Genomic DNA, 144179 nt, shown 5'->3' with positions numbered 1-144179 from the left:
ATGTTCTGAAAGAGCTGCAAAACCTGGACCCATACAAATTAGCTGTGCTGGACAATATGGACCCTCTCTTTCTAAAAGTATCCGCCGCCATTGTTGCAACCCCTATTACCAGTCTGTTCAACCTCTCTTTCGTATCGTCCAAGATTCCTAAAGATTGGAAAGCTGCCGCGGTCATCCCCCTCTTCAAAGGGAGAGACACTCTAGACCCAAACTGTTATAGACCTATATCCATCCTGCCCTGCCTCTCTAAAGTCTTCAAAAGCCAAGTTAATAAACAGATCACTGACCATTTCGAATCCCACCGTACCTTCTCCGCTGTGCAATCCGGTTTCTGAGCTGGTCACGGGTGCACCTCAGCCACGCTCAAGGTACTAAATTATATCATAACCACCATCGATAAAAAACAGTACTGTGCAGGCTTTCAACTCTGTCAATCACAGTATTCTCATTGGCAGACTCAATAGCCTTGGTTTCTCAAATGACTGCCTCGCCTTGTTCACCAACTACTTTGCAGATAGAGTTCAGTGTGTCAAATCGGAAGGCCTGTTGTCCGGACCTCTGGCAGTCTCTATGGGGGTGCCACAGGATTCAATTCTCAGGCCGACTCTTTTCTCTGTATATATCAATGATGACGCTCTTGCTGCGGGTGATTACCTGATCCACCTCTATGCAGACGACACCATTCTGTATACATCTGTATACATGGCCCTTCTTTAGACACTGTGTTAACTAACCTCCAAACGGGCTTCAATGCCATACAACTCTCCTTCCGTGGCCTCCAACTGCTCTTAAACGCTAGTAAAACCAAATGCATGCTTTTCAACCATTCGCTGCCCGCACCCGCCCGCCCGACTAGCATCACATCCCTGGACGGTTCTGACCTAGAATATGTGGACAACTACAAATACCTAGGTGTCTGGCTAGACTGTAAACTCTCCTTCCAGACTCATATTAAACATCTCCAATCCAAAATCAAATCTAGAATCGGCTTTCTATTTCACAACAAAGCCTCCTTCACTCATGCCACCAAACTTACCCTAGTAAAACTGACTATCCTACCGATCCTCGACTTCGGCGATGTCATCTACAAAATAGCTTCCAATACTCTACTCATCAAACTGGATGCAGTCTATCACAGTGCCATCCATTTTGTTACCAAAGCCCCTTATACCACCCACCACTGTGACCTGTATGCTCTAGTCGGCTGGCCCTCGCTACATATTCGTCGCCAGACCCACTGGCTCCAGGTCATTTATAAGTCTATGCTAGGTAAAGCTCTGCCTTATCTCAGCTCACTGGTCACGATAACAACACCCAACCGTAGCACGCGCTCCAGCAGGTTTATATCTCACTGGTCATCCCCAAAGCCAACAACTCCTTTAGCCTCCATTCCTTCCAGTTCTCTGCTGCCAGTGACTGGAACAAATTGCAAAAATCGCTGAGGCTGGAGACTTATTTTTCCCTCACTAACTTTAAACATCAACTATCTGAGCAGCTAACCAATCGCTGCAGCTCTACATAGTACATCTGTAAATAGCCCACCCAATCTACCTACCTCATCCCCATATTGTTTTTATTTACTTTCTGCTCTTTGCACACCAGTATCTCTACTTGCACATCATCATCTGCTCATTTATCACTCCAGTGTTAATCTGCTAAATTGTAATTACTTCGCTACTATGGCCTATTTATTGCCGACCTCCTCACGCCATTTGCACACATTGTATATAGACTTTCTTTTTTTCTATTGTGTTATTGACTGTACGCTTGTTTATTCCATGTGTTGTTGTTTGTGTCGCACTGCTTTGCTTTATCTTGGCCAGGTCGCAGTTGTAAATGAGAACTTGTTCTCAACTAGCTTACCTGGTTAAATAAAGGTGAAATAAAATAAATAAAAAAGCTCAACAGCATGTCACTAGTGATAAAACAGTTGAGGTCTCTAGATAAACTGGACAGACTTGGTAACATAGAGGCTTTGGGCAAGAAGGCTAAGGGCCAAATTTGGGCTAAGGCCAAATTAGTGATGTCTGATTTGGGTGAGATAAGTTCCTCTGCATTATTTTCTCACTGTGAATATTTTCTCACTTTAAGACCTGTTAGAATCTAAAGCTTACTGGGTTTAACTTGGGGTTTGTTGCATATGATCTATGTGTGTGCATGTAAAACTGTATTTAACTTCTGTCCTCTTTTCTATCCCACCTGTAGAATGTGAACTGGGCGAATGGAGCCCATGGGGTCCCTGTATGAAGAAGAACAAGACGTGTGGCTTTAAGAAAGGCACACAGACCAGAATGCAAGAGCTTCTTCATGCCTCCAGCACTGACACAGTCTCTGCGTCATCCCCCCGGCCATGTGCTCCACAGACTGAGAGACAGAAGTGCACAGTGCAGAAGACACCATGTGGAAAAGGAGGTGAGGACTAACACATACCTACAGTAGGAGAGTGGCAACGAGAGGAAATAGAGTGAAACAGATCATTAATATATGGATGGATAAAAGACAGGAATGAGACAGTAGATGAAAGATGACAAAACAACACTTCAACACAACTACAAAGTCAATAATATTGTGATTAGCACCTTTTCTGATGAAGTCATAAACTCCCTGCTCTAACCCCATGTATGACCATGACCTAGAACGTCAGAAGTGTTGGTTCAGTAAGGACACTGAGCCTCTGACTGGGAACCATGTAAACAAACACTCCTAAAGAGCCAAACAGGCAAGGTAGATGGGAGGGTGCCATGCAGTGCACTGTGTTGGACGATGATAAGAGCTGGAGTTGGACTTTTTGTTTTGAAGCTCAACGACGCGTGAGGTTTACATGGCTCTGACATGTTTGCTCTAGCTCTTATCATTCATCTGCCATCTTGTTTCAGAGCTGGCTAATGTTGCTAAGCTAAAAATCTTCCCGGTGACACTCAATTTGATAACAGCTTAATCATGCTCTAATTAGTACTGCTCCGTTGTTGTTCTTTGGCCCATAACACTTTTCTAGTAGTAGTTGGTTTTATAAGATGGAGTTTATTCAAGTAGTCAAGAAACCAAAAGGCCTCTCCTTTTTGTCAGTAAGTGTTTTTATTGTATTAATTTTGTATTATTTTGGTACTTTTCTCCCCAATTTGGATCTTGTCTCATTGCTGCAACTTCCCAATGGGCTCGGGAGAGGCAAAGGTGAAGTCATGCGTCCTCCGAAACATGACCCGTCTAACCGCGCTCCTAAACACCGCCAGCTTAGCCCGGAAGCCAGCAGCACCAATATGTCAGAGGAAACACTGTTCAACTGGCTACCGGGGTCAGCCTGCAGGCACCCGGCCCGCCACAAGGAGTCGATAGTGTGTGATGAGTCAAGTAAAACCCCCCCCGGCCAAATCCTTCCCTAACTCGGACGACGCTGGGCTAATTGTGTGCTGTCCTATGGGACTCCCAGCCACAGCCAGTTGTGGCACAGACCAGGAATGAACCCGGGTCTGTAGTAACGCCTCTAGCACCGCTGCGCCACTCGGGAGGCCCGGTCAGTAAGTTTCAATGAACTCTGCCTTATAAAATAAAATGGACCAGTCAAAACTTTATTGACCAGCATGGCTGGGATGCTTAGCCTTGTGATCGACCCAATAAAAAGGTAGAGAAAGGTTTGGAGTCGATTTGTAAATGTTGATTTGAAGCGAAAGGAGTTGTTTTGTAGGGCTTGGATCGGCTGACAGCGGTGGGCCCATTTGGCCACTGTTTCTATCTCCTACTTTTCCCACTGTAATTCCTGGTTTTAATCCATGTGAATATTTTATTTGGCAGCTAATTAATGTACATGTTGAATCAAAGTTGGAAGCTTCCATTTCTTTACAAGGACTTAGTGTGCAGTAAACAAGCAATATTCACAAAGTTTATGAGCGGGTGGTACACTTGGATTTCAGGGCTGCTACTATTTTGATTAACAGCTTTCAACAAACGTCAGTTTACCCATTGTAAAGAATCAATGAAGAATCATGTCAGTTAAGCAATATGTAACAGATGGAATACGTAAAAATGCACACAAAAACAACATTATACAACATTAGATGTAAGAATCCTTAGAGGGAGGATATATACGAGCTCTTGCTTGTAATTCTTCAGGGAGGTGTGGGCTTGCTTCACACTGGACAGGACCAGGACAGCACTGTTTGAGAAATTAGAGGCAAATTTACACTGCATGACACCTGCATCTTGGAAAGAATTTCCGTCATGGATTGAGAAGAATAATTAACAGTGAAATATTATGAACTACCACATAAATGTGTAGTGCCGAATGCCAAATTTCTAAACTTAGCGAGTGGTGTTGTGAAAGGAGGGAAAATGAGGGAAAGGGATGCCGTGTTGGAACAACAGACTGGTGTGTCAGGACTCAGGAGTCTGAGACGTATGATTGAGACATATGATGTGACTCCAGTTGGGAAATGTTGACAGCTTGACATGGAGAGATGGTAAGCATTAGCTTCAACTTGTTTTGCTTATTCTGGTGTCAGAATACACTGTTGTGAAAATGAGTAAGGCTCTCCTGTCAAGGCGCATAACAAATAAATGTTGTTCTCGTGTGAATTAATTCATAGGCGATGGGTATCATGACCTTGACTGAGCCCTTTTACATGTGCTTAAAAAAACTTGCCATGTGCTAAATTAGCGAGGTCGCGAATCTATCTGCAAGACTTGGCCGACGGGGCCGCTGTAAAAAAACACAGGGGGCAGTGCTTGTATAACACCAGTGATTTACTGGTCTGCAGATCTCACGCTTTGTGTCGATTTGGCCAAGCTCTCCCCTTTTTCTTCCTGCAGCTTTTTTACAAATGGGCCCGCACGAAAACAGAATTTGCTAAATGCGTGATTGCCTTTGTCAGGCCATAGTTGTTTAGCTTGGATGGAGTGGAGTTTCAATCATGGCTGTCATAAATTGATGGAGTCCCCCTCGGTCCATTAGTGGGCTTGTCACGGGTCTAATTAAGTCCTTACACAGTGAGAGAATCAACCCAGGTCCTGCTGTACACACTCACACAAACAGCCCTTACTGTAACTCCCCAGGTTCACTGACTATAGCACATTACTCTAAACAGAAACAAATGTCTTCCAAATTCAAATGGTCTCCATTTTGTTTTCATTAGCGGGAGAAATGAATCTCCCAGATTGTTTATTTACTCAAGGCAGGCAACACATGCATACTTTACAAAGCTAGTAATCAAGTCTTGTCAACACTCCCCTAAGAAATGTGACACAGCCCCCAATGTCAGGAGCCAACTGGCCAATAGGGCCCTACAGTGACAGATGCTTTAATGACTTTGGCCCCGCGTGTCTCAAGAAAAGTAACATCAACTACTTCTAGTTAGTGGACTACTGTATTGGGTCTGCCTCTGCCTGTTTTCTACCGAACAAAGGGAAATAAACTGCACACCTGTGCTCCTGCCAGGTCCTTGTTAAATAAATGATAGGAATGCTTATTGAAACTCATTTAGTTTCAGGGTTCTCTTTATTCAAAATATGCGCCATTAAATACGTAAGTGTTTGCAGGTCTACTGCCAAATAGAGATTTTCATTGGTTTATACTGAGATGGAGCATATTTGAGTAATATCAAGGCTTTTTGTCTTTGCGTACTTTCAAATACATTCAAATAACAAACAAATTACTTAGAAAACAAGCTAACAAAGCACGTGGTGCAGAATGGAGAAAATAGTCGTAGGCCTATTACAACAGTTATATAATTAAGCAATAAAGCCCGAGGAGGTGTGGTATATGGCCAATTTACAACGGCTAATATACGGTCTGATATACCATAGCAGCCAATAAGCATTCAAGGCTCGATGCATTGCGTCGTGCATAAGAACAGCCCTTAGCCGTGGTATATTGGCCATATACCACACACCCTCATGCCTTATTGCTTAATTATATAACTGTTGTTCTAGCCCTAAATGCTCATTGGCTGACAGTCATGGTATATCAGACCGTATACCACGGGTATGACAAAACATGTATTTTTACTACTCTAATTACGTCGGTAGACAGTTTCTAATAGCAATAAGGCACCTCGGGGTTTGTGGTATATCGCCAATATACCACAGCTAAGGGCTGTGTCCAGGCAGTCAGCGTTGCGTCGTGCATAAGAACAACCCGTAGCCGTGGTATATTGGCCATATACCATACCCCCTCTGGCCTTACTGTTTAAATATAATATTATATTATTAAAGCAAACAAACAAGAATGCTCCATGAACCTCCTGTTGTCAAACAGTTAGCCTTAGCGAATGCTGTCCAGCCCCCTTAGTGAGTGTTTTGAGTCTCTGTTTCTAGGGAACATGGAGACTCAACACACAAGTTCATAGCAAACATCCCTCAGCCTAACTGCCCAGTTTCCTCTCATCGTGGGAGTACTCATCAGCCCAGTATAAACAACCACTGTCTGACACCTGACACAAACATCCATTCCCGTTTATGTGCGTGAAAGGTTGTTTACACCCACGCCTGATCGAACACACGAGCAAGCCACACACACACACAGATACACACCCACACACGCTGTCATTAGAGCTCCAACATGTTAACCTCATTGTGGCTTAGCGGTGTAGTGGCGTAGCTTAATTTACATCAACAATGTCAAGAGGATGTCAATGAGTGCTCGCATGTTGAACAATCTATAGCTGTATGTACAGGACATGAAGGACTCTTGCACTCCACTTCAACCGTGTTGATTTACTTTCATTCCTCCATTTTATCCTCTCCTGAACTGTTTGTCCATCCCGAGTTCCTGGAAAGCAACTCTTAATGGATGTTTGTATTTAGGGAGCAATTATACACTTAAACTGTGTGCCAGGTGGAAGTCCAGACAACAGCCTATAGCGAGAGTGAGAGGAAGAGGAGGGGAAAGACGAGGATGCGGGGGGAGGTAGAGTGGAGAGGGAAGGCAGACGTTAAGAAAGGAGCTCACCTCGACCGGTTCCCAACTGTTTACATGAACTATTATGTTCCATCAGCCGTTGTCTCTGCGAGTGTTAAGACGTGTCCGGCTCGGAGTCGTGGCCACACTCCTCACAAAGGCTTGATTACTGTTTTCCGGCCTGTCATTATGGCACTGCTGTGTGTTTCCTGTCAGCCCAATGCAGCACTGTGTTGCATCATGGTGGCATTTATGAAAGGCTCTGGATCCTGAGCTGCATATCTGGGGCTTAGTGGCAATTGGCCGGTATTTGAAGGGCCTGATAGGAAAGCTAGGAACCGTATCCACACAATGCCACCTTTTATTGAACTGTTTTGAATGTGGGCTAAGGGGTTAATGTCAAGGTCTACCAAGCTCATTCTGACTCTACTGTACTTAAAACACACACCATTAAAGCCCTATTTATAAAAGCTGAGCCCAACTACCCTGTTATTTTGGTCTCGTCGTCATGTTATAATGCATTTCAATCTGTTTTTCTATCCAGATGGGAATAAGAATAAGGGCGAGCGACGAGACCAGCAGAGGAGGCGAGACAAAGAAAACGTCAGAGGCCATGGCAAAGAGGGTGGCAAAGAGGGTGGCAAGAAGGGTGGCAAAGAGGGAGGAAAAGAAGGAAGCAGAGAGGGGGTCAAAGAGGGAGGAAAAGGAGGAAGAGAGGGTGGCAAGGGAGGCGGCAGGAGGAAAAAGGGCCAAAACCAGGCCACCTCCGCGCCCAGCCTTACCCCTAGCACTGTAGCCTAGGCCTTACTCACGTTGGGACTTAGTGGGGACAAGGAGGGACAAAAACAAGGCGACTAGGCAACACCCACCTGCATTGGCCATTATTAAGAGACAGACAGTGGACAGAGGAGACAATATCAAACTGATGAAGAAAAGGATTAATGCTGCTATGCATTCTAGAAGATGCTCTAAGAGAACTGGAGGATTGCTGCAATAAATGAGGATCAGGACTTGAGACTTATCAGACTTGGAGGGAAGAGGGTGAATGTGCAATGTGGAGGGTTCCACTGTAAGCCTTGCAGTAGGGTCAACATGTTTCATTTCACCGCTCCCAGGTTTATCATGGAGTTGGCAGATGGAGATCCCAGTGGCTGAACAGTGGAAGACACTGAATATGAATATGAGAGTTTCAAGATGGAGTCTTCACAATGATCAAGGATATCTACAATCCATTAGAATCCCTGATGTGCTTTTCAAAATCTATTTTTCATTGTTGACGACTCATGTTTTGTGAATGGTAGCAAGTAGATATTTCTAAGGAGATGTTGTTGTAAGTGATATAGAGAAAATGAACAGTATTAAAATTCTTTATTTTAATTATATTTTATGATTAAACAAAAGAAAGGCACTGGAACAAATGTGTGGTTTTGAAGGAAAACACATTTTAATGACATTTTTGGTTAGTAGAGAATCTACTCCAAAACAAACCAGCAACAATATAGAGAAGGTTTATACAGCTTTAGTTCAAATCCTGATCTGGTGTTAGACAAAGGTTACCCACATAATAGCTTAGTGCTTAATTTCAAATAGAATAATGTTTTGCTATCATCAGCATAAAAAGTTTAGGATTGAAAACTGTGTGTTGTGTATGTGTGTTGTGAGTATGTGTGCGTGTGTCTGTGTGTGCATTCGTGCCTGTCTGTAATGTTACAGAATTTCAGCAAAATGTTTTTGTGAAGTAGTGGTCACACAAGTGTATGTATATTTGTGTGGGTATATTGTATGTGTTTTTGCACATAAGCTTAATGTGTGTGTGTACGTATCAATCTGGTAGAATGGGAAATTTTATATAAACTCAGCAAAAAAATGTCCCTTTTTCAGGACCCTGTCTTTCAAAGATAATTCGTAAAAATACAAATAACTTCACAGATCTTCATTGTAAAGGGTTTAAACACAGTTTCCCATGCTTGTTCAATGAACCATACACAATTAATGAACATGCACCTGTGGAACGGTTGTTAAGACAGTAGGCAATTAAGGTCTTAGTTATGAAAACTTAGGACACTAAAGAGGCCTTTCTACTGACTCTGAAAAACACCAAACGAAAGATGTCCAGGGTCCCAGTTCATCTGTGTGAATGTGCCTTAGGCATGCTGCATGGAGGCATGAGGGCTGCAAGGAGGCGTGAGGACTGCAAATGTGGCCAGGGCAATAAATTGCAATGTCCGTACTCTGAGACGCCTAAGCCAGCACTACATGGAGATGGGACGGACAGCTGATTGTCCTGGCAGTAGCAGACCATGTGTAACAACACCTGCACATGATTGGTACATCCGAACATCACACCTGCGGGACAGGTACAGGATGACAACAACTGCCCGAGTTACACCAGGGTCGCACAGTCCCTCCATTAGTGCTCAGACTGTCTGCAATAGGCTGAGAGAGGCTGGACTGAGGGCTTGTAGGCCTGTTGTAAGGAAGGTCCTTACCAGACAACACCGGCAACAACGTCGCCTATGGGCACAAACCCACCGTTGCTGTACCAGACAGGACTGGCAAAAAGTGCTCTTCTCTGACAAATTGTGGTTTTGTCTCACCAGGGGTGATGGTCCGATTCACATTTATTGTTGAAGGAATGAGCGTTACACCGAGGCCTGCACTCTGGAGCGGGATTGATTTGGAGGTGGAGGTTCCATCATGGTCTTGGGCGGTGTGTCACAGCATCATCGGACTGAGCTTGTTGTCAGTGCAGGCAATCTCAACGCTGTGCGTTACAGGGAAGACATCTTCCTCCCTCATGTGGTACCCTTCCTGCAGGCTCATCCTGACATGACCCTCCAGCATGACAATGCCACCAGCTATACTGCTCGTCCTGTGCGTGATTTCCTGCAAGACAGGAATGTCTGTGTTCTGCCATGGCCAGCGAAGAGTCCGGATCTCAATCCCATTGAGCATGTCTTGGACCTGTTGGATCATAGGGTGAGGGCTAGGACCATTCCCCCCATAAATGTCCGGGAAATTGCAGGTGCCTTGGTGGAAGAGTGGGGTAACATGAGTGGGGTAACATCTCACAGCAAGAACTGGCAAATCTGGTGCAGTCCATGAGGAGGAGATGTACTGCACTACTTAATGCAGCTGGTGGCCACACCAGATACTGACTGTTACTTTTGATTTTGATCCCCACCCCCTTTGTTCAGGGACACATTATTCAATTTATATTACTCACACCTGTGTTACATGTTCAGTTAATGTCTCAGTTGTTGAATATTGTTATGTTCATACAAATATTTACATATTACGTTTGCTGAAAATAAACGCAGTTGACAGTGAGAGGACGTTTCTTTTTTTGCTGAGTTTATATGATGAGAGAGACCATTGTAAAGGCACAGTTATATATCAACGCATCAATATTTCCATAATCATATGCCTCTGGTTACATGTAAACCATCTACAGATGCTCAGTAATCATGTGTTTTTGCAACAGGGTCCAACATATTGCACAGCCTTTTGTGTTCTGTGCTATATACAGCTCTGTCAGTGGAAATAATCATTGCATTATACAACTACTGTCAGCCTGATACGACAGAGCAACTAAAGCTTTTGTACCGTTTGACACTAATCTTTGAGCAATCATTTTCACATTTTGTTTAGCTTTCCCTGGGTCTATTTGCTTTACACAAAAATATTAGCTTCATGAGAAGGTATACGTTAAAAACGCGTTCATATTGTGGATAGTGGTACTGAAAATGTCGACATCAGTATATCATTGATCATAACGACTATTAGTATCATTATGATATATCTGATTACTTCTGTGAAAGCTTGAATAAACTTCAGATTCAGTAAACATGGCAGACACACTAGCATGATCATTGTATATTTTACAGTAGTCGTTCTCTTCCTGTGCAATCAAATATTATTATTAGTATTTCCATTTCCATGTTTCCATTTCCTTTTTGTTCTCTGGTCTTTCAATGGATTTTACTTTTCACACGTACAGTAGTTGGCCTGTATATGCCATAGATAAACAGTACAGTAGCCTACATTTATACCAATGATCTGTATTTGTATACTATACCAGTAAGTATACAGTCACCATAATAATTGACACATATTAAGACTGCCTTTCACAGACTCTTTAAATTTATAATGACAGCACATTCACGGCATATGTTTGTCATTGCTGAAGGAAGTGCACAAATCTCATGTAATGTCTCCATAAAAACTGAACCACGGTGCACAAGCCCAAATTAAAATGACATAAATCTGACAACATTGCGCAGTCCCCTCAGTCAATCTCTCCAACCGCTCTATTATGTCTCCATTATGTCTCTATTATAATGTTGATCTCATTCAGTGGCACAATAAGAGTAGAACAACAGAGCAGAGATGTGAAACTGGCAGCTCACGGCCTGGAGATCAATTTCCCAGGATGTATTATGGGAAGTCAAGTCGAGTCTCAATTTACTGTTGAGAGTTAGAATAGTAGAATACACAAGGTGCAATTCCGAAATGTGGTTGTGCATCAGAATTTTTTCTCTTGTTATGTCAATCACTGACAGTCACTCAATTAGTCTGTCAGCTAAAATGTTTTAGATTTATAAGTTAGTCTAGACAGCTATCTAAACTTGTAATAATCATGGTGGGTTTACCGATCGGGGGTCCCCATAGATTTTCTTAGTCACTTTCACTCAGATATATTAAAGACTGCAAACATTTCTCTCCACCCTATGGCAAATTGTGTAGAATTTCAGGAAATCAGCTGTAAAACGGCACATTTTTCTCTCCGCCCCATGGCAAAATGAGTAGATTTGCATGAAATTGGTTATAAAATTGCTAAATATTCTCCGCCCTATGGCTACATTTGTAGAATTGCAGCACTCACTTACTTAAAAACTGTAACATTTTCTCTACGGCCCAGGCTAAATGTGTAGAATTGCAGGAAATTAATGCTAAAACAGTGTTTTTTTCTGCTGTCAAGAGGGAGACCCCCAACAAAATTTTACTTATGACCCCCAGAAGGCTAGGGCCGGCTCAGACTGCATGTGTGGGTATGGATGTGGGTATGCAACCCCTCATGATAAGTTCAGATTTTTTTTGTGGCCACCACCCCATCAAAGTTGCCCATCCCTGACATAGAGTATAATCATGCTGGGCAATGGAGGGCTGTGTTGGTAGTACATTCAGCGCTGGACCGTTAACATAGGCTGTATAAAATGGCTGTGAATGGCCATATGGAGACAATACTGTATGTATTCCATTGAAGCATGGGAAAACTGCTTGAAATGTGAGGCAGGTTGGGGAATTTCAGTTCATCCAGGTGATGGCTGTTTGGAGCAACAGTATGGAAAGCCAGCTTCCGCACTGCATGCCGCTGGGAGCGACAGGAGGCCATCTTGGGAGGTGGAACGGGAATGGCCCAGCTGGTGCAAGCAGTTGCGGCAGTCTCTGAGCACTGGGCCAAACGATGGAGCCTGGGCAGCGGCTGTAAAAGCAGGGACAGAAATAAAAACGAAGGATGTGTCATAGCTAGGGGGATGGGTCTACTCTGGTCTAATCTACCAGGCCTTCATCCTGTGCAACAAAAACAGCCGTTTCTCATTACAAGAGGGGAGGGCAGGGGAACGGTAGAGTTTGGACTGTAAATTACACTTTCATCCCTCTTCCTGACCATAAATTCTCAACCCCGGGTCCATGGGACTGAGCTCTCCATCACATTCAAGCTCCCACTCTCTTTTTTCTCTCTCTCTCCCTCTGTCTTTTCCAGGGAGAGAAATTGATGGTAACTCTCAAGAGTATATAGGTGCCCTCGCTTTTCCAGGATCATTAACACTTGATCTCATTACTTTTGCTTGGCTTTAAGGACACAGTCTCTATGTGTGTGAAACCTCATTGCCACGTCTGTGCTTGCTCACTTTCCCTTGTTTGTACTGTACCTGTCACCCTTATTAGGCCCTGCTAGCCAAGCCAACCCCCTGCAAATTATAGAGACGGGAATCCTTCCTGTTGTCATTTTCATAATTCACTGAAAAATAGGCCCCAGGCCCTGGTTAGTTCCCATAGACTAAAGCAAGAGACCGGGGGCCCTTCTGAACCACTGCTGCCCCCCTCCCCCTATTTCGTCATCCCATTCACCAATGGGTGCGAATGGGGGGTGGGGCCACATAAGGCCACTGCATTGCTAGAGTCACAGGCTCAGTAACAGCAGCAACTCCAACAGCAGTGCACTACATTAGGGTTTACACTGTTATTACCAATTACCCATTGCTGTCCTCCATTCAAAGCCTCTCCCCAAATCCAGTGGAATTCGCGGCTTCCATCCAGCTCTCCTAAGATGAACCCACTGAGACTTCCCCCCAGAGACTACACTGATCCATGGTTTCCATCTCTGGAGCACAGCAGTCTCTGTCTCTCTCATGGCTACAGATCTGAGAGGTAGACCAGTAGGGGCCAGAGGGAATGTTCAAAGGGAGGCCTTGATTACTCCAAAATATATAGTGGGAAATGTGTCAAGCCAGAAAGAGACTGACAGGCCACCCACTTGATTTAGAGATGGCCATCCATTGATGGGGAATCCACGCTATTGGAGCTGAGGAACAGTATCACAGAGAGAGCATAATGTCTCTGATCATTAAAAGCCATCAATGCCAATGCCTTAGCCCTACTCAATGTGAGTACTCTCATTGATTGAAGAAACAGACTGACAACATTACATAGTACACATGTGTATCTGATGACAATTACAATTGAGACTACAAGGCCAGTTGGCCTGTATTGTTGATGAGTCAATTATCCTAAGGGATGAACACTGAAAACCCCAAAGTCTTGAAAACATCCTCATTGCTTTATGTACCATACTGCCCCCCTTTGGGGTAAACCCATATTGCATCAATGTTGATACAGTAGACCTAAACTACAGGTAACTGCCAAAATAAAGTATCTTAATAGGGTGTTGGGCCGCCTGAACAGCTTCAATGCGCTTTGGCATAGATTCTACAAGTGTCTGGAACTATATTGGAGGGATGCGACACCATTGGTGTTTTGTTGATGGTGGTGGAAAACACTGCTTCAGAATCTCCCATACATGTTCAATTTGGTTGAGATCTGGTAACTGAGACACACACACACACACACACACACACACACACACACACTTTAAACCCTCTATGCCCTTTTGAGACCCCTCTTTCAAAGTCATTGAGATCTCTTTTGGGGGCGAAGTCTTAAAACGTGAAGTTGATTGATCCCTGTCGAGGAAGTAGCTGATTTTATTGATTTGGTTTATTTGGCGGGTGCTGTGTTTCACCCGTGCGTTTTCTTTACCGTCTTGTTGTTGTCAAGTGTAATTGTTACCTTGTACCTTGTTGAGTAAAGTGAGTTGCTCACTCATTCTGCTCTCCTACGCCTGACTTCATGCACCAGCTACACTCACCTTCTGACAGTCACAAATAGTTTCACCATTTATTGAGTTCAGAGACAAATAGCAAAGGTGGTTCAGGCAATATTTGGAGTATCTACATTACATTTGTCATTTAGCAGACGCTCTTATCCAGAGCGATTTACAGAAGGAACTAGGGTTGAAGAACTAGCGTTAAAATGATAAACATAGATTAACACAATGTGCCATTGAAACACAGGAGTCAAGGTTGCTGATATTGGGCCTCTATACACCTATGTAGATATTCCATAAAAAAATATTAAGTTTCCAGCTACAATAGTCATTTACAACATTAACTATGTATACACTGTATTTATGATCAATTTTATGTTATTTTAATGGACAAAAAATGTGCATTTCTTTCAAAAATGAGGACATTTCTATATGACCCCAAACTGTTGAAGGGTAGTGTATCTCACAGGAGAAAGCATCCGACGTTACAGAGTTAGACATTTTTGCCACCGGTAGCATTGAAGGCAAGGAAAAGCCTACGAGCATCTGGCCTCCCTTGACAAAAAAAGTTTTCAAAATATGCCAGTCAGCAATGAGCTAAACTAAGTGAGCTCAACTGTGAATGGTCCTGGTGCAATATGTATGTAGCTAGATGTAAAAGGCTAATGTTAAGTAGCTAACGTTGCCCATGAATAACCTAGGACAACAAAAAATAAGTGTGTACTGTATGACAGACCGATAGACAGTTTCGTCAACATGAAAGAGAGGAGAATGACATTGGCGTTTCTCAACAAGTAGGGTGAGTCAACATGTTTTTCTACTTGCACGAACACACACACACGTACACACAGAAATCAGAACCATGGACAGCCACATAATATTTAGCTTACATTGATTGGACTAAATTGTTTTCGGTATCTTTTAGTTGTCAATGTATTAGACTCAGCAGAGGTGATTTGATGATGCCTACCCATGTAGAATGCCGCCGGAGAGGATGGCTGATGTTTTACGTGCTCTTAACCAGCTGTGTTATTTTTTTTGCATTGTTTGTTACTTATTGTTTTACTTATTTTGTACATAATGTTGCTGCTACTGTCTCTTATGACCGAAAATAACTTTTGGACATCAGAACAGCGATTACTCACCACAAACTGGTAAAAGCTTTTTCCTTTAACGTGTCTGACGTGAAGGATATACAGGAAATTCCCGTCATTTGCGTGAAGAGAAGACAGAGAAAAAGGGGGCGGAGGTTGCTGCTGTTTTCTGAGAATTTGTAGGCGAGCGAGTAAACCCCCACTGCCATCCGTTCTATTTGCAAACATGCAATCATTGGAAAACAAAATCGATGACCTATGAGCAAGATTAAACTACCAACGTGACATAAAAAAACTGTAATATCTTATGTTTCACCGAGTCGTGGCTGAACGACGACATGAACAACATACAGCTGGTGGGTTTTACACTGTATTGGCAGGATAGAACAACAGCCTCTGGTAAGACAAGGGGTGGCGGTCTATTTATATTTGTAAACAACAGCGGGTGCACGATATCTAAGGAAGTGTCAAGGTTTTGCTCGCCTGAGGTAGAGTATCTCATGATAAGTTGTAGACCACACTATCTACCTAGAGAGTTTATCTGTATTTTTCGTAGTTGTCTACAGACCACCACAGACCGATGCTGTCACTAAGACCACACTCAATGAGCTGTATACCACACTCAATGACCTGTATACCTCCATAAGAAAACAGGAAACCGCTCATCCAGAGGCGGCACTCCTAGTGGCCAGGGACTTTAACGCAGAAATGCTGCTATGCCCTCCCACAAACCATCAAACAGGCAAAGTGTCAATACAGGACTAAGACTGAATCGTACTACGCCGGCTCCGACGCTCATCGGATGTGGCAGGGCTTGCAAACTATTACAGACTATAAAGGGAAGCACAGCGGAGAGCTGCCCAGTGACATGAGCCTACCAGATGAGCTGAAATATGCATGAGAGCATCAGCTGTTCCAGGCGACTGTGTGATCACGCTCTCTGCAGCCGATGTGAGCAGGTCAACATTCACAAGGCCGCAAGGCCAGATGGATTACCAGGACGTGTACTCCAAGCATGCGCTGACCAACTGGCAAGTGTCTTCACTGACATTTTCAACCTCTCCCTGTCTGAGTCTGTAATACCAACATGGTTCAAGCAGACCATCATAGTCACTGTGCCCAAGAACACTAAGGTAACCTGCCTAAATGACTACTGACCCGTAGCACTCACTCTGTAGCCATGAAAGGCTGGTCATGGCTCACATCAACACCATTATCCCAGAAACCCTAGACGCACTCCAATTTGCATACCGCCCTAACAGATCCACAGATGATGAAATCTCTATTGCATTCCACACTGCCCTTTCCCACCTGGACAAATGGAACACCTATGTGAGAATGGCCCAAGCCATAAGACTCCTGAACAGGTAACCAAATGGCTACCCGGACTATTTGCATTGTGTGCCCCCCCAAACCCTATTTTTACGCTGCTGCTACTCTCTGTTTATCATATATGCATAGTCACTTTAACTATACATTCATGTACAGTACATACTACCTCAATTGGGCCAACCAACCAGTGCTCCCGCACATTGACTAACCGGGCTATCTGAATTGTGTCCCACCACCCACCAACCCCTCTTTTACGCTACTGCTACTCTCTGTTCATCATATATACATAGTCACTTTAACCATATCTACATGTACATACTACCTCAATCAGCCAGACTAACCAGTGTCTGTATATAGCCTCACTACTTTTATAGCCTCGCTACTGTATATAGCCTGTCTTTTTACTGTTTTATTTTTTACTTACCTATTGTTCACCTAACACATTTTTTGCACTATTGGTTAGAGCCTGTAAGTAAGCATTTCACTGTAACGTCTACACCTGTTGTATTCGGTGCACGTGACAAATAAACTTTGATTTGATTTGATTCATTGACTACAGCTCAGCGTTCAACACCATAGTGCCGTCAAAGCTCATCACTAAGCTAAGGACCCTGGGACTAAACATCTACCTCTGCAACTGGATTCTGGACTTCCTGACGGGCCGCCCCCAGGTGGTAAGGGAAGGTAACACCACATCTGCCATGCTGATCCTCAACACGGGGGCCCCTCAGGGGTGCGTGCTCAGTCCCCTCTTGTACTCCCTATTCACTCATGACTGCATGGCCAGGCACGACACCAACACCATCATTAAGTTTGCCGAAGACACAACAGTGGTAGGCCTGATCACCGACAACGACGAGACAGACTAAAGGGAAGAGGTCAGAGATCTGGCTGTGTGGTGCCAAGACAACAACCTCTCCCTCAATGTGATCAAGGCAAAGGAGATGATTGTGGACTACAGGAAAAGGAGGACCGAGCACGCCCCCATTAACATCGACGGGGCTGTAGTGGAGCAGGTTGAGAGCTTCAATTTCAAAACTAACATGGTCCAAACACACCAACACAGTCGTGATGAGGGCACGACCAAACCTTTTCCCCCCAAGGAGACTCAAAAGATTTGGCATGGGTCCTCAGATCCTCAAAAGGTTCTCCAGCTGAACCATTGAACCTGAACCTGACTGGTTGCATCACTGCCTGGTATGGCAACTACTCGGCCTCCGACCGCAAGGCACTACAGAGGGTAGTGCGTACGGCCCAGTATATCACTGGGGCCAAGCTTCCTGCCATCCAGGGCCTCTATACCAGGTGGTGACAGAGGAAGGCCCTAAAAATTGTCAAAGACTCCAGCCACCCTAGTCATAGACTGTGCTCTCTGCTACCGCATGGCAAGCAGTACCGGTGCGCCAAGTCTAGGTCCATGATGCTTCTTAACAGCTTCTACCCCCAAGACATAAGACTCCTGAACATCTAATCAAATGGCTACCTAGACTATTTGCATTGCCCCACCCCCTCTTTTACACTGCTGCTACACTCTGTTATTATCTATGCATAGTCCCTTTAATAACTCTACCTACATGTACATATTAACTCAATTACCTCGACTAACCGGTGCTCCCGCACATTGACTGTACCAGTGCCCTCTGTATATAGCCTCGCTATTGTTATTTTACTGCTGCTCTTTAATAATTTGTTACTTTTATTTATTTCTTTTTTTTCTTTTTTTACTGCATTGTTGGTTAGGGCTGTAAGTAAGCATTTCACTGTATGTATTCGGCACATGTGACAAATACAATTTGATTTGATGTTCAAATGTTGAAGTTAAAATGATGCTGTAATAGTGGAGGAAGCTCCTGTTTTCTTTGTGACTTTTGGTAACTCTCTGTGGTACTAAATGAAGGGTTGTTAAATGGTCATGTAACTGTGTTACTGTACATGCAATATGCTTTGTAGACTTCACTGGACAGAGATTGCTATCCGGTTTTGTGATATATTTATATGTATATAGTGTGTATTAGGTCGTTGTTGTGGAATTGTTATCAAATCAAATTTTATTTGTCACATACACATGGTTAGCAGATGTTAATGCGAGTGTAGCGAAATGCTTAGACAACATGTTAGATATTGCTGCACCGTCGGAACTAGAAGCACAAGCATTCACTGCACTCGCAATAACAATCGCTAACCATTTGTATGTGACCAATAAAGTTTGATTTGATTTGAAGTGTAGAGGCGACTCCGGGATGCTGGCCTTCTAGGCAGAGTTGCAAAGAAAAAGCCATATCTCAGACTGGCCAATAAAAATAAAAGATTAAGATGGGCAAAAGAACACACTCTTCACTGTTGAGGTTGAGACTTGTGTTTTGCGGGTACTATTTAATGAAGCTGACAGTTGAGGACTTGTGAGGCGTCTGTTTCTCAAACTAGACACTCTAATGTACTTGTCCTATTGCTCAGTTATGCACCGGGGCCTCTCACTCCTCTTTCTATTCTGGTTAGAGCCAGTTTGCGGTGTTCTGTGAAGGGAGTAATACATCGTGTTGTACGAGATCTTCAATTTCTTCGCAATTTCTCGTATGGAATAGCCTTCATTTCTCAAAACAAGAATAGACTGACGAGTTTCAGAAGAAAGTTGCTGATAATGGGCCTCTCTACACCTATGTAGATATTCCATCAAAAATCTTTCGTTTCCAGCTACAATAGTAATTTACAACATTAACAATGTCTACACTGTATTTCTGATCAATTTGATGTTATTTTAATGGACAAAAATTACAATTTCTTTCAAAAACAAGGATATTTCTTGTGACCCCAAACTTTTGAACACAATATGTAAAAACTAGCTGCTCCCTCTACAGAGGTTGATTTATAAAACGAATACAAATAAGGCAGCTACTAAGCATGATGGACCCACACCTGTGTAGAAGCACCAGCTTTCAATATACCTTGTATCCCTTTGAATGTTTTTTTCATTTTGGCAGTTACCTGTATATCGAAGAAGTAATGTTTGCCTCTCAATTAGGCATAGCAAACCCTATGATAGTAACAATATTATATATAAATAATCTGTCTACAGGTTAATTATAGGCAAGTAAGTTATATTCAGAAAAACTGACCAGAAAACACCGCCAATTGTATCACTTTGATGGCCTGGCATAAATCAATGAAATTACACAGGCCTATAGCACCCCCTGTGGGTTGTCAACTGAATAATCCATTACTTGCATAAAGAAGACTACATCACTGTGGCTTTGTTTATGTTTTGTGCTTTCCCGTGGCATTAGCCCTATACTTTCTCTATAAATTTTAATGCATAGGCCTTGGCATAATTGCAATATTTATACAAAACAAAACAAAATTACCTATTATCTGCGCTACAGCCTTCCAGAGAGGAAGAGGCGAAGAGAGAGGTTTCACTCTCACCAAAATCTTTCCAAAATAAGCCCAATGCGTTTCTATGGGCTTATTTTGGACCTATGCTTGTCGCCTGCTCTTGGGACAACGACCCCCATTGTTATGGAGACATAAGCATGTCACCATTACATACAGATCTCTGAGCCTACCCATGCCGACTACTACAACTCCCAGTGCTGCTGGTCTATATATAGGCTGCCATATATAGGATTCATGCTGTTGTGCTCCCTGTGACTCTGCATCATCACCCTGCAATCTGGGGAAGAGAATGATAGATGCCTCTAGCGGAGTCATGTCAAACGGGGTCATCAGGAGAGATCAGCCAATCGTGAATAATTCAATTGACTACTTCAAAATGGAGATAAAAAAAAATAGATGAAAATTGCATTTGTAATTTACGTGCATTAATTATTGCCTAGATTCTGTCAGATCAAGTGATAACTGGTGATAGCCGACACCCGCCTAGCTGATGTTTTGAGGGTGTCTGCGTTTGAGCTATCAAATCGGTGATCAGCTGCTCTTGATCATTGTCACAAAGCCACACCCGTCCCACTCTGTTAATAGTACAGAATGAGAAAGTGTATGCTATATTGAAATAATGACTCTTAAATTGAAAGTCGTTAAACAAAATTCAAATTGAGGTGTTCCACATTCCAGTGTTCGAACTTGTAAACAAGACTGCATGTGATTTCTCTGAAAGCCAGGCACATTGTTTCATGTACTTATCAATTTGGTTCGTTAATTAGTCATTTCAAAAAGTTAAAATATACATTTTAAAAAATGGATGACATTTTTTATTTTATCATAATATCTTCATCAAAACATCATGAATTGTAGCCACTTAAAATGGACATACAGAATTTAAAAGTCATTTCATAGAGAATGTTACAAACTGGACTATTATGTAGTAACTTACTTTGAAGAGCTGGTGATTAGGTCTAAATAGGTATTTGGCGTTTTGTAGTCAAAATTCTTGACTTTTCATAAATATGTGTATTTAACACACGTGTTAAGAATGTTTCATATCGCAAACAGAATTTGTGTTATAAGCATACGTTTTAAAAGGAAATGTTTTTCACCAGAGTGCCAATTTTTTACATCCTCCACCAGAGCCACATGCAGGTACAACATTTTGATTTCTATGTATTATCAGAAAGAGCAGTTTCTGAACTTTCCAAAACCCTTACCACTGCCAAATAACTCTCAAAATGGAAGAGATGTTCCAGAGATATGTCCAGTCTTATTCCAATAATTAATCATTACAATAATTGCAGCAATAACACTTCATTTTAAGGGGTCCTTAATACAATTTAATTACATACATGTAATTACATACATAGATGTAATTTACATTACATACATATAATTACACTAACAAGTGTTGTCATTTGTTGTAATAATTCATAGTTACACTGTAATAACATGTAACTGCAATGGTTATGAAAATAAAATAAATAGGAAAAAGATTCCTATGTCTAATTATACGATTCCTATGTCTAATTATTTTAGATTCTAAAAATAAATAGATTTTTTGCTCTTTTGACTAACTGCAAATAGCTGCATTCTGGTTAATATGCTTTCCTGTTTTTAGTTTGTTTATGAATAAGCTTTTCATCATATCCCCCAGTTGCACAAAATACTTAATTGCCAGCATGAAATACAATATTTCAACTGCTAACAGATGTGCATATGTATGGTCTAAGGTTTGCGGGGTGGTAAGCACATTCTCACATCAAGATCATTTGTTATAAATGCTAACTTTTTTGTGAAAACTAGCGCACACACATTTTGGAGTATATTATGTACATGGTTTATAAATGAGGCCCCTGCCCATCTGAGCAAAATGCCTTGGTCAGGTGGGTTGGGATTTCAAGAGGAAGCAGGAGAAACAAGCCAGCTCAAGGAGGGTCGCTAATGTTCATCAGATAATAAGAACAAAATTCAGTGTTTGCTATTATACAGTGCCTTGCGAAAGTATTCGGCCCCCTTGAACTTTGCGACCTTTTGCCACATTTCAGGCTTCAAACATAAAGATATAAAACTGTATTTTTTTGTGAAGAATCAACAACAAGTGGGACACAATCCTGAAGTGGAACGACATTTATTGGATATTTCAAACTTTTTTAACAAATCAAAAACTGAAAAATTGGGCGTGCAAAATTATTCAGCCCCTTTACTTTCAGTGCAGCAAACTCTCTCCAGAAGTTCAGTGAGGATCTCTGAATGATCCAGTGTTGACCTAAATGACTAATGATGATAAATACAATCCACCTGTGTGTAATCAAGTCTCCGTATAAATGCACCTGCACTGTGATAGTCTCAGAGGTCCGTTAAAAACGCAGAGAGCATCATGAAGAACAAGGAACACACCAGGCAGGTCCGAGATACTGTTGTGAAGAAGTTTAAAGCCGGATTTGGATACAAAAAGATTTCCCAAGCTTTAAACATCCCAAGGAGCACTGTGCAAGCGCTAATATTGAAATGGAAGGAGTATCAGACCACTGCAAATCTACCAAGACCTGGCCGTCCCTCTAAAATTTCAGCTCATACAAGGAGAAGACTGATCAGAGATGCAGCCAAGAGGCCCATGATCACTCTGGATGAACTGCAGAGATCTACAGCTGAGGTGGGAGACTCTGTCCATAGGACAACAATCAGTCGTATATTGCACAAATCTGGCCTTTATGGAAGAGTGGCAAGAAGAAAGCCATTTCTTAAAGATATCCATAACAAGTGTCGTTTAAAGAATGCCACAAGCCACCTGGGAGACACACCAAACATGTGGAAGAAGGTGCTTTGGTCAGATGAAACCAAAATTGAACTTTTTGGCAACAATGCAAAACGTTATGTTTGGCATAAAAGCAACACAGCTGAACACACCATCCCCACTGTAAAACATGGTGGTGGCAGCATCATGGTTTGGGCCTGCTTTTCTTCAGCAGGGACAGGGAAGATGGTTAAAATTGATGGGAAGATGGATGGAGCCAAATACAGGACCATTCTGGAAGAAAACCTGATGGAGTCTGCAAAAGACCTGAGACTGGGACGGAGATTTGTCTTCCAACAAGACAATGATCCAAAACATAAAGCAAAATCTACAATGGAATGGTTCAAAAATAAACATATCCAGGTGTTAGAATGGCCAAGTCAATGTCCAGACCTGAATCCAATCGAGAATCTGTGGAAAGAACTGAAAACTGCTGTTCACAAATGCTCTCCATCCAACCTCACTGAGCTCGAGCTGTTTTGCAAAGAGGAATGGGAATAAATGTCTGTCTCTCGATGTGCAAAACTGATAGAGACATACCCCAAGCGACTTACAGCTGTAATCGCAGCAAAAGGTGGCGCTACAAAGTATTAACTTAAGGGGGCTGAATAATTTTGCACGCCCAATTTTTCAGTTTTTGATTTGTTAAAAAAGTTTGAAATATCCAATAAATGTAGTTCCACTTCATGATTGTGTCCCACTTGTTGTTGATTCTTCACAAAAAATACAGTTTTATATCTTTATGTTTGAAGCCTGAAATGTGGCAAAAGGTCGCAAAGTTCAAGGGGGCCGAATACTTTCGCAAGGCACTGTAACTGATCCTTGGTATGACCATCTTAAAACAATTCAATATGTTAGCTTGGTAGATCCCAGCCCCACAACAAAATATGAAGAACCCCTAAATACAATAGTTGCCGGCCAAATTGTCAGAGAGAAGAAAACAAATCCATTGCAAAATTGCTTTTTATTAATTGATGGAAACTTCAAAGGCAAATATACTTCATAGGCTAATAAATCCTCGAAGTGCTTGGAAATGAGTTTTGGTGTGTTTTCTATTTTTACTCACACAAAAGACATGAGGTCCTCATAAGGGACTTCAGCTAGCTAAGTGTACCCCGACTGGGTAAAATTGGAGAAGTTTGTGTTGATTATCCCCATATACAGTAAAGTGTGCCCGCCAAGAAGGGATTATTTATCCAAAACAGAGTCAAGATGGTCTCAAGATCACGCCTTCTTGAGGACAAAGTAATGAGGCTGACGCGCTTCGCAAGCTGCTCTAAGGAGTTGGACAGTTTTGACTTCCCAACAGCAGCGGCTCACTTTGAGCAGGCCAAGGTCCACCGCAAACACAAGTAAATTAGAGGCAAATTCTTGTGTTTGTCAGGGCTGGTCCTAGCAGTTCTGCTGCCGCCCTAGGAAAGATGAACATATGTCGCCCCTTTGTCATGTACAGTATACTGAACAAAAATGTAAACGCAACATGCAACAATACAGATATGCATCTGATGGTCACAGATACCTTAAAAAAAAGGTAGGGGCGTGGAATGGAAAACCAGAGTATCTGGTGTGATCACTATTTGCCTCATGCAGTGCGACACATCTTCTTCGGATAGAGTTGATCAGACTGTTGATTATGGCCTGTGGAATGTTGTCCCCTCCTATTCAATTGCTGTGCGAAGTTGCTGGATATTGGCGGGAACCGGAACACACTGTCGTACACGTCGATCCAGAGCATCCCAAACATGCTCAATAGGTGACATGTCTGGTGAGTATGGAGGCCATGGAAGAACTGAGACATTTTCAGCTTCCAGGAATTGTGTACAGATCCTTGCGACATGGGGCCTTGCATTATCATGCTGAAACATGAGGTGATGGCGGTGGATGAATGGCATGACAATGGGCCTCAGGATTTCATTACCTGTGTAATGATCATGCTGTTTAATCAGCTTCTTGATATGTTACACCTGTCAGGTGGATGGATTATCTTGGCAAATGAGAAATGCTTACTAACAGAGATATAAACAAATTTGTGCACAAGATTTGAGAGAAATAAGCTTTTGAAACATGGGATCAACACTTTACATGTTGCGTTTTATATTTTTGTTCAGTGTTTAAAGATTTGGAATGGATTGATAAACTAGAGTATAGTAATAATGAGTATCATGTGCAATTGGTGCATTTCAGTTGAGTTTATCCAGATGCACTTGGAAACTAAACATTGTGGCCAACTATTCACATTGAAGTTACAATGCTGCAATCACTAGGCAGCCAACTGCCTATAGTAGGATAGAGAGTTGTTATCAATGAGCCACGTATATCACACAACAAAGTCACGACCCCACAATAGTTGAAATTGCAATAAACGCAACATTTATTAACATTATCCAGTAGAACTGTAAAAAGAGTGAGATATAATTTGAGCTTTGGAAACAATTGCTTTCATAAATGCAAGGGGCGGGCCTCGTTTCACAGGAGCATTCATGGTGTGAATTACGGGGGAGCCAGAGTTTGCTACAAAAGCTTTTGGGGGGGGGGGGGGGGGTCTCTAAATAATGCTAATTTAACCGTTCTCCTATTTGTTTAAAATTCAGTGGTAAATATGTTTTACAGAGGAAAATATTAAAATAAAATCATCCAAGGAAACGAACACCACCACTTCTGTCATGGTTTAAACCATGTATTTCTATGTGCTACTACTCATCCAGTAGTGCTGAACTTTGGCCTCCTTTACCTGTAGATTTTCTTTTGTACTTCCTAAATTTTCACTGTTTGTTTGCCATGCGCCCTTTATTAAAAAAATAGCCTTTATTCCAATGCATAAGATTTATCCATTGATTTAGCATTGTTTTCTGTTGTCAGTCAGTTGTTTAGAGTGCTCATTGCTTTGTTTTTTGGGTGCGCGTGGGTAGTGGTGTTCTCTGTGATACCCGTGGCTAGAAGTAGTAAGCCATTTATTTAGCTTTATTATTTTCTATCAATATTTGTATTTTCTGGATCAGCTGATGATGGTCGACAATATCACCAGACAACTAGCCTACAGCTAGACACCAATGAGCATCCAATCCATCCAACAAGTATGTGTTAATGACAGCAGGCCTATAGTTAACTATTTTAGTTTTTGGATTGGTTTTCACTGAAAACATAATGAAATGTTACGTAGGCATTGTTACACTTAGTGTATTTTCTGAGATCACCAAGATTCATGATTTGTACAGGGTTTAAGTTCAATCGATAAAACACAGTACTGTGCAGCCGTCTTCATCGACCTGGCCAAGGCTTTCGACTCTGTCAATCACCATATTCTTATCGGCAGACTCAGTAGCCTCGGTTTTTCTAATGACTCCCTTGCCTGGTTCACCAACTACTTTGCAGACAGAGTTCAGTGTGTCAAATCGGTGGGCATGTTGTCCAGTCCTCTGGCAGTCTCTATGGGGGTGCCACAGGGTTCAATTCTCGGGCCAACTCTTTTCTCTGTATATATCAATGATGTTGCTCTTGCTGCGGGCGATTCCCTGATCCACCTCTACGCAGACGACACCATTCTGTATACTTCTGGCCCTTCCTTGGACATTGTGCTATCTAACCTCCAAACGAGCTTCAATGCCATACAACACTCCTTCCGTGGCCTCCAACTGCTCTTAAATGCTAGTAAAACCAAATGCATGCTTTTCAACCGTTCGCTGCCTACACCTGCACGCCCGAATAGCATCACCACCCTGGATGGTTCCGACCTAGAATATGTGGACATCTATAAGTACCTAGGTGTCTGGCTAAACTGTAAACTCTCCTTCCAGACTCATATCAAACATCTCCAATCCAAAATCAAATCTAGAGTCAGCTTTCTATTTCGCAACAAAGCCTCCTTCACTCACGCCTCCAAACTTACCCTAGTAAAACTGACTATCCTACCGATCCTCGACTTTGGTGATGTCATCTACAAAATAGCTTCCAATACTCTACTCAGCAAACTAGATGCAGTTTATCACAGTGCCATCCGTTTTGTTACTAAAGCACATTATACCACCCACCACTGCGACCTGTATGTTCTAGTCGGCTGGCCCTCGCTACATATTCGTCGCCAGACCCACTGGCTCCAGGTCATCTACAAGTCCATGCTAGGTAAAGCTCCGCCTTATCTCAGTTCACTGGTCACGATGGCAACACCCACCCGTAGCACTCGCTCCAGCAGGTGTATCTCACTGATCATCCCTAAAGCCAACACTTCATTTGGCCGCCTTTCCTTCCAGGTCTCTGCTGCCTGTGACTGGAACAAATTGCAAAAATCACTGAAGTTGGAGACTTTTATTTCCCGCACCAACTTTAAACATCTGCAATCTTAGCAGCTAACCGATCGCTGCAGCTGTACATAGTCCATCTGTGAATAGCCCACCCAATTTACCTACATACTGTTTTTATTTATTTACTTTTCTGCTCTTTTGCACACCAGTATCTCTACATGCACATGATCATCTGATCATTTATCACTCCAGTGTTAATCTGCTAAATTGAAATGATTTGCTCCTATGGCCTATTTATTGCCTACCTCCTCATGCCTTTTGCACACAATGTATATAGAATCTTTTTTTCTACTGTGTCATTGACTTGTTTATTGTTTACTCCATGTGTAACTCTGTGTTGTCTGTTCACACTGCTATGCTTTATCTTGGCCAGGTCGCAGTTGTAAATGAGAACTTGTTCTCAATAGCCTACCTGGTAAAATAAAGGTGAAATAAAAATAAAAAAACGTTCTAATTCAATTGTTAAATGCTTAATAATGACAAATAACACTGTCATTAATGTAAGGAAAGGTAGTGTTTTATGTCACACGATCTGTGAAGACTCCAAGCATTAACTTATGAATGATGGACAACTCATGAACTAGGGTGTAAAACATGTTTTGATTCAACTCATCTATTATATTGAATGTAGGCTACCTATTCTGCGTGTGTTCATGTGTTTAAAATTGCCGGAGAGGGTAGCTACCAGCAAGTGGTGTAGGCCTAGTGGATGGTAAATGCAGTCAAAGAATATGAGTATGGATAGCCATCTCAAGACAACTCCGATATGAAGTGTTTTTTCTCAAAAGTTGCCAGGATGTCACATGTCCTACTTATATCAGTACACTTGTAACAACTTAAGCATTACAAAACTTATATTCAATCAAATAAACCTCACCTAGCAAGTAAGTCATACATTCTTTTGTTGACCAAATTCAAGACTCTCATTGACCTTTCATTGACCATACAAAAACTATTTGCTTGGAGGGACGAAACAACAAAGAATCGCCACCTGCTGGAGGTGACCATTTTTACGCAGATTTGGGCCTCACTCTTCCTCTCTGACGCCAATTACCCACCTTTTGAAAAAAATACATTGAAAGTAGAAGGAGTGTAACTTTTTTCACCGTGACCATCAATCAGTTTACCCACCATTTTTTTTAACACTACCAGTAGGCCTATTTGAATTTCATGATAGGCGTTGGCGGTATCCAGATTGTTATACCTTTATACCAACTTTGTGCCATCCCAAGATATTTGGTAATACCCTGTCGTGACTGTCCTGTGAGGATCCAAATAGGTCAGATCAGGTTTGGAATGAGTACCTTCAACCGGGGGAGGAGGAAACTGGTAGGGGTTAACACATCACGCCTGGTTGTAAATCAAGGAGAGAGGATTCAGGTCTCCCACTCCAAATTCAAAATACTTTCCCCGACTAAATCTAACACGTTCTAAAGCTAATGCTGGAACAATATTTCCAACATAGAACGCGGAGAATGGTCAGAGAAGATCTACAGAACACTAATGTAATTTTATTTTTTATTTTGTGATGTTATAAAGGAAAACTGTAACTGTAACACTACATGTGTGAAGTGGTCATCCTATATGATTTGAGAAACTATAAGAGATAATAGTTTTACATAACTTTGTACAAGTGACAAGTCAACCTGACGGAACTGCCCCTCTCGAACAAACTGCATAAATGATGGATAACGAAATTAACATACCAGACCAGAGAGACGTAGAGCTGCAGCTCATGTTTAAAGTGGTCTGGACTCTGAATCTCAACACGGGGTAGAGACGATAAACTCCCCTACCGGACAATCACTGGTATGATGATCCTGTCAATTAGTCAGCTAATTGAAGAGGATCCTCTGAAGACAATGGCTGTGAAACATCCTCTAGTGCTGTCCCTCTAACCAACAAGCAGGATTAAAGAAACCTAACAAACCACCTACAGAAATGGAAGTAGTGTAACGGCTGTTGTTGGTGGTGGAAGAAGAGGACCAATGCGCAGCGTGGTAAGTGTCCATATTGATTTAATAGAACAATCAAACACTGAAACAAAACAATAAAGCGACAACGAACAAAACGAAACAGTGCTGTAAGGTGAATACACAAAACACAGAACAGAAAATAATCGGCTCTGGTCGCTCCTGACTGGCCGGCGGCTCTGGCAGCTCCTGACTGACCGGCGGCTCTGGCAGCTCCTGCCTGACTGACCGGCGGCTCTGGCAGCTCCTGACTGACCGGCGGCTCTGGCAGCTCCTGACTGACCGGCGGCTCTGGCAGCTCCTGACTGACCGGCGGCTCTGGCAGCTCCTGACTGACCGGCGGCTCTGGCAGCTCCTGACTGACCGGCGGCTCTGGCAGCTCCTGACAGACGGGCGGCGCTGGCAGCTCCGGACAGACGGGCTGCTCTGGCAGCTCAGGACAGATGGGCTGTTCCGGCAGCTCAGGACAGACGGGCGGCTCCGGCAGCTCAGGACAGACGGGCGACTCTGGCAGCTCAGGACAGACGGGAGCACCTGTAGGGAGGAGACAGAGAGACAGCCTGGTGCGGGGGGCTGCCACCTGAGGCCTGGTGTGTGGAGGAGGCACCGGATAGACCGGACCATGGAGGCGCACTGGAGGTCTCGAGCACCGAGCCTGCACAACCGTACCTGGCTGGATACTCCCCGTAGCCAGGCCAGTGCGGCGGGGTGGAATAGACCATGCGCAGGGCTGGTGCCATGTACACTGACCCGAGGAGACGCACTGGAGAGCAGATGCGCTGAGCCGGCTTCATGGCACCTGGCTCGATGCCCACTCTAGCCCGGCCGATACGAGGCGCTGCTATGTAATGCACCGGACTATGCCTGCACACCGGGGACACCGTGCGCCTCACGGCATAACACGGTGCCTGCCCGGTCCACCTCTCTCCACGGTAAGCACAGGGAGTTGGCTCAGGTCTCCTACCTGACTTAGCCACACTCCCCGTGTGCCGCCCCCCAAGAAATCTTTGGGTCTTCCTCTCGTCCCAGCCGCGCTGCCGTGCTAGCTCCTCATAATGCCGCCTCTCGGCTTTCGCTGCCTCCAGCTTTGCCTTGGGGCGGCGGTATTCTCCCGGCTGTACCCAGGGTCCCTTGCCATCCAAGATCTCCCAAGTCCAGGAGTCTTGAACCCCCTGCTCCTGGGTACCACGCTGCTTGGTCCGGTTGTGGTGGGTGATTCTGTAACGGCCGTTGGTGGTGGTGGAAGAAGAGGAGGACCAATGCGCAGCGTGGTAAGTGTCCATATTGATTTGATAGAACAATCGAACACTGAAACAAAACAATAAAGCGACAACGAATGAAACGAAACAGTCCTGTACGGTGAATACACAAAACACAGAACAGAAAAGAATCACTCACAACTCAAGAGTGAAAACAGGCTACCTAAGCATGGTTCTCAATCAGGTACAGCGATTGACAGCTGCCTCTGAGAACCATACCAGGCCAAACGCAGAAATCCCAAATCATAGAAAAAAGAACATAGACTGCCCACCCCAACTCACGCCCTGACCATACTAAGACAAAACAAAGGAACTAAGGTCAGAACGTGACAAGAAGAGGAAGTGTCATATCCATTTCGACCTACAGAAGAGGAAGTGTCATATCCATTTCGATCTACAGAAGAGGAAGTTTCATATCCATTTCGACCTACAGAAGTGGAAGTGTCATATCCATTTCAATCTACAGAAGAGGAAGTTTCATATCCATTTCGACCTACAGAAGAGGGAGTGTCAGAACCAGAAGAAGAAGATGATGATGATCCCGTCAGTTATAGTCAAATGATTGTTGAAGATTATCCCAATGATTGTGATAAAAAAAAGACGATTTAGTGGAGGAAATTGATGGAACATCTCGCGCTAGCCAACAACCACAACCACGTACAGAAACAGAGATGCAATATAGCCTGGTCCCCAAATCATGTACAATGGAATTTAGGCAGACTGACAAACCAACAAAATCTTGAAAGTGCATCCAGGGCCTACCCGATTACGCCTCCGTAGCTGTGGCCGTGGCATGTAACCGATCCTATTCAAAATATCATTATTATAATGACCCCTTTGGAGGGGAAGCGTGTGTACCAGGACAAGTGGAAGACACTGGATAGGACACAGTTGCATGCCTACATATGGTTACTGAGGTGAAGCATTGCACAGTTTATGGAACCAAGACACTGGCAGGGGAATATTTCCAGCCACAATGTCAATGGACACATTCTGTGTGATGTCCTGAGTGACTTGATTTGACAACCGTAAAAAAGAAAAACCCTAACAAGTGAAGGTACAAGAGACACGTTGTCCCAAATCAGAGATGTATGGGCTATATGGGTAGAGCGCTTGCCCCTGCTGTACAACCCCGGCCATACTGTCACGGTAGATGAACGGCTTGTTCCATTCAGATGGCAGTGTCCCTTTAGGTAGTACATGCGCAGCAAATCAAGATCGTATGGCATCAAGATATGGGTCGCTTGTGATGCTGAGCATGGATTTACAAATGTATACAGGAAAATCAGGAGGAGTACCTGAAAAGAATCAGGGAATGCAGGTGGATTTGGACATGGTAGAAGGGCTCCAAGATCGCATTATCATGTGGGACAACTTATTCACACCCTAAGAGCTGCTGGATAGGGGCTTGACAATGCTGGGAACAGTGAAGAAAAACAAGCCCGAACTGCCCAATGAGCTTCTGCGAATTCAGGAGAGAAAGCTGCATGTTCTAAATTTGCCTCACCAGGATTAAGACTACAACCAACAACTACTGTCCCAAAAAAAACAAAAATGTGACTTTGATCAGCACATTCCACAAAAATGGAGCAGTGAGCAAGAGAGAGGCCAAAAAGCCACCGATGATTTTTGACTGCAATGCTACGACAGAAGGAGTTGACAACAAATCCCCAGGAACGTACAACTGCCAGTGGTCGACATGTCCGCCTACAACGGTAGACTCCCCACCAACCGTTAGTGGGGAAAAGGAAAGCGTCATTGACAAAGGCTTTTCCTGCAGCAATAGGGCAAGGAAGCTGTGACCCCCCCCCCCATATCCAAAGCCAGAAAGTTAGGCCTCGACCTCAGGGGCTGTATCTGCTGTGCAGGAAATCCAAGATAAAAAGCCACACCTCTCTGCCCAATTTGTGTATGAAGAGGGTAGCGTAAAAGAGAGAATATTCACGGTGTAAGGGCTGTGGCTGGATATGTGACAGCAAGACCTCTACTGTTGGCCCGCATTGCAATTAAATGCATCTGCAAAGGTCACACAGTCATATTCTGTCAAGCATATCCATCATGTAATGGAACATTGCAGAAGTCTATAGTGTTGTGTCTATGCATTTATACATGGGTGGGTCTAATCCTGAATGCTGATTGGTTAAAACCGCATTCCAGCCGGTGTCTATTCTATAAGCTAAATCTATGACGTTAAAATACCTATTTACTCTGTTCCATCTGACTGTGCAATCCACTGTCTCATCAGCCAAGCCAGGCACTTTATAAATGTGATCTCCACTATAAAAAGCATCTAGAAATGATCTCCCATTTCTTTCAACAGAGGAGATTTATATAAACCTTGCTGTCTCTCCCTCTGACATTTGCAACATTGTTTCAATATTTAAATTCGATCTACGGGTGTCCCATAGTAATGAACGTGTCAGGAGTGGGGATGAGACAGACAGGCAGGCAGCATTTCTTATCCAGTCAAAATCCTGAATCAGCATAGTTTTTATGGATATATATATATATATATATATATATATATATATATGGATATATATATATATATATATATATATATATATATATATATATGGATATATATATATATATATATATGGATATATATATATATATATATATGGATATATATATATATATATATATATATATGGATATATATATATATATATATATATATGGATATATATATATATATATATATATATGGATATATATATATATATATATATATATATATATATATATATATACACACACACACAAAGAACTATCAATTGAAAACAGTGAGTGGAAATGGATGCTTCACATTTATATATGCGGTGAAATTTCTGTCTCATTGTTCTGTGATGTTACTGTACGGCTCTGTCAGGGAAGTCCTACTGTCACGAGTGTAACGTTACAGTTGACCACTAGAGTGTCCCACACCACATATAATCATTACAGTCACTATGAATTGTTACTCAATAGTTGCTACAATAAATGCTGGTAAACTTGAATTACACAGTATAAAGACATCTTTGTGCAGAATTTATGTGACATACATTGTTCAGTATATAATTTCTACAAACAGATGACACGGTCAGTAATGCAGAAATCACTTACCCTGGGTAGGCAGAATATAATGAACAATGTTGTCAACCTTTTTGTTGTTCTGAGATTCATATTGATGACTATGTAACTGTATTGTCCACCTGATTTTCATTAACTAATGAGCTTTTTCCATGTCCGTATGCTGTGCTTTTTGGTAGTCTAGTCCCTTCACCATTTATACCCCTCACACAAGATGGTAACAGAACGGCAGGGGGAGATGAAGTATCAGTAGGATGGATCTTATTCTTTCCATCTGTGGAAGATCTGGTGTTGGCCCCCTGTTTAGCAACATGACAACACTGAGACTTGATCATCCTTCAGGGTGACCTCTCTCCAGGTCACAATGTGATGGATTATTCTCTGTGTGTGACGACACTATCGCCCGCCACACTCACCCCTGTCATCATGAAGTGCTTCAAGAGGCTGGTCATGGCCCACATCAAGGCCAGCATGCCAGGCACACTGGACCAAATCCAATTTGCCTACCGCTCCAACAGATCCATGGAAGATGCCATTTCTATAGCTTTTCACACATCCCTAACACATCTGGACAAGAGGAACACCTATTTGAGAATGTTCTTCATTGACTACAGTTCAGCATTCAACACTATTGTTCCCTCCAAGCTTGTCACCAAGCTCAGAGCCCTGGGTCTGGACACTACCCTCTGCAACTGGATCCTGGACTTCCTGACGGGCAGACCAAAGGCTGTGAGGATTGGCAACACCTCCTCCACACTGACTCTTAACACAGTGGCCCCCCAGGGGTGCGTCCTAAGCCCACTGCTGTACTCCCTGTTCACCCACGACAGCTTGGTTTTGCACCACACCAACTCCATCATCAAGTTTGCTGACGACACCACAGTCGTAGGCTGATAACCAACAACGATGAGCCAGCCTATAGGGAGAACGGGAGTGAACTGGCATTGTGGTGCCAGGATGACAGCCTCTCCCTCAACGTCAGCAAAACAAGGTTGATCGTTGACTTCAGGAAGCAGAAAATGGAACACAGCCCGATCCACATCAACTGGACTGCAGTAGAGAGAGTCAGCAGTTTTAAGTTCCTCGCCATTACACAGATGCAGTGCCTGTCTAGCTCTCATTTACATACGTTAGATCCTGCTAACAAGGGGATTTCACAGAATCAACGGACTGAGTAACATTTAATTTAATCCTCCACGTGTGACCATGATGTGTCACCTGGTTAGCGGTCAGATGTAGCTACATTTGTATCTCCTTATACAGTATGTCTTAGAAACAAATGTACTGCTTCCATAAAAAGGGCTAAGTCAAGCTCATTCATTAATCCTATTTCTGACCCTTGTGGTGATCCGCTAAGTTTTGGAAGGATTTTAAACCACAAAAAAGAAGCAGCCACACCTCTCTGCCCAATGAGGTTCTATTTAACTCCAGTACTTATCACGTTTGAAGGTAAGACCCAGGTGCAGACAGTGTCGAAGTAACAAAAGGTGATTAATTTTAACACGGCAAAGGTACAGGATGGCAGTCAGGCCCAGGGTCAGGGCAGGCAGAAAGGACAAAACCAGGAAAACTATAAAATAGACAAGGCAGGAGCAAGGGAAAAAAATATTGGTAGGTTTGAGGAACAAAACAAACATGCACAGACAGACAGAAAACACAGGTATAAAAACTACCCAGGGGATAATGAGGAAGATGGGTGACACCTGGTGGGGCGTGGAGACTAGCACAAGGACAGGTGAAACATCAGGGTGTGACAGTACTATAAAAGGCTAAACTGAAATAACTGATGTGTTTAACATTTTATTGCAGCAGGCTATTTATTTGAAAGGGCAAATAGCAGCAATAAGGACAACTCTGAAAAGACTTAATGACAGAAACTCATCTCTTATGCACCCCTGTTCAATCACAGACTTGCCTGCTACTGTAAATGGTGACCCATTGTTATTTCTTCAGCAAGTCACTACTAGGGAAGTTCTAGACACTCTCTTTGTTGTTGATGTTAAAAAGTCCACTGGGGCAGACATGCTTGACCTGTGTCTTCTACGGGTTGCTGCACCTCTGATTGTGGAGCCCTTGACACATCTTTTTTTTATCTGTCCATTCTCTTAGGTATTATTCCTAAGGTGTGGAAGTCGGCCCTTGTTCTCCTGATCCACAAAGGTGGTGATCCCTGTGATCATAATAATTGTCACCCAATCTCAAAACTTTCAAGTCTAGCGAAAATATTAGAACTCTTGGTACATTTTCAGCTGCGGTCCTTTTAAGATTAAACATTGTATTCTGAACTCTCACCAGTCAGGCCTTTAGGCCAGAACACAGCACCATCTCAGCTGCTTCTCTAGTCATAAATGGCATAAAGTAGATAAAACACTAGCATTATGCTGCCCTTTATATTGATCTGTCGAAAGTATTTGATTTGCTTGATCGTACACTCTTGCTACGGAGGTCTGGACCATGCCTGTGTCTGGTTTTAAAAACTACCTGTATGACAGAACTCAATGTATATCTGCTGATGGAGCTCAGTCTAATTTTCTTAACATAACCAAAGGAGCGCCACAAGGCTCAATACTAGGCCCTTTACTGTTCACTTTTTACATGAATAATGTTGGTTTCCCTGAAAACCTCTAGATTTCTCCAGGTCTCGTAAAATTGATCCTTAAGACCTGCGTGCATATCTGTGCCTTGAGAGGAACCTAAATTGAGCTTGTGCCCAATTAAAAGTATATAGGTGTTGGATTGACGATAAGCTGTCCTTTAAAACACACATTGATAAGCTGACAAAAAGTTGCGAGTAAAGATTGGTTTGCTGTATAGAAATACATCCCGTCTCACTTTTGAAAAGAGGAGGAAGATTGTTCAAGCAACACTCCTCCCAGTAATTGACTACAGCAACTCAATCTACTTCCACTTGACAGCTTCTGTGTTAAAACCTCTAGATTCAGTCTACTACACACCTTTGCGTTTTATCACTGTCATATGTCTCATATAGTTATTTTGGCTGGGAGCCTCTGTCTACCAGAAGGGCCTAACCTAGGCTATTATTTGTATGTAGCACATGTTGCACTTCTCCAGAAACTCCCATACTATCTCACCTCACTTTTAAATTGGAAATCTAGCAACTATTAGACTCACTCATGAGACCGGTTAGTTCTAGAGGTTCCGCAGTTCTCCTCTGAGTTAGGGAAAAGTGCTTTCAGTTACTATGCTCCTCAGTCCTACATGTCACTCCAAAAATGGATTCTTTGGCCACAAAAGGTGAATTTAGGTCTCTGATTGATTGTATATGTTTGTTTTTAATGCCCTTTTTTGAATGTAACGTGATTTATTTTGTATGTTGTAACTGTAATTTTGTAGTGATCATGCAAGAATAGTTGCTTACATTGCTTGAGCTGTTGTTCTCAGGGCACCATTGGAAATGACACCCTGGTCTCAATGGGTTCCCCTGGCTAAATAGAGGTTATTAAAAATGTCTTAATTTGTGCCACACAGGCACTTGAAGAAACACTGCTACTCTTGGACCTAATGTTCTTTCATACCCTGAAAATTAGATATAGGTTTATCGTGCCTTCAGAGAGTATTCACACCCCTTGACTTATTCAAAATGTTGTTGTGTTACAGCCTGAATTCAAAATAGATGAAATATATTTTCTTATCTCACCCATCTACACACAATACCACATAAGTGAAGTTGAAAATGTATTGAAAATGAAATACAGAAATATCTCATTTAAATAAGTATTCACACCCCTGAGTCAATACATGTTAGAATTACCTTTTGGTAGTGATTACAGCAGTGAGTCTTTGTGGGTACGTCTCCAAGAGCTTTCCACACCTGGAATGTGCAACATTTGCCCATTATTCTTCAAGCTATGCCAAATTGTTTGTTGATTATTGCAAGACAACAATTTTCCCTCGGGAAGATTCAATGTTTTCTTGGTAAGCAATGTCAGTGTAAATCTGTCCTTGTGTTTTAAGTTATTGTACTGCTGAAAACTGTGTTCTCCCAGTGTCTGGTGGAGGGCAGACTGAACCAAGTTTTCCTCTATGATTTTGCCTGTGCTTAGCTCTAGTGCTTTCATTCTTTTCAAGAAAACTCCCTAGTCCTTGCAGATGACAAACATACCCATAACATGATGTAGCCACTACCATGATTGAACATATGAAGTGGTAGTCAGTGATGTGTTGTGTTAAATGTGCCCAAAACATTTTCTTTGAACACAACTCAACTTGTTCAATGTCTCGCTGGCCTTAATTTGATGTACGCCTTTTCTGAGGAAACTCTGAATACTGGAGAGATCAAAGACATTATGGGTAAACTAGTGTCATTGCAAAAGGGGATTTGGCAGTAAAACAAGACAAGGAGCAAAGTTAGGTTTGTATGTTACAAACTGTGTGGCTAAAAACACTAATAAAAAAATCTAGAAAATAAGGGTTCCTCAAGAGTTCTTTGGAAAAGGTGATCTTCCTATGTGGAACCATAATGACTCAAAGAACCCTTTGAGTCACTCACCCTTTGAGTTCACAAAAGGGTTCTTTGCTCTTTTGGTGATTAATTGAAATGTAGGAGAGGTGACTCATTTGAATATGTGGGGGCATGGTTGCCTCATAGCTCTTTTTGTGTATTCGTGAGTGAGAGTGTCGTTCCAGTTGATCAAATGTGTTGTGTTATGCCGTTAAAAGGATATATGATCATGGCCAGCAGTGATGGTGTCTTGTAAAAGACTTGTGTATGGCCTTGTCATTTTAGAACCGTTGACTAAATCAGCCAGTGGTTCTCAGTTCTCTTGTCAGGGACCCCCAGCTGGTCAGAGGTAGTTCTCACTTGACTCAACTTGTTCATTAACACAATATTAACACCCTTATGAAATTTTAACAATATTATATGGCTGACCAGAATAAGAAACCATGTATTGTTCTTCAAAATGATCTACAAATAACCTTTTCAGATTGAGAAAGGTTCCTTTATAGAACCATTCTCCATAAAGGTTCTACTAAGAACCATAAAAAAGGGGTTGTAACCATAGCGGAACAATTTTTTGGGGCTATATATAACTTTTTTTTAACCTTAGGAAAGGGGTCTTTATAGCACCATACAAGTTCCATTCAGAACCTTATGAGCATGGTTCTTTATTGAACCTTCAAAAAAGGGTTCTAATATAGCACTAAAAAAGGGTTCCGCTATGGTTACAAGCCAAAGAACCCCTATCTGGTACTAATTAGAAACATTTATTTTTAGTGTGTAGAGCATTTACTTTGAAAATCAGGCATACATAGCCTAGTCCCAGATCTGTTTGTGCGGTCAGTCACCATAGACGTTGACAAGACAGTATAAACAGCTCTGGGAACAGGCTAATGCATACTTAGAAGTCTGCATAATGTATGAAATACAAAGGGATGGGACGGAAACAAAGCAACATGTGTGAACAGTTACTGAAACAGTATTCAAACGTTCTGATGCCATTATCTTAAAGATCCTATACCTGGTCTGTGAGTAATTTAAACACATTGATTATGGAATCTGAGTATTTGTAATTGTTCCGCCTTCTTCTCATATGCTCCACATTTGCATTCTTCAAGGATGATTTTACTTAATTATTTATTTTATGTGGTGCTTTTTCCTTCGATTCTATAGTTCCCATATGCTTACAGAGAGAACTCTGTCTGTCTGTCTGTCTGTCCGTCCGTCCGTGTCTTTCTGTCTGTGTCTTTCTGTCTGTGTTTTTCTGTCTGTCTGTCTGTCTGTCTGTCTGTCTGTCTGTCTGTCTGTCTGTGTCTTTCTGTCTGTCTGTGTCTGTCTGTCTGTGTCTGTCTGTCTGTGTCTCTGTCTGTCTGTCTGTCTGTCTGTCTGTCTGTGTCTTTCTGTCTGTCTGTGTCTGTCTGTCTGTCTGTCTATCTGTCTGTCTGTCTGTCCGTCCGTCCGTGTCTTTCTGTCTGTGTTTTTCTGTCTGTGTTTTTCTGTCTGTCTGTCTGTCTGTCTGTCTGTCTGTCTGTCTGTGTCTTTGTCTGTCTGTGTCTGTCTGTCTGTGTCTTTCTGTCTGTCTGTCTGTGTCTTTCTGTCTGTCTGTGTCTTTCTGTCTGTCTGTGTCTTTCTGTCTGTCTGTCTGTCTGTCTGTGTCTTTCTGTCTGTCTGTCTGTTTCTTTCTGTCTGTGTCTTTCTGTCTGTGTCTTTCTGTCTGTCTGTGTCTTTCTGTCTGTCTGTGTCTTTGTCTGTCTGTGTCTGTCTGTCTGTGTCTTTCTGTCTGTCTGTCTGTGTCTTTCTGTCTGTCTGTCTGTGTCTTTCTGTCTGTCTGTGTCTTTCTGTCTGTCTGTGTCTTTCTGTCTGTCTGTCTGTCTGTCTGTCTGTCTGTCTGTCTGTCTGTCTGTCTGTCTGTCCTGTCTGTCCTGTCTGTCCTGTCTGTCTGTCCTGTCTGTCTGTCTGTCTGTGTCTTTCTGTCTGTGTGTGTGTCTGTCTGTGTCTTTCTGTCTGTGTGTGTGTGTCTGTCTGTCTGTGTGTGTGTGTCTGTCTGTGTGTCTGTCTGTGTCTGTCTGTCTGTCTGTCTGTGTCTTTCTGTCTGTCTGTGTGTGTGTGTGTCTGTCCTGTCTGTCTGTCCTGTCTGTCTGTCTGTGTCTTTCTGTCTGTGTATCTGTGTCTGTCTGTCTGTCTGTCTGTCTGTCTGTCTGTCTGTCTGTCTGTGTGTCTTTCTGTCTGTCTGTCTGTCCTGTCTGTCTGTCTGTGTCTTTCTGTCTGTGTATCTGTGTCTGTCTGTCTGTCTGTCTGTCTGTCTGTCTGTCTGTCTGTCTGTCTGTCTGTCTGTCTGTCTGTCTGTCTGTCTGTCTGTGTCTTTCTGTCTGTCTGTCTGTCTGTCTGACTTGTTTAGAGTACAATGTTACCACTCAGAATGTAGCCATTTACTGACACAACAAAGTGCCTCTGTCTGGAGGTTTGGCTGTCTGGACCCAAGGCTATATCCATCCATCCATCCCTGCCTCTGGAAAAGAAATGCCTGGTCTTCCCCACAGAGAGAACTCATTATGGGACAGTACAGAAGCTTCCCACTCCAGAGCCGAGGATCTGCAAGAAAGCCTAACTCCTTGACCTCAGATGGGAGGGAATGGAGAAGACGAGAGCTAAGGAAGCTTGTGTTTTCTCTGTACAATTATACATTGACTTACAGTAGCTCCATTTGAATGTTTCTGGTAGCACTGTTTGAATGTTTCTGGTTGCTCCGTTTGAATGTATCTGGTTGCTCCATTTGAATGTTTCTGGTTGCTCCATTTGAATGTTTCTGGTTGCTCCATTTGAATGTTTCTGGTTGCTCCATTTGAATGTTTCTGGTTGCTCCATTTGAATGTTTCTGGTTGCTCCATTTGAATGTTTCTGGTTGCTCCATTTGAATGTTTCTGGTTGCTCCGTTTGAATGTTTCTGGTAGCTCCGTTTGAATGTTTCTGGTAGCTCCGTTTGAATGTTTCTGGTAGCTCCGTTTGAATGTTTCTGGTAGCTCCGTTTGAATGTTTCTGGTAGCTCCGTTTGAATGTTTCTGGTTGCTCCGTTTGAATGTTTCTGGTTGCTCCGTTTGAATGTTTCTGGTTGCTCCATTTGAATGTTTCTGGTAGCTCCGTTTGAATGTTTCTGGTAGCTCCAATGTAATGTCTTCCGTGCTACAGTACTAGTACTTGTACAGCTTATCAAATCAGGACTGCATGTGGAGGTTTGGACATAATGAACCATGGAACTGCTATATTAGTACAGGAAGCATCATCTTACATTGATGGAGCAACATCCTTAACAGTCTGATATGTATCAATGCTGGTACAGTACATAGACATGTTTGGTGTAGTTACGGACTTTACACTGTGCAACAAGGCCTATCTCTTGTTCCAGTGTACAGTAGCTTTGACTTGTCCTCCTATTGCTGTGATAACAATTATGATTTCATAGACGATACATAGTCTGGCAGTACATAGACATGTTTGGTGTAGTTACTGACTCACTATAAAACTTGTCCTCATATCTTTGGTAACAAACACAATTTGTTTGGTAACAAACATGCTGTTACTGGTCAGTGGTCGGTAAGGCATGGCTATACAGTTAATGTACAGTTACTGGGAAGAAAGACCTATCGTCTGACACGTTGCGGTCGAGTCACGTCTGCTAAAGACACCCAGGCTAACCCAAAGCCCCGAGACAGGCTAGGGGAGAGCCTCTTTGGAATGATGAGTAAACCCTCGGAATGCGTTCCCTGTTTTTTTTTTACACCGTAACCATCCCACTCCCATACAGAGCACGTCTGGTGCCACGTTTCACTGAGACCACACTCAAAAGTTAGCCTGATCCTAGATCTGTTTGTGCTGCCTTGCCTACATCTATGGTCATTGGCATGACATTGACCATACGAGTGGGCAAGACAGCACAAACAGATCTAGGATCAGGCTCCTCAAATGTAATCCTTTTATGCAGTTTTGACTTTTTAAAATCTAAACTCTGGTGACATCACCCCACTGTGTCTCCCAGTCTCATTTTGTCTCCCAGTATATCAGGAATCGAGGTAAGACCCAGATGCAGAAACATGGAATTAACAATGGGTTAATAATCCAACAGGGGCAGGCAATAGACAGGTCAAGGCAAGCAGGGGTCAGTAAACCAGAGGTGAGGCAACAGTACTGGACGGCAGGCAGGCTCAGGGTCAGGGTAGGCAGAGGTCCATAATCCAGAGGTGAGGCAACGGTACCGGACGGCAGGCAGGCTCAGGGTCAGGGTAGGCAGAGGTCCATAATCCAGAGGTGGGGCAAAGGTACCGGTCGGCAGGCAGGGTCAGGGGCAGGCAGAGTGGTCAGGCAGGCGGGCTCAGAGTCAGGACAGGCAAGGGTCAAAACCAGGAGGGCGAGAAAAAGAGAGACTGGGAAAAGCAGGAGCTGAGAACCAAAACGCTGGTTTATTTGACAAACAAGAGGAACTGGCAACAGACATACAGAGAACACAAGTATAAATACACAGGGGATAATGGGGAAGATGGGCGACACCTGGAGGGGGGTGGAGACAATCACAAAGACAGGTGAAACAGATCAGGGTGTGACACAGTAAGCATACAGTACAATTAAATCACCATTGTGTAGAGTGAGACAATCATATCATTTTGCCTTTCCACCAGATTGTACTAGCCAATTTCTAAAATGCTTATTATTGTCTGACCTTCACTCACTGAGGACAACACCAGTTCCTGTGCCTCTGTTTTGCACAGATTGTTGCTTTGTCACTGTCACTCAACCTTGCATTTAATATTTTTTGTTGCCGTTCATTTTCAGACATTTCAACCTTGCATTTGTGATGTAGTACAGTGGTAATGTTGTTCTAACACAGATTTTAAAAATCAAGCCCCTGCCCCACCTTACCCCAAATATCTCTCTCTCTCTCTCAATTCAATTGAAGGAAACATATGTTAACATTGCCAAATCAAGTGAAATAGATCATTAACAAAAGTTTAAAAACAATACAAATTAAAAAGTTCCAAAAGAATGAAGACATTACAAATGTCATTATGTGCAAATAGCTCAAATAGAAAAGGGAAAATAAATTAACATAAATATGTGTTTTGTTATTCTCTGGTTGCCATTTTCTTGTGACAACAGGTCAAAAATCTTGCTGCTGTGGTGGCACACCGTGGTATTTCACCCAATAGATATGGGAGTTTATCAACATTGGGTGTGTTTTCAAATTCTTTGTGTCTGTGTAATATGAGGGAAATATATGGGGGAAATATCCTCAAATAAGGTCATACATTTGGCAGGAGGTTAAGAAGTGCAGCTCAGTTTACACCTCAGTTTGTGGGCAGTGTGCACATAGCCTGTCTTCTCTTGAGAGCCAGGTCTGCCTATGGCAGTCTTTCTCAATAGCAAGGGTATGCTCACTGAGTCTGTCAAAGCTTTCCTTGAGATTGGGTCACTCACAGTGGTGAGGTATTCTACCACTGTGTACTCTCTGTTTAGGTCCAAATAGCTTTCTAGTTTGCTCAGTTTTTTGTTAATTCTTTCCAATGTGTCAAGTAGTTTTTCTTTTTGTGTTGCTGTCCTGGGGCTCTGTAGGGTCTGTTTGTGTTTGTGAACAGAGGCCCAGGACCAGCTTGCTTAGGGGACTCTTCTCAGGTTAATCTCTCTGTATGTGATGATGGCTTTGTTATGGAAGGTTTGGGAATCGCTTCCTTTTAGCTGGTTGTAGAATTGAATGGCTCTTTTCTGGATTTTGATAATTAGTGGGTATCGGTCTAATTCTGCTCTGCATGCATTATTTGGTGTTTTACGTTGTACACAGAGGATATTTTTGCAGAATTCTGCATGCATAGTCTCAATTTGGTGTTTGTCCCATTTTGTGAATTCTTGTTTGGTGAGTCATAAAGGGCAATGGGTTCTAAACTGATTCAAATATTTTTAGCCAGATCCTAATTATCAAATTTTGTGTTCCTTTTGATGGCATAGAAGGCCCTTCTTGCCTTGTCTGTCAGCTTGTTCACAGCTTTGTGGGAGTTACCTGTGGCGCTGATGTTTAGGCCGAGGTATGTATAGTTTTGTGTGAGCTCTAGAGCAAGGGGGTCTAGATGGAATTTGTATTCGTGGTCCTGGCAACGGGACCTTTTTTGGAACACCATTATTTTTGTCTTACTGAGATCAGGGCCCAGATCTGACAGAATATGTGCAGGAGATCTAGGTGCTGCTGTAGGCCCTCCTTGGTTGGGGACAGAAGCACCAGATAATCAGCATACAGTAGACTTTTGACTTCAGATTCTAGTAGGGTGAGGCCGGGTGCTGCAGACTGTTCTAGTGCCCTTGCTAATTTGTTGATATATATGTTGAAGAAAGTTGTCTCACCCCACGGCCCCATGAAAAGAAATGTGTGTTTTTTTTAAACAAATGTTAACCACACTTGTTGTTTGTGTACATGGATTTTATAATGTTGTATGTTTTTCCCCCAACACCACTTTCCATCTATTTATATAGCAGACTCTCATGCCAAATTGAGTCTAAAGCTTTGCCTTTGTTTTGGTTTGTTTGTTTGTCAAGTTAGGGTGTGCAGGGTGAATACATGGTCTGTCTTACAGTAATTTGGTAAAAAGCCAATTTGACATTTGCTCAGTACATTGTTTTCACTGAGGAAATGTACGAGTCTGCTGTTAATGATGCAGAGGATTTTCCCAAGGTTGCTGTTGACCCATATCCCACAGGATTAGGGGTCAATTGTGGATTGGGGTGATCAGTCTTTGGTTCCAAATATTGGGGAAGATGCCCGAGCCAATATTGATGTTAAAGAGTTTAAGTATAGCCAATTGGAATTTGTGGTCTGTATATTTTATCATTTCATTGAGGATACAGTACCATCAACACCACAGGCCTTTTTGGGTTGGAGGGTTTGTATTTAGTTTGGTAGTTCATTCAATGTAATTGGAGAATCCCGTGGGTTCTGGTAGTCTTTAATAGTTGATTCTAAGATTTGTATTTGATCATGTATATGTTTTTGCTGTTTGTTCTTTGTTATAGGGGCGGCAGGTAGCCTAGTGGTTAGAGCGTTGGCCCAGTAACCGAAATGTTGCTAGATCGAATCCCAGAACTGACAAGGTAAAAATCTGACGTTCTTCCCCTGAACAAGGCAGTTAACCCACTGTTCCTAGGCCGTCATTGTAAATAAGAATTTGTTCTTAACTTAAATAAAAATGTTAAAAGATTGGAGAAGTGGTTTACCCATACATCTCCATTTTTAATAGATCACTTTTCGTGTTGTTCGTTTAGTGTTTTCCAATTTTCCCAGAAGTGGTTATGGGATTCTTCAATTACATTGACATGACTTCTGACGTGCTTTTTTTCAGATGGAATCAAAAATGATGACGAACAAACCCTGGTCTATCATTTGTTTTGGAAGAGGTAGTAAGAAGACAGCTTTGAGGTTTCTTCAAGTCATCTTTTTGCAATCCAACAAAGTTTCTCTCATGCATGCTCAGCTCTTCTCTTTAATATTCCACATCTCAGTTGAACCAATGCAGGTTATAATGCTATTATTGTAAAGTTAATATTGCATTGGTATTAACATGAGAAACATAATAAAAAGTGGATAACACTGATGTTGTCTTGTTTACTGGTATCTAATCAAGTAGTTGATGACATCATGGCATTGCAATGTCTATAGACATTTATTACAAACTTGTGGGGGCATTTGCTGACTCAAATGCTTGGGTGAAATTGCCCATCCCATTTGTTCTCATAGCTCTGTCTGTTTATGGGTCAGGAATGGCAGGTGGCCTCAGTGCTGCCGGAGGACACAAGTGTGTCAGATCAGATGGTGACGGTGTCATCTCACCACATTCCGTGGCCCTTCCCCTTGGCCCAGCATCAGGAGTTGCCATGACATGGCATAATTTATGGCCTCCATTTTTATGGTTTGTTTCAGGGCACATTACAGACACATTTAGTAACACCATCTCAGTGACTAATCTTTAGGTGTGCTTGTCTAGACATTGCACAGACTTCACACAGGGCAAAGCAAGGAGTTACTACTGAGAGAAAGGCAGCTGTTTGAGTGGCAGGACAGATTGAGGTTTTCAGATTACGTCATCGAGTATCACAGGAGAAACTGACACGGGTATGGTGTCCATACTAGGATAGCCATATGAATACTGTAGGCGTCACAAGACTTCACTATTGACCAACTGGTCCATGAGCAATGAGAAGACTAGTTTATGATTGTCCTCCATTTTGGATTTTAGCAACTTGTTCAATGAACTTAGTAGGCTATACTTTTTAATGGCCATGATCCTATACTCTTCCCAACATGGCTTCTTGTTCACACGGTCAAGGTGTAGGCCTTAAAGGTTCATTCGTTGTCATAGCTAAGAATATAGTGGCAGCGCAAGTCAAACACTTAACCACTGTCTTTTGATCATTAGTACTGCCTCAAACAGCCAATGACCTCACAGTCTTCTGTCTGGTAAATAGAACAAAGCTTTGGCTTAGCTGTTTTGTAGCTAACAAGGCTAATGGCTACAGGCTAATGGCATTACAGCAATCAGGCTTATGTCTGCTTGGGGAAAGAAATATTGGTGGAAGTTATCTTTAAGAGGTAAAAAAAAAAAAAAAGCACTGTATGTGTGAATTCTTGGAACAGACAAAAGAAGCGAAATGTCTCGACAAAACTGGTTTATCCGTCTTTGATCATGTCTGACTTGCGACTGACTACCAGTAGACTAATTCTCCAACTCCAGTGCTAAGTGCGAATGGTGTGATGTTCATCTCTGAAAATGTCTCCCTTCAAATGTGCCGAAATCATATGCAAAGAATGGCTGCTGTGTAGATGGTGATCTGTGCAATTCCTGTGTGACTTTAATTATGTTCCCTCCCCTCCTCTTGAGTATAACACGCTTTGGTTCCTACTTTCTACTTTTTTTATCGGTCTTCCATGAAACCACCTGTTTCAACAATGCAGCAGCTTTATCAGAAAAAAAACGGTTTTATTCAATTGTTCAACTGCTCTCAGAATCCCAAATGTGTCCACTTAGTGGATGAAAGGCCTGATTCATCATGAGAGTGAGATAACGTGTCTAGGAGGCAGAACTATTATATTTCGACAGGTTTCTTAGAAGGGTAATGTTTTCGGCATATCAAATCAACCTAACTGAATAACAACAATTGTGTTACCCAAGTGTTCCACTTACCACAAATCCAAATTGTGGAGGGGATCTCACTTCGTCATTCAATGGTTGAAACAGTGGTTGAAACATTACAAGTCTAGTATGAAGTTTCACTATGTATTTGTATTTACATATGCATACTTATAAACTATTAATAAACAATGATTAATACACTGTTCAACCAGCCATTTGGTTTTGCTGCCCCTGTTAACTGGTCCGGTAACCGTCAGTCTTGATCCTCTAGGTCTAGGATAATGAGAATGGGAATGGCCATGTGGGAACAACATGGAGCCTGTTATCACCCTATACAGCTGGCTTTATGGACCCAACTTCCTGTCAGGCCTGAGGATCACTGGAACTAGTGTCAAATCAGGCCTCCCTCCTACTTTTATGGACTTTATAATAACCAGTTATGCCCTTTATTGTCGGGAAAATGATTTTGTGCCACGTGCTGGAAGTGCGATGAGCATAATTATTAGCGGGATGAAACTCACATGTGCACCAGACGTGCCTTAGCTGGAGATGTGGAGCAATAGACTGCCTTTGTGTAAACCCCCTAGAGGTGATTGACGCACTGGTGCATTGTATGTTTTTGCATCGTACGCGTCTCAATCCGCTGCATCCGCCTATGTCGTACCTCCACATCGGTGAAAAGTGACAGAGCTAGAGTGGTGTTGGTCAGACCAGGAGACATCCCGAAAATCAGTCTTCTCACGTAAACGTCTGTCACGTTTGACCTGCAAACTAATGTGGAAAGGGGAGATTCTCACAAACACAATGGTGTGCTCCGTTTTGCTCTATGATCATTTGAAGGTAGCCAGTACCGGTAAAAAAAATAATGATTGGAAGTATAAGAAGGTATTTTGTGCCTACCCAAAAAAGGGGTTAATGTGTTTTTAAAAAAAACATGTAAAAAAAATAATGTTCCTGAGCTTTCTTATATCACCTAGATATGACAAACACTTCAACACCTTTTTTCTTATGATTTCTATTTTGACTGTCTTTTTTGCCATTTATGAATGTGCTATTCAATGCGTTTCTCTGGGCTATATTAGTAAAGGCCTAATTCAATATTTATCCAATACATAAAAAAAAAAAAAATTGACACCTAAAGGGGCCCTAAAATAAAAACTCATAGTACCCCCCCCCCCCCAACCAAGGCTTAGAGTTTTAAGAATAAAAAAATAAAACATCTAGTTTGTTAAAATAAAATATTTTGGGAGAAATATTCTAGACTTTGAGTCAGAGGCATCATATTATTTTCTTAACTGTCATTCCTTTCCCCCACAACAGTGGAAATGAAAGATTAGAAATTTCAAAAAAGTCAGGCAGTCTTGAATGACAAAGCTTGTCAGTATGTTTGATTGAGTGAGAAACTAAAGTAATGTCATGACTACTTTGTCATTCTTACTGGCCTCCCAGCCTAAATATGTATTAGCTACTATTTCCTTTTCACTCATGGTTGTCATGATTGCGTAGCGGTTTGGTCAAACTGTGTATGTTAAGTCAGATACTGTAGCTACCGTCTTTTTTCAGAAACTAAGGACTTCTGAATAGCCTGGATGCGTGTGAGAACTGACTTGTGAAGCCATTTTCAAATGGACATCAAACTAAACCAAATGTGTCACTAGAGCCTGATGGAGCCAAGTGAAAGCCCATACTTTAGTGTATCATGCATATGCAACATGAACTCATCAACTCACTGCATTTTCACAACAAAGCATCCACAAATGCTGCTAAACATACCCTCGTAAAACTGACCATCATACCGATCCTCGACTTCGGCGATGTTATTTATAAAACAGCCTCCAACACTCTACTCAACAAATTGGATGCAGTCTATACTAGATATTTGTCCAGCTTTCTGGCCTGAGATGTTTCCTGGACATTTTTGCTGGGCAATGATGATTTGGCTTGGAACTGAGAAACAGATGGCAAACAAATTCAATGGAAGGGAGGGAGAGAGAGAGAGCGGGAGATTTTTGTGCCCTTCCGAATTCCTGTTTGTGGTAGAAACCTTGAGAGAGTATGTGATGTTCTCTCATTTGCCAGTTGTGGCTAGATACCAGAGATTCACTGTGATTCAATTCCACAATTCTATTTCCAAGAAAATCTTCCTAATTGAACATAATCTAATGTTGTTACTAGGTGCGGTGACGAAAGACGGCGATTGTTCGCCAGACGATTGCATTTTCAAATCGCAGGTGAGGAGCTTAGCCTTTACAGTATACAGATGCCAAACCTGAATTGTTTCATTGTGTCCTACTGTGAACCATCTAAAAACATCTGTAGACAATGTTTGAAAGGCCAAGGTTGTTCGTAAGCATCTGGGTGGTTGCTAAATAGCATTAGTCTATTTTACAGTCTGTTTTGGATTTATTTGGATTTTATTTGCACTGAAATTTAAATTGTGCACAATCATCTCAAGTTAGGATCTGGGCACTTGAGGCCAGTGAGAGATACGTTTGATTGTTTGTCTTATAGCACTTGTGACATGGAATTTGGAGATTGTATATTTTAGCTTGAGAGACACTACACTGAGACTCAACAGACAGTGTGTAGTCTTGGGCCACTAAGGGCTCTATTCAATCTGTTCCGCTGAAGTATTACAGATATCGCGATAGAAATGTGAAGGTAATTTCCAAATGAGCCAACATATCAAATCAAAGTATATTGGTCACAGACACATATTTAGCAGATGTTATTCTAGCTCCAGCAGTGCAGTAGTATCTAACAATTCACAACAATACACACAAATCTAAAGTAAAATAATGAATTTAAGAAATATATAAATATTAGGACGAGCAATGTTGGAGTGGCATTGACTAAAATACAGTAGAATAGAGTATATACAGTTGAATGGATGATTGATCGGATGTTTACATACACCTTAGCCAAACACATCTAAACTCAGTTTTACACAATTCCTGACATTTAATCCTAATAAAAGTTCCCTGTCTTATGTCAGTTAGGATAACCACTTTATTTTAAGAATGTGAAATGTCAGAATTATAGTAGAGAGAATTATTAATTTCAGTTTTTATTTCTTTCATCGCATTCCCAGTGGATCAGAAGTTTACATACACTCAATTAGTATTTGGTATCATTGCCTTTAAATTGTTTAACTTGGGTCAAACGTTTTGGGTAGCCTTCCACAAGCTTCCCACAATAAGTTTGGTGAATTTCGGCCCATTCCTCCTGACAGAGCTGGTGTAACTGAGTCAGGTTTGTAGGCCTCCTTTCCTCCTTTCCTTTTTATGGCGGTTTTGGAGCAGTGGCTTCTTCCTTGCTGAGCGGCCATTCAGGTTATGTCGATATAGGACTCGTTTTACTGTGGATATAGATACTTTGTACCTGTTTCCTCCAGCATCTTCACAAGGTCCTTTGCTGTTTTTCTGTGATTGATTTGCACATTTCGCAACAAAGTATGTTAATCTCTAGGAGACAGCGTCTCCTTCCTGAGCGATATGGCGGTTGTGTGGTCCCATGGTGTTTATACTTGTGTACTATTGTTTGTACAGATGAACGTGATACCTTCAGGCATTTGGAAATTGCTCCCAAGGATGAACCAGACTCATGGAGGTCTATAATTATTTTTCTGAGGTCTTGGCTGATTTATTTTGATTTTCCCATGATGTCAAGTGAAGAGGCACTGAGTTTGAAGGTAGGCCTTGAAATACATCCACAGGTACTCTTCTAATTGACTCAAATGATGTCAATTAGCCTATCAGAAGCTTCTAAAGCCATGACATCATTTTCTGGAATTTTCCATGCTGTTTAAAGGCACAGTCAACTTAGTGTATGTAAAATTCTGACCCACTGGAATTGTGATACAGTGAATTATAAGTGAAATAATCTGTATGTAAACAATTGTTGGAAAAATTACTTGTGTCATGCACAAAGTAGATGTCCTAGCTGACTTGCCAAAACTATAGTTTGTTAACAGGAAATTTGTGGAGTGGTTGAAAAACGAGTTTCAATGACTCCAACCTAAGTGTATGTAAACTTCTGACTTCAACTGTACATATGAAATTAATAAAACAGTATGTAAACATTATTAGTGTTAACTAGTGTTCCATTATTAAAGTGACCAGTGATTCCATGTATATGTACATAGGGCAGCAACCTCTAAGGTGCAGGGTTGAGTAAACGGGTGGTAGCCGGCTAGTGATGGCTATTTAACAGTCTGTTGGCCTTAAGTTGGAAGCAGTTTTTCAGTCTCTCGGTCCCAGCTTTGATGCACCTGTGTTGACCTCACCTTCTGGATGATAGCGGGGTGAACAGGTAGTGACTTGGTTGGTTGTTGTCCTTGATGATAGGATGCTCTCAATTGTGCATCTGTAGAAGTTTGTGAGGGTCTTAGGGACCAAGCTTTGTTGCGCCTTCTTCACCAGACTGTCTGTGTGGGTGGACCATTTCAGATTGTCAGTGATGTGTATGCCGAGGAACTCCTCCACTGTGGTCCTGTTGATGTGGATAGGGGCGTCTTCTTCTGCTGTCTCCTAATGTCCACGATCAGCTCCTTCGTTTTGTTGATGTTATTTTCCTGACACCACTCCGCCAGGACCCTCACCTCCTCCCTGTGGGCTGTCTCGTAATTTTTTATTTTATTTTTTATTTTACCCCTTTTTCTCCCCAATTTCGTGGTATCCAATTGTAGTAGCTACTATCTTGTCTCATTGCTACAACTCCCGTACGGGCTCGGGAGAGACGAAGGTTGAATGTCATGCGTCCTCCGATACACAACCCAACCAGCCGTACTGCTTCTTAACAGAGCGCGCATCCAACCCGGAAGCCAGCCGCACCAATGTGTCGGAGGCTACACCGTGCACCTGGCAACCTTGGCTAGCACGCACTGCGCCCGGCCCGCCACAGGAGTCGCTGGTGCGCGATGGCTGTCTCGTTATTGTTGGTAATCAGGCCTACTGTTGTGTTGTCTGCAAACTTAATGATTGAGTTGGAGGCGTGCATGGCCACTCAGTCATGGGTGAACAGGGAGTACAGGACGGGGCTGAGCATGCACCCTTGTGGGGCCCCAGTGTTGAGGATCAGTGTCGTGGAGGTGTTGTTTCCTACCTTCACCACCTGGGGGCGGCCCGTCAGGAAGTCCAGGATCCAGTTAGTTGCACAGGGCGGGGCTCAGACCCAGGGCCACGAGCTCAATGATGAACTTGGAGGGTTCTATGGTGTTGAAGGCTGAGCTATAGTCAATGAACAGCATTCTTACATAGGTCTTCCTCTTGTCTGAATGGGATAGGGCAGTGTGCAGTGCAATTTTATTGTCTGTGGATTTATTGAGGCGGTATGCCATTTGTCTACTTGAGGACCACTTTTCAGTCACTGCTGTTGGCTGACCAATCACTTTAGAACAAGGTGTAAAATATACTATTACATCAATACTCTGAATCTTTCTTTATTCCCTGCTAGATTGTGTAATTTAAAAAATAATATTAGGGGCCACTAATTAAAAATAATCAGTCATTACAAATATAGTCTAACTTCTTAGAGCCCCAGTCTTGTAGCCTATACCATGTTTAAGGTCCGTTTCCATATAAACAACTTCAGCTCACGTCTGTTTGTGAGATGGCTCAGTCATATGGGCTTGCTCTAACCACTCCGATCAGCCCTCACCTCACTACCCGAGTCATCTTCCCATAAATCTGAGGGACCATGTGTGTGCAACTGGCACCGAGTGAATTTTACCATGGAGCAGCTCCAGATGTGCTCATCCTCCCTCTTTCTCTCCCTCCCTCCAGTCCTCTTCCCCTCCCATGAGCAAAGTTTTCCATTTCCTTTTTTGGTGAAAAACTCTGAAAGGCAGGAGGGAGAAAGACATTGAACCAATACCCGCAGGAGAGAGTAGCTGGCGGTCTGTTTGTTATTGGCCTGTTTGCTTTATCAAGGCGATGAAACGGCCTACTCAGCATTAAACACACATACATGCATACACACACACACTGTCATAGCAAAGATGTGTAGTTCCTACACCCTTGTATTATATGCTGAATCAGGCCTAGAGGTTTCCAGTAGTTGGGTTACACTGAAGCTCGGCCAACAAAGAAGTAGGTATCTGGACATATACTATACTGCCAGTAAAATACCATTTGAATTACATACATTGACTGTCAAAAGCTAGTTGCACAAACAAGTGCCGAACTGGATGACTTACTGTATACAGTATAAGATCACTAGCACAACATCAACCCACACATTGGGGTAAATCTCAACCCCAATTTCAACCTTTATCCAACCCCTTCACATAAGTACAAAAAATGCATTCAGGTGAGAAGTTGTGGGTGGGGGCAATTTCTCATAAATATTCATTTTGGGGGTGGGTAAATTTAAGAGTAGATTAAGTTCAAATCCCCCATTGGGCACACAAAAAATATTTGAAATGTGGACTCACATTTATTGCAGTATTGTGTTGGGAAGAAAAGTGCAATCATCACCTTGAAAATGAAGACTAGGGGTTCATTTCAATCCAACCTGCATTGCAGTATTTACACAGTACCTTTTTTTCCAATGGTCAAATTAACTCACAGATTGGTCTTGGCTACTGTATTAAAACCTCCAACTACTACCAGGGTGACCTATCTTACAAGTTTGCTTTCACTTTTCAGAATTAGAATCGTGTTGGCACGGGATTAATATTGCAATATACGGTATAATTGGCACACTCCACTTTCCAAGACCATTGTGTCACCTGCTTTTATATTTATCCTTGAGGTGGTACCACCAGCTCATATAGAAGGGAGTGTATTTCATAACGAATACCTCCCTTGAGATGACTTAGAGGTAGAGTAGAACCACTAAGAGCAAAAAGAGCTAGATTTACAACTAAAAATACCAAAATATCACTTTTGCAATGAACTGTCAAAATTAAGGTGTTTCACTAAATCTAAGTCTAAAATATCTGGTTTTCGATTAAACATTAAATTAAAATTTGTTTGAATTAAGATTTCTTTAATAACATTTTATAAACAGGTCATACAAATGGACAATTTAACAGAATACACTTAACTGATTTGAATCAACTCTTCCATCACGCCGATGGTGTGTTTCTCCATCTTTTTTTAGAATTATAAAAAGCACATTTGCCAACTCTGACTTGCCAGCATCAAAGCTCAAAATAATGAAATAAAGATATATTTCTATTTTTTTTTTGTATACCTGACAATCTCAACAGCAACAATCAATATAATTTTTAGGCAAACAAATACTATTTGAAATCTTTCAAATACCTTTAGCATTTTCCTTAGACTGCCTGAAGTGCCAATGGGTGGGGTTTGCAGTTTTGCGACTATACTATTGGTCCCATTGCACCAGGCAAGCTCAATAAAGCCCAGCTAAAGTATTTGAAATTATTTCAAATAGTATTTGAACCCATGTCTGGTAATTACAAAGACATGCATACTACTTAGTTGATGAAATGCAGCTCAGCTTCTTTGGGACTAGCCCATTTATTATCAAACGACAGCGATAGTAACAGAAAGATTAAATACAAAGGCGAAAAAATGAAATATGCTTGACAAAAAAACATCATAGATAAGTGTCAATATGGAAAAAAAGTAAACAATAGTTATTTAAAAAAGGCAAAGAGTGGTTTAGGTGTTGCCCCATATATAAAATGCTCGAGTTGCGTTTGTATGTTCACAAATTCTGGGAGCACGGGGAATATTTTAGCCATAGTGCAAATACATGACAACGCTTTCCTTATGTCTTAACTGACTTCATTGGTTTTCTCCAGTACACCAAGCTTTCTTTCTTTTCACGTTCTCTCAATTTCTATTTTTTTCTTCATCTCTTGGACCTATTCTTCGGGATACTATAAAGTGTTTGACAACTGCATAAACAAACCACTGCAACATATTATTCTCTTCAAATAAATCATGATACGACTACAGGTTAAGTAACAACTAAAGCATGACAGCAAATACTGCTCTGAAACCTAATTGACACAGGAGAACAGTCGTATGTCACAAAACTGCAATTATCAGCATTGAAATCACTCAAACGTATTTTACTTGCATAACATATTTACAATGTAGTAAATATCAGTGTTCTGTGGCTGCTTTGCAAAGTGTTGCATTCATAGATTAGTGGTGATGCGTTCATACAAAAAAAATCTAGCAAAAAGTATGCATAGCTGTAAGCATTTCTCTTTTCTTTGGTTTGATAATACATACTATATAAAGTATGGCATTTTTTTAAAGGCACATAACTTTCCCACAGTCACAACTTATTGTGGAGAATGAAAGCCTTGGAGTGGATCTCCCCTCTCCAGTCTAGATAGCAACTACATCAAAAATAGTATGATTTCAGCCAATGTTCGAAGGACAATTTGCACATTGGTCAATGTTATCCTCACATTAAAATGCTATAGCCTCTAATACAGCATATTGGAGTAGTGATACTGGAATTAAATTCTTCAGTGAATTCAGAACCATGGTTTTCCCCCATACCAGTTAAATTCTTTGATGGCAGATAGTACATTTCTTTGGTAGATCATTGGCAATCCATCAAATGACACCACTAATCAGTTAATCGTTCATAACGGTTCAGTTCTGTTCAAAGATAAGACTTTTTCCTCTGTTAAACCAAACATAATCTGACCTAAAAGTCACTCATACATACAGGTGAAGGAAAAGTAGGTCTATTTGGCAAAGAAGACAATGAAAACGTGCCTCTGCCAAGTTAGATCAACCTTAGTCTGGCTGATTTTTGTCTGTCTGTGCCTCAGTAGCCTGATGCTTAGCTCTGGTATTTGACAGCAAGCAACAGAAAGCTCTGGGGGAGGATGAGGGATCGAGCTGTGGTCTAGTGAGCAAGTTGTGTGTGTTGGCATGACCTGAGAGGCAGTCTGTGTTAACAACCTTGGCAGTGATGGGGGGCCCTGGGGTTGACCTAGGTGTGTGTGTGAGGAGAGGGGCGATACGGTGTCTGTGTGTGGTCTATAGATTGCTATTGGTGTTGCAGTCGCGACACAGGATCTGGTCTCCATTGGGGAAGAAGCCCGCCCCCACCAGAGAGACCGAGCACTCTGTGCAGGTGAAGCAGGGCTGGTGCCACTGGCGCTCCTCAAACGAGATGTACTTCCCTCCGCCAAAACCTGGACAAGACAGGAAGGTGTTATTTAACAAAACAGCAAGTAGCCACTGAGGTCTCCTCCCATAAATAAACATGTGTAATCAGATTATCCGCAAAGCAGTCGCCACGAGTAAAGATAACCACTGATTGAATGCCATGTTAACCATCCCTTTGAAGATTTGGTGCGCGACTGCTATGTAGGCAGTCTGGAACATGGCCAGCAGTTACTTAGTAAACCTGGATCCTCAGGAGAAAAAATACATGTCTATAGCAGCCTTTTTCAACTGTCCCCTGCTCCTGGGTCATAATAGCTGTCTATGACCTTTGACCCTACCTGTGATAGGCTTGCTGCATGCCTCACACTTCTTGGAGTATAGGCTGCCGAAGCACTTGAGGCAGTAGGGGTTGTCTTCGCGCGAGGTGAAGTGCTGCCCTGCCAGCTGCACCTTGCAGCCCGAACACACAAAACACTCCTTGTGCCACGGCTCATCCCGATACGTCACGCCCCCTTTAGCCAGGGCCTGGAGGGAAGAGAGGGTCAAAGGTCATCACAGTTAGTCAAAGACCACAAGTCAAAATGATAGAATGGAATACACTCAATAGATGAGATAAAAATGTTTCATAATAATACAGAATGGATACCCTCTTAAGGCTTTTGCCACACAACTCCTTAACCCCTTTGGTTCCCAGATTCAGGAAATAAGGAATAAGCAGGAAATAAAGAGGGGATTTGGGGGAAGTTTTCACACGGACCTTTTTGCAGCGGGTGCAGCGCGGGGCGAACTTGTCCTCATAGCAGGACACACAGTAGTGTTCATCCTTGTCTGGGATGAAGGACTTGGAGCCGATGGGCTGCTCACAGCTGTGGCAGATGAAACATCCCTCGTGCCATGTGGAGCCACCATACTCCAACTTCCTTGTGCCTGGGAGTGCAGAGATAGAGAGAGGAGAGAAAAGAGATGAGAGAAAAATGAAGTGAGAAAGGAGGAGATATTTATTTGGTAGAAGACAATATCGAAGTAAAACGTTTTTTTTTTTTTTTAAACGAAATAGGTCCAAAGTCAGAAGATGAATGGCAGTTGACAGCGATAATAGCAACAGAATGTCCCACTGTTGAGGAAATATTTTGTTGAAGGGAAAATTGAGTGAGAACAAAAAGAAAAAGCCCTGTCAAGAGTGCACAACATTTCACCGCTTGGCTGAATATCCCTGGCAACCGACATTGCTGTGGCTCAATCCAGACCTGGGTTCAAATACTTTTTGAAACCATGTCAAATACTTAAAGCTGTGCTTGACTGAACTTGCCTGTTGCAATGGAACCAATAGAAAAGTCCAACATTTGCAAACCCCGCCCACCTGGTACACCAGGCAGGCTAAAGCAAATGCTCAAAGTATTTGAAAGATTTCAAATAGTATTTGAACCCAGGTCTTGTTCTATCAGATCCGTCTAAGTGACAGAGTGCTTCTGAGGATTCCAGGATTCCATTCGAATGGCTTAGGGGATATTCTTGAGGAGATTGAAGTTTGGTATGGAGTTCTAAGAAAAATGGCACCTGAGCTTTACCAAGTGAAGCTTGACAGTGCAAAACTACACCCTAGGCAAGAGGCCACTAGCGATAGCACAACATCTGAATAATAGGTAACACTTTATTTGGATAGTCCCAACTCCCAAGTACAGTATATGGTTTGGAGATGTTCAACAACAGTTCAACAAACAATCCACTAACCCTAACCCTTATTCTAACCCTAGATGCTAAAAGATACGTTGTTGATAGTATGACTATCTGTACATCTACAGTACCAGTCAAATGTTTGGACACACCTACTCATTCAAGGGTTTTTCTTTAGTTTTACTATTTTCTACATTGTAGTTCCCACATATGCTGAGCACTTGTTGGCTGCTTTTCCTTCACTCACAATCCAACTCATCCCAAACCATCGCAATTGGGCTGAGGTTGGGTGATTGTGGAGGCCAGGTCATCTGATGCAGCACTCCATCACTCTCCTTCTTGGTCAAATTGCCCTTACACAACTTCGAGGTGTGTTGGGTCATTGTCCTGTTAAAAACTAAGCGCAAACCAGATGGGATGGCGTATCGCTGCAGAATGCTGTGGTAGCCATGCTGGTTCAGTGTGCCTTGAATTCTAGCAAAGCACCATCACACCTCCTCCCCCATGCGAGAACAGTCTATGACTAGGGTGTCTTACCAGAGGCTGCTGCCGATACAGGGTATAACCCGCCAGCTGTATGTTATTCAAATCAAACTTTATTTGTCACATGCGCCAAATACAAGTGTTGACTTTACCGTGAAATGCTTACTTACAAGCCCTTAACCAACAGTGCAGTTCAAGAAGAGGTCGACGTTCAGCCCTGACTCAGTGAAACCTACGATATTACAGTTTAATGTCCCGTTGGTAGGATATACGTGCTTTTAGTTCGTCCACTTTATTATCCAGCGATTGTACGTTTGCCATCGTTACAATTGGCTAAGGCAGATTAGCCACACGTTGCCAGATCCTCACAAGGCACCCCGATCTCCTTCTGCCCTACCTCTGCCTCTTTCTCCTGTGAATGACGGGGATGAGGGCCTGTTGGGGTGTCTGGAGTAAATCCCTCTCGTCCAACTCATTAAAGAAAAAGTATTTGTCCAAATAAAGTGTGACGGAATAATATGACACTATACCCAATCTGGTTGGCACTAAAACATGTCATTATTTTCCAGGCTCAGATGATATCTGTATCTTTACAGTTCGCTATCTGACATCTCTTACTGACACCATCCAACACCATCAACGCATACTGAATACAGTGAAGGGAATTCGTCTAAACTAAAAGAAGTACCACAAAAAAAAGAAGAAAAAAAAGAGAGAAAAAAGAAGGTACACCTCCACACTCTTCCTGGAATCATTTTCTGTTTTGGCTGATACAGTGGTGCCGAAATAGTTTACGGGCTTATCTCGTTAGCATCAGACACTTGGCCCCTCTCCAAGGCACGGGGATTTGGCTCAGAGACAGCAAGTAAGGCAAACTGGCAATTACCCTGTCACATTCTGCCCCGGCCGCGCTGACTCGCTAACTCTTTCTTCTCTATCGCTCTTTTGTCTCTCTGACATTCTCGCTTCCTCTGCATTTCTTTCTCTGGCTAGGTGCAAATGTTTTGTTGTCAAAGATATTTCTCGAGATCTCAAGCTTTACGACAAAGCCTCTTTGTGCTTTTCATGTTCACTATCCTATATCTTCAGACCATCTTAAACACTCAGCTGCACAAATTATGAACAGTGCCAGGGTGACGCAAGGACAAACCATTTCCAAGGACGTGGGGGAGATCATGATTACAGTCTTGTGTCACATAGTGTACAGTATGTGTAGCATATGTTAAATATATATGCTAGAAGTGAGTTATGTCAGTGGAGGCTGGTGTCACTAAATCGGAGGACGGGCTCGTTGTAATGGCTGGAAAAGTTCCAGTCATTTTACCTACCCCCCCCCCCCCCCCCCGCACAGTACCTGGCATGACGGTCTTGTCGCAGGCCACACACTTGGATGAGAACTCATTGCAGTAGCAGTCGTTACACAGCAGCGCCTCGTCCTGGCTGGTGAAGGGCTCGTCCGCCAGCGAGCGGTCACAGCGGAAACAACGGAAACAGTGCTCGTGGTAGTGCCGGTCCTCGTAGAACAGCTCCTGGAGATACGACAAGGGCAACAGTCGAGATCAGAATCAGAGCTACCATCCACTACCGTTGTGCCATTGAGCAAGCCACTTAACTCCTAAACTGCTCCAGGGGCGCTGCACTGTTGCTAACCGAGTGCTTTTTTGTCGTGTTTGGAGCAGGTCAAAATACCAGTTACATTTGCAAGATTAGTACTTTATGCTCATTCTATTCTTCCATCCAAGACAATTTACAGACACAAATTCCTAGGACTTCCTGGAAAGGAGTACAATGTAGGCTACACAATGTAACGGAACATGTAATGTAGAAGTGATTGGCTACACATGTACATTGGATAAAATTGTTTCAAATGACCAGTGAACTACTGTGACCACCATTGTAAATGATCTACAAATAGTGCGTTTTGGATCTGTAATGAAAACAACTCTGGTGACTTTCAGGTCATCCCGACACTGCAGGTACCAGGAAAACTCAAGCTAACACTGGGGTTTCTGGTTATGAACAGAAGGAATAGGCTAGCTGGGGCGGCAGGTCAAATCCCCGAGCTGAGAGGCAGAGAGAGAGGGAGGCAGCTGAGAGGGAGAGAGCGAGGCAGCTGAGAGGGAGAGAGAGAGGCAGCTGAGAGAGAGGCAGCTGAGAGAGCGAACACACCCACCCTCATAGCTTATCTCATCCACTCCCTCTTGTTACTATCGCAAATAATCAGCATCATGTGTTTGTTTTCCATTAAGGAAATATTAAAACTGCATTCATTGTGGAGAACAAGAAGACATTTTCCTCACAACATTTCATGGTCTGACATGGCATGGCTGGCTAGTTGAGCTTGGTTGGAAACCATCTGTAATGGCATGTTTGCCTACACCCTGCACTTCCACATTCACACCATGAAAGACAACTGCCCCATTTAGCATACAGAATGCATAATTAACGAGGACTACTAACTACCACTCATTACCATGTAACAACAGTTTGCGGTGTTGAAATGACTCAACAAGTATTTCATGCCCTAATGAACATAACCCACTAGTGGATCCAAAATCAAAAGTCTTACCCTGGCGTCATGGCCTATTAGCTCCTTGCACTCGTCGCAGGTGTTGGCGAACAGGCTGTCGTAACAGGGGATGCAGTAGGGGTTGTCCCCCTCTCCCCCATCTGCCTGGATGTACTTGCGTCCGTATAGGGACTCCTTGCAGTTGTCGCAGTCGAACCGGTCGCTCATTGTGACTTGTTCCATCCCTGCAACAGAAAAAGAGTGTTGGTATGAACATGAGCCTTTAAAATGAACCCTTTGTGCTAGGGAAGGCGAGCGGCAAGGAGGCAGGGAGTGGGTGACACACAGGGTGGAAGGAGAGATGAGATGAACTCTGGTTAGGAGAGACATCAGTGAACTTAAAATGTTAACACCTGTAGTGTTTTGGTCTGTTAAATTTGTCATTTGCAAGCATTTTTCGGTCTGTCATTGTGTTCACTTTCTACTGTTCACCTTTAACTGAACTGAAGTTGAACTAAAACTTAACACTCAATGGAGAGAGAGAGACAGGGAGAGTGAAAGAGGAGAAAGAGAGGGAACAGGAGATGAGACTTGGCATTCATGAGGGGTAGTTCAAAACAGCTATTAACTTTTATTGCTGAGTGATGAAAGCGAGATGCACACGCAGACGAGAGAGAGAGAGAGAGAGAGAGAGATGCACAGAGCTATCACTCTGGGCTTTGCTTGCACTCCTCCGTAACACTATCAACCCCTCTGAATCTACTGTCTCCGAGATGAAAGGAATGAAACGGTAAATGCAAATATGAGGTAAATATTTATGTTGGGAAGAGATGGAGATCTGTGTGGACCACCAACCGAGACAGCGGTGAAGACTACCCTCATGTCAAACTCATGACAGTCGACTTGTGAAAACACAAATCGAGGATAGGCCTACACACACACACAAAAGTATGTGGACACACTTTCAAATTAGTGTATAGGGTTTTCACACCCGTTGCTGGCAGGTGTATAAAAATCAAGCACACAGACATGCAATCTCCAGAAACAAACATTGGCAATGGAATGGCCTTCCTGGGCCTTCCGAGTGGCGCAGCGGTCTAAAGCCCTACAGACCCGGGTTCGATCCCAGACTGTCACAACCGTCCATGACCAGGAGCCCCATAGGGCGGTGCACAATTGGCCCAGCGTCGCCCGGGTTAGGGGAGGGTTAGTCCAGGGGTCCTTTACTTGGCTCATTGCATTCTAGCGACTCGTGGCAAGCCGGGCTGACTTCGGTCGTAGTTGAACGGTGTTTCCGCCAACACAATGGAGCGGCTGGCTTCCGGGTTAAGTGGGCGTGTGTTAAGAAGCATGGTTTGACGAGTCATGTTTCGGACGATGCATGACTCGACCTTCGCCTCTCCCGAGACCATTGGGGAGTTGTAGCGATGCGACAAGATCGTAATTGGATATCACGAAATTGGGGAGAAAAAGGGTGTAAAAAAAAAAAAGAAAAAAAAAAGGCACATACTGAAGAGCTCAGTGACTTTCAACTTGGCACTAATGTAGGATGCCACCTTTTCAACAAGTCAGTTCGTAAAATGTCTGCCCTGCTAGAGCTGCCCTGGTCAAATGTAAGTGCTGTTATTGTGAAGTGGAAACATCTAGGAGCAACAAAGGCTCAAGCACAAAGTGGTAGGCCACACACGCTCACAGATCGGAACCGGCGAGTGCTGAATTGCATTGTGCTTAAAAATCATCTGCATTCAGTTGCAACACTCACTACCGAGTTAAACTACCTCTGGAAGCAACATCGGTACACAAACTGTTCGTCGGGAGCTTCATGAAAAGGGTTTCCATGACCAAGCAGCTGCACACAAGCCTAAGATTACAATGAGCAATGCCAAGTGTCGGCTGGAGTGGTGTAAAGCTCACCGCTATTTGACTTTGTTGCAGTGGAAACGCATTCTCTGGAGTAATAAATCACGCTTCACCATTTGTCAGTTCGACGGACTAATCTGGGTTTGGTGGATGCCAGGAGAACGCTACCTACCCCATGCATACTGCCAACTGTAAAGTTTGGTGGAGGAGGAATAATGGTCTGGTGCTATTTTTCATGGTTCGGACTAGGCCCCTTAGTTCCAGTGAAGGGAAATATTAACGTAACAGCATACAATGACATTCTAGACAATTCTGTGCTTCCAACTTCCAAGACGGCGCTGGAGAAGATGGCTGATGTTTTACGTGCTCCTAACAGATTGTGTGTTTATGTTAGTTTTTTTGCGTTGTTTGTAACTTATTTTGTACATAATGTTGCTGCTACCATCCCTTATGACCGAAAATAACTTCTGGACAACCAGAGGGGGGAAAAAAATTGTAATAAAAACTCTAGGCCACCTTTACTCCATACACAGAGACAAGAACAAAGCTCTCCCTCACCCTCCATTTGCAAATCAGACCATAATTCTATCCTCCAGATTCCTGTTTGCAAGCTACAATTAAAGCAGGAAGCACCAGTGACTTGGTCAATAAAAAAAGTGGTCAGATGAAGCAGATGCTAAGCTACAGGACTGTTTTGCTATCTATGTTCTCCGACAAACATCAAACAGACAAAGTGTCAATACAGGACTAAGATCAAATCGTACTACACCAGCTCTGACGCTCATCGGATGTGGCAGGGCTTGCAAACCATTATCTTTGTCATCAACATTGTTGCACGTGCTGCATTAACCATTCAGACTGAACGAAGGTGTCTCGTGGGCAAGCAACAACAAATGCGCTCCTTGAGTGACAGGGGATGGGACTAGGTCTGTGTGGAGAGCGAGATGACTCAAGTAGAGGAGTAAACTATACAAATGGATGTATCACACTTAAAAACCCAAACATTCAAATACTGTTATAGAAGGTAAAGTAAAAACCAAAACTGGTCCGTGCATCAATACCGGTATATAGTAAAATACGGTATACCGCCCAGCCCTAGGTCAGAGATCTGGCCGTGTGATGCCAGGACAACAACCTCTCCCTCAACGTGATCAAGACAAAGGAGATGATTGTGGACTACAGGAAAAGGAGGACCGAGCACGCCCGTTCTCATCGACAGGGCTGTAGTGGAGCAGGTTGAGAGCTTCAAGTTCCTTGGTGTCCACATCACCAACAAACTAACACGGTCCAAGCACACCAAGACAGTCGTGAAGAGGGCACGACGAGGGCACGACAAAACCAATTCCCCCTCTGAAAAGACTTGGCATGGGTCCTCAGATCCTCAAAAGATTCTACAGCTGCACCATCGAGAGCATCCTGACTGGCTGCATCACTGCCTGGTATGGCAACTGCTCGGCCTCCGACCACAAGGCACTACAGATGGTAGTGCGTACGGCCCAGTACATCACTGGGGCCAAGCTTCCTGCCATCCAGGACCTCTATACCAGGCGGTGTCAGAGGAACACCCTAAAGATTGTCAACGACGTCAGCCACCCATGTCATAGACTGTTCTCTCTGCTACCACATGACAAGCTGTACCGGAGTGCCAAGTCTAGGTCCAAGAGGCTTATAAACAGCTTCTACCCCCAAGCAATAAGACTCCTGAACATTTAATCAAATGGCTACCCAGACTATTTGCATTGCTCCCCCCCCCCCCTCTCTTTTACCGCTGCTACTGTCCATTATTATAAATGCATAATCGCTTTAATAACTACCTATATACATGTACATATTACCTCAACTAACCGGTGCCCCCGCATATCGACTCTGTACCGGAACCCACTGTATATAGTCTCGCTATTGTTATTTTACTGCTGCTCTTTAACTACTTGTTACTTTTATTTTTTATTCATATTTTTTAAAACTGCATTGTTGGTTAGGGGCTTGTAAGTAAGCATTTCACTGTGCAGTAAGGTAACCTGTTGTATTCGGCGCATGTGACTAATAAAATTTGACTTGATCCTAATAGGAGCAAAGGGGCGGAACAACTCCATATTAATCCCCATGATTTTGGAATGAGATGTTCGACCAGCAGGTGTCCACACACTTTTGGTCATGTGGTGTATATTCACTAACATATACTGTAGTGTATATTCACTAACATATACTGTAATGTTATATTTATACATAGTTTTTAAAGGAACATCAGTTTGATGACATACTATATCTTAGCTGAAGTACACAATAATATTGTTTGCGCATTATGGTAATAGAATCTGGTTGCCAAAATATTACAGTGTCGCTGAAGGAAAGCCCTGTGATAAGTGTTCAACCACCCAGAAATAATGAAATCAAGACTTGAGAGGTCTAGTGCTGCCTGTGTTCATATTCATACACACACACACACACACACACACACACACACACACACACACAATTCTGGATCAAAGACCACATCAGACCTAAACTATCATGTTTCAGCTCTCGGTGAGAGGGGCAATTCCACTGTTCGAGTAAATGTGTTTTTATTACATTTTTGGAAATGATTATAAGTAGTCCTTGTGCATAGCGTTGTAAGGTTCGTTTAACTTTGCAATCATTGGTTTTTGTTTGACGTAGCTTTTATTTGATTTAAAAAAAAATGGGAGTCTGTCATTCATGTGGAATTGCTTCAAATGAGTTGGGTGATGGAGTAAAGACAAAAAATGTCCTCACCTGCTCCTAATGTTCATAAATAACCCAATGATGTGTTCTCTCTGAAATTACACCACTTTACCCATTTTGGCGAGGCACTTTCAACCCCCTCTCTTCCCCCTTCAATAAGCAGAACCATAAATTAGGCAGCGTTACTGTTAGGGAGCCCTGCGGTCTCTGGTTCACGTCACTAGCCTACCACAGCTCTACAACTAATGAGGCAACTGATACATATCCCCCGAGGACCTGAGAGACTCAACCATTATACACTTCATAGTCATGAAACTGGGGGGGGGGGCATCATTGACAACCACCTTGGTTAAACCAAACATGGATGATTGGATGGAATTTGAGCTTGCAACCCCACGGTTCAATACCTAGAACTTTCTTTAGTGAGCCAAAGTAAATGTTAGCTAGCTTCATGCCAATGACTTGTCTATACATATGACACAAGGCTACGGTGTAGGCTGCACCATCAAACTAAAACATATCCTGCTGCACCAGGTATGTGCTAGCCTTGCTTTCCAAACAGGTGAACGAGACCAGGCATGTGCATACTCATGCGGTACTGAAAGCAAAGGTTAGCCTGTGTTCTGACATCATCCTTCATCTAAAATAAAAAATGGAGGATCTGTTTATTGCCCTTTCCCAGTTCATTTGTATCAGTAGCTTGCAAACAAGTCGTTCAAAGTATGGCCAGAAAGCACTTACGTTTGATGTAAGCACTAGTTCTGTGAAGGCTGGACCAATATTGCATTGGAGATGTCTAAACAACCAAGGGTACAAGCTTTCGGAGCCTGGCATGGATCATCCAAGGCATTCTGGAGCCCACTTCTTTCCCCCTTGCGTGGACCATCCAGGCAGCTTTGGCCCAACATCCAAATTAAACATCCCCTTTTCAGGACCCGGTCGTTCAAAGATATTTGGATTTTTACGAATTAACTTCACAGATCTTCATTGTAAAGGGTTTAAACACTGTTTCCTATGCTGGTTCAATGAACCATACACAATTAATGAACATGCACCTGTGGAACGGTCATTAAGACACTAACAGCTTACAGACAGTAGGCAATTAAGGTCACAGTTTTGAAAACTTCGTGTCCTAAAGAGGCCTTTCTACTGAACCTGAAAAACACCAAAATAAAGATGCCCAGGGTCCCTGTTTATCTGCGTGAACGTGACTTAGGCATGCTGCAAGGAGGCATGAGGACTGCAGATGTGGCCAGGGCAATAAATTACAATGTCCGTACTCTGAGACGCCTAAGACCGCGCTACAGGGAGACAGGACGGACAGCTGATTGACATGACAGTAGCAGACCATGTATAAAAACACCTGCACATGATTGGTACATCCGAACATCACACCTGCGGGACAGGTACAGGATGGCAACAACTGCCCGAGTTACACCAGGGTCGCACAGTCCCTCCATTAGTGCTCAGACTGTCCGCAATAGGCTGAGAGAGGCTGGACTGAGGGCTTGTAGGCCTGTTGAAAAGCAGGTCCTCACCAGACATCACTGGCAACAACGTCACCTATGGGCACAAACCCACCATCGCTAGACCAGATAGGACTGGCAAAAAGTGCTCTTCACTGACGAGTTGCGGTTTTATCTCACCAGGGGTGCTGGTCGGATTTGCGTTCATCGTCGAAGGAATGAGCGTTACACCGAGGCCTGTACTCTGGAGTGGGATCAATTTGGAGGTGGAGGGTCTGTCATAATCTGGGGCAGTGTGTCACAGCATCATCGGACTGAGCTTGTTGTCATTGCAGGCAATCAACGCTGTGCATTACAGGGAAGACATCCTCCTCCCTGATGTGGTACCATTCCTGCAGGCTCATCCTGACATGACCCGCCAGCATGACAATTAGAGGTCGACCGATTATGATTTTTCAACGCCGATACAGATTATTGAAGGACCAAAAAAGCCGATACCGATTAAAAATCGGCCGATTTTCATTATTTGTAATAATGACAAATACTAAATGAACACTTATTTTATCTTAATATAATACATCAATAAAATCAATTTAGCCTCAAGTAAATAATGATGAAACATGTTCAATTTGGTTTAAATAAAGCAAAAACAAAGTGTTGGAGAAGAAAGTAAAAGTGAAATATGTGCTTTGTAAGAAAGCTAACGTTTCAGTTCCTTGCTCAGAACATGAGAACATATGAAAGCTGGTGGTTCCTTTTAACATGAGTCTTCAATATTCCAAGGTAAGACGTTTTAGGTTGTAGTTATTATAGGAATTATAGGACTATTTCCCTCTATTCCATTTGTATTTCATTAACCTTTGACTATTGGATATTCTTATAAGCACTTTAGTATTGCCAGTGTAACAGTATACAGTGGGGCAAAAAAGTATTTAGTCAGCCACCAATTGTGCAAGTTCTCCCACTTAAAAAGATGAGGCCTGTAATTTTCATTATAGGTACACTTCAACTATGACAGACAAAATTAGAAAAAAAAATCCAGAAAATCACAGTAGGATTTTTAATGAATTGATTTGCAAATTATGGTGGAAAATAAGTATTTGGTCACCTACAAACAAGCAAGATTTCTGGTTCACAGACCTGTAACTTCTTCTTTAAGAGGCTTCTCTGTCCTCCACTCGTTACCTGTATTAATGGCATCTGTTTGAAATTGTTACCAGTATAAAAAACACCTGTCCACAACCTCAAACAGTCACACTCCAAACTCCACTATGGCCAAGACCAAAGAGATGTCAAAGGACACCAGAAACTAAATTGCAAACCTGCACCAGGATGGGAAGACTGAATCTGCAATAGGTAAGCAGCTTGGTTTGAAGAAATCAACTGTGGGAGCAATTATTAGGAAATGGAAGACATACATGACCACTGATAATCTCCCTCGATCTGGGGCGCCACGCAAGATCTCACCCCGTGGGGTCAAAATGATCACAAGAACGGTAAGCAAAAATCCCAGAACCACACGGGGGGACCTAGTGAATGACCTGCAGAGAGCTGGGACCAAAGTAACAAAGCCTACCATCAGTAACACACTACGCCGCCAGGGACTCAAATCCTGCAGTGCCATACGTGTCCCCCTGCTTAAGCCAGTACATGTCCAAGCCCGTCTGAAGTTTGCTAGAGAGCATTTGGATGATCCAGAAGAAGATTGGGAGAATGTCATATGGTCAGATGAAACCAAAATATAACTTTTTGGTAAAAACTCAACTCGTCGTGTTTGGAGGACAAAGAATGCTGAGTTGCATCCAAAGAACACCATACCTACTGTGAAGCATGGGGGTGGAAACATCATGCTTTGGGGCTGTTTTTCTGCAAAGTGATCAGGACGACTGATCCGTGTAAAGGAAAGAATGAATGGGGCCATGTATTGTGAGATTTTGAGTGAAAACCTCCTTCCATCAGCAAGGGCATTGAAGATGAAACGTGGCTGGGTCTTTCAGCATGACAATGATCCCAAACACACCGCCCAGGCAACGAAGAAGTGGCTTCGTAAGAAGCATTTCAAGGTCCTGGAGTGGCCTAGCCAGTCTCCAGATCTCAACCACATAGAAAATCTTTGGAGGGAGTTGAAAGTCCGTGTTGCCCAGAAACAGCCCCAAAACATCACTGCTCTAGAGGAGATCTGCATGGAGGAATGGGCCAAAAACCAGCAACAGTGTATGAAAACCTTGTGAAGACTTAGAGAAAACATTTGACCTCTGTTATATACCCTTTGTTGGCAATGACAAAGTATTGAGATTGAGTATTTGGTCAATAACAAAAAAATTCCACCATAATTTGCAAATAAATTAATTAAAAATCCTACAATTTTCTTGATTTTTTTTTTTCATTTTGTCTGTCATAGTTGAAGTGTACCTATAATGAAAATTACAGGCCTCATCTTTTTAAGTGGGAGAACTTGCACAATTGGTGGCTGACTAAATAACTTTTTGCCCCACTGTAGCTTCTGTCCCTCTCCTTGCTCCTCCCTGGGCTCGAACCAGCAACACAACGACAAAAGCCACCATCGAAGCAGCGTTACCCATGCAGAGCAAGGGGAACAACTACTAGAAGGCACAGAGCGAGTGATGTTTGAAACGCTATTAGCGCGCGCTAACTAGCTAGCCATTTCACTTCGGTTACACCAGCCTCATCTCGGGAGTTGATAGGCTTGAAGTCATAAACAGCGCAATGCTTGACGAACAACGTGGCAAAACGCACGAAAGTGATGTTTGAATGAATGTTTACTCGACTGCTTCTGCCTACCACCGCTCAGTCAGATACTTAGATACTTGTATGCTCAGTCAGATTATATGCAACACAGGACACGCTAGATAATATCATCAACCATGTGTAGTTAACTAGTGATTATGATTGATTGTTTTTTAGAAGATAAGTTTAATGCTAGCTAGCAACTTACCTTGGCTTACTGCATTCGCATAACAGGCAGTCTCCTTGTGGAGTGCAACGAGAGAGAGGCAGGTCGCTATTGTGTAAGATTGCATCCCCCGAGCTGACAAGGTGAAAATCTGTCGTTCTGCCCCTGAACAAGGCAGTTAACCCACCGTTCTTAGGCCGTTATTGAAAATAAGAATGTGTTCTTAACTGACACGCCCAGTTAAATAAAAAGATATATAAGAATGTATATGGTTGACCCCCCCCCCCCCCCCCGACCGATTTAATTAGGGCCGATTTCAAGTTTTTATATATATATATATATATATATATATATATATATATATATATAAAAACTTGAAATCGGCCCTAATTAAATCGGTCGACCTCTAATGACAATGCCACCAGTCATACTGCTCGTTCTGCGTGTGATGTCCTGCAAGACAGGAATGTCAATGTTTTGCCATGTCCAGCGAAGAGCATAGATCAATCCCATTGAGCATGTCTGGGACCTGTTGGATCGGGGGGTGAGGGCTAGGGTCTTTCCCCCCAGAAATGTCCGGTAACTTGCAGGTGCCTTGGTGGAAGAGTGGGGTAACATCTCACAGCAAGAACTGGCAAATCTAGTGCAGTCCATGAGGAGGAGATGCACTGCAGTACTTAATGCAGCTGGTGGCCACACCAGATACTTACTGTTACTTTTGATTTTATTTTGACCCCCCCCCCCCCCCCCCCTTTGTTCAGGGACACATTATTCAATTTGTTAGTTACACGTCTGTGGAACTTGTTAGGTTTATGTCTCAGTTATGTTCATACAAATATTTACATGTTAAGTTTGCTGAAAATAAAGTTGACAGTGAGAGGACGTTTCTTTTTTTGCCGAGTTTACAAGTATTTATGGCACCTGGGGAGACGACGGCTTGAGCTACAATAACCCGCCTGCCAGCAATCAGTTAAGATTAGGAAGCAGCCAGTGGCTCCAAAGGACTCCAAACTAAGGATGGGAGTTTTACACTCATCGACATTCCAAAGCCCGATACATAAATACATATTAGGGTAGGACAGAACGGGTTGTTTTGTCTTCACATCTTGTAATATTGAAATGCAAGAGTAACAATCCGTGAGGGGCGAGCGGACAGCCCTGATGGGTAAATGAACTCCGGATGCCACAGGACATGGGCTCTCACAGCGAGAGAGCATGACGTCAGTGTACGACCCTGGGGCTCCACAAGTGATTGAATCCAGAAACCGAAACGACCACCCTTCAAACCACCACCACCCCCTAAAAAGACAGTGAGGGGGCTGCTGTTTGCTCAGAGAGAGTGAGAGCGAGACCGAGAGAATGGAAGGTTGTAGGGGGTGGAAGTGGTACTCAGTGAACTACGATCGAGACTATTTCTCACACTGCTTTGCTCCCAGTGTATCCCGGATTCCCGGAAGGAGTCCATATTATCCGTGCTTGGGGCGCAGTGACTAAGAAAAACCACTTTCTGCTCGTAACATTCCCAAACACTAGAGTAGTGAGTGACACATTCCCCTGAGAGAGACTTATAGGAAAGCACTACCTCCCCCGCCAAGGATGACCAACAACCCAACAATTCTGTTTATGATATCTTACAGTAAGGTTACTTGTAATACATTCTGGTATATTACATGCATAATTCCCAAAAGGGAATGTAACTGTCTGGAAGACATTTAGCTCAATGGAAACGTATCCAGATGCTGCAAATGCTATATACTGTAGGTAAAAATGGAGCGGCTCCTCACCAGTGCCTTTTCCTCTGACTTTCTCTACTCTTTCAAGGCCGTTGATTGGGGTTGAAGTCTCTCATTCTCAGCCAGAACATCCGGTGAGATAGCTAGAGAACGTCAAGGTCAGTCTTTTCTAGCCATCACAACCCCCCCCCCCCCCCCCCCCCCCCCGATTAACATGTTGGTGGAGAGGTTTATGCGTAGAGATAGAGACCTCGCAATGTAAACGTGATTCTCTCTATGCATAGAGATAAAACAATAGAGCGGCTGATTGCTTTCTCTATGGGTCTATGCAAGTTGTTTACTCATTGCTGCCAAGTCAGTCAGCACTATACGCCGTTTGATTAGGCTCAAACTCAGGATGTGCGCCAGAGATGGGTTAGCTAAGGCTCCCTCACACCAACCCCAGTGCTCGGTCCGGTTTAACTGACGGCCCGCTAATCCCCTGATTAAAAACTCTGCTCGCGCTTCGGTTCACTCTAAACGAGCCGGCCGTTGCACTCCTCGCTGGGAACAGTCCCTAGCACTCTTCCTCTGTCCCAACGCCCCGATGAGAGTATCCGCTTGTAAAACGTCTGTTTGGCGACGGTCAGAGTTGCCAGACAAAGCAGTAGACAGTGTGTTACATCAACAGATGAGAGAGACAGTCCCTGGCTGTCTAAAAAAAAAAAAAGAGACTGTAGCGAGTTCCACAAAGTATGCTACACAAGCAAATTATGACATAACCATCTAATGTTCCACAATTACAGACACAGGAATAGCATTGATGAGAGACAAGTTGTTGTGAAGGAAAATGTTATGAAGACCATGAGCAGAGAAAGTTATTCGAAAAGGATTTCAAAATGTGGATATGAAAGGGTGATATTTACAAGACAACCAAATAAACCAAGTACATTATATGCCTATCTATAGCCAGAGTGCACACGACTAACACGTTTCAATCTTATGGGAAACACATGCATGTCTTAGAGGCTGAAAAAAAAAACGTGACGCTATAGCTACTGTACTTGTGTCATTTCTGGAAATTTCCTCTATAATCATGCGTTGAGGATTAGTCTGGTCGGAGTGGATCAGAATGTTGATGAGTAAGCGTAAGGCTGCTGGAGCTGAGCCGATGTAAACATGGCAAGGAGAGCCCTTGACGTACTAGACAGCGACATCGCCCTGTGTACTTCACCCAACAGGTGTTCTGTGTAGAGTTCAAGCTCTTGCTTGTCTGTGTGTACTCTATGATTAAGCACATATATATGCACACATACAAAAAACACACACACACACACACACACACACACACACACACATCCTCAAAAAAGGTTCAGAGTGTCCTCACACACAGACATCAACCACAAGCAATGCTGCTGTGGAAAGGAGACTCAAACAAGGTCAACAAAACCTTATTATTACCGACTACAACTGTTTTAACTTCGACAAGAATGTGTGCTCCCGGTTTTAAAACACCTATTTCACTGACTGGGAATGAGACCACTGTTGTTCTTTTTAAAGGACATATATTAAGAAAAAAAGGACATGAATGGCCATCTTAAAAAGTGTGAGAAAAGAAAGGATTGACTACCAGAATATGGGGAGTGGTTGTGTGTTAGACATGAGCTGGCCTCCTTAGGAATATTACTTCTAACCACTCGGCGCTCTGCAGTTAGGAAACAAAGATGGCTTCCTATAGCAGCCCAAAGGCATATATTTTACACACATTTAACTAACCATTGGTCTATATAAAAACATTAAAGCATATACACTACATTGCCAAGAGTATGTGGACACCTGCTTGTCAAACTTCTCATTGCAAAATTATGGGCATTAATATGGAGTTGGTCCCCCCCTTTTGCTGCTAGAACAGCCTCCACTCTTCTAGGAAGGCTTTCCACTAGATGTTGAAACATTGCTGCAGGGACTTGCTTGCATTCTGTCTCAAGCGCATTAGTGAGGTCGGGCAATAAGGCCTGGCCCGCAGTCGGCGTTCCAATTCATTCCAAAGATATTCGTTGGGGTTGAGGTCAGGGCTCTGTGCAGGTCAGTCAAGTTCTTCCACAAAGAGCGACAAACCATTTCTGTATGGACCTCGCTTTGTGCACGGGGGCATTGGAATCAGGCAAACATTTTAAGTGATTTCATAGAGCCCTACAAACCACATTGTGGCTCTCCAGGGACTTAGAGCCAGTGTCCTCTGTTTTGACCAAAGGTTTTATAAATGGCACGACAAGTGTACAATTTTGTTTAGTCTATAGCTTTTGTTGTGTCTATCCTGTGTTTGTGTCTGTTTAGATGGTTTTGTGTTTCTATAGACGTGTGGGAATAGGTTTCATTGAGTATTGGCGAGTATGCGCAAATCAGTAGAGCACAGGGAATCTGAGTCTCCAGCATCCAGCTGACCTATAATTCCTGTAGTTGCCAAATACCTCTGCTTCCTTTCATACTTGTGTTGTCACCTCAACAATGAATGTTGTGAATGGGAGAGGGAATACAGCCCACAATGCACCCTCAAAATAAATCCTAGAGTGCAATGAAAGAATATTCACAACTGACTATTACATAGTCAATACTTACAGATACACTACATGACCAAAAGTATGTGTACACATGCTCGTCAAACAGCTCATTCCAAAATCATGGGCATTATTATGGAGTTGGTCCAACCTTTGCTGCTATAACAGCCTTCACTCTTCTGGGAAGGCTTTCCACTTGAGGTTGGAACATTGGAAGCAAGTCCCTGCAGAATTTAGCCACAAGAGCATTAGTGAGGTCGGCATTGATCTTGGGAGCGATTAGGCCTGGCTCGCAGTCGGCGTTCCAGTTCATCCCAAAGGTGTTCGATGGGGTTGAGGCCAGGGCTCGGTGCAGGCCAGTCAAGTTATCCCACGTAAAATCGACAAACCATTTCTGTATGGACCTCGCTTTGTGCACAGGGGCATTGCCATGCTGAAATAGGACTGTTTCCCAAACTGTTGCCACAAAGTTGGAAGCACAGAATTGTCTAGAGTGTTATTGTATGCTGTAGCATTAAGATTTCCCTTCACTGGAACTAAGGGGTCTAGCCCAAACCATGAAAAACAGCCCCAGACCATTATTCCTTCTTCACCAAACTTTACATTTGGCACTATGCAGTCGGGCAGGTAGCGTTCTCCTGGTACCCACCAAACCAAGATTAGTCCATTGGACTGCCAGATGATGAAGCGTAATTCATCACTCCAGAGAACAGTTTTGTGCTGAAGTTGCTTTCAGAGGCAGTTTGGAACTCAGTAGTGAGTGTTGCAACAGAGGACAGATGATTTATACATGGTACATGCTTCAGGAGCTTGTGTGGCCTACCACTTCAAATTTCAAATCAAATTTATTTATATAGCCCTTCGTACATCAGCTGATATCTCAAAGTGCTGTACAGAAACCCAGCCTAAAACCCCAAACAGCAAGCAATGCAGGTGTAGAAGCACGGTGGCTAGGAAAAACTTCACAGCTGAGCAGTTGTTGCTCCTAGACATTTCCACTTCACAATAACTACACATACAGTTGACCGGGGCAGCTCTAGCAGGTCATAAAAATGTGACGGTGCCACGTTGAAAGTCACTGAGCTCTTCAGTACGGGCCATTCTACTGCCAGTGTCTGTCTATGGTGATTGCATGGCTGTGTTCTCGATTTTCTACACCTTTCAGCTACCGGTGTTGTTGAAATAGTCGAAGCCACTAATTTGAAGTGGTGTCCGCATAATTTTTGGTCATGTAGTGTATCAGTTAATATTAACCTGCTTAGTATTTTTCGAATTAAAAACATGACAATTGCTGCATTAGCTAAACTGGCTAGAATGGGCAATATGAGAACGACAGAGAAAACGCACGGAGAGTGAGAAGAAATTAAGGAGAAATCAAATGGAATAGATAGAAAGAGCAAAGAAGAGGGTGACATTTAGAGGAAAATCCAATCTTGGCGTTGGATCTGAAACCTATGACACGTCATAAATCAGAGCAGAGGAAAAGTGAAACGTTGGGTTTGGATAAACACATACCACCACATTATGCTCCTCAGTTCTACTGTCTGGATGTCTTCCAGACAGAGTAAAGCTCCCTGGCTGGCTTTGAGACGGGTAGAAAATACAGCGCTGGACACTTCAGTATATCATTTAAGGCCCGGTTGAGCATATCGAGAAAAGTTCATTTGTGTTACAGTCCAATCGCAATGGCCATTTCAAAACTAAGCCAAACGGGGAACCTCTCCCTGCCTTATTTACTCAATGTATCACGCCGTGTCAGCTAGATAAGACTCTCCATTTGGTGACGAATGTTAAAATGTCGATTGCATGAATTACACAACAATATTTTCATGGTCCAGAACCTGTTTGTGTTAGACTGTCATTAGGATTACAATCCCTTTATGTTTAAACAAAAAAATTAAAGGCAAGGCAAGTGTCCTTTGGGATTTAAACAGTTGATAATTCAAGAACACAATGATCTAGCTACTGCAAGTCTTGTGCTGGATAAGTACAGTGCCTTCAGAAAGTATTCACATCCCATTACTTTTTCCACATTGAGACATTTTATTTTCAAATTGATAAAAAAAAATACTAAAAACTTGTCACTGGTCTACACACAATAACACAATGTCAAAGTGGAATTACGTTATATATATATATATATATATATATATATATATATATATATATATATATATATATATATATATATATCCCATTACTTTTTCCACATTGAGACATTTTCAAATTGATAAAAAAAAATACAAAAAACTTGTCACTGGTCTACACAATAACACAATGTCAAAGTGGAATTACGTTTTATATATATATATATATATATATAACGTAATTCCACTTTGACATTGTGTTATTGTGTAGACCAGTGACAAGTTTTTTGTATTTTTTTTTATCAATTTGAAAATGTCTCAATGTGGAAAAAGTAATGGGATGTGAATACTTTCTGAAGGCACTGTACTTATCCAGCACAAGACTTGCAGTAGCTAGATCATTGTGTTCTTGAATTATCAACTGTTTAAATCCCAAAGGACACTTGCCTTGCCTTTAATTATTTCACTCATACTGATAATTGTAAGGTCCCTCAGTCGAGCAGTGAATTTCAAACACATTCAACCACAAAGACCAGGGAGGTTTTCCAATTCCTCGCAAAGAAAGTAGATGGTAAATTAAAAAAAAAAGCTAATATTGAATATCCCTGTGAGCATGAATTAATTTTAATTAATTAATTAATTAATTAATTAATATTAATTTCACTTTGGATGGTGTATGAATACACCCAGTCACAACAAATATATGTGTGTCCTTCCCATCTCAGTTGCCGAAGAGGAAGGAAACCACTCAGGAATTTCACCATGAGGCCAATGGTGACTTTTTAAAAAAAATATTCAAAAATATGCATCCTGTTTGCAACAAGGCACTAAAGTAATACTGCAAAAAAATGTGGCAAAGCAATATAACTTTTTGTCCTGAATACAAAGTGTTATCGGATTTGCCCCAAACATACACATTAGTGAGTACCACTCTCCATATTTTTTACTATAGTGGTGGCTGCATCATGTCATGGGTATGCTTGTAACCGTTAAGGACTAGGGAGTCTTTCAGGATAAAATAATACACGGAATGGAGCTAAGCACAGGCAAAATCCTAGAGGAAAACCTGGTTCTGTCTGCTTTCCACCAGACAATGGGATATGAATTCCCCTTGGAATTCACAATTAACTTGAACAAGGCCAAATCTACACTGGAGTTGCTTACCAAGACAGTAAATGTTCTTGAGTGGCCAAGTTACAGATTTTTACTTGCATCTACTTGAAAATCTATGGCAAGACCTGAAAATGGCTATCTAGCCATGATCAACAACCAATTTGACAGAGCTTGAAGAATTTTGAAGAGAATGGAGAAATGTTGCAAAATCCAGACGTGGAAAGCTTTTAGAGACTTACCCAAAAGGTGCTTCTACAAAGTATTGATTCAGAAGTGTGAATACTTAGGCAAATGAGATATTTTCAATAAATGTGCAAAAAAAAAAAAAAAAAAAAAGGGTTTTCACTGTCATTATGGCGTATTGCGTGAAAATGGGTGAGAAAAAAACCATGTAATACATTTGGGATTTAATCCGTGACACAACAAAATGAGGAATAAGTCTAGGGGTACGAATACTTTCTGAAGCCACTGTAACTCAGCCTATGCATGTCGGTTGACATGAGACTAGAGGCACAATGAAGCAACAAAGTCAAACTAGGGGATACATTTCATGAGCAACATGTGTTTGTACTTTTGTAGTTGTGAGCTGCACTCGCTGGCATTCGCTGTATCAGATAAAGACACTACAGTAACTGTGAGGAAGGGGTGAGCCAATGAAGTCAGAGGAAGCAGAGGAAATTGCTCACGATAACGAGATCACACCATGTTCGCAAAAACAGTGACTATAACAACCCAATGAAAACGAGATAACCACGCTTACAAACACACAGTCACTATAACAACCTAATGAACAGACTCAGACCACAAAGATGCTTTCTGCTTCTAACTGACAAATGACGATTCACATGGGGATAATATGACACAGAACCTAGCTAGCTGCTTTCCAATAGTACCCAACATAAAACAAAACAAGGACAAAGGCACTCACTCGTCACGATTAAAATGCCAGAGGCATATCTTAAACTGATGTGTCTCGGTAGGTCAAACCTTTGTTAAACCAACACTTCCTGTTAAACAATGCATAATTTCCTTAATTGCGGTTGGAACAGGCCAACTCCGCCCCAGCACTCCATAGCTTCCACGGGTCGGGATGCATAGCCATTGCGCAATCTGTGGCCGCCGTTGTTTACACTTCCAGACACGGAGTGGAGCCACAGATCGGATGCCGTTGGTAAACAAACAGAGGATCCAGCTGAAGAGTTGCCACTTCTACGTCTTTTCTCCCCCACTTTCAGATGAGAACAACCTGGCCCACCCACCAACATCCTCATTCCTCACATTTCATGAGGCTACAATCAGTAGGCCCGAGGCCCACTAAAACACTACTGCTGTGGACATCGCTACTCTCTGTGATCCCTAAAATAACAGCGTCGAGATGCTTTGTCTCTACTGACCATTTTCATAATATCATGCAGACTCAAGCCATTCTGTGCTGGCTCAGATATTTTCTTCTCATATCGTCCTTCCCACATGGTTCCAGCAACTATGCTGGAACCGTAAACAGGCAGGCCCAGTACAGCTCATCTTAGTTTTGCTCAGTAGTGACAAAGTAGTACACTGTTCCTATGTGGAGGGTTTGACTTAACCAAAAAAGGGCTGGGCCGAGGACCAGACACAGGAGGTCTAACCGGTCATTGTCCCTGAGCATTTGGTGGGAGGACACCGAGAGCTTCCGATGAGGGAGAGTGTCGTAAACATAAAGCTGGCCAAATGAGTACCTGTGGCAGGGCATTTGTCTCTCCTCTTAGCTTTTAATGAGCGAGCAGGTGTAGAGGAGAGATGTGATTTAGAGATTTGAAGAGAGGCAGAGGAAACACAGGAAAAATACAGGCCTATGCGGGACACAAACCTCCGCTAGAATGTTAGCAGGGTTTGCACAGCGAGTAGAAGGATATGCGCTAACTGGCCCCGAAGGGGGAGAAAAAAAAAAAATGGGGCTCAACATGGAACAGGAGGAGTTTCATAGTGATTTAGAATATCTTATGGAGAATGTCAGTTAACCACAGAAAAGGAGGTAACACAGCGCTCATCAGTAATTTCTGTAGGCCTATTACGGACTTTTGTAAATGCCAAAAATGACATTGTGATAAAACCTTATTCTTACTTGCCAAGAGAGGACATGTTCATTGTGAGGAAAGAATGAATAGCTACTCTCAGAAGTAAAGCACAGCCCGAAATGCAATTGTCATATATCCCCCCCCCCCCCAAATGGCTATCCAAGCTTACCATAACTCTTCCCCCAACGATAACAGAAAGAAAAATGTACCTAAATCCTACAGTGCTTTTTCAACCAATCATGAAAAACAGCTTTAGATTCTGGAAAATGTATCTGGATACATTTTTATTTCCCGGTGTGGATGGTCAAAAGACTACATTTTTGGCCCACATTCGACTTCCTTTGAAGAGAAAGAAAAAAACCCTGCCATACATTACAATTTCACATCTGGTTTGGATTCGGGGGAAGTATGCAGTCAACTTCAGCATTCCAAAGGAGGTTTTGGACAGTCACTGACAGGAGAATTCAGGAAGGGGTGTCTTTACTTTCTCTGCAGCACTGGTATTCGCCGGTAAATGTTAAGAGGGCAGAGGGAAAAACGGAGAGAGCGAGAAAGGTACAGTAAGTGACAGATGGGGAGCAACTGGGAAACGATATCGGCCTAGATCTGAGTTGGGAAACACTAGTTGAGGGAGAGATAATGACAAGACTGTCAGCATTGCAAGGGGAACACAGGAAGTGAAAGAATGCAGAGACAAAATAGCTGAGAGAAAAGGCTATATAGAGATCAATGTTCAACATAAGGATAAAAAGCTAGTCGTAGTAATAAAAGATAGCGTCTAAAGATATATAAACAAGATAGACTTAAACGCTAAGGAGAGAGAGAGAGCGCGAGAGTCATTACAGTAAATCGTCTCAGTTAGGGCCCTAGTGGACATTGGTAGGGGTAGGGAGTGGATTATATGGAGTGGGGTGAGTACAGTTCAGAAGCCACTGTATGAGAAGGTGGAGTATATTATTCCTCCTTGTACAAACAAAACAAAACATGGCCCTGATTCCCAGGAGTCCCACTGACCAGCAGCACCGTGCAGATTTATTACCAAACATGGCCATCCCATAATTCTCGTCACTGTCCTGTCCTCCCCTGGCTGGGCTGCCGGTCATCTGCACTCCGATCCAGGGGATAGGTCAGGGCTTCCCTTTCATCTCTTTGAAAACAGAACCCTACTGAATACTACAGACACTGGCAGAGTGAGGGGAGGGTTTGGCTCAAAAGCATCCGCTGAGGCTTCATTGGAGCAAGGTGGAAACGCAGACGTGTAGATAACATGGGAAGTTGATTGTTTGAATATCTGTCAAAGGCTGTGTTTTTTTTTTGTGTGTGGCAAATATCCTTCATGCTTGCAACAGAACTTAAAACATGCTGCCTTAGCTTGATCCTTGAAAAAGTATTGCATTTCTCCCACCTAAAGGGGAATGGTGCTACTAGAGCAGTATGACCAGAATATTTAGTTACAGTGGGTCAGTACACTCTGGCTCCCTTTCAGCAGCAGGTCAGCCTAGCTGGTCTCAGGAGAGGATGGTGTTTGCACTAATCTTCAGAAGAGGAAACGGAGGGAGTCCTCCTATGCAATATCTTTACTGGCGTGGTGACAATTTCATCTCTGCCGGTGTTTTACATCTCACCTCCCTCCCCCCCTCGTTTGTACCTAGAGCTAGACACAACAACCTCCCCAGTCGTCAGACACAAGGCTGTTATGTCTGGACCCAGAAAAAAAACACAATCTTAAATATTTCTGAACTGTGAAGACTTGACACTTTGGTATGGAAATTGGTATGGAAATTGTGATTTTCTAATTTAGAGGTCAGTGATTCAGTCATAGAAATAGATTCAGTCACACATTTTATGATGTAGTACTGGGGTCTCTAACAGGTTGAACGCTGGTAGCTCGCAGCCCACCTATCACTAGCTCGCCAAACAATTCTGAAAATGCATGTATTTTTCACGTGTTCCAGCGCAAACTGTCAAACAAATCTCACAAGTATCAGACACCTCAAGCTCTAACCAATCAAATCCACATTATCCCACTCCTGGTTAGCCAGAATTGGCTTAAAAAGCCAAACGTGACACAATATCTGCCAATTAAGTTCCATCAATATTGCCCTTGTAGGTCTGTGTGCTGCGCACGTTTGTCTCTTATTCACTTCGTGTATTCAGTTTGTGACAATGAGAACTGTCTTCTGGGTAGAAAAATACTTTCCCCAAAACCTTCAATTAAATGTTAACTGCAAAGTAAGCTTACCTGGCAGAATTATATAATGATTATTTATATAAAATCGTGCGGGCTTTTGATTTACAAACTCTGCCGTAATATATGCAGTGGTGTAAAGTACTTAAGTAGTACTTGTATTTTTACTTAAGTCATGTTTTGGGGTAACTGTACTTTATTTACATTTTTGACTACTTTTACTTCACCACATTCCTAAAGAAAATAATGTACTTTTTACTCAATACATTTTCCCTGACACCTAAAAGTACTTACATTTTGAATGCTTAACAGGACAGGAAAATGGTCCAATTCACACACTTATCAAGAGAACATCCCTGGTCGTCATCTCAACTGCCGTTGATCTGGCGGACTCACTAAACACAAAGTGTGCCCCTGGCTATCCATAGTTAAAAACATTTAAACCCAACAATTGTGACATCTGGTTTGCTTAATATAAAGTATTACTGGCACCCAGTAAAATACTACTTGAGTATCAGTATCAAAAGTATAAATAATTGCAAATACTTTATATTAAGCAAACCAGATGTCACAATTGTTGGGTTTAAATGTTTTTAACTATGGATAGCCAGGGGCTATGGATAGCCACCCTTTTAAAAAAAAGGTATCTTTACTTTTATTCAAGTATGACAATTGGGTACTTTTCCACCACTGGATATATGCAGCAGCAAAAACATCACTAGACCAGCACATTCCTCTTTTGCAAAATGCACAAGTTAAAGGGGTATTACACCAAAAAAAAATCATGTTTTTTTTTCTTCCCCCCAGCCCTCAAATTTTCTGTTGCAATTTAACTTCTCTAGGGTAGGGGGCAGCATCCGGAATTTTGGATGAAAAGCATGCCCAAATTAAACAGCCTGCTACTCGGGCCCAGGAGATATGATATGCATATAACTGGTAGATTTGGATAGAACACACTAAAGTTTCCAAAACTGTTAAAATAGTGTCGGAGTATAACAGAACTGATTTGGCAGGTGAAAACCCGAGAAAAACCCATTCAGGAAGTTTTTTTTTTTTTTTTCTATTCAATGCCATTACAGTATCCATTGACTTAGGACTCAATTTGCAGTTCCTATGCCTTCCACTAGATGTCAGTCTTTAGAAATTGTTTCAGGCTTGTATTCTTATAAATGAGGGAGTAAGACCAGCTTTTTTCATGCGCAATCCCGAGAGAGTGTATTTCTTGTTTACCTTTTATATTGACAACGTTATTGTCTGGTTGAAATATTATAGATCATTTAGGCTAAAAACAACCTGGGGATTGAATATAAACATCGTTTGACATGTTTCTATGAACTTTACGGATACAATTATAATTTTGTCTGCCTGTTTTGACTAAGTTTGAGCCTGTGGATTACTGAAGAAAACGCGAACAAAACTACGTTTTTGGATATAAAGAGACTATCGAACAAAAGGAACATTTATTGAGTAAATGAATGTCTTCTGAGTGCCACCATATGAAGATCATCAAAAGGTAAGGGATTAATTTTAGTTTTGTAACGCTTCTGCTTGGCTGGTTACTGTTTGTAATAATTTGTCAACTATGTTCTCAAATAATTGTAAGGTATGCTTTTGCCGTAAAGCATTTTTTAAATCTGACACAGTGGTTGGATTCACATGAAGTTAATCTTTAAACCTATGTAAAATATGTTTTGTTTTCTGAATTTTTATAATGACTATTTCTGTATTTGAATTTGGCGCTCTGCAATCTCACTGGATGTTGGCCAGATGGGACGCTAGCGTCCCACATACCCTAGAGAGGTTTTAGGCATTGACATGGACTTAGAACATCCAATGTCATTGTTCTCTATGGATACTTGCAATTTTGAGAGTGAAAAACTGAAGAAAAAAATCCCAAACCAGGAAAAATAAAACAATGTGAAAATACTAAATAGTGCCTATTTAGCTAGGAAAGAATTCATGAGTAGTTTGCAACATATTTCATAATTTAAAAGTAGCTAGAAAATGTTGGAGACCCCTGCTGTAGTAGAACTGGTCTCAAGGCTGAGATTGTACTGTATATCAAGTTACTGGTGTCCTAAGGCATTTCTCAGAGCCCGGTCCGTCATGCAGAGACAGTGGTGAAAGATACAGACGATAAGAGGCAGTGTGTAACGGGCAATGCAAATTCCATCCTTCCTGGTTTCTAGGGATCTGACCTGAATGACCCTTCACATTCTGTATTTGCTTACCAAATGGTCATCTGTGTAGTTCCTTTAAACCTTTGACACAAAGTTGGCTAGTCAAATGCTACACAGCCCATTTAACATAGAGTAAGCACAATGTTCATGAATACGTCAGCAAGTTGATTTGACATCCTCGCCGCCTTTTATAGGTCCATGGCTATTTCCAACCCACACGGACCAAAAACCAAGGCTAGACCACGCGCCACAGAGCCAAAATGGCTCCTGTAAACTGGCCATTCCCAGGTGGTCGCCTGACTCTGCCGACTCAGCACAGTTAGCGAGGGCATCAAGGAGCTGGTGTAGAGTTTCAGAGCCCGCACAGTCAGCAATTTGAGCACCCTTTGATGGCCACATGCAATTGCTGCTCGCCACAACTGCAAGCAATTATTCCTCTCACACACATGGCCACTCATGATTGCTATGGTGGCACCTGATCCTTGGGTTAAGATGCCAGATTTTTGGTCAATGTGGCAATGCTCTCTTTCCCCATTGCTCGCTCTCTCTATTTCAAACCTATATAGGGACTATCTGGAGGCTTTGTGGCTTGCAGGTGTAGGCATCTGAGACATGTCCTATTAGAAGTGTTGCACAACGTTCCTAGTTACGTACACTTGTAATGAGCATCAAAGCTGACATCTACCCTAGCTATGTTCTCTGCAACTCACAAGAGTAAATTGCGGTCACCAAAAACCAGCCCTTTCGCTCTCGCTCACTCGCTCCACGACCTTGAAAAGATGGGTTTATTTGAGGGGGGGAAAAAAACATTACGTATGTCCAGAAAATGCTGAGGGAACCTGCCAAATGGGAAACGACTGGGATGAATCACCGTTAAAAGTAATTTCCAGTAATATGCAGAGTACCCCCCCCCCCCCCCCCCACACACAGAGTAAGGTCTCCTTGGAAATGTGTAAACAGTGCCCTCATTCCCCGGCACCATAAAACACTTGGCAGTGAAGTCTTCCCTTGCTTCTAGTCCTCCCAGAGTTCACCGAGGGCGTTCTGGAGGTGATACCGTGGCAATGCGAAATATGTTGACTCTTGATCAATTATGCACTGAATGAGTACGCATATGCTCGATGAACTATTTCACTTTCATCGGATACTGTACATGACTCGTGGGCTGACTTCATTCCTTTTACCCCGATAAAAAAACAACAAAAAAAAACACATTATGGATCTAAGGTGCCCTAAATAAATAAAAAACTTGTATACAAAACTGATGCAACTCTTGGAAAGTTGGCCAAAAGCCTCCAGAACCTGAGGATCAGGTCAATCCATGTCTGTACAGTAAAGGACCGTATAACAGAAGCATATTAAAAGCATCGTACTAAAGATCTACTGTACAAAAATAGAATAATAGACCTAATAACTAGGTGTGATAATGGTGGTGGAGCGACAGGCATTTCTATTTCGAGAGTCCCATTCCACCAGTTGGCCTGTCTGATACGTATCAAATTTGAAGTTTCCACTCATAAAAACATAATGACCATTTCTTTCATTTTGGTATTTGTAGGAGAGGCCAGAAGTAGGTTCCTTTCCTGCTGGAGGGTGACCCCTATGACTAGCGTGGGGTCGAAGACAATGCGGGGGCCAGTTGCTCCTTCCTGTCCGCAGAACAGAGATATATCCCAGAGCTCTCACAGATCCCAAACACAGACACACGGTCACAAAGAAAAACAGACACGTACTGTATAAACACGCCTGACACAGAGACAAGCAAGTAGACAAAGAAACAGACAGGCCACTGCGCTCATATACAAACATATACAGCACATGCAAAAGTTTGCATACACACACTCTCTTTCTTTACGCTGAAAAGCTAAATAGGAAGATTGAACCCTCTAAGACAAAAAATAAATAAATAAAAAATCAAATAAATCAGGGGACAATGGGTGACTAGTGCAGGAAGACCAGAAGTGGTGAGCAACCAGCAGTTTGTTTGTTTAAAGTAGAGTCTCAAATGGCAACCTATTCCCTATAGTGCACTATTTTTGACAAGGGCACGTACAGCTCTGGTCAAACATAGGGCACTATATAGGGAACAGGGTGCCATTTGGGATGAAAACAAAAGTCTATTTGTGGCGACTTCCCATTGAGTGTCATTCATGCTCATATTCACAATTCCGACTGTTCCACTCATAAATGAACCCGATAACATCAAACAACTTGATATATTTAGGAAATGAGCTCTAAAAACAAAGTGGGCAGATCCTGGTCATAGTCATCAAAGCACACCGAGTGGATAATCAATCCAGACGGAGAGCGGACCAGACTGGGATAAGAAGCACTAGGGTTTAATAGGCATAATCCTGCCAAATTACTCTCCTCACTGGTATAAGAGACCAATAAAAGCTGTGCTCATTCAAACAGTGATTTCACTGAAGCTGACATAACAGGGAAAAGTGTCAACTTTTATATACACCGGCCATGAAAAAAAATAAAAATAAATCTGCATTAGGCCAATAGGGAATAATGACACACACAAAAAACAAAAAAAAATACTTACACAACCACACAGTTACTAAACATCCTTCCAGAGTCCGGCATGAGGGAAGAAAGAGGAAAGACGGCTGGCTTGTGCCGAAACGCGCCTCTTCTGACCCAAATTGTACAATCCCCAGCGGACCCATCAAAAAATAACCACCTCTTCTCTCCCCCCTCCTTCCCTCACTTCTCTCATTTTCTTTGACCTTCACATAGGACCTGAGAAAAGAGAATGTCACGTGTCTGTTGGAGAAGCCAACAGTGCAGCCAGTGGGGGTCAGCGACCCGCGGGTCAATTTTTTCCCTCTTCGTACCGCAGGGAGAACGCCCTGGCTCACACACACATAACACACCCCCCCGGCTCTGATATTCAAAACGCAGGCTGAGCATGCGGCTGGAATGAGCTCACTTCAAAAGGTGTCCATAAATCAAGCTGCCATGCCAAGGACTCCATCCCGTTCCCCTCTGCTCCTCTCCCCCTCACCCCTCCATCTCTCTGCCCTTCTCCAAACTGAGAACCTGGGCCACATTCAGTTGTGCATGAAAGATGGTAGAGCATGGACCCAGAGATTAAACTCCATATTCTGGGTCTATATTTGTGCAATATTTGCTGGACTTTGCAATGCAGGCACAGTCTCAGTGCTCATTCACTCTGGTCCCGTCCTTCTTCTGACTGAGTCAGAACTAGTAGTAGCCAGGTCAAGGGCAGGTCATTGCATCCTTGTCATAGAAGATATTTGGGGAGAGGCAGGTTGTTATAAGTAGATGCTCAGAAGACACATTTTTATCATAATGATTATGATCAAAAAATTGCAGATATACCTTGGTGCGAATGGACAGGGAACTCGACTGTTGGTGTGTTCAAAAGTGCTTGAAGGAGAGCCCAATCTAAGAAATCCGATTTCGACTTTACCAGAGGAGAGCCACAGTCAGTCACGCTCTTATCTCACTGTGTCACATGGGATCTCTTTATCATGCAGCCATGCAAAACACTATTCGTGTTCTCCGCCTAATTCACTGCAAAGTGATAAAATGCAAAGTCCACCCAGCGCTTTGGTTAAATAAAGAGACAATGTACGCAAGCACAGGTGTTTTGGTAAACACAGGTAGTGGAGTTGAATTATGTTGAGTCCCAATCAGACATCTCTTATCTCTCCCTCGCTCTATCAACCACAATCTCCCCACTCTCTCAACTCCCTCTTTTACTCTGGTCCTATACATGTCTCTTCTTTAAGAGACGGTAGGCTATTGGAAACAGTATAGGGGAAACCTCAAGACTAGGACATAAGAACAGCTTAACAGAGTAGGAAGTAGTGTTGACATGAGACCAGAATATTTACTTCGATACCAGGTTTAGTATCACGATACTCGATACCATGACAATACTTGATACCAAAACAAAAAAACAAAGACGTATTACCCAAAGTCACAGAATTGCGCTTGATCCAGACAGATCTTTTTTTAGTTTAATGTCATTACATTTGATGAAATGTTTGAATTTTGAATGTATGCATTAATGAATCAATTATACAATCCATTCGATTTTTTTTATTTTACCAATCCAACTACGTAACAATGGTATTGATTTATTTGTATGGTAAATCTACTGAAACTGGGTAAATCAGGATGTAACCTAGGCCTAGTCACAATACAGGTGAATGCATATTCAATAGAAGTGTGTGCATTCATTGTTATTGAGCTTTGTTTGACTGATTTCATGGGGCTACAGATGAAACCGTTTCCTTTCCATGTGGGACTTGTTATTATACTGGTCAACAACATTTGCATAGAAGAAGCAATATCTTTTTACAAAAGTTAGCACTTATTCACACACACCACAGTCAGTTCAAGGCTCGAGCAAAGATGATCTTGACTGGGAGAGATGTGAGGCAAGGGAGACGAAGTGAATGTCACCAAAAACTTTATTCAAATCAGCTTTGGATTTCAACAATATGTTTTTTTTTTTTTTTCAAGGTACTGGGGTAGTGTATTGATGTTAGCTTCAGCTGTAAGCTAGTAAGAAAAAGTTGGCCTACAAAGCTGGAAGCTACCGGAATCTTGCATTATAAAGTGTTCTAGTCTGTAATGGACATTGTTTTGCGAACAGTAAATTAACAGTTTAACATTTCTAAATGCCGTGTTGCATTATTTAAGTGTGTTAACCTCTGTGCAGCATAAGTGGTGATGCAGCCCAGACTCCCAGTGAGTGCAGTGGTTCCTCAGTACAGGCTAGAGCTAGCAATGAGTAAGTGGAGCAGGCATGGTGCGTTCGCACCATAAAGGGCACATCGGCTGCGCTGTAAGACAGACATGATCCTCTCTCAATCAGTAGACGACGTGAGACACATTTCACAGAAGTACCAAACCGTTTTTCATGTTCTAGTATTGAAAAAGTACTGAAGTTTCGGTATGCCATGCAACACTAGTAGGAACAGGAAAATTACTTTAGCAGTGAGACAGAAAAAGACAGAAACCTGGCAGACAGACTGACACTCCCTAGTCAAAGGCGCCAGGTTTAGTCACTGCTCTGAGAACGTCTCCATCGATCAACTAAAAGTACATGTTTGTCACACAAGGTGTAAATTAACTAAATTTACTGCACAACCCCTGATTAGTGGGCTGCTAGCTTGCACAGCGTCACAGTCAACCACAGATGGTGACAAAAGGCATCCCACAGCACTCTACAGTAAACACCATTCAATCTGGCTACACTGTAAAGGTTAAAAAGCTGGCACACACACAAAACACAGGAATGTGTAGGAGCACACATATACACCATACATAAATTATCTCGGTGTCCAACAGAGAACAAGTATGACGTGGTCTGACCAATGATCCTTATCTATATGCAGACTTAAGACCGAAAGCCCTCTTTAACATCATAGTCCCACTGGGCACAGACGTAAATCAAAGCTAGACATTGAACTGACATTTGGTTGAGTTGTCAACTTTTGTGAATTCAACAAAATGTCATTGGATTTGGATTATTATTATAATTTTTTTAAATGGTTGGGGGAAAAAAGTTATTAAAAATACCTTCACGTCGATGACTTTTTGCAAATCCAACTCTTTTCCATGTTGATTCAACGTCATCACTTAGAGTTTTTTGGGGGTTCAAATATGGAAACAACGTTGATTCAACCAGTTTTTGACCAAATGGGGTGCCACTGTTTTCTTAATTCTTTCTTCAGCCGAGGGGGGTGAAATATTTTCGGGGCGAAGTCATGGTGTTGGAGTCATTGGCCCTATGCTGTACTACTTTCCAAGCAGTCTGGCAATCCCCCGTTCTACTCATTTGATTTCATTTATTTTACACTTGCATTGGATTCTGTTTGATGCTGGATGCCTAGGTCTCCTACTCCCCTTAAAATAAAACTGAATTGCTAACGTATGGCAAAAAGAATAGAACAAACAACTAATAATGTTTGCCAGACTTTGCTCGAGAGGAATGGGTGGATGCGTTGAGAATGTACAGCTGGACAGTCTCAGTAGAGAATAGAGAGGTAATCTGGCAACCCCCATTAAGTAAGTCTGAATGGAGATGGCAACGTGGATGGATGGTTACCCAGCACCCCAGCTCTACACCTTTTGAGGAGAGCTGAACAGTGCAAAGCAGCGATTATATTCCAGCCCACACCAATGCAGAATTATAACAACATTAGTATTTTTCACAACCTAAGCATAGTATTGAAACAGATTCAAGAATACTGCCTCTCTGGGTGTAAAACCCTAAACAGTAATGCAGCTGGGAAACTATAGATTTCACTCTGACCAAAGGTCCTCTAAACCTTTCAGGTCAGGGTCACGGTCAAAGTCAGTGGTCATGTGTAGGGATAGGGTTCCATCTGCAGTAAGGGTCAGCTTGGTGTTTGACGGTCAGGGGCATGGGAGTGATGTCATCATGAACATTAGACTCCAATAGATTTTGTTTCTATGGATGTCACAGTCCCCTTCAAGTGAAGACATCTCTCCCTCTTGAATGACGACACACAAAAAGTTGTCTTGATTGACAGTAGCAAGACACTTATAAAAGTCTTGATCAGAGAACCAGAAAGTCTGGACATTACGGAGTCTAACAGGCCTGGGAACCTCAAAGAAATGTGCACAACAGCAGACACAACATCAACAGAACCTCTATGGCATTTAAGGTCTGGGTCCCATCTGTGCTGGTAAAAGTGTTAGATGTTCTGGTCTCTGCTCTGGAATGAGTTACACTGAAGAAAAAAATAAATAATTGTAGTTGCTTCAACTACACAGAACAAAAATATAAAACATGTAAAGTGTTGGTCCCATGTTTTATGAGTTGAAATAAAATGTCCCACAAATGCTCCATACGCACAAAAAGCTTATTTCTCTCAATTTATTTACATCCCTGTAAGGGAGCATTTTATCCTTTGTCAAGATAAACCATCCACCTGACAGGTGTGGCATATCAAGAAGTCGATTAAACAGCATGACCATTACACAGGTGCACCTTGCGCCGAGGACAATAAAAGGACACTAAAATGAGCAGTTGTGTCACACAACATGGCACAGATATCTCAAGTTGAGGGAGTGTGCAATTGGCATGCTGACTGCAGGAATGTCATCCAGAGCTGTTGCCAGAGAATTGAATGTTCACTTCTCTACCATAAGCCGCCTCCAATGTTGTTTTAGAGAATTTTGCAGTATGTCCAACCGGCTTCACAACCGCAGACCATGTGTAACCACGCCAGCCCAGGACCTTCACCTGCGGGGGTGGTGGAATATTTATGTCTGTAGTAAAAGCCCACTGTGGGGAAAACTCAATTTTAATTGGCTGGGCCTTGCTCCCTAGTGGGTCAACCTGGCTCCCATGGCTTCATCCCTGTCCAGTCATGGGAAATCCATAGATTACAGCCTTAGAAATGTATTTCAATTGACTGAATCACAGGAAAATCTTTGAAATTGTTGCATGTTGCATTCATATTTTTGTTAAGTATAATTATTATTGGTTCCACAGCCTTTTTTTTGTTAACATGCCAAAATAATAGTTGAACAAACATGAGAAAAATTGAGCAAACACATTTTATGTTGACAGAATTGACAGACTTCTTAAATTGGTGCCAAGTTTGGGCCAACTAAAAACAGTTCAATTCAGGTAACACTTTAACAGAAAACTAAAAAAGGCTGTTAAAAATACTAATTATTATTAGTTGAAACTAGATTTTTTTTAATTTTTTAATAGTGTATATATTCAATTACCACAAACATCCTGGGCTTAATCCGCCCTTTGGTTCTGCATGCCCTATCGAACAAACAGATTACGCTCTTTGGAGAACATTAGTCCAATGATCTCATAGATCCGACCGCATGACAAAAGACCTTAAAAAGTAAAGGTAAACAGTTTAATCAAGTGTGTCAAATAAAATGACGTTCTCATCCACTCTCTGTTGAATTAAAAGGTAGTCGCCGCTAAATAACGTTGCCATGAGCGGCGCTGCAGATAGAGATGCAAGACTGCTGCGGAAATGGGTTTATTTTCTGCATCTATGTCATATTACTGAGTCTATCTTTAAATCCGCAGAAAAAAAAGGGAGTGGAATTTCTCCGGCCTAGTTGCCCAACACAAACCCTTACAAGCGAGAGTCAATAACATTAGTTTGCACTGCACTTCAACCAAACAGAAGGGACTTGCAGTAATCTCAGATGAAGCCATGCTGTGACAGGCACACCAGTCAGTGGCCTACGAGCATTAATGGTGTTCCTCTTGGGCCACTCCTCTCGCCATCCTCATCCCTTCATTCAAGATCCCTGGCAGTGGCTCTCCATTGCCCGTCCTGTCGTAAATCACCTCAGTCTTCTTCTCCTCATCAACCAAGAGCTGGTGTTCTTTTATAGCCAAGCCAAGGACACGTTCTCCCATTTATGGCTCCTGCAAGTACAAGTCATTGTGATGGGAACAGTACACCGGCCTCGGCACTTAGCTCAGCATGTGCGCGCTGGGGCGAGGTGGGTAGCCGAACCATGTAAAGACAAAGCCACTGCGGTGGTGTCCATGGTGCTGATGGCATGTTGGAACAAATAAGGATTGCAGACAAATTGCTACGCCAGGACATCACTGTTGTGCGAAAGCCTTGTGAGAATGCTGTCGTGGAAAGATGTCAGGCCCTCTAATGCTCTCTGGTTGTATCGTTAGCATTAGCGCCGGGCCTTGTTCCAGGGCTGTTGAGCATCACTCTTTGGTGGGGATCATAGCAGGCCACAATGCCTCAAAGTGAAGGCCAATTAGGCCATATGCTTGGTGTGTGAGAGCAACCCCCCAAAAAAGGAACGACTAAATCCATGACACTCCAGATGAACAATGACTTCTATGACATACATTACGGGAGGTGTAAATCTAGGCGAGAATAGGATTACTGAAAGACGACAAGAGATACTACATGCTTATCACGAGAGGGTGATCCTTCAGGACAGTCTGTCCCACAGATGTGTTTTTTGGGCCCGCCCTTAAGTTCACAGAGTAGAAGCGTCTTGGTCTTGAAAGAGGCTATATAAAACCCATGTATTATTATCATCATCGGAAGAAATCAAACAGAAAAAGGTTTGGGTTTGTGTGGTTGATTGACAAATGGATTCCTCGATAAAACGTCATCCTTCTTCCTCATTGTTATTCCTTTTATTGTTGTCAGACAGTAGTTTTCTGGTAGGTCACGGTCCTCGAAGATAAATGCTTTGGGAGTTGCCAAAGTAATTACAGGGGACAGCTACAGAAGGGAAGTTTAGGTTACTGTAGGGTGAATATATCTGTATAAACATATACACTCCCAATTCAATGGAGGACATAGGGTTGCTGAGTGAACAGCAGCAGAGGCCTCTTCACACCGTCTTTCCCAGGTGTGTTGCAAGGCGAAATTACACACCCTACCACGCTGTATACATTATTGGCCTACATTTCCCCCCCGCCCCCCCAAGTGCCTCTGTTAACCATATAGGCCTATCCTATGATTTAATCATTAGCCACATCCCAACATATATATGAAATTCATAATACACATCACATTACTCGTCATCTCAAAACCGCTGCAATTTGTCTTCAAACTCGCAATGTGTGCCTTGTGCACTTTTTACACGGCTTGATGGGACTTGCGTGTTGGTTCTGGAGGCATGTTTGCTTGAAAAAAATAAATATTTATACATGGCCTCCATTTATGGGAAAATGGGGAATAAGAGTGATGTTTACAACTGACAAGGCACGGTGGTGTGGCTGCCAGGGTTCTAGGGCACATTCTCTAACAGTGTTGCAAGTCTAGGCGAGGGGGATAGAAATGCATGCCAAATGCTGAAATCAACCATCAGCCTGCCTAAACCAGACTGAACACGGTCCTCACTATTGTTTCACAACAGTTCAACTTAGACGGCAGGTTAACTCACTATAGATGTGCCATTAAAACAGTGAACCTTTTCTAACAGGATAACACTAATCACGAGGGAGGTGTTGATGCTAACGAGACAGAGTCATGACTAGGGCCATGTGTTTTGCGCAATCATGTGATGTGCCTGGATTTGAACTTTTTTTTATTTTTTATTTATCAAAACTGTCCTCTTTATGTCAGATGGTCCTGCATCATCCTCAGCCAATTACTTTCATTTGTCCAATTCTTATTTTTGGATGAGGCTTAAAATACAGGATAAAAAAATTACAATTTTAAATTGTACTATGTCACATGATTGTTTTGTGCAGAGGGGCCTAAATATGATTACATGCCTTTCAACTACTCAATAGCTGTACTTCTCATAGTCTTGCAGTAGACAACATCCTCCTGCTGTAGGTCTGGGCGCAGCCAGGGAACCAGTCATGGCTGACTCACAAAGCCGGATACATGACTGGGGGGGGGGTGACTCGACAGGAATCACGCACCTAAAACATCTGCTTCATCACAAGAGCTATGGAGCTGTCGCTGACATCATGCGGTTTCGAACGCAGCTAGGAGAGTGGACAGGGCTTTCTCACAAAATGTTATTGGAATAGCCAAACTCTTACACAACATGCATTGGCAAGATCGGGTAGACAGTAAGGATTATTAGATGTCATAGGAGGGACCAAAGAAACATCTATGATAGAAAGAGTGAAAGGGGTGAGGGGAGAAGTGAACAACATGTGGCCTAAATAACCTTTATACACAAGAGAGGAGAGAGAGAAGAGAAAGAGAGAGAGAGAGGAGACCAGAGGAGAGCAGAGAGCACCTACATTTGACCCTTCTTTGGACACTGTTAACAAATCTCCAAACGAGCTTCAATGCCATACAACACTCCTTCCGTGGCCGCCAACTGCTCTTAAATACTAGTAAAACTAAATGCATGCTCTTCAACCGATCGCTACCCGCACCCGCCCACCCGACCAGCATCACTACTCTGGACGGTTCTGACTTAGAATATGTGGACCACTATAAATACCTAGGTGTCTGGCTAGACTGTAAACTCTCCTTCCAGACTCGTATTAAGCATCTCCAATCCAAAATTACATCTAGAATCGGCTTCCTATTTCACAACAAAGCCTCCTTTACTCATACTGCCAAACATACCATCGTAAAACTGACCATCATACCGATCCTCGACTTTGGCGATATCATTTTCAAAATAGCCTCCGACACTCTACTCAGCAAATTGGATGCAGTCTATCACAGTGCCATACGTTTTGTCACCAAATCCCATATATCACCCACCACTGCGACCTGTATGCTCTCGTTGGCTGGTCCTCGCTACATACTCCAGGTCATCTATAAAGTCTTTGCTAGGTAAAGCTCCGCCTTAGCTCACTGGTCACCATAGCAACACCCACCAATAGCACACGCTCCAGCAGGTATATTTCCCTGGTCATCCCCAAAGCCAACACCTCTTTGGCTGCCTTTCTTTCCAGTTCTCTGCTGCCAATGACTAGAACAAATTGCAAAAAAAATCCATCAATCAATTCACTGAAGTTGGAGACATATCTCCCTCACTAACTTCAAGTATCGGCTGTCAGAGCAGCTTACCGATCACTGCAGCTGTATACAGCCCATCTGTAAATAGCCCATCCAACCAACTACCTACTTACCTCATCCCATATTTGTTCTTGTTTTCTGCTCTTTTGCACACCAGTATTTCTACTGCACATTCTCATCTATCACTCGAGTGTTAATTGCTAAATTGTAATTACTTCACCACTATGGCATATTTATTGCCTTACCTCCTTACTTCATTTGCACACACTGTATACACATTTTTCTATTGTGTTATTGATTGTACTTTTGTTTATTCCATGTGTAACTGTTTTTGTCGCACTGCTTTGCGTCATCTTGGGCAGGTCGCAGTTGTAAATGAGAACTTGTTCTCAACTGGCCTACCTGGTTAAATAAAGGTGAAATTAAAAAAACAATTAAATAAATAAAAACTATGATGCCTCCCGCAGGGGGTCAAACTCTCAGAATCGTATTTCGGCCATTTTCCAACAAAATAGCCACTGGAGGAAGCTGTGCCCCCTCACAATAACACTGCTGCACCTGGACACCCACCCCCACTCACGCAGGAAACATGAGGTCACTCCCCCCCCCCCAGACTAGTGGCTAGTCTGACTACCAGAGGAAGGCAGGAAGAAGGGGGAAATGGCTGTTGGGGTTTGAGGATATAGGATACAGAGAAAAAAGCCTGCTTTGGAGGTAATGCTTGACAGGTTCACTTGTGTGCTCAATACCTTTATAAATGTTCTATTTTCTGAACTAGTGTTCAGATTGCCTGGGTAGCTTTTACGTTGGTCTTAAAGTAACTGGCCATCTTTACCTATGTCACATACTGCAATACTGATTCCCCTTAAGAGTGTTTGAGAGTCAGCAAATAGACAGCAAGCAGACCGCAAAAAGAAACAGGTTCCAGTAGCTTCCTCGACAACAGAGTTGGAGAAAGAGGGAACGAAAGGGGTGCAGTGTCAAAACTACAATTCAACATTCCAGTCTAACAACCTGCAAGCAATTGACTGTGGATTGTCCGTCATCATTGTACTACGGGCTAGAAACTGTCAGCCCCCAAACCCACCCACCAGCAATTCACCTCACCCGCAATAACATCTGCAAAGAATGTGTATGTGACTGATACATTTGATTACAAGTCATTATGGTCCCACTGAAGTTTAAACATGGCACCACTCCAAAACAGAGAACTGCTAACCTTCAGAAAAACACAGAGACCTCCAAATAAAGAGAAAGGGGGGATACCTAGTCAGTTGTCCAACTGAATGTGTTCAACTGAAATGTCTCTTCCGCATTTAACCCAAACCCCTCTGAATCAGAGAGGTACGGGGGGGGGCTGCCTTAATTGACATCCACGTCTTCAGCGCCCAGGGAACAGAATGTGATTGCTTAAAACACCATAGAGAGAAAAGAGGAAAGAGAGAGAGGCAAACAAATACATTATATACTCCATAAGCTGGGTTAAGGCAGGCATGCCAGACGCTACATAAAGGATGTTTACTTTTGGATTTTATTGCCCTCTTGTGAAAAAAAGTAACTGTAAAACCATCAGATTGGCCTGGTTGGCACAGCAGGACACTACAGATACACAGTTCTTCATAGGAGGAAGTTGAGTTGTGGTGTACAATTGAGAGGAAGAGCTATTTGTTTAAAAAGTTGACGATAGTACATGGCTTTGAGCGGAACTACCACTGTCCATGTAGGGTCAGAAATGATTGACACCCTTGACAAAGATGTTTAATAATGACTTAGAAAATAAATTATTCAAATAATATTGTATGCAACAACAAAAAATGGGAAATTGTTTACACTAAAAAAAAATAGCTCAGAAAGATTTTGTTTAGCAAGTATTTTTTTTATCAAATGATTGACACCGACATTGATTAGTGATGTGAAGTTCGCAAACAGTTCATTATTTGAATGACTTAATACGCACTCCTTCAGCTCAGTGGCTTGGGAGCTGTGCTCCGACCAACAGCTGTCTGTCATATATGCGGGCAAGGAAACATTTCATGCTGCTGGCAGCATAAAGAAGAAAACATGTGGGCCTCCCGAGTGGCACGGCAGACCCGGGTTCAATCCCAGGCTGTGTCACAACCAGCCGTGAACAGGAGTACCATAGAGCGGCACACAATTGGCCCAGCGTCGTCCGGGTTAGGGGAGGTTTTGGCCGGGGGGGGGGGGGGGTTTACTTGGCTCATCGCGCTCTAGCGACTCCTTGTGGCGGGCCGGGCGCCTGTAGACTGACTTCTATGGTCAGTTTAATGGTGTCTCCTCTGACACATTGGTGAAGCTGGCTTCGTGGTTAAGCAGGCGCATGTTAAGGAGCGCGGTTTGGCGGGTCATGTTTTGGAGGACGCATGACTCGACCCTTGCCTCTCCCGAGCCCGTTGGGGAGTTGCAGTGATGAGACAAGATCGGAATTGGATATCACAAAATAGGGGAGAAAAAGTGGGTAAAATACACACAAAACATTATATACATGTATAGAACTGATAACTGATCGCATGGTGTAAGAATTAATGCAATTAATTTATTATTGAATGTTATGGACAGATTTGAAGAACCAAATCATACAGTACACACAGCCTTTGCTCAACAAACTCGAACTCGAGAATGAATCGTTGGGTGGGGGTGCTGCAATTCGCGAAAAATATAGTGCCAATCACACTCACGGCAGTCAAGCAATGCATTATGCCAAGAGTTGTTCACAATCTAGTTTGGTTACGGCCACAACTTCAAATGCCTCGCAAACAAATGAAATTGTGCTTTAAAACAATGTCCAAGTCTCAGTGACAAATGACAGCTCCAATAAGCCCCTTATGATGACTGACATGTGAACGAGAGGCTTGCAGAACCAGTTCATTGTTCACTGGTAAGGGGTCCTGCGTGTTCTGGGCATTACTGACTCTAATGAACAAAATGAGTTGAAAGATTTGTTCTTTTGACTGAAGGAGTCGAAAAGATTGAGTCAGTAAAAAGAGCCGAACTTCCCATCACTACTAAAGATTCCTATAAATAAAGTAGTCAAAAGTTTAGTATTTGGTTCCATATTCCTAGCACGCCATGACTGCATCAAGTTTGTGGCTCCAAACTTGTTGGATGCATTTGCAGTTTCTTTTTCAGATTATTTTGTGCCCAAGAGAAATGAAATGGTAAATAATGTAGTGTTACATTTGAGTTACATAGGTAGGGCCCTATAAAAAAAATCTGTCAAATCTTATGCCTGATTCAGTTAGTCACCCCCCAAAAAAATATGTTTATTTTCCAGGTTTCTGTTTTTCTCTGCTTTTTGCTCTCAAAATCACACCTTTGTAATAGAAAACAAAATTGGATGTTCTAAGTCCACAACAATGCTTAAACCATATCAGGAGACCACTTGGGGTCTGGAAAAATCTAAGACAATTTCGTTTTTTGCGTGTAGTTACCCTTTAAATTTAACTGTGCACCATCCTGTAACCATTTGGTTAGCAATGTTTCTGTAATGATCATGTGATTGCAGATTTTACAAAACAAGTGGCCAATGGATTGATACAAACAATCATGTTAACATTCTGCCAGGTAGGCATAGGCTACTTTGTAGTTAACATTTAATTGAGAAGGTTTTTGGGAACCTTTCCATCTACCAGAAGAGGTTGTCTTAAATTAGCATCATCGCTACCGGCTACACAAAGTGGTAGACAAATGCGCAAATTCAGACAGGGGAATTCCTGGGCCGTTGCCTCTTCAGAAAGCTTACAGGAAAATATGATTCACTGATGCATTTTGTTCATGTCTTGTGATAATCTTTGGCATATTAATGCATTTAGTTGATTTCCTATGGTCAATAAATGTTTTCATATTGTTGAATTCCTTTTTAAAAATGTCTGGATTCTGTGATTCCGTCCGCGTTCTCCGCAACACTGATTTTATAGGACCCTAGAGAGGGTCAAAGATCATACCCCGTAGACATGCTAACCTCCCCTGTTATTGGTAATGTGAGAGGTTAGCATGTCTTGGGGGTATGACCTTGGACTTTCATAAGTGACAATGTGATGCTACAGAAAAATGAAGAGCATCGATGTCGAAAGTAATCTAATTCTCATTTAACCTAATTTTATAAATCAAATGTAATTTAGCATAGAGCAAAGACAAGGATTACTATTATTTCTATCCATGTTTATGAAACAAGCGTTGTATTTCATCTAATAAATGAAGGTTTTTGCATAAGATTTACAGTGGTAAGACACTTATTTCCATCCTTGTTTATGAAATCAATAGCTTATTTTCTTATTTTAAATAATGTATGAGATCTTTTATAAGACATACTTTTGGTATTGTAGTGCATGTGGACACATGCTTGTAGAACAGCTCTTTCCAAAATCATGGGCATTAATATGGAGCTGATGCCCCCTTTGCTGCCACTATAGCCTCCACTCTTCTGGGAAGGCTTTCCACTAGATGTTGGAACATTGCTGCAGGGACTTTCCTCCATTCAGCCACAAGAGCATTAGTGAGGTTAGGCACTGATGTTGGGCGATTAGGACTGGCTCGCAGTTGGTGTTCCAATTCATCCCAAAGGTGTTTGATGGGGTTTAGGTAAGGGCTCTGTGCAGGCCAGTCAAGTTCTTCAACACCGATCTCAACAAACCATTTCTGTATTGACCTCGCTTTGTGAACAGAGGCATGGTCATGCTGAACCAGGAAAGGGCCTTCCCCAAACTGTTGCCACACAGTTGGAAGCACAGAATTGTCTAGCATGTCATTGTATGCTGTAGCGTTAAGAATTCCCTTCATTGGAACTATGAACACCAAGCTCGAACCATGAAAAACAGCCCCAGACCATTATTCCTCCTTTACCAAACTTTACATTTGGCACTATACAAATCGGGCAAGTAGTGTTCTTCTGGCAGATGGTGAAGCGTGAGTCATCACTACAGAGGACACGTTTCCATAGCTACAAAGTCCAATGGCGGCAAGCTTTACACCACTTTAGCAGACGCTTGGCATTGCACATGGTGATCTTAGGCTTGTGTGGGGCTGTTTGGCGATGGAAACCCATTTCATGATGCTCCCAACTAACAGTTCTTGTGCTGACGTTGCGTCCAGAGGCAGTTTGGAACTTGGTAGTGAGTGCTGCAAACGCGCCTCAGCGGTCCCATTCTGTGAGCTTGTGTGGCCTACCACTTCGCAGCTGAGCCATTGTTGCTCCTAGACATTTCCACGTCACAATAACAGCACTTAATGTTGACCGGGGAGGCTCTAGCAGGGCAGAAATTTGACGAACTGACTCGTTGGAAAGGAGGCATCCTATGACAGCACCACGTTGAAAGTCAATGAGCTCTTCAGTAAGGCCATTCTACTGCCAGTGTTTGTCCAAAAAGATTACATGGCTGTGTGCTCGATTTTATACTCCGGTCAGCAACTGGTATGGCTGAAATAGCCACTAATTTGAAGGGGTGTCCACATACACTATATACACAAAAGTAATTGGAATGGTGCCGATTTATGAATTAGCTTGAGCATCTGTTATATTGTACCAACACACCCAGAAGAGAGGATCCTTCAAAGAACACTGTAGTTTGTCAGAGGTTAAGGGTGCGTTCCTCAGCTAAGGCGAGATGACGCAACAACAAATGTGGGAACTCTGCCGGTTCGCGCTAGATTCATAGCCCAAAAAAAGTATACCTAGGGGCCAACCTAAATGATGCCACCGACAGAAGAAGAGTCACTGCCTGTGTGGGCGAAAGGGCAGTGAATTGAGCAGTGCTGTAGTTGGTCTCCATCGCCTAGCTCACGCAGCAATGCTGCTAAATGAACAATGTTTGGAGGGAAAGAGGCCGGGCACTGAGAGTTAAACAAATGTTTGCCATCTACATGGGTGACGTGAATTGCAGGCTATTGCCACTGCCATGTCTGCGCTTTAGGTAGAATCCACATTAGCCTAGCCATTAGCCAAACAAAGAAAAACATATTTCAATGTTGATACATGTGCATCAAGGTATACTTATGTGGGTGAGTCAACTTATTTTTAAATTACATTTCATATTATTTAATACATGTTATTAACAAAGTGTGTGCCACTTGAAGTAGAAATTGAAAATAAAATGATTACATGAAACAAACTACAGGAAATGGGTTAACTGCGAAACAACTGCAGTAATGGATGCTTTGGTTGTCAACAGCCTTGTGGCTATTGCAGTCTTTTAAGTTTAGGACAACAGGGATCTCTAAAGTTGTCCCAGGTGAAGCAGGAGGCAGGCAGCATGCAAAGGAGAACCAACTGCGCTGGCACCTTAGCTAGTCGGTCTGGAACTCACAGTAAGCCTGGTAACACAGCTATTTTAAGGGTATGATTTATCTTCCCTTTCTCGCCCAATGTAACACGTGTGAAACGGCAACAGATGAGACAGAAACATGACTAGGGTTTCAAAATTCCCAGGTTTTCCTGCTTAGTCCATACTGATTCCAGAAGTGTTCTAACCAAGAACTGCTCAGCCTTGGGGACTGACCACCGAGTCAATGAGGAGATAGCTGCTCAGCTAGCTACCTCCATCAGTGCCAGGATGCCCCAGGCATGCCAGTCCTGATGACAGCATCGGGGTACAACATGTAGCACGAAAGCCAAGGAAAAACAGAGGGAATAGTGGTGGTAAGTATCCCATGGCTCTGTCTCAAATGGTACCCTATTCCTTACATAGTGCACTACATTGGACCAGAGCCATATGGGGCCCTATGTGTTGCAGTTTCTGTAGGGAATCAGAAGAGGTTGGTGGCACGTTAATTGGGGAGGGCGGGCTTGTGGTAATGGCTGGAACAGAATCAGTTGAATGGGATCAAACATGGTTTCCATGCGTTTGATGCCATTCCATTTGCTCCTTTCCACCCATTATTATGAGCCATTCTCCCCTCAGCAGCCTCCACTGTGGGGAATAGGGCTCCATTTGGGATGCAGCCCCATCTGTGGGCACTGGACAGGCCAGCACTCCCTGTGACAAGAATAGTCCCCTTTTCCCTGCAATCGTTCCCTCTCTTCTCCATTCATGGCTCCGTCTGTCTTCAGTCCCAGTTATCACAGTGTGTAATTACTGAAGGTGCTAAGTGGCAAGAATGTTCATTTCCCTCAGTGCAACTGGAGCATGTTCAGGGACACTACAAAGTCTAGAGAACCTCCAATTATCTCAGCACTTCTATACCCTTGTATAGAAGACATGGTTAAATACTGAGTTAGTAGACAGAACAATATGCAGACATATTAAATATCTCTCCAACCAACTGAGACTTGCAGAAATCCACGAATGAAGTGATATAGCCTACTAGGTCACCTTACCTACTATACTTATAAGGACATAATTGGAGAGGTTTAGGTGGGAGCTATTGACCATTTGTTGCTTTAGAAATGTGGAAAGTAGAAACGTCATATGGAAATTGACATATCATTAGGCACTAGATCCCATTCTGAGGCTCTTATGCTTGACGTGAGACAACAAAAGCGTACGGAATTACTTTATAACTCCCGTTGTTCCATTGTCCAGTAGAAAGCTTTAGTTTATAAGTATAGTCTAGTCTCAATTTCCAGTTGTTCTCAGGTTACTTAGTATAATATGGACAACTGGACAAAACTGCTACAAAGTAGGCTATTTCTAAATTGTCGGATATTCCTTTCTTCCTGTCCTGACATGCATTATATACATTGTTGTATCTATCCTTCATTCATTCATTCATTCATTCATTCAGAATCCGGGAGCACTGCTCAACTTCTTTTCTGCCTCACATTGCAAATGAAAAGTTCAAAACTGAAAAGTTCAAATTAAACGTATTTCCTTCAATAAATGCATATTATGCCTACATTACTGACATCTGGCTAAAATGCGCAATGAATGGGACGACTCAAAAATAGCACAATAGAATGATTAAAAAGAAAGAATGGTTTTCATCAGTATATCCATGTGCAAAGAATAAGAAACGTGTGTGTAGGCCTACTCTAGAGTTTACGTAGGTCTACCTAAGAACAGTGGAGATATGATGGCGAAAAGTTTGCAATTCACTATTCAAGGTAATCGCGCTTACCCGACGTTATATCTGCTGTTGAATGCACCTTTGCGACTTGACAATCGAAGCCCACCTCTCGCGCTGTGTCACCAGACATTCAAACGATGTGAATTTCTGCCGGTCGCTACTCCAGTGGCAGATTATTATACTGTACAATTTTTCCCGTTCCTTTTCCCTGCAGTCTACTCAGACCTCTAACTGTACAATGTTGAAGTGTAACACAGTTCACCGGCCCTACTGTCTATGAGGAAGTTGATGGTGAGTCACAAGACCCCGCCCCGATATTGGAGAAAAATCTCCTCCCTCTGACTTCGAACCTTCGGACTGTACTGTGCTGTGCTTTGGTCATGTAGGCCAGGGATGGGGAACTGACAGCCCCCCTTTTGTAGGCCCGCGAAGAATTCCCCTCCAAAAGTCGGGGTCTCAATTGACTGTTGAGAGTAAGAATAGTAGAATACACAAGGTGCAATTTCTAAATTGGGTTGTGCCTCAGTAGTTTTTCTATTGTTATGTCAGTCACTCAATTAGTCCTAACAAAGTATATTCACACCTTACACAGATGCAAGTCCTCCCAAAAATATCTTAATGGAAATTGTGATTTGATTGCAATCTAGGCTACAGCTGATATAATTTTTTTTGCTAGACACATAACAGGTAGGTGGGGATAACAGACAACAAGTAGGCCTAGCTTGAATGGTTTGAATTGCCATTGCGTAGAGTTCATCCAATGTTGTCAACAAGTGCGTAATAGGCCCTCTGGGATTGGTATTCCTTTCAATTCCTTTGGTCATTCTTTCATTACGTTTTTTCCTGTTGTAAGTTTATTGATAGCTTTTACACGTGTTAAACTGAAACCTATATGTGTGTATGTGTGTGTGTGACCAGAATCAGTACTTTCTCTTATTTTCCTTAAACTGCACAGCTGTTCTTTCTCTTAACTCAGGCATGATCTTTCTGGCGCACTTTGCCCCAATATGGGTAATGATCTCACTTCCTGTTTCATACGATTTGTCTTCTGTTCCCCTCTTTTTTTCATTTGTCTCATCTTGTCTATATGAGTCAACAAGAGGGAGCGTTCTCAATATAAATGTCAACAGCTGTATGTCCTTGGGGTAGAAATTGGGCCAGTATGCAAAACGTGTCTCTGAGTAGGATTGCTGATCTAGGATCAGTTTGGCTTTTTAGATCATAATGAATAACATTATAAGGACATGACGTTACCTGATCCTAGATCAGGTACTTATATAAACTTTTTTTATACACTTCCAGGAATAGAGGAGAGGTTAATCCAAGTGTTTCATCAGCAAGCTGTGCTGAGCCTGTAGAACATGATGTTGACACATGCATCACCCTGCACCATGATATTGTTCTGGTCTGAACTGGTGTGTTTTGACCGTCACATTTTATTTAGACTACACGGAGACAAGTGCCAAGGCTAGCTCTAGCAGATCGCCATTTCACATGGTTCTGCACTCAGTCCAAACACATTTTACATAACTAGGCATGAGTGCCAACTGGGTGCCAACGGTGCCAGTTCACGGAGGACTTGGTCAAGAGAAAGATGGATGTGATAAAATAAATCTATGGTTTTCAAATTATAATTTAAAAAGGGAACAAGGAAATAGTTTTGAACACTGCTTGGATTATTCTTAAAAGCAGCTTTTAAAAAAAAGTGTTTTGAGTGCTGCCTCGAGATCATCAATGTACATAGATGGAAAACAAGATAGTGTCATTTGGAAAAGTAACTGGGTGGATATGGTCTTGACATTGAAGCAGGGTCCTTACCGTTAGATTCAGTATACTGTATTTGATGGGATAAAGAACACACGCATGTGATGTGAACCATATTAGAACCCCTATTTTATATTTTACAACCTGCATGGGTTGCAAAACATTATGGAAAAAACTATTGTGTCACATTTCTTAAAATGATGAGGGAGGGTTGATGAGCAAGGATTCTTCACATGTTTCCTAAGACATGTGAGACTCCTCAGTCTTCACGGTTCAAAGGCAAGACAATTGGAAGAGTGTGTCTCTGATACTGTCAGGACCTATCAACACCTCACTCACCTAATTATACATTCTTATTTTACACACCTCGGTGGAAGCCTGTCTGTCCTGCACAACAAATTAGAGAATCGAAGCTGCTCTATTCATTCACACAGGGAAAAAAGTGATCTTCTTCCCAGAGATGTTGAGATCCATATTGTACCCCAACACAGAACAACTCTCTGTCTCAATTTTGGAAAAGAAGCACAGAGTTTAATTGAAGCCCTATGACTCTAGAGATATGAGTATGATACATTTCCTGATGGGGGGGGGGGGGGGGGGGGGGGATTACCCGTGCTGATGGGAAAAATATGGAGTGAGTTGGCATTCGGAGGCTGGCATTTATCTCAGGTACCACCTATTGTACAGCCATTGTGCCCTTGAGCAAGGTATTATCCCCCAAACTGCTCCAGGGGTGTTGCTTTGCGGCTGACCCTCCTCTGCACCCAGCCTGTCGTGTGTGTGGTGTCGGGTTGGGAACCGTCACAGCAAAAATAACACGAGTGCCAATTTTCCATCAGAGTCCAGTAATGTCAGGACACATTTTGACCTTTGATTTAGATTTAGAGTTTTAGATTAAATTTAGAATCAGATTTGGATGTGGTTCGGAATACGACCTGGTATATGACCTGTTATGAGTTCAGCCAGGTGACTGTTATGTACTATATGTGTCATTGGCACACAAAAAAGAAATGTTCATTTCTGAAGTGTGTTGTCGCATCTGCCAAGAGAGTTAGCCATAATGGGTCACCATAGGCTAGAGTAGCTATCTATAGACCATGTCTAAGACCACGTATTTTTGACCACGTCTAAGAAGTGGTAGTTGCTTGTCCAAATGCAATATCCAATTGGTTGCTTGTCCAAAAATTAAATGTAGGCTGTGCATAAGTAGAAGACAATAAGAGAATCCTAGGCCTAAAGCTCACAGCTGCTTGAGCTGAAGCTTGAGATGAACTGTCTTTACCTCAGGATTGCAGACATATTTTGGAGACTTACAACACCCACCACCCACTCTACCTCACTCTGAGGCTCCATAATATAACAGGTAATCCAGTAATATACACCACAACCTCAAGCAGAGAAATTAAGCAGCAGATTTAACAGTTCATTGTAGATGATTTACGTTTTATAGGAATTTGTGGTTGGAGAGTGAGGGTGGGAATCAGGTCCAGGGGTGCACTCACTGTTGCTGGCTCTCGAGGAACAGCGGGGGAGATAAGACAGGAAAAATGTTATGTCTCGCACTATATGTCTTAGAGGCTGGGCCCCGTCATAGAAATGTAATGTAATTGTACTGGAAAAATACTGTGGTCTTGGTCGGGGGACTAAAATGTTAAACTCCTAACCTGGTCCCAGATCTGTTTGGGCTGTTTGCCAACGTCTATGGCCATTGTCACGCCAATGACCATAGGAATTAGACAGACAGCACAAACAGATCTAGAACCACACTAAGGAACTCCTTTCGAGGACTTTTCTGACAGGGTCGGCCTGTTGTAAAAAAGGCCCTGCAATAGTCAGGGCCAGTGGAGACAGGACCAGAGTCCTGAACTCAGCCACTGTCCAGCAGGCTTATTTCACTGCTGTTATTTTTATGGGGTCATATTAAAAACCAAACAGGCCATAGATCTGGATTATTTTTAACTTATTTTGTACATAATGTTGCTGCTACCATCAATTATGACCAAAAATAACTTCTGGACATCAGAACTGGGATTACTCACCATTGACTGGAAGAATCGTTTTCCTTTAACGAGTCCGACGAGAAGGATATATTGCTCTCCCGGGAACAGGCCCAGATCCACGTCATTTGTGTGAAGAAAAGACGAAGGAAAAGAGGACGCAGATCAGGCTGCCTTTTGAGAATCCATAGGAGAGCGAGTAAACTCCCATGGCCATCAATTCTACTTGCTAACATGCAATCATTGGAAAATAAAATGGATGACCTACGGTTACAATTAGCCGACCAAAGGGACATTAAGAACTGTAATATCTTATGTTTCACTGAGTCATGGCTGAACGACGACACAGACAATATAGAGCTGGAGGGATTTTCCATGCACCGGCAGAACAGAGAAGCTAAGTCTGGTAAGACGAGGGGTGGTGGTGTGTGTCTTTTTGTCAATAACAGCTGGTGCTGGTGTCTAATATTAAAGAAGTCTCGAGGTATTGCTTGGCTGATAAGCTGTAGCCCACACTATCTACCAAGAGAGTTCTCATCTATATTTTTCGTAGCCATCTATGTACCACCACAGACCGATGCTGGCACTAAGAGTGCACTCAACCAACTCAATAAGGCCATAAGCAAACAAGAAAATGCTCAACCAGAAGCAGCACTCCTAGTGGCCAGGGACTTTAATGCAGACAAACTTAAACCAGTTTTACCTAATTTTTACCAGCATGTCACATGTGCAACCAGAAGAGAAAAAAACTCTAGACCACCTTTACTCCACACACAGAGATGCATACAAAGCTCTCCCCAACCCTCATTTGGCAAATCTGACCATAATTCCATCCTCCTGATTCCTGCTTACAAGCAAAAACTAAAGCAGGAAGTACCAGTGACTCGCTCAATCCGGAAGTGGTCATATGGCGTGGATGCTATGCTACAGGACTGTTTCACTAGCACAGACTGGAATATGTTCCGGGATTCATCCAATGGCATTGAGGAGTATACCACCTCAGTCAACGGCTTCATCAATAAGTGCATCGACAACATCGTCCCCACAGTGACCGTACTGTGGTACTGTGGTACATATCCCAACCAGAAGCCATGGATTACAGGCAACATTCGCATCGAGTTAAAGGATAGAGCTGCCGCTTTCAAGGAGCGGGACACTAATCCGAAAGACTATAAGAAATTCCGCTATGCCCTCAGACGAACCATCAAACAAGCAAAGTGTCAATACAGGATGAAGATTGAATCCTACTACACCGGCTCTGACGCTCGTCGGATGTGGCAGTGCTTGAAACCTATTACGGACTACAAAGAGAAACCCAGACGCGAGCTGCCCAGTGACACATTCCTACCAGATGAGCTAAATGCCTTTTATGCTCGCTTCGAGTCAAGCAACACTGAAGCATGCACGAGAGCACCAGCTGCTCTGGATGACTGTGTGATAACGCTCTCGGTAGCCAATGTGAGCAAGACCTTTAAACAGGTCAACATTCACAAAGCTGCCGGGCCAGATGGATTACCAGGATGTGCACTCAAAGCATGAACGGACCAACTGACAAGTGTCTTCACTGATATTTTCAACCTCTCCCGGACTGAGTCTGTAATACGTACATGTTTCAAGCAGACCACCATAGTCCCTGTGCCCAAGGAAGCGAAGGTAACCTGCCTAAATTAATACCTCCCTGTAGCACTCACGTAGGTAGCCATGAAGTGCTTTGAAAGGCTGGTCATGGCTCACATCAACAGCATCCTCCCGGACACCCTAGACCCACTCCAATTCGCATACCGCCCCAACAGATCCATAGGTGACTTAATCTCAATCACACTCCACACTGCCCTTTCCCACCAGGACAAAAGGAACACCTATGTGAGAATGCTGTCCATTGACTACAGCTCAGCGTTCAACACCATAGTGCCGACGAAGCTCATCACTAAGCTAAGGACCCTGGGACTAAACACCTCCCTCTACAACTGGAATCTGGACTTCCTGACAGGCCGCCCCCAGGTGGTAAGGGTAGGCAACAACACGCCTGCCACCCTGATCCAGAACACTGTGGCCCCTCAGGGATTTGTACTTAGTCCCCCCCTGTCCAACCTGTTCAACCACGACTGCATGGCCGAACACAACTCCAACACCATCATTAAGTTTGCTGATGACACAACAGTGGTAGGCCTGATCACCGACAACGATCAGACAGCCTATTAGGGAGGAGGTCAGAGAACTGGCAGTGTGGTGCCAGGACAACAACCTCTCCTTCAATGTGAGCAAGACAAAGGAGCTGATCCTGGACTACAGGGAAAGGCGGGCCAAACAGGCCCCCATTAACATCAACAGAGCTGTATTGGAGCGGGTCGAGAGTTTCAAGTTCCTTGGTGTCCGCATCACCAATGATTTATTATGGTCCAAACACACCAAGACAGTCGTGAAGACAGCACGACAAAACCTTTTCCCCCTCAGGAGACTGAAAAGATTTGGCATGGGTCCCCACATCCTCAAAAAGTTATACAGCTGCACCATCGAAAGCATCCTGACCAGTTGCATCACCGCCTGGTTTGGCAACTGCTCGGCATCTGACCGTAAGGCGCTACAGAGGGTAATGCGTACGGCCCAGTACATCACTGGAGCCAAGTTTCCTGCAATCCAGGACCTATATAATTGGCGGTCATAGAAAAGTCATAGACTGTTTTCTCTGCTACCACACGGCAAGAGGTACCGGAGTGCCAAGTCTAGGACCAAAAGGCTCCTTAACAGCTTCTACTCCCAAGCCATAAGACTACTGAACAATTATTCAAATGGCCACAGGACTATTACATTGCCCCCCACCTCCATTTATTTTGTACACTGCTGCTACTCGCTGTTTATTATCTATGCAAAGTCACTTCACCCCTACCTACATGTACAAATTACCTCTAACCTGTACCCCCGCACACTGACTTGGTACTGGTACCCCCTGTATAAAGTCTCGTTATTGTTATGTTATTGTGTTACTTTTTATTATTTTTTACTTTAGTTTATTTGGTAAATATTTTCCTAAGTCTTCTTGAACTGCACTGTTGGATAAATCTAGTTAGGGATAGGCGGGACGCAAATGTCTCAACTGGCCAATTGCCAGGGAAAATGCAGAGCGCCAGATTAAAATAAAATACTATAAAATTCAAACTTTCATTAAATCACACATGTAAGATACTCAATTAAAGCTACACTCGTTGTGAATCCAACCATCCTGTCAGATTTTAAACATGCTTTTCGGCGAAAGCATAAGAAGCTATTATCTGATGATAGCACCAGCAGTAAACAAAGGGGTTAGCATATTTCAACCCTGCAGGCGCTACACAAAACGCTGAAATAAAATATAAAACATGCATTACCTTTGACGAGCTTCTTTTGTTGGCACTCCAATATGTCCCATAAACATCACAATTGGTACTTTTGTTTGATTAAGGGCTTGTCAGTAAGCATTTCACGGTAAGGTCTACACTTGTTGTATTCGGCGCCTGTGACAAATAAAGTTTGATTTGATTTGATCTGCCACCATAAGGGTATTTCGAAATCCCTGACCCTTGGCGAATGCTCTTGTCCTCCCACTCTAGGATCCACTTGTTATGACTCAGAATCTTCATTCTACTATTTACCCCTTACAATAATTCAACAGGCATTTGGGCTTGTAGTGCTGATTAGTTTAAATCTACGCAGACATTATTTAACCCGTAAATCCTAAAGTGCTGTCTGTGTTTTGGTAATTAGACTCATGTTAGTGGACTAGCATATCACAGTGGCCCCGAGGCAGACCCCAAACAGTAGGGTCATTAGAGATGAAAATGAAAAACAAGTGAGTGACATAAAGTGGAAACACTGAACCCATTCAGTGGTTTCTTCATCACCCGCAGAATATTCTGCTCGCTGGGCAAATCTCACACATATTAAACACATTCTTTGTGGTCATGTGGTCATGGGGGATAGAGCACAGAGAGTGCAAACCCAGAAAAAAATATGGTTTGTGGAATAGTGGAATATCCCTCTTCCTTCTTGAGCTTTTTCCATAGCATTCCCAAAGTGAGATTCTACATGTGATTAGGGATTAGGGATCTGGTGCCACTGTGGCTTTGCCTGGTCTCTCCTTGGATTATTGTATCAGGAAGTGGAGCGAGAGAGAGCGATGTTCCCCAAGGAGGTGTTGTACCCCCTTACCCCCATGTCACTGAGGAGAAGAGCATGCTTTCGATGCCCATGACAGTATATGTAATGTATTAATAATAACTATTTTTGTGCGAGAGAGATGGGGAGTGTGTAATTTCCGACATGGTTATGGTTCATGCACTGTGGCCCCACATGTTTGGACACACCTACTCATTATAGGGTTTTTCTTTATTTTTTTTATTATTTTCTACATTGTAGAATAATAGTGAAGACATCAAAACTATCAAATAACACTTATGGAATCATGTAGTAACCAAAAAAAGTGTTAAACAAATCAAAATATATTTTATATTTGAGATTCTTCAAAGTAGCCACCCTTTGCCTTGATGGCAATTTGCACACTCTTGACATTCTCTCAACCAGCTTCATGAGGTAGTCACCTGGAATGCATTTCAATTAACAGGTGTGCCTTGTTAAATGTTAATTTGTGGAATTTCTTTGCTTCTTAATGCATTTGAGCCAATCAGTTGTGTTGTGACAAGGTAGGGGTGATATACAAAATCAACTGTTCAGAGGCCTGCGTGAATCAGGCCTTCATGGTCGAATTGCTGCAAAGAAACCATTACCAAAGGATACCAATAAGAAGAAGAGACTTGCTTGGGCCAAGAAACACAAGCAATGGACATTAGTCTGGTGGAAATCTGTTCTTTGGTCTGATGAGTCCAAATTTGAGATTTTTGGTTCCAACCGCTGTGTCTTTGTGAGATGCAGAGTAGGTGAACAGATGAACTCCTCATGTGTGGTTCCCACCGGGAAGCATGGAGGAGGAGGTTCATTGGTGTGGGGATTCTTTGCTGGTGACACTGTCTGTGATTTATTTAGAATTCAAGGCTCACTTAACCAGCATGGCTACCACAGTATTCCGCAGCGATTTTGTCTCACCAGGGGTGATGGTCGAAGGAATGAGCGTTACACCAAGGCCTGTACTCTGGAGCGGGATCAATTTGGAGGTGAAGGGTCAGTCATGGTCTGGGGCGGTGTGTCACAGCATCATCAGACTGAGCTTGTTGTCATTGCAGGCAATCTCAACGCTGTGCTTTACAGGGAAGACATCCTCCTCCCTCATGTGGTACCCTTCCTGCAGGCTCATCTTGACATGACCCTCCAGCATGACAATGCCACCAGCCATACTGCTCGTTCTGTGCATGATTTCCTGCAAGACAGGAATATCAGTGTTCTGCCATGATCCGATTGTGAGGACTAGGGCCATTCCCCCCAGAAATGTCCGGGAACTTGCAGGTGCCTTGGTGGAAGAGTGGGGTAACATCTCACAGCAAGAACTGGCAAATCTGGTGTAGTCCATGAGGAGGAGATGCACTGAGGTACTTAATGCAGCTGGTGGCCACACCAGATACTGACGGTTACTTTTGATTTTGACCCCGCCTTTGTTCAGGGGTACATTATTCATTTTCTAGTCACATGTCTGTGGAACTTGTTCAGTTTATGTCTCAGTTGTTGAATTTTGTTATGTTCATCCAAATATTTACACAAGTTCGCTGAAAGTAAGCGCAGTTGACAGTGAGAGGACGTTTCTTTTTTTGCTGAGTTTATTATCTGTTTGTGTTAATCAACTTCTTTGGCAAAAGCAGGTCTTCATTACGGTGACTTAAGTAATTTGGAGCATCAAAACTGTGGCCAAGACATATAAACTGACTAGCGCAGTGACCTGGGTTTGTTACGGAGCTTTTCCTGGTTCCAAGCTTGGCATTTTGCAGCATGCGACAGAACAGACCAGACTGGACGATCCCAGTTTTGGATGCTGATGATTTAAAAAGTCCATATAAAGCTAATGTGGTGATGTGTGCTCAGTGTCTCTGTAGCAGGATGTTGGCATCTGCCTTGGTCTGCTTGAAGAAAGATTGCCAAAGTTGATATTTTAAAGCCACAGTAAAACTTTTAACGGAAAACTTTCAACACAGTAAAGGATTTACTGGGCTGAATGGCTAATTTGGTTGTCTTATCGCTGATTTTTAATTTGATTATCCTCACAACAACGAAAGTTAAAGCTACTTTTTAAATTCACGCTGAAAAATGACATTAATAACAATATATAATAATAGCATTAAAATAGATATTTTAAGCCCCTCAGTTTAGTGAGCATATTCTGCTGAGTACTAGAAGGTAGTCCTTAGGACCAAGGGGTTAGTTATATCATCTGTATTCGGACATTCATTATCAGAAAGATGACACGTACAGGAGGAGCCTGACTCATCGTCATACCCAAATACCTATCACATAGTACCTTCAACATCAGTGCAGGAGTGCCTGGTTAATTTTCAAAATGTGTGTAACAGTGCCACCTACTGTTTAATTGCGAATATTGCAACCACCACATCTGATAATTTCAACAAAAGTTTGATGTTGTCTATTTTGTTGATATGAATAATGACACTAACGGAAATTCGAAACATATATTAATATTTTGTCATCACTCGTTTCACCCACCATAACATCAAGAGAGCTCACCATAATATCATTGGTTTGATTTGTACTACATATAGTTGCCAGCGAAGAGCGAAGAAATAGCGAATCTCCTTAAATGAAAAGTGAAGTAGCGCTTCCTGTATACCCACGTGTTTTACTAAGGGAGAATTTTGAGGCATTTGCATCTTGGCTTTGTAGTTAGTCAGACAGTTGCTTGTTTTAGGAAGAACTGTCTACTTTATAGATTCTTTTACTTTGAAAATCGGAAATATGTCGTCGTTTAGAAAGGCATTGAAATCCCAACAAAAAAATCACAAAGAAAGATCCCAGGTAAGGATGAGATAGTTGTTACGTTAGCTAGCTACTATCGCTAGCTAGCTAACGCGTTAACTTTCCATGTAGCAATGCTATTGTTTGTACAGCTACCAACGTGTAAAGTATTGATTGGTGGTTGTTGACATGTAGCATTATGTTGCTAACTATTTAATGACAATGTGAATTTGGTTCCTGTTGCCTACTGTAATAACTAACGTTAACTAATCATCTTTAATTTTGTGTCACAGCCTGTTTTCAGAAAACATCTGGGACATCTTGAAAAGAAAAAGGATTACAAACTTCGCGCGGAGTAAGTCAATCTAATTCATGCTTATTCTAGTAACACATTCACCTTTGCTGAACTGTCACATGAGCCACACAGCTAGATATGTGTGGTCCATGTACAGATTTGATTTGGTTGCTGATCTTTATATGCTTTGTTTCGACCTTTTCAGTGACTACCACAAGAAACAGAACACCCTTGCTGCTTTGCATAAAAAAACCTTGGACAAAAACCCTGATGAGTTCTATTTTAAGATGGTCAGCTCTCAGCTTAAGGTAAGTCATCACTCGTTGGATGTTGCTTAGCCTGGTCCCAGATTTGTGCTGTCTTGTCAACTGCTCTGGTCATTGTCAAGCCAAACACAATGGAGTAAGACCTCAAAGATCTGGGACCAGGTTGTACAGGAGTAGTCTGGTCCCAGATCTGCTCATTGTCAGGTGTGATAATCAGTTGGCATGATGGCACAAACAGACTGGCACTCGGGCTAATACAATAGCTAGCTTATACGGTCATTTCATGTTTGACGGTCTTACCATGTCCATATTTCATCCTCACTGGTATAAGAATGAAAGTAAAACATGATAGATTAATGGCTGTGCCATTTCTGCAGTCTGATAATAAAATAACCTCATCTCCGGTCCTCTTGTGTTCTGAAAGGATGGAGTGCATGTGGCAAATAAGGCTAAAGGAACGGAGGAGGAGAATACAGAGGAACAGAGGAAGGTGATGAGGACGCAGGATATCAGATATGTAGAGATGAAGAGAGTGGCTGAGGGCAAGGTAAGAGCTCAGTGTGGTGCCTTTTTAAACTTGAATAAACTCTTCCTTGTGTTCTTGAATGAACTTATTTCATTTTAGCTGTATGATTAGATAAATGAATGGGCTGTGAATATGTACAGTGTGAAATTGTGAGGTGAACCTATGCCAGTCAGCACAAATAAGAGCCTATGAAAAGCAATTGAACAACATCAACTGTTAATTTATCCCATGGAGTGCAACGTGCAGACTGTTGCTTTCTTGTTATCACTCTGTTAAATCACTGAAGTTGTCAATGGTGGTATACAGTGGTGAGAGTGCAGGCTTAAGTGTTTTGAATTGCCCTCAGAAAATTGAGAGGTTGAAATCAGAACTCCATCTCCTGGACGCTGACGGCAAACAGAAAAACGGGCACACCTTCTACTTGGACTCAAAGCAAGAAGGTAGAGGAATACATTAATGCAAACACCAAGCAAAGTACAGTTGAAGTTGGAAGTTTACATACAACTTAGCCAAATACATTTATACTCAGTTTTTCACAATTCCTGACATTTTAACCCTAGTAAAAATTCCCTGTCTTAGGTCAGTTAGGCTCACCACTTTATTTTAAGAATGTGAAATGTCAGAATAATAGTAGTGTTTTATTTCTTTCATCACATTCCCAGTGGGTCAGAAGTTTACATACACTAAATTAGTATTTGGTAGCATTGCCTTTAAATTGTTTAACTTGTTTAACTTTTTGGTAAGCCTTTCAAAAGCTTCTCACAATACGTTGGGTGATTTTCAGCCCATTCCTCCTGACAGAGCTGGTGTAACTGATTCAGGTTTGTAGGTCTCCTTGCTCGCACACGCTTTTTCAGATCTGCCCACAAATGTTCTATAGGATTGAGGTCAGGGCTTTGTGATGGCCACTCCAATACCTAGACTGTGTTGTCCTTAAGCCATTTTGCCACAAATTTGGAAGTATGCTTGGGGTCATGGTTAATTTGGAAGACCCATTTGTGACTAAGCTTTAACTTCCTGACTGACATCTTGAGATGTTGAGATGTTGCTTCAATATTGTCCTCCCTCATGGTGCCATCTATTTTGTGAAGTGCACCAGTCCCTCCTGCAGCAAAGCACCCCCACAACATGATGCTGCCACCCTGTGCTTCACGGTTGGGATAATGTTCTTCAGCTTGCAAGCCTCCCCCTTTTCCCTCCAAACATAACGATGGTCATTATGGCCAAACAGTTCTATTTTTGTTTCAACAGACTAGAGGACATTTCTCCAAAGAGTACGATCTTTGTCCCCATGTCTAGTTGCAAACCGTAGTCTGACTTTTTTAATGCCGGGTTTTGCACAGTGGCTTCTTCCTTGCTGAGCAGCCTTTCAGGTTATGTCGATATAGGACTCGTTTAACTGTGGATATATATACTTTTGTACCTGTTTCCTCCAGCATCTTCACACGGTCCTTTGCTCTTCTGGGATTGATTTGCACTTTTCACACCAAAGTATGTTCATCTTTAGGAGACAGAACGTGTCTCCTTCCTGAGCGGTATGACGGCTGCGTGGTCCCATGGTGTTTCTACTTGCATACTATTGTTTGTACAGGTGAATGTGGTACCTTCAGGCATTTGGACATTTCTCCCAAGGATGAACTAGACTTGTGGAGGTCCATCATTTTTTTTTCTGGGGTCTTGGCTGATTTCCCCGTAATGTCAAGCAAAGAGGCACTGAGTTTGAAGGTAGGCCTTGAAATACATCCACAGGTACATGTCAAATTGACTCAAATTAGCCTCTAAAGCTTCTAAAGCCATGACATAATTTTCTGGAATTTTCCAAGCTGTTTAACTGCACAGTCAACTTAGTGTATGTGAACTTCTGACACACTGGAATTGTGATACAGTGAAATAATCTGTCTGTAAACAATTGTTGGAAATATTACGTGTGTCATGCACAAAGTAGATGTCCTAACCGAGTTGCCAAAACTATAGTTTAACAAGAAATTTGTGGAGTTGTTGAAAGACGAGTGTATGTAAGCTTCTGACTTCAACTGTATATACACACTGGCCAGTGTTATTTTGTAGTATTGTGTTGGATATTTCATACAGATGGCCATTAACTCCCACTTTCATCATACGTACAGATGTTCTTCTTGTACACCTAGGAATCAGGGCCCATATTAATGAAGTGTCTAAGAATAGGAGAGCTGATCTAGGATCAGGTAGCTCCGATAAACATGACATGTCCCCGGGAATCTTTAGAACATTGCTCAGAGATGAAATGAGATGGGTGAATCTTTCCTTTAACTGAAGACTGTTTTTAAAGACCATCTGAAACTGACAGAGGCCCTCATATCTCCTGGTTTTGTGTTCCACTACAGTAGCAGACTTTGACCTGGCCAGCCACCTGGATACAGCTCCTGAGCTGGTGGATAGAGTGTACAACCGGCCCACCCTCCATACGCTGGAGAGCCAGACCATCCAGGGTGCCGTGGAGCCTCTCGTGATAAAGGTCAGTCGGGACTGCCCCCGTGTATCCTGATAGCCACACTGATCCTCAGCAATGGGTGCATTCGTTTTAGCTCGCCCAGGGCACCGGGTGGGTCGATTTTGCAACAAAAAAAAAAAGACCGTTCCAGTCTCTCATTTTAAGGCCTTTTGTTAGCATAAACTCACAAGATTTCTCATATTTCTCAATTATGGTGTGTGTGGTTATTCAACTCTCCACAGAGTATTTCTCTGTTGCATGTGTTGATGGTTGCGTATGTTTTCCTCTCTGCAGAAGTTGGCCAGACAGAGGAAGCACCAGTACAAGATCTTGTCCCAGCGGATTGACCGGGAGAAGAAGATGTTTGTCATTGGCCAGAAGATCCAGACACGCAAAGACCTACACGTGAGTAGGAGATGACCGCAAGCCATATAAACTTAATGATTCGTAATGCTTACGACGGTGGTTGGGAAAGACATGGATTTCCCCATGATAGTTGTATTGATGGGGTATTTCTAGGCGCTTCACATGTTAGAAAAGCCAAAGGTACGTTTCCCCCCTCTGGTGGATAAGTTGTACTTAATTCTAGGCTTTTAAATTGTGTTCTGTTCTAATCCATTCGATTCTATCCACTGTCCCAAAGGGGGCATCTACTTCTAGAAAGAACAGCCTGCTTGTTAACTATATAGGAGGTTTCTTTGATCCTCGTTGTGCTTGTGTGTGTCTCCCACAGAATACGATGACACACTAAATGATAGAATGTTCAACAGTATTACCATCTCTGTGGTGTCTCCTCTCTGTCCAGGATAAGAACAAGAAGGTGAAGGTGAGCAAAGAGACGGTCAATGCCTCTGCCGTCTACAAGTTTGAAGCTAAGAGGAAGCGATGAGAAAGGTAAACCTCTTTGAACAGGAAATGCATCATCAACCAGACCTTTCTGTGGCCTGTTATACAATCACCAGTCGGTCTCCATCGGACAGAAATGTGGACTTTGGTTTGCCTAGCGCAATTCATGTGGATATGGACAAGTGAAATGGTACAAGAATACACTCAATTGTTGTTGGAGGCATAGATTTATCTCTATGATTGCAGCACTGCAGGGTTTTTGTACACATTTATCAAAGGATATAAGTTTGATTATTGTATGAATAAATTGTTTTGAGACAGATTCCTAAAGCCTCAATCTTGTCTGTCAAACGTCATCTTTATAGGTTCATGTGAGCGTTTATCAATATCATGCTGTTCAGTTATGCTACCAGTAGATGGCACTAGTGTACTTTATCAATGGAATGTACTGCCAAAATAATGGAAACACTTGAGTAAATAATATTATACGGGATGCAAAGTATATTGAAAGCTAGTGCTTCCACACAGGTGTGGTTCCTGATTTTTGTTAAGCAATTGATGGGATGTTAATCTTAAGTTCATGTAAAAAATACCTGGCAGCCTGTTATTCTGGGCATTATTTTGGCTACGATGGCTATGCCCCCATCCACATTGCACAAGTGGTCACTGAATGGTTTGATGAACACACAAACTATGTAACCCATATGCCATGGCTGCCTCAGTCACCCGTTCTCAACCCAATTGGAACACCTTATGGGAGATTCAGGAGCGGTGCCTGAGACGGCGCTTTCCACCACCATCAACGAAGCACAAAATTATAGAAATTCTTGTTGAAGAGTGGTGTCGTATCCCTCCAATAGAGTTCCAGACACTTGTAGAATCTATGCCAAGGTGCATGGAAGCTGTTATGGCTCGTGATGGCCCAACACCCTATTAAGACACTTTATTTTCGTGTTTCCTTTATTTTGGCAGAGGGTCTAGATGGTAGATTTGAAGTAAGTACAGTTGGGCTTAACTTGCTCAGGACAGCTCAATTCAAGAACATAGTGTGGTTAGTATTTTCTTTGCGTCGTTTAAAGACCAATTATTGTCTACATAACAGTATAAATAAGACTAGTCAGAATTGTCATATGTAAATACAGTACCAGTTGAAAGTTTGGACACTTATTCCAAGGTTTTTCTTTTGAATATTTACTACATTGTAGAATAATAGTGGCGACATCAAAACGATGAAATAACACAATGAATCATGTAGTAACCCAAAAAGTGTTAAACAAATCTAAATATATTTTAGTTTCTTCAAAGTAGCCACCCTTTGCCTTGATGCATTTCAATGAGTACAAATTTGAGATTTTTGGTTCCAACCGCCGTCTCTTTGTGAGACGCAGAGTAGGTGAATGGATGATCTCTGGATGTGTGATTCGCACTGTGAATCATGGAAGAAGAGGTGTGGAGGTGCTTTGCTGGTGACACTGTGATTTATTCAGAATTCAAGGCACACTTAACCAACATGGCTACCACCGCATTCTGCAGCGATATGCCATCCCATCTGGTTTGTGCTTAGTGGCACTATCATTTGTTTTTCAACAGGACAATGACCCAACAAACCTCCAGGCTGTGTAAGGGCTATTTGACCAATAAGAAGAGTGATAGAGTGCTGCATCAGATGAACTGGCCTTCACAATCACCCGACCTCAACCCAATTGAGATGGTTAGGGATGAGTTGGACCGCGAGTGAAGGAAATGCAGCCAACAAGTGCTCAGCATATGTGGAATCTCCTTCCAAGACTGTTGGGTAAAGCATTCCAGGGGAAGCTGGTTGAGAGAATGCCAAGAGTGTGCAACGCTGTCATCAAGTCATGGGTGGCTACTTTGAAGAATCTCAAGTATAAAATATATTTTGATTTGTTACTTTTTTCACTATTATTCTGCAATGTACAAAATAGTAAAACCAAAAAAAAAAAAAAAAACCTTGAATGAGTAGGTGTGTCCAAACTTTTGACTGGTCCAGTTTTTATAGCTGCCATTATACATATATTATACATACATATATTATTATTGCCCCTTTACACTTCAGCTCCACTATAAACGTTGCTTTGCCATCAGCGTCGCGTCAATGTGACGTTCTACCGGCTACACAGAGCATGTTGTTTTGAAAGCGGAGAGGAGCAGAGGGGAAGAGCCTCTTTATTCTATCTTCCCTTACTGTACTGTACCAAATTCATCGATTATGCGTAAGGACAATAGCTTTGTTCCGTTTTTTTTGTTGTAAATATTCATTAAAATATTGCTAGTGGTTGTACTAAAGGATCCTCTACTTTCAGAAGTTGCTTTTTACATTGTGAACCTAGCTAGTCAATGCAACTAGCTACAGTGTCTTCAGAAAGTATTCACACACCTTTTCCACATTTTGTTGTTTTACAGCCTGTTTTTTTTAAATCATTGAATGTGGAAACTTTTATGGCAACCCTAAATAGGAGTAAATATTTGCATCACATAAGTTGCATGGGCTCAAACAGTGTTTAACGTCCTTTTTGAATTAGTACCTGATCTCTGTACCCCACACATACAATTATCTTTAAGGTCCCTCAGTTGAGCAGAGAATTTCATACACAGATTCATCCACAGATTTTCCAGTGCCTCGCAAAGAACGGCACCTATAGGTAGATGGGTAATAAAAAAAAAAATTAAAAGCAGATCAATACACCCAGTCACTACAAAAATAGAGGCGTCCCTCCTAACGCCGTTGCCGGAGAGGAAGGAAACAGCTCAAGAATTTCACCATGAGGCCAATGGTGACTTTAAAACAGTGACAGATTAATGGCTGTGACAGTCGAAAACTTACCCCACAATACTAATTTAATCGACAGTGAAAAGAAGGAAGCCGGTAGAGAATAAAAAAATATTCCACAACATGCATCCTGTTTTAAACAAGGCAATACAATAATTCTGCAAACAATGTGGCAAAGCAATTCACTTTTTGTACTAGCAATCAAGTACGACACATTACCCAGATCGAATGAACATGTGTGTCAGCCATCGAGAATTGAACCTCAGCGATTCTTGAGCTTGGACACTGCCATTGGATGTGGCACAACGCGAGCACAAGTGAAGCAGCTTTCATTGATTTCAATGGAAGCGTTTACTCAACGTCTGACGGCTGATGACAACGCCGGACACCCGATGGCCATAGTGTAGCAGGGCCGTTAATCTCAATAACTGGTTGGGACCAAAAGGCTCCTGAACAGCTTCTACCTCCAAGCCATAACATTGCTGAAAAGTAAATCAAATGACTACCCGGAATATTGCCGTTGGCTCTCTTGTACCGGCTCTTTGCACACTCACTGGACTATACCTACACACTCACATACTACACTGGCACTCTAACACACAAATACACACACATATAGAATACACACGCTCACACACGCACACATGCTTATTGACGCCACTCCCTCAGACACACTTTCACACTTCCCATACGCTGCTGCTGCTACTCTGTATATTATCTATCCTGATTGCCCGATTGCCACTTTTAACCCTACTGTTACAAACCGGCTATTAGCCCGTAACCAAGAGGGAGAAAACACGGAGATAATGAAATGACAAACATTTTTATTAAATAAAGTCAACTATATACAAGTAACAATGGTGTGTGGATTGTAAGTGAGTGGATGCTTGCATAGGTGGTGATAATGAGGGGTGTTGAAACGCTCCAAAACAAATCATCACAAAGAAACCCCAAATGCCACAATGAAAGAAAAAAAAAACAGTGTGTCTGCGTGGAGAGAGTTTTCTCAATGTATGTGGGAAAGGTGTATATATCCCTGGGTCGAACCCGAGCCCAGGTGTGTTTCATTTCGCTGACGATCCGCCCACCGACATCCTATGATGGAAAACAAAAGCAAAGAGAGAATTTCGGCAGACAGAGTGGGAGGGTCGTCACACTACCTACATGTACATATTACCTCATTTACTGTACCTCAACTACCTCGTACCCCTGCACATTGACTCGGTAATGGTACTCCTTGTATATAGTATTGTTATTTTATTGTGTTACAATTTCCTGTTCCAGTTTTTTTGCAAATGTAACTGCATTGTTGGGAATGGGGCTCGTAGAGTAAGCATTTCCCAGTAAAGTCTACACCTGTTGTGGTGAGCGCACGTGACAAATAAAACATGTGATTTGATTCCTTTTCTCACATCCCTGTGGAGGAATTTCTGACCACTCTTCCATGTAGAACTGCTTTAACTAGACTTTGTCTAGGCCATTCCAGAATACTGAATGTGTCGCTTTTCAGACATTCTGATGTAGACCTGCATTCCACAGTAAGAACCAAAAAACACAGGTCTACATGAGAATGGCTGAAAAGTAACACATTTAAAGTTCTGGAATGGCCTAGTCAAGATCCAGACCTAAACCTGATTGAGATGTTGTGGCAGGACCTGAAATGTACTGTTGATGCTCAAAAACTCACAAATGTCACTGAGTTAAAGGAGTACTATATGGAAGAGTGGGAAAAAATTCCTCCACAGTGATGTGAGAGATTCATCAACAACCACAGGAAGCGTTTGGTTGCAGTCACTGGCACAACCCGTTATTGAGTGTAAGCGGTCAATTACTTTTTCACGCATTGTGTGTTGCATAACTTTGTTTATTAAATACATTTAAAAAAAGTGTTACTATGTTTTGTTATTTGTTCACTCAGGTTCCCTTTCTCTAATATTAGGTTTTGGTTTTGGTTCAGCGTCCAAAATATGAAAAACGTGGAGCTATTCAGATCACTTTCCTAATATTGAGTTGCACCCCCACCCCCTTTCACCCTCAGAACAGCCTCAATTTGTCAGGGCGTGGACTTACAAGGCGTCGGAAGCATTCCACAGGGATCCTGGCCCGTGTTGACTCCAATGCTTCCCACAGTTGTGTCAAGTTGGCTGGATGTCCTTTGTGTGGTTAATCAATCTTGATACAACCAACGGGAAACTGTTGAGTGTGAAAAACCCAGCAGCGTTGCAGTTCTTGACACAAACCAGTGCACCTGGCACCATACAAAAGGCACTTAGATATTTTGTCGTGCCCATTCACCCTCTGAATGGCGCACATACACAATCCATGTCTCAAGGCTTAAAAATCATTCTTAAACCTGTCTCCTCCCCTTCATCTACATTGATTGAAGTGCTTTTAACAAGTGACACCAATAAGGGATCATAGCTTTCATCTGGTCAGTCTACGTCATGGAAAGAGTAGGTGTTGCTTTGTGAACTCAGTGTATCTATTGAAAGTTGTAAACACAATTTCTGAAGGAAAGTTTCCATAATCAGATTTATTCTGCCAATTTACTCAGCTCTGCCTACTCGACTCAATACAAACTTTACCTCCTTTGATCTCATTACCAAGTTCTCATATTTTCCCTCTCATTTGTTTTTTTTATGTCCAACAACTTTGGTCTGGGATCAGGTGACAACTGTACCCACAGCTGACTTCCAGGCGAAAGTCACAAGAGTCATAGCCTTACTGTATCAAGAATTCAAATCGACTCAAAGGAAAACATCCCACTCTAGATGTACACACCTTTGTGCGTGTTTGTATGTACTGTGAACGTGTATGGGTTTGTGTGTTCATCAGGAAAGGAGCTGCAAGAGATTTGCGGTGTGTTTGCGAGAGAGCCGATCTCTGTGTGTGTGTGAGCTCTCTCACACACAGAAGATTGCAGGCCCTGAGCCCAGATCACTCTGAGTCAGGCTTGATTGATCACTGTGGTGGCAGCAGCTTCATAAACAAGCCCCATCCATCAGCTTCTCCTGGGACCCACGGGAGGACGGAGGGAGCCCTGCACAAATGTCACCCGGCCTGGGGGGTGGAGGACTGAGCTTGGGCCTGGCTGTTGCGGTGCTGACCAGAGCAAAGGCGAGACAGTTGTTAAGGAGAGGCCAAAAGGAAATGGAGAGTGATGTTTTAGTTTAGGCCTCACACAAAGCAGCTCCAATTCTTTTGACTCTGAGACTGGCTTAATATGGACACCATAGCCTTAACACAACTCAACATTGTCTTAATACGGACACCATAGCCTTAATATGGACACCATAGCCTTAACACAACTCAACATAGCCTTAATATGGACAGCATAGCCTTAACACAACTCAACATAGCCTTAATATGGACACCATAGCCTTAACACAACTCAACATAGTCTTAATATGGACACCATAGCCTTAACACAACTCAACATAGTCTTAATATGGACACCATAGCCTTAACACAACTCAACATAGCCTTAACACAACTCAACATAGTCTTAATATGGACACCATAGCCTTAACACAACTCAACATAGTCTTAATATGGACACCATAGCCTTAACACAACTCAACATAGCCTTAACACAACTCAACATAGTCTTAATATGGACACCATAGCCTTAACACAACTCAACATAGCCTTAATATGGACACCATAGCCTTAACACAACTCAACATAGTCTTAATATGGACACCATAGCCTTAACACAACTCAACATAGCCTTAATATGGACACCATAGCCTTAACACAACTCAACATAGCCTTAACACAACTCACCATAGTCTTAATATGGACACCATAGCCTTAACACAACTCAACATAGTCTTAATATGGACACCGTAGCCTTAACACAACTCAACATAGCCTTAATATGGACACCATAGCCTTAACACAACTCAACATAGCCTTAACACAACTCAACATAGCCTTAATATGGACACCATAGCCTTAATATGGACACCATAGCCTTAACACAACTCAACATAGCCTTAATATGGACACCAAAGCCTTAACACAACTCAACACAGCCTTAATATGGACACCATAGCCTTAACACAACTCAACATAGCCTTAATATGGACACCAAAGCCTTAACACAACTCAACATAGCCTTAATATGGACACCATAGCCTTAACACAACTCAACATAGTCTTAATATGGACACCATAGCCTTAATATGGACACCATAGCCTTAACACAACTCAACATAGTCTTAATATGGACACCAAAGCCTTAACACAACTCAACATAGCCTTAACACAACTCAACATAGCCTTAACACAACTCAACATAGCCTTAATATGGACACCATAGCCTTAACACAACTCAACATAGTCTTAATATGGACACCATAGCCTTAATATGGACACCATAGCCTTAACACAACTCAACATAGTCTTAATATGGACACCATAGCCTTAACACAACTCAACATAGTCTTAATATGGACACCAAAGCCTTAACACAACTCAACATAGCCTTAACACAACTCAACATAGTCTTAATATGGACACCATAGCCTTAATATGGACACCATAGCCTTAATATGGACACCATAGCCTTAACACAACTCAACATAGCCTTAATATGGACACCATAGCCTTAACACAACTCAACATAGTCTTAATATGGACACCATAGCCTTAATATGGACACCATAGCCTTAACACAACTCAACATAGTCTTAATATGGACACCAAAGCCTTAACACAACTCAACATAGCCTTAACACAACTCAACATAGCCTTAACACAACTCAACATAGCCTTAATATGGACACCATAGCCTTAACACAACTCAACATAGTCTTAATATGGACACCATAGCCTTAATATGGACACCATAGCCTTAATATGGACACCATAGCCTTAACACAACTCAACATAGTCTTAATATGGACACCATAGCCTTAACACAACTCAACATAGTCTTAATATGGACACCAAAGCCTTAACACAACTCAACATAGCCTTAACACAACTCAACATAGTCTTAATATGGACACCATAGCCTTAATATGGACACCATAGCCTTAATATGGACACCATAGCCTTAATACGGACACCATAGCCTTAACACAACTCAACATAGTCTTAATATGGACACCATAGCCTTAACACAACTCAATATAGTCTTAATATGGACACCATAGCCTTAACACAACTCAACATAGTCTTAATATGGACACCATATCCTTAATATGGACACCATAGCCTTAACACAACTCAACATAGCCTTAATATGGACACCAAAGCCTTAACACAACTCAACACAGCCTTAATATGGACACCATAGCCTTAACACAACTCAACATAGCCTTAATATGGACACCATAGCCTTAACACAACTCAACATAGCCTTAATATGGACACCAAAGCCTTAACACAACTCAACATAGCCTTAATATGGACACCATAGCCTTAACACAACTCAACATAGTCTTAATATGGACACCATAGCCTTAATATGGACACCATAGCCTTAACACAACTCAACATAGCCTTAATATGGACACCATAGCCTTAACACAACTCAACATAGTCTTAATATGGACACCATAGCCTTAATATGGACACCATAGCCTTAACACAACTCAACATAGTCTTAATATGGACACCAAAGCCTTAACACAACTCAACATAGCCTTAACACAACTCAACATAGCCTTAACACAACTCAACATAGCCTTAATATGGACACCATAGCCTTAACACAACTCAACATAGTCTTAATATGGACACCAAAGCCTTAACACAACTCAACATAGCCTTAACACAACTCAACATAGCCTTAACACAACTCAACATAGTCTTAATATGGACACCATAGCCTTAATATGGACACCATAGCCTTAATATGGACACCATAGCCTTAACACAACTCAACATAGTCTTAATATGGACACCATAGCCTTAACACAACTCAACATAGTCTTAATATGGACACCAAAGCCTTAACACAACTCAACATAGCCTTAACACAACTCAACATAGTCTTAATATGGACACCATAGCCTTAATATGGACACCATAGCCTTAACACAACTCAACATAGTCTTAATATGGACACCATAGCCTTAACACAACTCAACATAGTCTTAATATGGACACCATAGCCTTAACACAACTCAACATAGTCTTAATATGGACACCATATCCTTAATATGGCCACCATAGCCTTAATATGGACACCATAGCCTTAACACAACATAGTCTTAATATGGACACCATATCCTTAATATGGACACCATAGCCTTAATATGGACACCATAGCCTTAACACAACTCAACATAGTCTTAATATGGACACCATAGCCTTAACACAACTCAACATAGTCTTAATATGGACACCATAGCCTTAACACAACTCAACATAGTCTTAATATGGACACCATATCCTTAATATGGACACCATAGCCTTAATATGGACACCATAGCCTTAACACAACTCAACATAGTCTTAATATGGACACCATATCCTTAATATGGACACCATAGCCTTAATATGGACACCATAGCCTTAACACAACTCAACATAGCCTTAATATGGACACCATAGCCTTAACACAACTCAACATAGTCTTAATATGGACACCAAAGCCTTAACACAACTCAACATAGCCTTAACACAACTCAACATAGCCTTAACACAACTCAACATAGTCTTAATATGGACACCATAGCCTTAATATGGACACCATAGCCTTAATATGGACACCATAGCCTTAACACAACTCAACATAGTCTTAATATGGACACCATAGCCTTAACACAACTCAACATAGTCTTAATATGGACACCAAAGCCTTAACACAACTCAACATAGCCTTAACACAACTCAACATAGTCTTAATATGGACACCATAGCCTTAATATGGACACCATAGCCTTAACACAACTCAACATAGTCTTAATATGGACACCATAGCCTTAACACAACTCAACATAGTCTTAATATGGACACCATAGCCTTAACACAACTCAACATAGTCTTAATATGGACACCATAGCCTTAACACAACTCAACATAGTCTTAATATGGACACCATAGCCTTAACACAACTCAACATAGTCTTAATATGGACACCATATCCTTAATATGGACACCATAGCCTTAATATGGACACCATAGCCTTAACACAACTCAACATAGTCTTAATATGGACACCATATCCTTAATATGGACACCATAGCCTTAATATGGACACCATAGCCTTAACACAACTCAACATAGTCTTAATATGGACACCATAGCCTTAACACAACTCAACATAGCCTTAATATGGACACCATAGCCTTAACACAACTCAACAGTCAAAATAGGTCAAACTTTTCAAAATTAAACCAGACCGATGGAATACTTTGGTTCCACAAATACTAAATAAGAAGTGTTGCCTTCTGGCTAGATTTGGACATTTTCCTGGGCAATATTTAATAATATTCAAGATTATCAAAATAAGTCAAGGTGCTGTAGCGCACTTTGACCCACTAGCACACACACAGCCATAGAGCTGCTTAACATGAATCCTTGTGTGGCACTTCAATATTGATCCTCTGTGCATGAGTCCTGTTCTACCTGGTGGCGGCGTGACTGACTTCCCTCCCCCTCCCTCTTTCTCTCTCTCTCCCTACTCACTCGCCATTTATCGGTCTTTTCCTCTCCCTCCCTACTCTCTCTTTTCCTCCCTACTCCATCCCTCTCTCCTTCCTCTCACCCTACCCCTTTCTCTCTGCGTCACATGACCAGAGGAGTGCGTTCGTCAGGACCTTCAGGTCCAGGACCAGGGGCGGTGAGAGTGGTGGTAGGAGGGGGCGGCATGGGCCACAGCGGTCACACCGCTGTGTGCGCAGTTCCGGGACCCCTCTGTCCCTCTGTCCGGCCGCAACAGACAGTCCACTGTTCCCCCTGAAGCCCGCCTTTCATTCACCCAGAGCCTGGAGAGGGGAGGCTGGGGTGGGTTGGCGGGGTAGCAGAGCGGGCGGTGGGTGGAGGGTGATCCTCCGATTTGAAAGATATTGACGTAACATTCCTCTTTCTCTGCATTGTTTGGTAGTTTGAGCACTTTTTGCCGACATGCACAGGGCATCCTGTGTGCCCCCCACTCTGATACCCCGGAGGTTTGTTAAGGTCTTGCATGTCACCAGCTATAAGAGGGGGTGAGGAATGGGGTGGGGGTGTGCCCTATGTCATTTAGACAGCTGCAGGGCATGACACTGACTCTGAACTGTTTTAGGAGCATGAAAGTGCAGCCTGGTTAGAAGTGGAAGAGCGACGCAACAAGTCTATTCACAGCTCTATATAACGTTGTTTCTGGTATATTGCACTTCAATATGTTTGTATGTAGGCCTACTGTATACCAGTTTAATATGTTTGTATGTAGGTCTACTGTATACCAGTTTAATATGTTTGTATGTAGGTCTACTGTATACCAGTTTAATATGTTTGTATGTAGGTCTACTGTATACCAGTTTAATATGTTTGTATGTAGATCTACTGTATACCAGTTTAATATGTTTGTATGTAGGTCTACTGTATACCAGTTTAATATGTTTGTGTGTAGGTCTACTGTATACCAGTTTAATATGTTTGTATGTAGGTCTACTGTATACCAGTTTAATATGTTTGTATGTAGATCTACTGTATACCAGTTTAATATGTTTGTATGTAGGTCTACTGTATACCAGTTTAATATGTTTGTATGTAGGCCTACTGTATACCAGTTTAATATGTTTGTATGTAGGTCTACTGTATACCAGTTTAATATGTTTGTATGTAGATCTACTGTATACCAGTTTAATATGTTTGTATGTAGGTCTACTGTATACCAGTTTAATATGTTTGTATGTAGGTCTACTGTATACCAGTTTAATATGTTTGTATGTAGGTCTACTGTATACCAGTTTAATATGTTTGTATGTAGGTCTACTGTATACCAGTTTAATATGTTTGTATGTAGGTCTACTGTATACCAGTTTAATATGTTTGTATGTAGGTCTACTGTATACCAGTTTAATATGTTTGTATGTAGGTCTACTGTATACCAGTTTAATATGTTTGTATGTAGGTCTACTGTATACCAGTTTAATATGTTTGTATTTAGATCTCCTGTATACCAGTTTAACATGTGCTGTTATAAATTGGGTGCATTGAGCCGTGAATGCTGATTGGATGACAGCCTTGGTATATCAGACTGTATACTATGTGTATGGCAAAACATTTATTTTTACTGCTCTAATTCAAAGCAAATCAAATTGTATTTGTCACATGTTCCGAATACAACCTTACTGTGATATGCTTAATTACAAGTCCTTAACCAGCAATGCAGTTCAAGTAAAACATGAATTAAAAAGTAAAATAATAAAATAACAATAACGAGGCTATATACAGGGGGTACTGGTACCGAGTCAATGTGCGGGGGTACAGGTTAGTCGGGGTAATTTGTACAGGTAGGGATTAAGTGACTATGCATAGATTATAAACAGCGATTAGCAGCAGTGTAAGAGCAAATGGGGGAGGGTGGGGGGGGGGGGGGGGGGGGGGGGGGGATTATGTTGGCAACCAGTAAGGTACCACCTTGGGGGTTTGTGGTATACTGTATGGCCAATATACCAAGGCTGTATCCAGGCACTCTGCATTGCGTCCTGCTTAAGAACAGCACTTAGCTCTGGTATATTGGCCGTAGACCACACCCACTCGGGCTTTATGACTTAATTATACAGTCACGTTTTGTGGAAAAATACAAATACCTTTAGGTTGTGTCATATACCTTTAGGTTGTGTCTAAGTGTCTGTGTTCAATAGCCATCATCAAATACGGCTTGATTTTACACTGAGTATACAAAACATTAAGAACACCTTCCTAATATTGAGTTGCACCGCCTTTTGCCCTCAGAACAGGTCAATTCGTCGGGGCATGGACTCTACAAGGTGTCAAGTGTTCCACAGGGAAACTGGCGCACGTTGACTCCAATGCTTCTCACAGTTGTGCCAAGTTGGCTGGATGTCCTTTGGGTGGTGGACCATTGGCATACATTGTCTCAATTGTCTTAAGTATTAAAAATCCTTCTTTAACCTGACATTTCATATAAACCTTATATACTGAACAAAAACATAACCGCAACATGCAACAATTTAAAATATTTTACTGAGTTACAGTTCAGTTAATTGAAATAAATAAATTAGACCCTAATCTATGGATTTCCCATGACTGGGCAGGGGCGCACACAATTGTCAGCCAGGCCCACCCACTGGGGAGCCAGGCCCACCCACTGGGGAGCCAGGCCCACCCACTGGGGAGCCAGGCCCAGCCAATCAGAATGAGTTTTCCCCCACAAAAGACTTTATGACACACAGAAATACCCCTCAGAACCCCCTCTGCACCCTACCTCAGACAATCCCGCCGGTGAAGAAGCCGGATGTGGAGGTCCTAGGCTGGCGTGGTTACACGTGGTCTGTGGTTGTTTTGAAGGGCGGTTGAACGTACTGCCAAATTCTCTAAAATGACATTGGAGTCAGCTTATGGTAGAGAAATTAACATTACATTTGCTGGCAAAAGCTCTGCTGGACATTCCTGCGGTCTTCATGCCAATTGCACACTCCCTTAAAACTGTGGCATTGTGTTTGCGTGACAAAACTGCACATTTTAAAGTGTAATGACCACGCTGTTTAATCAGCTACTTGATATGCCACACCTGTCAGGGGGATGGATTATCTTGGCAAAAGAGAAATGCTCACTAACAGAGATGTACAAGTGTGTGCACATGAAACCAACACTTTACATGTTCTGTTTCTATTTTTGGCCCGCATGGCCTGCGTTGAGTTTTTATTGAATTCATTTATTTAACCTTTATTTTAACTAGGCAAGTCAGTTAAGAACAAAATCTTACTTACTATGACCGCCTACCCCGGCCAAACCCTAACCCGGACGACACTGGGCCAATTGTACGCCGCCCCATGGCACTCCCAATCACCGCCGGTTGTGTTACAGCCTGGAATCTAACCAGACATTGTAGTGATGCCTCGAGCACTGAGATGCAGTATCTTAGACCGCTCGGGAGCCCATGACTAGCAGTTGATCCCTGCAGGACCCAACACTATACCACTCCACTGCAGTTTCTACCTGCTCAGCTCTGCTCTGGTTCAAAGACAGCCTGCATAGGAGGAGAGGTTAAGGATGGTTAAGGATAGCGCTAATCGATTCTCCAATTACACCGGAGAGACTGATAGGGAGGAGGAGAGGAGAAGAGAGCGAGAGAGAGGAGAGAGAAGAAAGAGTTTGCCTGGGGTCGAGGAGAGAGGTAGGGAGGGAGGGGGGTAAAGAACGAAATGGAGAGAGGAGGAGAGTATCTAGCTCGGCTTTATCGTTAAATCTCTTCCCTTTAACTTGAGTTTGGTGTCACTGTGTGTTTGAAGTAGTGGATACTGGAAAGACAGAGGGGGGCGGGCGGAGGTTGGCACTCAGGATGGCTTCGTGCCAGAGGGAAGACGTCTGAAGGAAAATCTTGACAGTGTTGTGTGAATGCTCACATGTGTGTGTGTTTGCTCAGTGTGTGTGTGTGTGTGTGTGTGTGTGTTAGGAGGTGGGGATCACAGATCCCCCTTTAAATTGCCTCTAATGAGCCACGGGGCTGGCTGGCGAGAGGTACTTGAATTGATTAAATTTGCATGGGAGCCTAAATCACGATAGCCCCCCCCCCGCCACCGCCAGAGCCCCATCAGACCTACAGGGGGTACGCTGCGGGTGACGGGACAGGATGGGCCGGGGGGAGCGACGTATGGCGGGAGGGAGGAGGGGGGTGTAGAACTGAGCATGGAGCGCACCCATCTGCCTGTGTATTACCGTCAGTCCATCATTCTCCTGTGACGTGGGGCGTGTGCCTCAGGGACGTGTTCATTACGTTTTAACTACCGGATCTGTCCTTGTCTACCGGCTCCCCTGTGTCATTGTCTGTCTGGGTGTCTGTCTCAGAGAGAGAGCGTCAACACCCCAGAGAGCGAGAGAGTTGTCATTGGGACAGAGACATACACTCAGGCCTCCTTACCAGGGTCCTGGAGAAGCATCAGTGCCCAGAGGGAAAAGGCTAGTTGTTTTTTGTTTTCCACTTTCTAACTGAGTCCCCCCCCCTTATACTCTAATTTTCATCATGATCTGACATGACATGATCTAATCTCTTTCTTTCTCTCAGATTGTGTGTGCATTTGTGTGTATGTGTTTGCGGTTATGTCTAAGCGTGTGTGTGTGCAGGGCATAGCGACACCGTAGCACGGGTGTGATTGCTGTAATCAGGTCTCTGTTTTAATCAGAGTGTGTTCGTCAGTGTCCTGATGAGTGGCGAGCCGAGCCGCTGATTGTAATGTGATGCCTCTGAGGTCCCTGACGACATCACAACGATGCCAAAGATGTCCACCAAGCACCAAGGCTCACTACATGATATGATAATCATACGGTACTCTCTCTCTCTCGCTCTCGCTCTCGCTCTCGCCCTCTGTCTCTGTCTCTCACTCTCGCTCTCTGTCTCTCTCTCTGTCTCTCTCTCTCTCACTCTCTCTCTCTCTCTCTCTCTCTCTCTCTCTCTCTCTCTCTCTCTCGCTCTCTCTCTCTCTCTCTCTCTCTGTCTCAGTCTCACCAAACACCAATATGGGAATGCTTCCGTCCCAATGGACATGAACGCACCAACGGATGATATCACACCATGGGTCTATGAATATTAAGAGTGCTGGGGGTAGGGACAGGTTGGGGATGTGTGTGTATGGGAAGGGAGGGGGGGGGGGGGGGGGGTTGGTGGGACGAGCCCCCGTGGTTTATGGCCCTGTCTCGTCCCGGGCGGCGGGGTTGTCTCAGTCTTAAATAGACAGCGCTTATTCCCCCTCTCTCCCTCTTTCTCTCTCGCTTTCTTTTTATGAGAAGGAGGCAAGCGCTAACGCTATTACGGCTGCCTCATCAGCCAAGTCCCTACAAGGGCTGATACAAATTAATTAACCTAATTAGAGGCTGTGATTGCGGGCGTGATTATAGGGGCTGGGGGGTGGGGGGTACAGTGGGGTAGGGGATGGGGGCGCGCTGGCAGCCAGTGCAAAGGCTGTAATGAGCCGGGAGGTGTGGGAGAGAAGCCAAGGAAGGCGCTCTGCATCGGTAATGAGAAACAATGTTAGCTAGCTTCTAGAAACACGACCTCTCTCTCTTTCTCTGTCTTCTACTCTCTCCTCTCTTTTGCTCTCTTTCGCTCTCTCTCTCTCTCTCTCTCTCTCTCTCTCTCTCTCTCTCTCTCTCTCTCTCTCTCTCTCTGTAATGCTTTCTCCCTCCTTCATCTCCCCACTTCTCACTCTCTATTATCCTCTATTCTCTGTATGTGTCTGTAATGCTCTCCCTCTCTCTCTCTCCCGGCACCTCTCACCTAATTTCCTCTCACTGTCCTTCTGTCTGCTTTCACTCCGCTCATCCTCCCTCTGTTTCATCTTCCCCTCCTCACAAATCCCCCAGTTTTTACTTTCCCTCTGTCTCTCTCCAGCTCCTGGCTTCTGCCCCTTCTTCTTTACCCCTGCCCCCTTATTCTTCCCCTCTCTTAACTTTGCTTCCACCCTCATGGTCGTGAGTATTTGTATTTCTTGTATTTGCGTATTCACCCTCTGTTTCAGTACCACTCCTCTGTGTTGTTCTTTTTGTACTTAGTTATACTATAGTGCAGGGGTTCTCAAACTTTTTTACTCAGGGCCCCCCTTCCGGCATTGGGGAAAATCCCATGCACCCCCCTACACGCACGCCACTTCTATTTCTATGGGCACAAGCGCTGTTCATGACAGAAGCTGTTCACATCCCTCTGGTTGGTGGAGACAATTTTGCAGCTTTAAGGCTTATTTCCTGCAATTCTACATATTTCGTCATGGTTGCAAAGAAAATGTTAGTTTTAAAGCACATTTTCTTGCAATTCTATACATTTTGCCATGTCTAATGTGTATTCATGTGATATTTGAGTGACAAAAAAATTACAACAATATCTATGGGCTAAAAAACCTAAATAAAAAAACAGTAACTGACATGGGCTAGAGTTATACATTTTTATTTTACCTTTATTTAACTAGGCAAGTCAGTTAAGAACAAATTCTTATTTTCAATGATGGCCTAGGAACAGTGGGTTAACTGCCTGTTCAGGGGCAGAATGACAGATTTGTACCTTGTCAGCTCAGGGGTTTGAACTCGCAACCTTCCGGTTACTTGTCGCCCCAATTTTTTCTCTAAGAGTATTTTGAACTTAAATTTTAGCACAACTGTACCCTGGGGACCAGAATAATACTACAGCATCAACATAAACCAGAGGGGCGAGTAAAGTGGTGAAATGTACACTACAGCAGTGGTTCCCAGACTGAGGGGTCGGCAGGGGGGACCCCTCCCCCCCAAGAAAAAATAAATAAATAGCTCTCTAGGGTATGCAATGACTAACATGGCAAGAGGAACTGATGATGCACTAACTAATATCGAAATTGTACCTTTTACATTACAACTTTTAACAGTATGTTTAAAGCCGGACTGAATTCATTTAATAAAAAATATATAAATATATATATTTTTTCGCGGGGGGGGGGGGGGTCCCCCCTGCCGACCCCTCAGTCTGGGAACCACTGCTGTAGTGTACATTTCACCACTTTACTCGCCCCTCTGGTTTATGTTGATGCTGTAGTATTATTCTGGTCCCCAGGGTACAGTTGTGCTTAATTTTAAGTTCAAAATACTCTTAGAGAAAAAAACGTGCAGGTGGACGCAAACACACACACACATTCAGACAGCACATGCACGTACACACATACATGAGAGGGAGAGCACACTATTTAAATGTCCTTCTATTTGTATTGGAAACAGAACAAAGATATTATTGAGACCGAAGCAAAATGAATTTTTCTTGCATGCATCAGCAATTCTAATGTTTCTAATGAGTTGGAGTAAAGGAGACTAGAAGCAGTATCTGTACATGAAAAACAAACAGAAAGTTCCTCAGAAGTACAGTTGGTTGTGTTCGTAGTCACCCTCCTGTAAGACTCAAACTGTTGCCAGCGTTTGTCCAATGTCCCCCTGATTGCAATGTCACCTATGAATATTGTCATTGTCGCCCATATCTGTGCCTCGGCGAACACACGACAGTTTGTGGTGGCATTTGATTTCCAGATTGCTTCTCCTCTCTCTCAGTATCTCGGCCTCTTTCTCTCTCTTTTCTCTCTCGGGATCTCGGTGTCTCTCTCTCTCTCTCTCTCCCTCACCCTTTTCTCTCTCTTTCTTCACCTCTTTCTCGCTCTCTCGCGTTCTCCCACCCTCCCCTGTCTCTCTCTCTCTCTTTCCACTCTCTCTCTTTCCGCTCTCTCTCTCTCTCTCACTCTGTATCAGTTCCAGGGATGTGATCAGGATAGGAATCCACTAGGCTAGCTCACGAGCAGAGATATGGAGGTATGCCGTGTGCATATCACCTTTTTAATCTGAAGCCTGAGGAAGAGAGCCCTTCTGTTTTCCTCTCAGATGAGTTCTGCATGGTAAATGGTTGCAAGGCGTTTCATCACAAATCATAAAGCTATAGGGAAATAAAAAACAGGCAATAAAATACACTTGAGATTTATTGGAAATTATGTGAATAGGCCAAGGTTAATATGGCTAACAACACAGTAACTGTAACTCTGTTTAGAAAACAGCAACCTTGTGTAAACTTCATTATTGTAACCCCATGTTCTGTTGCACTTTGCAGTTACATCTCAAGGTACTGGCTGTGTTAGATTTGCATTGGTTCCCTGTGTGGGGGGACTTTGCTCACTTTAGGTCATTCCATTTGTTCTAAAGTGAAATCTCCACCCACCTGGGCCAAAACGTTGCAAAATGAACATGCCCATTGTAGCCTACATGATACTTAAAACAGTCAGTAGCACAGAAACCATTTTTCATGATCTGAAATAAAAGGTGCTCAGGAGTATTTCTGTCTCTAATAAAGGCCTTTTTTGGTGAAAAACTCATTCTGATTGGCTGGGCCTGGTTCCCCAGTGTGTGAGCCTATGCCCTCCCAGGCCCACCCATGTCTGCGCCCCTTCCCAGTCATGTTAAATCTATAGAATAGGGCCTAAATTATTTATTTCCATTGACCAATTTCCTTCTATGAACTGTAACTCAGTAAAATCTTTGAAATTGTTTCATGCTGCGTTTCTTCTTTTGTTCAGTATAGTTACAAACTACCCAAGTGCTTTATGTAAAAATTCTGAAAAGCCTCCAAGGTAGGCAGCTACACTTGAAAATCCTCTCCTCTAGTTTAGATGAGAAACGACCATTCAAGTGTGTGTTGTGTGTGTGTTTGTGTATGTGTGTGTGTATGTACGTGCCTGCGTGTGTGTGTGTGTGTGAGAGAGAGAGAGAGAGAGAGAGAGAGAGAGAGAGAGAGAGAGAGAGAGAGAGAGCGAGAGAGAGAGAGAGACTCGGGCGATAGCTAGGTCTTTGAGAAGCCCCTGTCTCTCTCTCCCGGCTCCTTTAAAACACCAGCTCTCTGATAAGCACCGGGACTGTCAGAGGGGAAGGTAAATACACCACTTAAGGATTCTTCTCTCATTTGGCGGTCACACTTACGCTTTAATTATAGCGCCGGCGATACCCCGACAATGAGCCGATGCTATCAGGGGGCCACGGCGGCAGGCACAGCACTGGGGAGATGAAGGCCCGAGATCAGACCTTCTCCGACCACTGTGTGTGTGCCTGTGTGTATGTGTGTCTCCATCTTCCCTGTATTGTGTGCGCGTGTAGGCAGGGCTCACCACGTTGCTCTCGGAGCTAAACAGCTGTAGCGAGGCTGCTATCGGATATTTATAAGAGGCTCATGAATATGGATGGGCTGCGAGATGGGACTGATGTTTGTCCTCTAACAGGGGATGAAAGGAGAATGTGCTCTCCTCCCAGAAGGACCCAGTCAGGGCCGCCTTGAGAGGAGGATGGGGGGAGGGGGATGGGGTGGAGAACGGTGTGTGTGTGTCAGCAGGGGGAGGGGGGTTCTATCACACAAACAGGACAAGCCTCCCGATTGTAAACACTATATTTTTATTCTAGGAGAAATTGTTTGATGCTTTTGTCATTGTCAGTGGTGTACCTTCAGTTATAGTTCGGCCGGAAGATGTAAAACAAGGCTTGAAGGGAGGTAGGTATCATTACTATAATCATCTTAGTATCTAAAGTTCCATTCCTAGGCTACGTCCCAAATGGCACCATCTTCCCTACATAGTGCACTATGGGCCCAGGTCAAAATAAGTGCACTACATCGGTAATAGGGTGCCATTTAGGACACAGACCCATTCTTTCTAGAACAGAGACCCAACCACTCCACCGTACCTCCTGATATACTACTCTATTGATGTCATCTGGCACATGCCTGGGAGAAAAGTGCTTCCTTTGCTGTAATATTACCCCTATGTGCACTATATCACAAAACACCACTTTGTTGACCATGAGTTGATCAAATGTTTGTTGAGTTTATAGAATGTGTGTGACAGAGGCATGGTCTGCAGCAGTTTTCAGGGTTTTTATGTGACTCTTTTTCCAATTTAGGAAACAGATATTCAGGTCCAACCCCAGCAAACAGTGAAGGTTCCTACAATGCTAGGTAATGTTCAAAAGAGGTCACAATTTAGTTAATGTTAGCATGACAGTGTTCCATGAATGTGATCAACTTTAGTTAAAGGACATGCCATAATGGTTATAACCATGTTTGGAGATAATTTTCCTATAATCTTTGTTTTTGACATTTCTAGAATGTGTTAACATGTGAAATGTTTTGAATACCTGCCATTTTAACCTTCTTATAACGTCTCTATACTAACGTTCAGGGAACGCAGACGTGAGGTGACCAGAAATTTTAGCTGGGAACAGACCTGAGTGGACGTGACTGAGGTCACAGTACTCGTCAAGAGGATTGTGAAAGCAAAGCAGCGTGTAGGCAGCACTGTACCTTTCACTGCTAATCATAGAGTCATCCATCAGGGTTAATTGATGGGCGCTAAGCAACCTTAACTTGAATTACCATAATGGGCCAGGTTTTAATATGGTTAATAGGGTGGCATGACCTTGCCCATTCACTCAGCAGGCAGGTACACACAATAAAGTACCTCAGCCATATAAAGTGGTTGTATTTAAAGAGAGAAGGAGAATGACCATCAGAGGTTAACTCTGATGGGTTCACATACTTACGTATCTGAAAGGGGAGAGGATATTTTTTTTCTGGGAACGTTCAGTAAAAAGGGGTCAAAAAAAATATATAAATCAAACCACCTGGTGATGGTTGCAGAAAACAAAGGAGCATTTTGTCTTTGTCCAGGCAACCTTTTACATACCTTTCCTTCCCAGTGCTGGTGCCCACGGAGGCAGAGCTCCGGAGGCAGAGCTCCGGAGGCAGAGCTCCGGAGGCAGAGCTCCGGAGGCAGAGCTCCGTGGGCAGAGCTCCGTGGGCAGAGCTCTGTGGGCACCGACACTGGGAAGGACGTCAACGTGGGCGCAAAGCGGTCCAACTGGGCGGGGGTTTGGGGGGCCAGTATTTGAAAAATTCGCCCGGAGGAGACCGGCCGGGTTAACATTTTGGTTTTCTCTATTCCTTTGTGGAGTGGACAAATGATCCCAGGAGCTGGACAATAATGTTTTTATGGGTCCCAACATTTTGTGACTCAAGAGGTCCATTGTGGGAGGGTTAATGGGCAACACGTGGCCACGCTTGAACTCCGGTAGCCCTGCGGCGGTTCTAGGCCCAAAGGGGAGGAGAGCGCAGGGAGTCACCCTCAGAGAGTTGCCCTCTCCAACAAGCCGCCACTTTGTTTGTGGTGGACAAGGGCCACTCAGAGACTCAATTACCAAGAGGAGCCGGGGCCAGTGCCAGTAAACTGGCCCTGGCTGGAGTGGAGAGAGGGATAATGTTTCCTTCTAATCTACACTGGTCCGCCTACGCCACAGCCCAGGACCCAGCCAAGGAACAACGGCCCCTCAAAACAAGACTCCTTTTTTCTCTCTCTCTCTTTCAGTCTCTTTGAACATTCTGCTCTTTACCGTCTTGAAATCTCCTGTTGTTCTTTTTTTTCAGTCTTTCCTCCTTGTCTGTACGGTGCTGGGGTGGTGTTGATGTAAAGGTATCTGTTTGTGAGGAAAGAGAATGGAGCGCTTTGTAGTCTGGCTGTCCTCCCCTCACTATCAGGTGCTTGCCAGTGGAGATGGCTACATCTGAGGTGCCTGACCCAAGGAAATACTATATCTTTAAACTTGTCAATAATTTTAGAATTCATGTCTGTGCATGACTGATCTTCCTAATTTCTCTGGACTTAATTCCTCTCGACTTTCTCTTGTCTGGTGTTTTCACCTGCAATCTGAGAGAGTTGACCTATGACCACTTAAATGGAAATAGTTACCACAATGTTTGACCTGAGGTAGATCTGTCACCCTTGAACTGTTGGGTTAGTGCGTACATTTTAGGATAGTATGACAGATGTTTAATGGGAGTAGCCTTTTTTTGTCCTATCTTCCTGTCTCTTCTTCCTTTGTGGTCATAGGGTGGATGTGGGCTACCATTGGGGGGTAGGAATACCGGGTGAGGGGAGGACCGCTAAGACAGCTAATCAATAGATCAGTCATAAAATTACCACTTCAAATCAATTACAGCATGGTTTCCCTTCTCACTCCTTCTCTGTTGCTTTATTTCAACGGTTCAGCTGTTTCTCATTGTAAGCACCGAGAAGAAAGGAAAACCGCAGCTTTTCAAATCCAACTTGTGTGTGCGTTTTTCTCCTCTCTGTTGGACCTATGATTTAAGAAATAGGCCAATCAATGTAACCTTTTTTGATGAACCATACATTTAAGGTGTTGAATCCCCATATTGAGGAAATGAGGTGTTACAAGGGAACTACAAAGGACAGGGAGAGCAGAAAATACAGAAAAGGAAGGAGAATAATGAAATAATGAGAAGCTCGTGTCAAAGAGAGGAGAGAGAGTGAGCAGAAGATAAAGTGAGAGTAGAGTAGAGAGTGTGAGGGTGCATTGTTTTCAGCCTGCGCGCATCGGCTCGTCTATTCGGCCATCTTGAATTCCACCCATTCAAGTGGCTGCTGTGCGTAGGCCAGGCCTCCGACGCGTTTCCCCGCCGCGCTCACAACAGCAGCCATTCATGAGCCTCTGTTGCGGGTGATGGCTGTTGTCTACGTACGCCCATGTGTTGTTTTGCGTGAATGGGACAGATGGGGGAGAAAGGGTGGGTGGGGAGGTCTCTGGGACTAAGGGGTTTTAGGACTAAGTGCTGACGGGGGTGTTGCATAGTTTTGGGTGTATCGTGATGGCGGGGCGAGGAGTGGCAGAGCTAAGGTTTTGGTCTGGACTGACGCATTCCACTCTCACTTGTGACAGCTTGTTGACGTGGGTGGTCTAGGTGACCTCTGAACCCTGAGATTGAGGACGTCATGTGTGCCCATTGTCCTGCGGGCACTGTATCAATTCAACACATCTACCCAGCATGGGCCCAATGTAGAGTATTGTTCATGTACTCTCAACATTCTAACTAACACGTCATTATAGTGACATAAACGAATATGGAAATGACATATAACGAATATCTCAGTTTGCATAACATATAACCCGCAATGTTTAAACAGCACTATTATGACATAGTTTAATGAGACCATGTTGTAGATTCACACACATTCACCCGAGTTTCAAGGTTTAAATGAAAATGTTTGACCAAACATTGACTTCGAAACTCTAATTTCAACATTATCTCATGTATAACAGAAACATTCACGAGAGATGAACTTCAATTCCCATTCACAATATTCTGAAGCTGGCCCTTCTGGTGACATTTCACACCAGTTGGATGGCACACCGGGGTCTGCCCGGATAATCAACCATCCAACGCAGAGTAGGAGAGCAACCATCACTGTTATTGTTAGTTGTAAATGCCATGGTCTTGCATTGTTGTTTTCCTGCAATCAACACATACATATGTCATAAAGGGGACAGGGCTTGGGGACAATAAGGTCTTTGTCACTGGGAACAACAACTCAGAACAGCTTGAGTGGTCTCGAAACATACCACTCCTTTTGCAGAACCGATTTCAGTCATAAACAAACACAAGAGCTCACCCAAACTCAACAGCGGACACTGTATGTAACATCCTGCCGACTATGTCAAATTTAATCGAGTAAACGAGTGACATGTTAATCATCCAATGAAAATGCTTCTGAAATGAAACATGCAAATCCTCACACCCGTGACATGTATACTCACATTAGCTCTTTCTAAAAGATCTTCTCGTCTAACTACTTTGAGCATCGTGATCGGTCTCTTCTGGGGTTTTCTGGCATTTTGTCTTATTCTGATTGGTTAATAACCAGATGGCCTTCAGAATGATGTCCTCCTATTTCAACCATTGTGATTGGTTCCTGCTGGGGTTTTCCCGACATTTGATCGTATTCTAATTGGTTAATTCTGTCCAATAAACACCAATCTGTTGAGTGTGCTGGCATTTTGGAGGAGGGGTGATGGATGTAGGTGGGAGAGATGACAGGAGGTGAAAGTTCAGTCGGTGTGACTGTAGCGATGGGAGAATGAGTGGAGGAGAAAGGAGGAGAAAGAGTGAGGGAGAGGGAGACCATCGATGGCCGTGTCAGGGTTGAGTGATAACCATGGTCTTTTCAGCACCGCGGGGTGGGTCAGAGGCTGTGATGGATGGGGCTGGGACTCGCCTCGGACCCCCTCTCCCTGTCCCAGTGTCTGGGGTGGGGGAGTGTAGATGGAGGGGTAAGGGGTGGTGATGTCTAGCCCCTCATTAGACACACACTGTCTGATTTCAGGGACACAATACCGCAGTAAAGGAAAATGTATACCTTACGCAAGTCCCTTTATTTAAACAGTGTGCAAGCAGTCCTGCTCACATACTAGTGCACTTCATTGCATTGCTGGGACTCCGCTGAAAGGTAATTCAACTTCTATTACAATCATCGTATTGAATCACAACTAGAAGTCAAACTGAAAAAAAATTCTGTGAAGAGAGTGTCTGATGGAGATACATGTTGGAGCTCTGGGCCTGTATTCGCATAGCGTCTCAGAGTTTGAATCTTGTATTAGGTACCCGCTGTCCATATAGTCACATGAATTATTATCTAACAGGAAAAACTGATCCTAGATCAGCATTCCTTCTCTGAGATGCTTTGTGAATATGGGTTCTACTCTTAGTGGCCACGTCTGTGTTCCTCTGTTTAAAAGCTCTTTAGACCCTGCTTCAGACCCTCTTTACCCTGGCCCTATCGAGCCAACACCCAGTAGAGAAGCGAGGAGGAGAGGGAGTAACCTGCCTTGTGTCTAATCTTAACCTTCAAGCGCTGGGGCGCCCGCTCACACAGAGAGAGATAGTTGGAGAGAGAAACAGGGAGAGAGAGGAAGAGAGAGAGGATAGAGCGAATCAATGCGCCAGAAGCAAAGGCTTATGTGAAATAACGTGAGGCCTTCACGAACCCAAGCCCACTAATTGATGGCTAGAGGGAGTGGGAGAGACAGAGAGAGCTATATAAAAGACACCAGATTCCCCCCCATACTACACACACAGACAATGTACACACGCTGGCTATCTCAGGAGGCACCCGTTGAGAAAACCTACTTGCTTCCATCTCGCTCTTTCTCAATTCCTTGGTCCTATCCTCCCTCTGGTCCTGTTTCCACAACCTGTACACTTCCCTGCATGCACCTTGCGTACACACACACACACACACACACACACACACACACACACACACACACACACACACACACACACACACACACACACACAAACACACACACACACACACACACACACACACACACACGCGCACACACACACACACACACACACACGCACACACACACACACACACACACACACACACACACACACACACACACACACACACACACACACACACACACACACACACACACACACACACACACACACACACACACACACACGTACAACCATATTCCCACACATATAGCCCACACATTGAATAGAAAGGCCCAATTTGCAGTGTTGTCACCCACATGATAACGGCTGCACCGATCGAGGGCCTAGGGACACCATTTAATTGCTGTGGCCATGCGTAC

General features: G+C 42.8%; 3 protein-coding genes across 4 annotated transcripts in view; 2 read left to right on the top strand and 1 right to left on the bottom strand.

Moving 5' to 3' along the window:
• The window catches only part of LOC110501508 (R-spondin-1), a 21481-nt gene extending 12606 nt beyond the window's left edge, over positions 1–8875 (top strand). Inside the window, exons 4-5 of the mRNA XM_036947585.1 lie at positions 2206–2412; positions 7434–8875. Of these exons, the coding sequence (XP_036803480.1) occupies positions 2206–2412; positions 7434–7690 (464 nt within the window). The 3' untranslated portion in view covers positions 7691–8875. The remainder of the gene's footprint in view (positions 1–2205; positions 2413–7433) is intronic.
• Positions 8876–54571: 45696 nt separating this feature from the next.
• On the bottom strand, positions 54572–103578 carry LOC110488976 (four and a half LIM domains protein 3). 2 transcript variants are annotated; one of them, XM_021561486.2, is made up of 6 exons: positions 103264–103578; positions 60945–61129; positions 59730–59904; positions 56976–57145; positions 56557–56743; positions 54572–56244 (listed from the first exon to the last, which is right to left on the bottom strand). In XM_021561486.2, the coding sequence occupies exons 1-6, from the start codon at positions 103340–103342 to the stop codon at positions 56087–56089; spliced, it is 954 nt and encodes a 317-aa protein (XP_021417161.1). In that variant the 5' UTR covers positions 103343–103578; the 3' UTR covers positions 54572–56086. The 2 variants fall into 2 exon arrangements, with proteins under 2 accessions (XP_021417161.1, XP_021417169.1); XM_021561494.2 differs by lacking the exon at positions 103264–103578 and adding an exon at positions 71612–71696.
• A 10048-nt stretch (positions 103579–113626) lies between these two features.
• Positions 113627–118587, top strand: LOC110488968 (UTP11 small subunit processome component). The gene is made up of 8 exons (XM_021561473.2): positions 113627–113921; positions 114155–114216; positions 114362–114464; positions 114847–114969; positions 115295–115388; positions 117312–117442; positions 117713–117823; positions 118224–118587. Exons 1-8 carry the CDS (start codon positions 113862–113864, stop codon positions 118305–118307), a joined length of 768 nt encoding a protein of 255 aa, XP_021417148.2. The 5' UTR covers positions 113627–113861; the 3' UTR covers positions 118308–118587.
• Positions 118588–144179: the final 25592 nt, after the last annotated feature.

This window comes from Oncorhynchus mykiss, chromosome 2, assembly GCF_013265735.2.
Source record: "Oncorhynchus mykiss isolate Arlee chromosome 2, USDA_OmykA_1.1, whole genome shotgun sequence".
In the NCBI taxonomy this organism is placed as follows: Eukaryota; Metazoa; Chordata; class Actinopteri; order Salmoniformes; family Salmonidae; genus Oncorhynchus; species Oncorhynchus mykiss.
Note: the sequence above shows the minus strand (reverse complement) of the source record. Positions and strands in the feature narration are given on the sequence as shown.

What these genes read in the sequence shown, in the direction of transcription:
- LOC110488976 (XM_021561486.2), bottom strand. Translation starts at nt 103,342, where the DNA reads ATGTCTGGTGACACAGCGCGAGAGGTGGGCTTCGATTGTCAAGTCGCA. An exon ending in AACAGCAGATATAACGTCGG is followed by an intron (nt 61,130 to 103,263) that starts GTAAGCGCGATT and finishes TTTCTGTTGCAG; the next exon opens with GGATGGAACAAGTCACAATG. An exon ending in TAATAGGCCATGACGCCAGG is followed by an intron (nt 59,905 to 60,944) that starts GTAAGACTTTTG and finishes TCGTATCTCCAG; the next exon opens with GAGCTGTTCTACGAGGACCG.
- LOC110488968 (XM_021561473.2), top strand. Translation starts at nt 113,862, where the DNA reads ATGTCGTCGTTTAGAAAGGCATTGAAATCCCAACAAAAAAATCACAAA. An exon ending in GATTACAAACTTCGCGCGGA is followed by an intron (nt 114,217 to 114,361) that starts GTAAGTCAATCT and finishes CGACCTTTTCAG; the next exon opens with TGACTACCACAAGAAACAGA. An exon ending in TGGAGCCTCTCGTGATAAAG is followed by an intron (nt 117,443 to 117,712) that starts GTCAGTCGGGAC and finishes TCCTCTCTGCAG; the next exon opens with AAGTTGGCCAGACAGAGGAA.